At 33.5% G+C, this 137,127-nt stretch overlaps 10 protein-coding genes and 3 pseudogenes across 18 annotated transcripts; 6 read left to right on the plus strand and 7 right to left on the minus strand.

Annotated features, from left to right (window-relative positions):
- Positions 1-8,400: 8,400 nt before the first annotated feature.
- LOC18587280 (aquaporin SIP1-1 pseudogene) lies at positions 8,401-9,468 on the minus strand (annotated as a pseudogene). The gene has a single exon (XR_016023244.1). The product of XR_016023244.1 is annotated as an aquaporin SIP1-1 pseudogene (transcript).
- Positions 9,469-23,981: 14,513 nt separating this feature from the next.
- LOC18587281 (two-component response regulator ORR9-like) lies at positions 23,982-25,327 on the plus strand. The gene is made up of 3 exons (XM_007010989.3): positions 23,982-24,398; positions 24,500-24,770; positions 24,884-25,327. The coding sequence occupies exons 1-3, from the start codon at positions 24,296-24,298 to the stop codon at positions 25,074-25,076; spliced, it is 567 nt and encodes a 188-aa protein (XP_007011051.1). The 5' UTR covers positions 23,982-24,295; the 3' UTR covers positions 25,077-25,327.
- Positions 25,328-25,769: 442 nt separating this feature from the next.
- On the minus strand, positions 25,770-28,971 carry LOC18587282 (Ribosomal protein L30/L7 family protein). 2 transcript variants are annotated; one of them, XM_007010991.3, is made up of 6 exons: positions 28,824-28,971; positions 28,530-28,735; positions 27,772-27,869; positions 27,544-27,681; positions 26,231-26,333; positions 25,770-26,132 (listed from the first exon to the last, which is right to left on the minus strand). In XM_007010991.3, exons 2-6 carry the CDS (start codon positions 28,725-28,727, stop codon positions 25,917-25,919), a joined length of 753 nt encoding a protein of 250 aa, XP_007011053.3. In that variant the 5' UTR covers positions 28,728-28,735; positions 28,824-28,971; the 3' UTR covers positions 25,770-25,916. The 2 variants fall into 2 exon arrangements, with proteins under 2 accessions (XP_007011053.3, XP_007011052.3); XM_007010990.3 differs by having other exon boundaries at positions 28,820-28,971.
- Positions 28,972-30,008: 1,037 nt separating this feature from the next.
- LOC18587283 (PH, RCC1 and FYVE domains-containing protein 1-like) lies at positions 30,009-38,713 on the plus strand. Of its 3 annotated transcripts, XR_001929877.2 has the most exons (10): positions 30,009-30,713; positions 31,837-31,923; positions 33,488-33,577; positions 34,222-34,302; positions 34,464-34,658; positions 34,741-36,879; positions 37,112-37,258; positions 37,529-37,911; positions 38,175-38,392; positions 38,545-38,713. XR_001929877.2 is itself a non-coding variant. In XM_018129313.2 (9 exons), the coding sequence occupies exons 1-9, from the start codon at positions 30,633-30,635 to the stop codon at positions 38,305-38,307; spliced, it is 3,336 nt and encodes a 1,111-aa protein (XP_017984802.2). In that variant the 5' UTR covers positions 30,009-30,632; the 3' UTR covers positions 38,308-38,713. The 3 variants fall into 3 exon arrangements, 2 of the variants coding, with proteins under 2 accessions (XP_017984802.2, XP_007011055.3); XM_018129313.2 differs by having other exon boundaries at positions 38,175-38,713; XM_007010993.3 differs by lacking the exon at positions 34,222-34,302 and having other exon boundaries at positions 30,011-30,713; positions 38,175-38,713.
- Positions 38,714-45,752: 7,039 nt separating this feature from the next.
- On the minus strand, positions 45,753-53,787 carry LOC18587287 (SNF2 domain-containing protein / helicase domain-containing protein / F-box family protein). 2 transcript variants are annotated; one of them, XM_018129464.2, is made up of 9 exons: positions 53,146-53,787; positions 48,919-51,537; positions 48,606-48,819; positions 48,232-48,519; positions 48,082-48,141; positions 47,862-47,992; positions 47,065-47,179; positions 46,508-46,655; positions 45,753-46,284 (listed from the first exon to the last, which is right to left on the minus strand). In XM_018129464.2, exons 1-8 carry the CDS (start codon positions 53,616-53,618, stop codon positions 46,509-46,511), a joined length of 4,047 nt encoding a protein of 1,348 aa, XP_017984953.2. In that variant the 5' UTR covers positions 53,619-53,787; the 3' UTR covers positions 45,753-46,284; position 46,508. The 2 variants fall into 2 exon arrangements, with proteins under 2 accessions (XP_017984953.2, XP_017984952.2); XM_018129463.2 differs by having other exon boundaries at positions 45,753-46,213; positions 53,146-53,761.
- A 792-nt stretch (positions 53,788-54,579) lies between these two features.
- Positions 54,580-57,757, plus strand: LOC18587288 (reactive oxygen species modulator-like protein). The gene is made up of 3 exons (XM_007011000.3): positions 54,580-54,767; positions 55,983-56,020; positions 57,456-57,757. Exons 1-3 carry the CDS (start codon positions 54,695-54,697, stop codon positions 57,567-57,569), a joined length of 225 nt encoding a protein of 74 aa, XP_007011062.1. The 5' UTR covers positions 54,580-54,694; the 3' UTR covers positions 57,570-57,757.
- Positions 57,758-58,821: 1,064 nt separating this feature from the next.
- LOC18587289 (ATPase family AAA domain-containing protein FIGL1 pseudogene) lies at positions 58,822-60,594 on the minus strand (annotated as a pseudogene).
- A 16,002-nt stretch (positions 60,595-76,596) lies between these two features.
- FY (Transducin/WD40 repeat-like superfamily protein) lies at positions 76,597-85,993 on the minus strand. Of its 2 annotated transcripts, XM_018129508.2 has the most exons (19): positions 85,689-85,822; positions 84,581-84,654; positions 84,354-84,445; positions 83,494-83,562; positions 83,298-83,402; positions 82,412-82,507; positions 82,225-82,307; positions 82,033-82,104; positions 81,860-81,957; positions 81,439-81,498; positions 81,297-81,357; positions 81,128-81,215; positions 80,961-81,024; positions 80,653-80,731; positions 80,016-80,105; positions 79,167-79,255; positions 78,422-78,945; positions 77,483-77,731; positions 76,597-76,929 (listed from the first exon to the last, which is right to left on the minus strand). In XM_018129508.2, the coding sequence occupies exons 3-19, from the start codon at positions 84,414-84,416 to the stop codon at positions 76,858-76,860; spliced, it is 1,962 nt and encodes a 653-aa protein (XP_017984997.2). In that variant the 5' UTR covers positions 84,417-84,445; positions 84,581-84,654; positions 85,689-85,822; the 3' UTR covers positions 76,597-76,857. The 2 variants fall into 2 exon arrangements, with proteins under 2 accessions (XP_017984997.2, XP_007011064.3); XM_007011002.3 differs by lacking the exon at positions 84,581-84,654 and having other exon boundaries at positions 85,689-85,993.
- Positions 85,994-91,478: 5,485 nt separating this feature from the next.
- Positions 91,479-92,692, minus strand: LOC18587291 (F-box/LRR-repeat protein At3g48880-like; annotated as a pseudogene).
- A 2,657-nt stretch (positions 92,693-95,349) lies between these two features.
- SRR1 (sensitivity to red light reduced protein (SRR1)) lies at positions 95,350-98,103 on the plus strand. Its single transcript, XM_018128602.2, has 2 exons — positions 95,350-95,504; positions 96,953-98,103. The coding sequence occupies exon 2, from the start codon at positions 97,117-97,119 to the stop codon at positions 97,978-97,980; it is 864 nt and encodes a 287-aa protein (XP_017984091.1). The 5' UTR covers positions 95,350-95,504; positions 96,953-97,116; the 3' UTR covers positions 97,981-98,103.
- Positions 98,104-100,341: 2,238 nt separating this feature from the next.
- LOC18587293 (Glutaredoxin family protein) lies at positions 100,342-101,895 on the plus strand. Its single transcript, XM_007011005.3, has one exon. It carries the CDS (start codon positions 100,682-100,684, stop codon positions 101,498-101,500), a length of 819 nt encoding a protein of 272 aa, XP_007011067.3. The 5' UTR covers positions 100,342-100,681; the 3' UTR covers positions 101,501-101,895.
- A 2,106-nt stretch (positions 101,896-104,001) lies between these two features.
- On the plus strand, positions 104,002-106,215 carry LOC18587295 (putative pectinesterase/pectinesterase inhibitor 24). Its single transcript, XM_018129017.2, has 2 exons — positions 104,002-105,254; positions 105,339-106,215. Exons 1-2 carry the CDS (start codon positions 104,219-104,221, stop codon positions 106,016-106,018), a joined length of 1,716 nt encoding a protein of 571 aa, XP_017984506.1. The 5' UTR covers positions 104,002-104,218; the 3' UTR covers positions 106,019-106,215.
- A 1,197-nt stretch (positions 106,216-107,412) lies between these two features.
- LOC18587296 (Calcium-dependent ARF-type GTPase activating protein family) lies at positions 107,413-113,610 on the minus strand. 3 transcript variants are annotated; one of them, XM_088802699.1, is made up of 10 exons: positions 113,250-113,610; positions 113,050-113,169; positions 112,196-112,309; positions 111,861-111,945; positions 110,892-110,967; positions 109,990-110,153; positions 109,670-109,904; positions 108,452-108,568; positions 108,239-108,334; positions 107,413-107,881 (listed from the first exon to the last, which is right to left on the minus strand). In XM_088802699.1, the coding sequence occupies exons 2-10, from the start codon at positions 113,090-113,092 to the stop codon at positions 107,732-107,734; spliced, it is 1,080 nt and encodes a 359-aa protein (XP_088658825.1). In that variant the 5' UTR covers positions 113,093-113,169; positions 113,250-113,610; the 3' UTR covers positions 107,413-107,731. The 3 variants fall into 3 exon arrangements, with proteins under 3 accessions (XP_088658825.1, XP_017985079.1, XP_007011070.2); XM_018129590.2 differs by having other exon boundaries at positions 107,413-107,870; positions 113,419-113,605; XM_007011008.3 differs by having other exon boundaries at positions 107,413-107,870; positions 113,250-113,605.
- Positions 113,611-137,127: the final 23,517 nt, after the last annotated feature.

The following is a 137,127-nucleotide window of genomic DNA, read 5'->3' on the forward strand; positions in this document are numbered from 1 at the left end:
AAGATGAGAATTCTGGAAATTTTGACCTTTTTAAAAGCTAAAATAATATAATTTTATTTTTATTTTTTTTTGTTTTATTAATTTCTTAAATTCTAGCCATCCATTTGTTTCCAAGTTTTCACCATACACTTGTCCCACATATCCATAGCTTAGATAAATTCTCAGACTTATCCAAAGTCTTGATGGAGTAATTTTTAAAATTTACACTTTTGCCCTTGTAAAAGTCAAAAATTACATTTTTGCCCCAAAAACTGAAAAATTGCCCATAGACATATTTTTCATCCCTTATACTCATACCATTCTCCAATTTGTCAAATGTGATCTAAATTCTCTCAAAATCTCAAATTTTATCCGCGGGTGAAAAAATTACGATTTTGCCCCTACACTCCAGAAATCACCGAAGTTAAACTTTTTCACTACCAAACCCTCAAATTATACTCCAATAAGTTAAATGGGACCAAAAAAAAATCTTTTTTAAAAATTTCTAATCTGGCCCCAATTGACAAATGACCATTTTGCCCCTAGATATCGAAAATTTCGGTTTGACTCCAAATTGATTCTCGAACTTCAAATCACCATTTTAAATCATTCCTGAACTGTGAAACTCTTAATTTCACGTTAAAATTCCTATTTGAACTAGTTCGAGGCTTAATCGACTCGATGGTATCATTAGGGGCAATATCGTCTTTTAACGATTCCTCAAACTTTCTAAATATGCAAACATTCTATTGAGCATGTAAATGACGTCGTAATTATTTTATAAAACAGGGTTTGACAGACACCCCCTACTCACCTCACAATAACGGGATGTTACGTCGCTATTAATTCAAAGACGTATCGAGCTACTCCTTCTTACCAGTAGTTCGTTATTTCCTTCAGCCTTTCACCACAGTGCACTATTTATTTATTTCTCCTAAATATTAAAACGCACTTAATTAATATATCTATTTTTTTATTCTAACATCATTATTATATATATTTTTATTATTTTCTTACCTTTCTTTCCCGTTTCTTCCTCTCTCTTCTACTCGTTTTTCTCTTCTTTTCTTCTCCCTCCTTTCATGCACCAATCGGCTGCACTTTCTTCCTCTTTTTCTCTCACCGCCGGCAGCCCCCAATACTCAACTTTCTCTCTTTTCTTTTCTCAAAATCCAGCAGCAACTTAGCTTTCTTTTCCCTTAAAATTTGCAGCAAAAATCTCCTCTTTTGACTCCTCTAAGTGGCAGCACAAAATCTCTCTTTCCAGCTCACTCTTTCTCTCTTTTTCCTTCCTCCTTTCTTTCTCTGCTTCTCTCGTTTTTGGCTGACCTTCTCTCCCTTTTTATTTCTCTCCATATGTTGTTGTTAAGAAGAAAGAAGAAAGAATGATTTTCACGTGGAAGGGAGAAAAGAATGGACATGACAACTTTGGTCCTTATCTCCCTTCTTTCATTCAATCTTTTTTTTTTTTTTGTTACTCTTTGCCGGCCCCTACCATCATTCACCATAAAAAGAGATAGTTCTTATTATTTTACTATTACTTTGACTCTTAATAAGTCACATGCAGCCACATCCATTCTTATCTTCTCTCTTTTCATCTTTGTTTCTTCTTTTCATTATTCTATTCTTTCTTTCCTCTTTTAAATGGTCGGCTCCCCACTCTTTTATATCTTCCATTGCTTGTTCAATCACTTCACACAAATAATTTGCTTGACTTTCTTTTTTGCTTAATTGACCGACCTTTTCAACATTTGTCTTCATTATCACTTTAATTTCAATTCCAATTCCTTTTGTTCCTCAAATGGCTGGCCCCTACTACCCAATTCATTACTTAAAAAAAATATTCTTACTATTATTATATATATATTTTTATCTCATAATTTAATTATTTTATTTCTTCAAAATAATAAAGTTTACATATAAACTCTCCCCCACTTAAATTAAACATATGCCCATTTTTTAGACTAATTCTCGTAATTGATAATATTTTATTTTTAAAATATTCTTTTCATCCGTAATCGCTCTCCGACACCTAAATTTACATCAATTGTCCCTTTGTCTTATTGATAGGTCTTATTGATAATTAAACGAGGATACGGAGTGTTACAGTACATTATTCAATATCCCGGTGTCTTTTAAAAGCATTAGGCTCTCCAACTCTCAGATGATGTTGATTTGCACCACTATATTAGTTTCAATCCAACTGGGCAATTAACTTAAACACTTGTAAGTGGAACTTCTTGTTTATTTTTACTCTATAGTTATGAGGAATTTCTAAATCTTGTAAAAGTAGGTCGAGTTACACAACTGTTGGACTTGTTTCAAAGTTATGACCTTTGTATAAGAATCTCCACACAGTCTAACCAGCTTCTTTATCTGTAGCATGTATACTGTGTTGGTAGAAATGGGCTTTGGTTGCGGTGGAGGCAGTGATAGGAAATTGTTGCAAGGGAGCATTGTCTTCACTCCAAGGCTTGAGACTGATTTGAAGGGATTGCGTAATTGAAATTTTGGTTTGTTTAGTGAAAGTTTTTCAAGAATTCGAAAACAAAACTAAATCAACCGAATAATGATTTAACAGATGGTGAAACTTCTAGTTAAGTAGAGAGGATATATATATATATATATATATACAACTTGTATTAATTATAATCATATGAGGATTAGTATTCAGGATTTTCCATTTTACAATCATATTAGGAATACAACTTATTACAATTAATTCCTAATAGGGTTATAAATAGGTTATTGTTATATGGGTTTTACAAATATATTAACACTATCAATCTTTTACGCTGAAATGCTAATAAGGATGTAATCCAACCCAATAATGTTATGTTATATTAATTATAATGATACAAGGGCCAGTATTCCTTTTTAATCATATTAGGATTATCAACCAGTTAATTGTTTGAACCCGATTATATATAGTGTTACAAAAAGTTTAGATGTTGTGAAATTTGAACCTTAACACAATTTTAATAATCTCAACAAACTTACCTCCTTTTAAATCAATAAATGTAATAGTAATAAATGTGATATTAATTTATATTAGTTGAATTAAGATGTAAACTTAAATATGTAAAATTTTATTACTAGTAGAGATTGAACTCATAACAAGATGGGAAACACTAAGTGTTTGCCAACTTAAATGGGTATCAATGAATTCAAATTAATAATTAATCAATCATTCTTTACTATTAAGACTCAATTTTGATAGTACTTTAATTTTATACAAATTTTAATAGAGCTTAAATATCCTGATAACTAAACGATTTCGAGTTGGATAATTTAAAAATACCCAGTACCTTATCCATGAATATTTGGATACCTTAAATTAATTTGCTGGCTATATTGTTGGAGTTAATTAATCTCTATATTAATTTTAATCTTCAATAAAATATTCTATGAATTTATTCCTTTAAATATTTACAATGATTATTTAAATTAACAAGATATTGGAATATAAGATTAGAGTTTATCTGACCACTTCAATGAAAACCCTAATTGAATTCTGTATCTAAGAAAGTCATCTCGAAAATAGCAACTCTTTACCTTCCCAGATAAAATTCCATCATTGAAGTTAATCCAAATAATATTTTTCTATATTAATACTGTTGACGGCATAGCTAGCCTAATTTCCTAAACCTAAATATTTTAACCCTCCAATTTTAGACTAATTTTATCTCTTATTAAATTGTATACTACATTATTTATTATTATATCATTTTCATATTTCTTTTCTGGCCTAATATCTATTTTATTATTTATCCCAAGCATTATCTATAACAAAGTATTTCATTATTTATTGATACATTTTTAAAAAAAACACCTAAAAGTACATTATCCTTTTATTCTATTTAGAGAATACATATATATTCATATCGTTTCTATATTAATTGAACATTACATATTAATTTATGCATATATATATTTATATATTCTTATATAAACTATATCAGTCATTGATTAAAACTAACAATAATCACATAATACAAACAAATAAAAAAATAATCCAAACTCAACCAAACACTCAAAAAAAAAAAACATTCGTACCTGGTTTGGGCTCTCTATGACCTAAAGAAAATGGAACCAAGAATATTTTGGAAAAGCCACAATTCTAACTTGGTCCATGAGTTTCAAATCTTTATTGTATTATCAATTTTAGTTTGATGATGAGGTTCTCATCTATATATGTGGTTTGATTTGTATAATATATTCTAACATATTTAACAATGGGCCAAAGCCCAATCTAGAGAATGCTAAGAAAACAAAAAAGTTTGCTTATTCATCAATTGGACAAGTTTTCAACATAGTCTTTTCATTACCAAGAAATAATTAATCAAACAAAATTGAGAACTCAAACAGCAATAAATAATGCATGAATATTTGAATAAACATATACTAGTTGTAATTACAATAAATGAAGGCGGTAGATGGGACAATCTTGTGTTTTTTCAGCCATTCGAGAAGGCAATTTTCATGGGAGATGTGCAACCATGGTAGACGAATCATTTTGGTACCCGTAAGCAAAATCTCATAGCAGATAGTACATTGTTCAATATCCCCGTGTCTTCTAAAAGCATGAGGCTCTCCAACTTTCAGATGATGTCGTTTTCCACCACTACATTAGCTTCAATCCAACTGGGCAATTAACTTAAACACTTGTAAGTGGAACTTCTTATTTATTTTTACTCTATAGTTACGAGGAATTTCTAAATCTTATAAAAGTAGTCAAGTTACACAACTGTTGGACTTGTTTCAAAGTTATGAACTTTGTACAAGAATCTCCACACAGTTTAACCAGCTTCTTTATTTGTAGCGTGTATACAATGTTGGTAGAAAGGGCTTTGGCTACGATGGAGGCAGTGATAGGAAATTGTTGCAAGGGAGCATTGTCCTCACTCCGAGGCTTGTGACTGATTTGAAGGGATTGCATAATTTGAAATTTGGTTTGTTTAGTGGAAGTTTTTCAAGAATTCGAAAATAAAACTAAATCAACCGAACAATGATTTAACAGATGGTGTAACTTCTAGTTAAGTAGAGAGGATATATATATAATCATATATATAAATACACGTATTTAATATAAAAATACACATATTTATTATTGAGTTAAATATTAATACAGAACATGAAACTGATTAATTTTTATATTAATTATAATCATAAGAGGATTAGTATTCAAGATTTTCCTTTTTACAATCATATTAGGAATACAACTTGTTACAGTTAATTCCTAATGGGGATATAAATAGGTTATTGTTATATGGGTTTTACAATTATATTAACACTATCAATCTTTTACATTGAAATGCTAATAAGGATGTAATCCAACCCGATAATGTTGTGTTATATTAATTATAATGATACATGGGGCAGTATTCCTTTTAAATCATATTAGGATTATCAACCAGTTAATTGTTTGAACCCGATTATATATAGTGCTACAAAAAGTTTAGATTTTGTGAAATTTGAACCTTAACACAATTTTAATAATCTCAACCAACTTACCTCCTTTTAAATCAATAAATGTAATAGTAATAAATGTGATATTAATTTATATTAGTTGAAATAAGATGTAAACATAAATATGTAAAATTTTATTACTAGTAGAGATTGAACTCATAAAAAGATGGGAAATACTAAGTGTTTGCCAACTTAAATGGGTATCAATGAATTCAAATTAATAATTAATAAATCATTCTTTACTATTAAGACTCAATTTTGATAGTACTTTAATTTTATACAAATTTTAATAGAGCTTAAATATCCTGATAACTAAACGATTTCGAGTTGGATACCTTAAAAATACCAAGTACCTTATCCGTGACAGTGCATTTGGCCAATGCAATAACATCAATGATATCTTCATCTACCACCTTCGTATCATCAGCTGTTTCCATCGGTTTTATATGGAAACTCCTGGAGTTGAAGGCAACACCAATGCGTCGACTGTAATCGAGCATTAGTTGACGTAGCTATGTCTTTGGTCCCATCAAATAATAAAGTTGATCAGCTTCCTTCTGTCCGAATCCGCTTTCCTTCTGTGGCCTGAGAAAGGGTGATTAGAGTTGTTTGAGTTGCTGCTGTGCTAATCATATCCATTTTCACTTGCCAAGAGAAATAGTCATCAGACAGTCTTTTTCTTAGGACGTCTATGCAAATGATCAAGGGACAATTTATATAGTAGTATTCAATTTGCAGGAAAGAGCACAAGTGTCTCTTTGGGAGTTGAAAACTGGAAATTAAGAGGATAAGAACTTGCTTTGGAAACATACATACATGCATTTTCTCCTTCAAATTAATATCCTATTTTATCAATTTGGCATTGGAAATTTACCAATCTTTACTATGATTATTAATAAAAATAACTGCCCCATCACAATTCAAAAGGCCTAATCTTTTATGAATAAGTCAGGAATTAATCTTCATCTTGACTATTCAAACAGGCTTGAAAAACTCTGCTTCCAAACTTCTTTCATCCAAAGTGTGGAAGGAACTGAACGTATCAGTGCACCTCATCAAGCTCTATCAATCTTCGAGCTGGTTAATTAAAGCTAATAATAATATAAGGAGATCAGGCAATGAAGCGACCCTCCATCACTCAAACCGGTCAAGGAGCAAATGCATGCATATATGTTGTCTTTGCTATTGATTATTTGAACTCCCAAAGAGACACTTTTACAACTTGGTATTTACTTTCTTCTTGTCTGGAAAATGCTATATAAGGTCTATTCTCTTTGTCCTTGGCAAAGAAGCAGTGAAAATGATCAAGAGCTGCACAGCAGCAACTCCATTGAGTCTAATCTATACTTCTCAGGTGAAAGAAAGAGAACCCATTGTATTTTTTTTTTTTTTATAATTGTGGATAAAAGGATTCGAACTTTGCTTTTAGGTAAGAAGATCATACACTAACTAATGAATCAAATGCTTGAACGTAAGATAACCCCATTGTTCCAAAAGTGCAGGAACAAAAAGAAGCTCACCAACTTATCTCTCTATCTTGTGCCAAAGAAGAGAACCCCATTGTTCTCAAAGTGTAGAGACAGAAAGAAGGTGATCAACTTTCGTATCGGATGGGCCGAAACACACCACTACGTAATCTAATGCTTGATTAAAGTGACGGTACCCGTGCTGTTTTCCGTCGTACGAGGTTCGCTTTCAATGATTATCGTCTTGATCCAGACAGAACAGCTGATGATTTGGGGATGGCGAATGAAGATATCATTGATGCAGGATGAGTATCGAATCTTTGTTATATATCCATTTTAGTTTGATCATCGAGTTCTAATCAATATATGTGGTTTGTTTTATACAATAGTAGAATATAATATTTCAATATGGGTATATATAGCTATGGGCCAAAGCCCACCCCATAAAATAGTAAGAAAACAGAAGAAAATTACTTAAACTTGACCTTTTTTTTTCATTTAATTATTTATAAAAAAAATCACTAAATCTCTCTCTCTCTCTCTCTCTCTCGAACATATACATCTTGTACAAATAACTATAAAAATATTTAAAATATATTATATCATATATTTTAAAATATCTCAAATGCATAGATTACCCAATGTCACCCCTTGAAATTCTCACGTGCTTGACCATTTCTTGATTTGTGCAAGTTTTAGATAGGTAAAATATCAATTTCTCTGTAACATTTCAATTTTATATATAGAAAGTTTGGTAATTAAATTAAATTCTATTTAAAGGAGAGAAAATCCAAATTAAATTGTCTATTCTTTCTTGAAAGTGCAAAAATTTGAGTAGTCACTATCACTTTCTTTATCTCTAATATCGTCAAAGAAATTTAAAAATTCTAATTAACTGTGTATAAAACTTTTATATATACAGTCCATTTAAAACGTGTAAAATTATTTTTTTTCTTTTTTCTCTTAAAAGAAGCTATAAGACGAAAATATTTTTGATTGGTATAAGTCTTTGTCATGAACTCTGTCATTCTCCATTATATTTGCCTTTCCACCAAATTTAATATTGAATTTAAGTTGATTGATTATATTTTGTTAAAAGATATTCTCGTCATTAAATCTTGAAATTTCGTCTCAAAAATTTACATTAAAAGTTTAAAATAAATAAATGTAATTTATGAAATTAAAAAGATTATTTAATTTAAAACCCTTATTTATAATACAATTTCAATTAAATTATTTTAACAAGTAAACAACCTGCAAATCATCAAGTTGATGCTTTGACCGACAAGCATCTTTTTTAGTGTTCGGTAGGCCTACCCATCTTTTTCTATCAAGGGTTCACAATGAATTTCAATCACATCAAATGTCTGCAGACATTTCACAATCAATTTCGTGTTTCGTATTAACATTTACCTCAATAATAAATACGTGTATTTTGATATTAAAAAATTAAAATTAAAATTAATAATTCAAATCAAACCCTTAATTGGGGAAAAAAAATATTTCTTTCAATTAGGCATGTGAATCAGATCATCAATTAAGGCTTATGATCATCCAAACACCAATAAGCTAAATGCAAGAAAGTGGGAATAATTTTTATTGAAAATGCTAAACAATTTACCTAAAAATCAAGCTTTCTTCTCCTTGGATGGTGGTGGAGGAGGAGAAAGCAGGAATCTGAAAACCCAAGCAGCCAAAGTTGCCCCAGTCAAAGGACCAATCCAATAAACATAGTAAAGCTCCCAAGAATTGTGCCAGTTGTTCTGATATGCCCATCCAAAGGCATTGGCTGGATTCATGGAAGGTCCAGTGTATTTGGAACCTGTTGTAACCAATCCCACAGTTGATGCAGCCATTAACCACAGCTTAATCAAAGGGTTTTTAGGACCTCTGACCAGAATCACAAGGAGAGCAAGGCTGAGCCCAAAAGTCAAAACCCCTTCAGCAATTGCCCCTGTATGCAAATCCACATTCAGGGAAGGTCCTTTGATGAATTTCTTGTATTCCCCCGGAATCACTTGCAGGATTGCCTTGACACCAGCAACTCCACCCGCAGCCTGAGCAGGAAAACGTACGGCCATGGAGAGGAGAGAGGAGTTTTTCTTGAGACCGGCGGCATAGAAAGTGAGAGAAGCTGTGGGGTTGAAGCTGGCACCACCCAAAGCTTCTCCAATCAAGCTGAAGAGGAAAACTAAACAACTGACAAGGATGGTGGTGATAAAGAGAGGAGCCAAGGGGAGGGCTTGGACACCAAGGAAAGTTGCTATTTTGCCTGTAAAAATCCTTAGCGTAGGCATGCTAAACACCCACATGGATGTCAACAGGGCATCTCCTATGGCTGCCTTGATCACTCCCATCTTCCTCTTCAGTTCACCCCTGGGAAGAGCCCCAGAAAACCAGACTTTCAGCCCTCCCTTTGCTTAGCTTTTGGGCCCGTCTTTTTGTTCTCTTTTGCCTTCTTTTTCTGGTGCTTTGTCAAGACAGCATTTCAACTTGTCTGAAAACAAACGAATACCAAGATACCAACTGCTTCTGCGGCTTATCTTGGCTTTGTGGATGGTAGTGATATCACGTGAATCTTACCTAACCGAGTAATTATATTAAATTCTATACATAAGAAAAAAATGCATGTTACGTGCCAGGGTAAAATTTTTAAGTTTCAGATAATAAAAAAAAATAAAGAGTTGAAACATGTTTTATTAAAATATGTTTATGAAAATTAATTAAATTATTAAATGTATATATAAATTGATGTAGTTTATATATAAAATAATCCAAATAATTATTATTTTATATATGGTTGTAGAATTTTAATTTTTAGTCAATATTAGAAATTTTACATGTGTTTTATTGAGTTATATTTAAAAAAAATTAATGTATTAGTATAATAATTAAATGAATATATAACAATATTCTAATCAATCTGTTTATAAAGTTTAAAAATTTCATTGTCAATGTATAAAGTAATAATTTAAATAATATTAAATTAAAAAAAATTATTTGGAAACGAAAGAGATAAGAAAATTAGGCTGTAACATTCGACAGGAAGTTTAATACTAATTAGTTTCATTTTCAATTATAATATACATACATATATATATTAAGTTACATAAAATTTTGAATAGGAATTACATAAACAAGAGGAAATGGACTATATTTTATAAATATAATATTTCTTTAGATAATAACAAGAAACACGATTTACTCGTTGCAGTGAATGGGATTTTTTACATAAAAAATATTAATTTTTATGTATTAATTTTATAACAAATGCCTTTATTATATTAAAATAATGTTTTCTCTCAATACATTCAAATTCATAATATTAATTCTCAACCACTATATTTAATATAGGAATATTATTGTAAATACTATTTAAATTAACTTTAAACGGTATTTTTTTAACACCCTTAGTAGCATGTTGTAAGATGAGATTCTCTTGGTCTTTTTTTTTTTTGCTTTTTTTTTTCATCATTATTTTAATACATGTACAAAAATCCAAAAATAAAAGAAAAATATAAAAGGCTTATGAATGAGTTCAGCAATGGGCAAGGAAAGTATGGAACAAAGTTGTTTGAACCAACAACCAAAGCCCAAATAAAGCTGAAAATAGTAAGCACCAAAAAGCCCAAAATGACAAAAGGGTTCGGAAGACCCAATTAATCTTTCAATTTATATTTTATATATTATAAATGTATATATTACATGTTCAAAGAGTTAAAAAATTTATACAAAAATTATATTTTCTAGGAAAAATTAATAATAATTCCTTTTTATTTTTTAAATTTTTTTTATATTTTTGCATGATAGAAAAATAATTCAATGTTGAATGTAATAAAAGAATATGGATCAGTACATTGTTAATTAATTGATTTGACAAAATGTTTCGTATATAGTTTACATTCTTATTTAAAGAGTGACTAAACAAGGAAGTGCATTTGAGTTTTTTTGTTCAACCAGGCATACATAAAGTAGAAATTAAAGAAATATAGTAGGTAATAAATTTATCCCCTTAAAAGGCTTAACTGCTTAGGTCCAAAAAATAAGATGCATATGGTGGATTGGGAAACTGTATGCAGCTATGGTGAGAATGTGAGCGTAGATTACTGAATTGGTAGCTTAAGAATATGGTTTTGCTAAGTAAGTGGTCGTGGAGATATGGGAATGAGAAAGGAAGTTTGTGGAGAGCGATTGTTGATCAGAAGGTTAGAGGTGACCCTTTGGCACTACTTATGAATTCTATGAATAACGAGAATTACTTTATATTGTGGAACAATATTATCAATCCCCTTTTCCTTACTAATAAATTTTTTATGTAAGTTACATTGAGCTTAGGAGTAATTATTGGTAATGAGCAAAGTGTATCTTTCTTGGATGATAAGTGGATTGAGGGGTTTATTCTAAGAGAAAGTTTTCCTAGGACGTACTCTTAATGGTTAACAAAAGTGGGAAGGTTTGTGAGTATGGGGAATGGGTTAGGAATAAATGGGTTTGAAATGTTGAATTTGTAAGGGGAGTAATCAGGTGGAAAATGAGTCAGAGATATTTTTTTAAGCCTTCTTAGAGATTGGCCTCTAGATATGTGTCTAAAAGATAAATTGGTATGGAAACGAGAAATTAATGAAAAGTATTCTACGAGGTCTTTTTGTAGGGCAGTGTTGAATGGGACTAGTGTGAGTGATGATTGATGAAGTGTGGAAGTTGGTTTGATGTAGTTTGGTTCCATAAATTAGAGGTGTTTACTTGACAAGTTATGCTTGGTAAGGTTGCAGTTAAGTGTGGATTAATTAAGAGGTGCTTGTTTAATAGAAGTATGGGTATGTGTGCTATGTGTAATGCGAAGTTAGAGACTGTTGGGCATTAGATTTTACTTTGTTGTGGAAATTGCCCAAGAATCAACAAAGATAAAATCCAAAGAAAATAAGCAAACAGAAAAACACAAGAATTTATGTAGGTCAGCCTCTTGCCTACGTTCACGGAGTGAAACTGTTCTTCTATTATTGAGAATTTAAAGTACAATAAATTGACCTTTATGGTTCCCCAAAACAACCCAAGATCCCTTGCACACTCTTCCTCAATAACCTCCCAAGAACATTCACTCAAATCACTCTAGCTCCACCTAGAGCAAAAGATAGAGTTACAAGATGTTCCCTCTCTAGAGCTCTTAAAGCACTACTTGCAATTCTAAAGCCTAGAAATCCACTTTTATAGTATAAAAGTCCAAAGTAGAATGTGATTAGGATTCGATGTGGAATAAGAAGTTTAAAACCATACAACTACTCAATGTTGTACACAAACAAAAAATCCAAATCAAATAAGATCTAGAATTCTAGTCAACCTAAAACTCAACAAATTTTCACCTTTGACTTGAATTCAAACTCCTTAAACCTCCTCCACTAGTCGCACCTAATTGCAACTTCCTAACTCCACCTACTTTTCAACACCTTGAACAACTCTCCAAGCATAAGATTTTCTAAATCATTGGCCTTTATAATTACCACAACTACACATACCGAATCAAGCATGGTCCAACACTTGATTCCACAAAACGGCCAATGCACCTGTGTAGCCGTCAAGTCAATAGCACTAATTGACTTCAGAAAGGGACCTCGACGACCCTTCCAATTCACTACTGGCAAGATTTTTCGTCCTTTCACCATCGTCTACACCATGGGAACCTTTCATCACCTCCTCGGTAAATGAAATCTCACTTTGGTAGCTACCATCCCCTGTGCACTGTTCCCATTCTTTCGAGGCCTCACATTCTAGACGATACAAGCCATTATGCAAATTTTCCCTCATCAGGACTATGTTGCCTTGTGTGACTTTTACTACTCCATCACAAGCAGAATATCCATACCCTTTGGAGTCTAACAGGCTCAATAATATTAGATTCTTACGCATCTTTGGGACATAGACCACACCACCCAAAGAGCGCACAACCCCATCAAACATTTTGATTTTCACACTCCAACACCCATGACCTTCACTATTGACTTATTACCCAAAGTCAAATTCCCAACCACCCCTTCTTGAAGTAAATCAAAACAATCCTTTTGATAACATATGTGAGTAGCAGAAGCAGAATCTAAATACCAATAAGAATTTGCATCCATATTTCTGAAATTGTAAGGACATCACAATCATCACCTTCAGCAACGAAAACACACTCACCTTTGTTCTCGTTACTTTCATCCCCTTTTGTAGGACAATCCCTTTTAATATGCCCATACCCTTTGCATTTAAAGCATTGAACATTGTTGGATCTAGACTTGCCACCCTTAGATCCCTTACTAGTTGACTTTCTCCTATTAGCCTCAATTACTAATGCCAAGTCATTTGGATCTCTATCCCCTTCTTTACTTTTCTTTCAGGCTTCACGAGACATTAACGTTGTTTGTGCTTGTTCTAATGTTATTGTATCCATCCCACATATAAGAGATTCCACAAATACCTCATAGGAGTCTGGAAGCGAAGCCAAGAATAATAGTGCATTTTCCTCTTCCTCCACCTTGACATCAACCTTCTTCAACTGATCAATGATTACATCGAATTCATTCATATGCTTCATGAGGTCTCCATTCTCCTCCATCTTTAAGCGATACAACTTTCGCTTAAGCTGCAACTTGTTAGAAAGACTTTTCGCCAAGTAAATTTTCCCTAACTTTGCCCATAATCTTATAACAGAATCCTCATCAATAACATGATTAAACACATTATCTCCAATGCAAAGCCGAATAATGCTCACACACCTTTACTCCAACTCTGCCCATTCAACATCCTTCATGTCATCTGGTTGCCCTTCCTCCTTTCCTAGCAAGGGGCGCATTAAACCTTGCTGTATAAGGAGATCTTTCATCCTTCTCTGCCACTGCGTGAAACTAGTATTCCCATCAAACTTCTCAATTGAAAAATTCGCAGAACTAATAACTTTCGACATCCTTGTTGAATCTTGAATTTACCGAACCTGAAGCTCTGATACCAATTTGTTGTGGAAATTGCCCAAGAATCAACAAAGATAAAATCTAGAGAAAATAAGCAAACAAAAAAACACAAGAATTTATGTGGTTCGGCCTCTTGCCTACGTCCACGGAGTGAAACTGTTCTTCTATTATTGAGAATTTAAAGTACAATAAATTGACCTTTATGATTCCCCAAAACAACCCAAGATCCCTTGCACACTCTTTCTCAATAACCTCCCAAGAACATTCACTCAAACCACTCTAACTCCACCTAGAGCAAAAGATAGAGTTACAAGATGTTCCCTCTCTAGAGCTCTCAAAGCACTACTTACAATTCTAAAGCTTAGAAATCCACTTTTATAGTATAAAAGTTCAAAGTAGAATGTGATTAGGATTCGATGTGGAATAAGAAGTTTAAAACCATACAACTACTCAATGTTGTACACAAATAAAAAATCCTAATCAAATAAGATCTAGAATTCTAGTCAACCTAAAACTCAATATACTTCTTGTGAGACTTGGGAACTATGGGGATTATGGATCAGATTATGAGGATTCCAATGGTCTTTGTCAAGGGATGCTAGGAGTTTTCTTCTTGCTTGGAAAGGGGTTGTGATTAAAGAAGCGGTAGAGAGCTATGGGATATGTCATTTTTTGCTATTTTTTAGTCTGTGTGGGCTATTTAGCATTGAAATTGTGTTTAGAGGTAAGCTATAGGTCCTGGAGCAAGTTTTTGATTTAGTGACGGTTCATGTCGATTCTTGGACTCGTGCCAGATGGCCAAGGATAGCTAGTTCTACATTAAATATCCTGCTTTCGTTGAATGTAGTGAAAGTTCCTGGTAATAGACCTAAAGTTACTATTGTGGTGGATTGGAATGTGCCCCCTGAAGGGTGGTTGAAACTTAATATTGATGTGGCTGTTAGGGGGAATCCAGGGAAGGCTGGTATAGGTAGGGTGTTGCAAAATGATTTGGTTGAAATGAAGGCTATGATTTCAAAATCTGTAGGAGTGCACGATGAAAACTTTGCGGAACTTAGTGCAGTACTCGATTCTTCTATGTTCCATGTGACTTCTTTGGCTTCTTCACACTCTGTTGTTTTGGATTGGCAGTGGTGATACTTTACAGCACAAGGGGTGGTAGTTGAGGTTTTAAGAGGTTGTGTTTCTCTATTTAATGTCTTTGTAAGAAGCTATGGTTCAAGTCTATTAACCATAGTCTACAATCATGTAAAGGGGTTATCCCCTGTCTGCTATTACAGATATGTTTTTTTTTTATGACTTAAGTATGTAATGTTCTTCTCAATTTAGACTAATCAATCAACAAGGTTTAATATTTTTTAATTTTTACATTGTGAATATGATTACTATATCTTTTGTTTTTACATGAAAATAATACAACAATTCGAATTTAATTAAAATTTTTACCGAAATCTCACCTCACTCCGTCATATTTGACCATGTTACCATATATAATGACTATATCTTCACGCGATATAAAAATATATAACTCAATTATAAATCTACGTATCTTTCAATTCAAAGAGTTGATTCAATAATTAAAAAAAATGTCCTCACATAAATGAATAGAGATGCTTATGGTCTCTCAAAAGGGTATTGTTTATTGAGATAGGGGGGACAGAGAAGGATATGGCAGCTCTTCAATTTGGATTCGAGAAAATTACATGGAGGAAGTGACATTCCATGTGATTCATCTAATAATTCCTGTCAATTACACATGTATAATGTATCTGCTTGGAACAATTCCAGGTGCCTGTCCACGTACTGTTATCAATCACTCACTTGTTACAATTTTTTTAATTCTAATTCTGAAATTAAAGACTAATGAAATTTTCAAAATTTTATTACTCGTCAACATTGTTAATATACGTAAGATATATGTTTATTGTGCTTAAATTGTATAAACAAGAATAATTAATTTTTTTTCATTTTCTAAATCTCATCGTATTTCTTTTTTTTTTTAAAATTCGACTCGATAAGATCAAGTATCTATATACTCTAGGTGAACAACAGCTTTCCTTCACTAATTTTTTAGAAATTAAATCAAAACACACGAAGACAAAATCTTTAATTAATTAATTTGATGTTCTCTTTGGATTCTTAATTAGTGATATAATTTTTCTTAATAATTTATCCACGAAGGCACAAAACCAGACAGAATTTATTGCTTGCTTTGATTTGGGAACCTTAATGCTTATATCATCAATACATTCTAACCACGTTAATCTCTCTCAAAATGACATTGATCATAACGAGACAGCTCATGGACCACCCCCATTAATATTTTCTCTTTTATTTTATTGCCAACTTGCTCTATTTGCTTCCCCCAAAGAAAGATTTTACGTCTGATTATACATAAAATCAAAAGAAAGTAAGAATATTATCAAATAAACAAATAGAACATCAGATATAAAAACATTGATCGAGGAGTTCAAGTTGTATATATTATAGTAATTTAAACAACCGCATACATAAGAAGATAAAATTGGAAACTGTGTCCAACATTTGAACCATCTGTAAATTTTAAGCCAAAATATTATGAACCTGCAAAGTCTGATTAAGACCCAAGGTTTCATAAATACATATATATATTAGTTTTACATTTCCTTCATCCCACACCCATAATACCAGATATAAACCAGCTATTATGTTAGGCAAATTAAGTATATTAGTACTCACGACGTTCGTTTCTCATCTTGGGTCTCCCTACTGTTCCGTCAGCGAGTCGAGGTTCATGTGATGTCCATGTAGTGAAGGAATGCAATTTTTTTTTAAAAAAAAAAATATTAGTACTCTGATATGCCTCTTGATTTTGGTTGCAAAAGCATTGATCACCACACTTGGAATTGAAGGGCAGGATAATGTCATGGTATGGTTCCTTCATGGAAATAATGGTTCTTCATTTGGTAGCTAGGTCCATGGAAAGATCATGCTTTAAGTACCAGAATTTTAATTAAGTGGTTCAACTAAATTGACTAGATGTTTATCAAAAGGAAAAGAAAGAAAAGAAAACAAATTATCTAACCTACAAATTCATTTTAAATTTCTAAAAAAATTAAAGGAAATAATAAAGAAAATGTATGTCCATTGGCATGTAAATGAGTCCTTCAAAAGATTTCTCAACAGCCATGAAAATTTTACTGTTAATTTCTTGACAACTTTTGGGGGGAGAAAAGATCTTTGATCATTTTCAAAATATTTATGAATTTGCATACTATTTCAAAACAATTGTGGTTATAAAAGGACCTAAGTTTCATCTGTATTTATATATACATATGAAAGGTATAATTTTAACTTTAAATCTTATTTTTTAAAGAAAAATAAACTAAAATGTTAATTGTTTAATTTTTTTTATAATTATCAACAACACAATGTTATTATAAAATAATTGTGGTTATAAAGAGACCTAATTTTCATGTTGTTATACATTATACATCCTTATGAATAGCAAAATTTGAATCTTAAGTCTCATGTTTAAAAGAAAGTATACATCTGTCGTGACGTGCGGGTCCGCGAACCCGTCCGCCAGACGCGGGCGAAAATTAAAAATCTCAAAGTGTGGGAGTCGCCACCAATCTTTTTTTATCTAGGTGTGATTGGTCACCTATTAACCCGATTCTTAATCGACGAAGTCCTAAATTAATTTTAGGTCCGTCGAAAGAACGAGAACTGGTCCAAATTTTTTTAGAGATGGGTTCGGGAGTGCGGTTACGCACGGAGAAGGGTTAGCACCTCCGTGACGCCCGTTCTACGAACGGTACCATTTAATCTTAAGTTATCTTAATATAGCCTTTTCTTAGTTTAATTCCTATTTTATTAAAATTTTTTATTGAATTGTCAGACTGAGTTTTTCACTTGGTCTTACGTATGCATATGATGCAAGCATAGAATGATGTCGTGACTTGTTTATTTTAAATGATGGAGTCGGTAATCTTTTATTGGAAAATTATTCGAAGACCATCCCAACGCTTTGGTGAAGTCTCGAAATTCTCCTCACCTAGAGATATCCCCGGAAGAACTCGTCTCTACGAGCTCCTCGGGGAAATCCCATCATCGGGATTCTCGCGCCATTTGCAAAATATGAGTGGCATGCAATGACAGTGTAAAATGATGGTATCTATATGCACGTTTTTATTGATTGTTTAAAAAATTTTGGTTATTTATTTATTATTTATTTATTATTTTTATATATACTTTATTTTTTGGTTATTTAAATCCATGTTTGTTGTTGGTCAATTTTTACTTGTTTACAAAGCTTATCTAAATAATTAATTAATTAACTTTTAAATGATTAATTTAACTTTGTTTAGTAATATTTATTTGAATTAACAAAATCTTTCTACATATATTATTTTCTAATAATGACTATTTGACTTAATGGGTTTTGAAATTTAGAGTTCAGATTTATCCCGACGCTTCGGTGAAAATCCGTCTCGAATTTCGTACCCGGAAAACATCCGCCCGAAAGAGGCAACTCTTTGCCCCCTTTTTGGCGGTAATACTCAAATATTTTCTTCCAATTATATTATTTATTATTATTATTTATTTATTTTTTATTTTATTATTATCTTTTAATTTTCATATTTTATATTTTTTTATTTTTTTATCTTAATATAATATAATATATATATATATTTGCATCATAAATTACTATTATTATTATTTATTTTATTTTTAGATTTTTAATATTAAATATAAGTGCCCATATTATATAAATATTTATTCCCTAAGAAAAAAATAAAATAAATGCATTTAAATTAAAAATGGGCTAGACCCAAGCAAAACAAAAAGGGTTATACCTTGTTGGGCTGCGATTGGCCCAACTCGGCGACCCGTGGGAGCCCAAGTCCAGCACCCCGGCCTGTTTCAGGAAGCCCGCACGGTGAAGTCCAAAACGCACCGTTTTGATGCCTGCGAAGCCGCTCAAAACGACGCCGTTTTGCCTGGTCCTTCCAGCTTCTGCTTGCCTCTCCGAAACGACGCCGTTTTGCCCACGAACCCTAGGTATTTAATCCCCTTTTCTCTCTTTCTCTCTTCAGTTTCACTCCTCACTTTCTCTCTCTAGCCGCGGCGCCCTCTCCCTTCTCTCTAAAAATCTTCTTCTTCTCTCTTCGCCGGCGGTCTCACTCCTCTCAAATCTCTCCCTTCCGTCGGTCTCTCTCCTCCCAGATCTCACCGGCTTCCTTGCACCTCTTCCCTTCCGATCGACCTCTCTCCTCCCAGATCTCAGTCTCCCGTCGACCTCTCACCTCCCAGATCTCACCCCCCTCTCCTTCTTTCTTTTTTGTTTCTTTTTGTGCTTTTCCTTGTCTGCGGCTAACTGTTGATGATTTTTTGGTTTTTTCGTGTTGTGGCTAACCGTTGATGATTTGTTTTTGCAGGGTTTTAAAGAGCCGGGTTGTCCAATTTTTTGGACAACCCGGCGAGGGGGTTCTGGCACCCCTGGAGTTGGTGGCCAGAACCCCCCATCCCGCGTAGTGGGTGGGGGATGGGACGGCGACGGGATGGCTGGGCGTACGCCCAGCCATCCCGATTTTTTTTTTATTTTTTTATTTTTTTTTTATTTAATTTATATTTATATTTATTTATTTAAGTGTCTACAACATCAGTGGTAAAATGTTGTTTAATTTATTTTATATCATCGATAACATGATGTTACTATAAAATAAATCACAAAAATTTCATGAAATTATTATCTTGATTATCCATAATCTTTTCAGTACATTATCCCAGATATTTCATTTCTCTAGTTTATTATAATCATAATGATACCTTAAGTACGGAAATGAGTGAAGATAAAAAGAATCACTAGTGAAAAGCCTTTTTAAAGAGAAGACATGATTTGAAAGGGAGCTAAGCTAGAGCACATGATTTTCCCACTTGGGAAAAATCTGGCACCTGAAATCACCATATCCCTCTCAGGATTTTGATGGGTCCAAACCTCACCCACCCTTCCCACCTTTTGGGATCCCTCTTCCAACCTGTTTTTCCCACATTAATCAAACCAAACCCAAGATTATAATTAAGGGTTTTCCTTATCATTATATCGATTGATCTTGAACATTCAAAGAAACAGAACAAAAATATATGTAATTAATAATTGAGTTAGGCAATGGTGGAGACAATGACCATATGCATAATTCATTTGCATTTTAGACAAAAAGAGGGGAAGAAAAAGTGAGTTGGGGTGAGGAAGAATCCGAGGAGATATAGTAGCATGTGGTCATACTTTGCATATCAATAAAGTGAAAACTCTTCAAATTTTTATATGCAACAATGTAGGTGTCCAAAGCAATTTGAAGTTGGTGCCTCTGAGTACACTGTTTTTTTTTTATTTATATGGATATTTAATTTTTATTAAGTATAAAGTTTAAAGTACACGAGATGCAAGTAAGTACTTCCATATCATAAATCTAATCTCTTATATCATAAAAGTTAAAATGGAGATTTTTAAGTTTGAGCAAATTCTAACCATTGGGTACTTGACGTTCTTGGGCATTTGAGGCATACGTCTACTAATAAAAGAAGTTTATGCAAATTAATATTAAATTATACAAAGAGATGCATGTGAGTACTTTCGTATCGTAAATCGAATATCTTTTATCATAAAAGTTCAATTCGAGATCTCCAAGTTAGAGCAGATTCTAACCCTCGGGTATTCGATGCTTTTTGTATACTAATAAAAAGAAGTTTATGCAAATTAGTATTAAATGAGGTTGTTTTATGATCCAATATATTTAATCTAATTATACTTTTTTTTTATATGTTAGTGTATGGAAAGTTATAATTAAAATATTGGTTTGTTTTATTTAAATTCATGATGCAATGTGACAAATATATGGGTAACAAGGTACATATATTGAGCCAAGAATAATTTTTCGGTGCATACCTTTATTTTTGGGTTGAATTATGCAAAATAAAAATAGGTACATTTTATATATGAGCATCTCATTCGTGGTAAGTGTGGAGGCATCAACATGTACGAGCAACAGGTTGTCGAAAGAACAGACCATCCACATAGAATATTTTTTTCTTTAGCCAGAAGCTTTTGTTTTTTTTATATATATTTATATTAGATTTTTTAATGAAAATTTTAATAAAAAATTAAAATGAAATATGACAGTGAGAAATCTTAGTCGGTAAATCCCATAGAAAAATGAAGAGATTTGTGACAGAAAATCTTCATATAGATATAAATTGATTGAGATAATTTGGTAATTTGGAATCTTTCGTTTATTTTCCATTGAAAACGTGTCTGATTTCTATTACAAAAGGCAGGAAAATCATGGTAGGAGATGAAGTTGTGTTCTCTACCGTTCATTTTCTTATCATTATATCTTTTTTTTTTGGCTATGGAAAATTTGCAAATATATTAAAGGAAAAAGAAAAATTAATTAATTTTCATCAACAAATATCCGAAAACACAAAAACAAAACTGAACTAAAACAAATAATGAAATAATCTACATCAAGATTAATACGATAATTTTTCTTTGAATAATCCACAGAAAAATATAATTGCAAAAATAATGTTAAAAAAATAAATTAAGAAATACAAAACACGTGACAATAAAAATAAATAATAACAAAGTTGATAGTCTTAATTACACTGTCCATTAGATTTTATAAATGAAGAAATTCTTGAATTTTCGTAAAACAAATAATTAATAGCATAAGGCATTTTTTTTAAAAAAGCATTTGAATAATTAATTATAATCTAAAATAAAAGAAAAATTAAAAAGCAAAATTTAATGATAATTGGGAAATCCTAATATCAAATTTATTAAAGTAGCAGTGACTAAAAATACTAAAGTTTAAAATATATGTAATTTTTTTCCAAAAAAATAAGTAAATTAAATTGTAATTATAATTTAAAATGAGAGTGATTTATATGAAAAGTAATAATAATGGCTATTATAATAAATTACTTGATATTATTTTTTATTTTAATTTTGAATAATGCATTAAAGAGCATACATATGTCAACACGTATTCAAATATAGCCACTTGTCAAAAAAAGAGACCATCCACATAGGATACTTTCCCCCTATGTGAGAGGCTTCGATTTTTTTATATATTTATACTACATTTTTTTATAAAAATTTGAAAAAAGGATTAAAATTAGAGATGATAGAAAGATATATATATTTATATTATATTATATTTTTACATTTAATTAGATATTTGATTTTAAATAATAATGCATCAAAGAGTATATTATAAGTAGCTGGTTGTCCAAAGAATAGACTAGCCACATAGAACACTCTCCTTTCCGAGAAGCTTTGATTTTCATATATTTATATTAGATTTTTTAATAAAAAATTTAACAAAAAAAATTACAATGAAATATGACAATGGGAAATCTTAGTAGGTAAAATCCCATAGAAAAATGCAGATATTGTGATAGAAAATCTTGATACAGATATAAGTCGATTGATAAAATTTGGTAATTTGGAATCTTTTGATTATTTGCCATTGAAAACGTGTCTGATTTCTATTTCTCTTTTACAACTGGCCTTTGTAGGAGATTACAGATATACATAGCAATTTCAATTAGAATATCTTGAGACTGATTTTACCTATAAGATTTTTTTTTTGGGAGGAAAAAGGAGAAAGCATAAATTTTGAATAAAAATTTTGTTTGAAATATGCCCGTTGAAAAATTCCGTTATAAATTCATCGAGAATATAAAAAAAATTAATTCCGTCGAAAATTTGATGAAAATTTAAAAAAATATTCGGACGGATTTTTCTCGATAGAAATATTTTCGTTTCGGAAAAATAATGTTTCTTTTATTAGTGATTAGACACTAGAAAAAAAATATAAAGCAAGTGACTTTTTTTATTTATTCTTTTATTATTTTTAATAATTTCCTCGAAATAATTTTATTTTTAATTCTTTTTCCCACAATTTCCCACAAGACAAACAGAGCCTAAGATATATTTCAATTTTGGCCAAAAAAGAAAAAAAGAAAAACAATGATTGACTAAGAAACAAAGACTGTTGATACAGACATGAAGTGTTGGAAAACCTAATAATTTGAATTGAAGTTTCCTAGCAAAAGTTTTCAATGCAAAGGACCCACGAATGCTCCCTTGAATGAAAACACAGCATGGGAAATCACCAGGAAAATATGTTGGGGAATTTTTTGCTGATTTACTGTATCCAGAAAAGCAAATTGTGAGAAGAAAAAGTAGGTATGGAAATTGATTTCCATTGCCAAGGACCCCCATTGTAGGCCCTGCAAATATTTTGTTTTTCTCTTTTGCCTAAAGATTACATTCCCATCTCATTGTAAGACACCAAACGTCACTAAAGAATAAAATCGTACCAAAAGATAAAACCGCGTGCATAACTTTTTACTTTTTTTTTTCAAGATTGTATTTTCATAGCATTGGTTGTGAAATTTGATTAATATGTATAAGAATATCTTTATCGAGATCATGTTTGATTAAACGAATATTAACGGATCGTGACTAAGCGGGCAAGAATGTCTCTGAAAATCAAAAATCAAATCGAAATATAAAAATATAAAAAGAAATTATTTTTTTATAATCGTTAAGAAGTAATTTCGGTTTTTAGTTATATCTTCAATGATTCGGTTTCAACGAAAATTTACGAGTTTTATATTAAAAATTTATAAATATGAGTAGGTCTCCTACTTGTAAATAAAGAAAAATAAGCATTTTTTTAATCTTTTGATTTCATTTAATTTTTTTTTACAAAAAAAGTCAAAATGCATGCACTTTGCTAATATCTCATTTCCTTAAAAAAACTTATTTAAAAATCTTATGTTGGAATCTTGACCTACGTCTAGTTTGGCCAAGTCATGTAATTATACAATTTTAATTAAATTATAAATTAAAAAGGAAATCTTTTTTTATTTAACAAAAAGGATTTAGACAAAGTCCTATAAAAATTCAATATAGTTTGAGGTTGTTAGGAAAAATAATTTAAGAAGTATGAATCACGTGCATGGGGAAAGGTCTGAAACAGTAGGCTTTACCTCCCATGGGAAAGGCCAATATTTGTGGCTCTAAGGGCTAATCGAAGGGTCAAAGAGCGTATTATTGAGGGCAGTCTCTAAAGTCTTTCGAAAACTATTAAAAATGGAAAACACACCACCTTCTTTGCTTGTTGTCCAATTCAAAAATCAACCTAGAAGATCCGGGAGATTCTGGATGAAATCTGCCGGATCTTGCTTTCCAAACTGTCAGATTTTCCAAAAGGATTTTGCCCATCTTCCCTATATGGCCAACCATTTAAAACTCACCTCCCCATTTCTTCTTTCTCTCCATCCTCATCCTCATCCTACAACATTCTTCTTCTTCTCATCTTTCTTCTTCTTCTTTGATTTCTGGGTGTTTTTTGCTTTGTTGAATCACATCTTTATCTAGTTATGGGGATGGCTACTGAGGCCCAGTTTCATGTTCTTGCTGTTGATGACAGCCTGATTGACAGAAAGCTCATTGAAAGGCTTCTCAAGACTTCTTCTTATCATGGTATATTGTTTTTTCTATACCTTTTTAAAGCGAGGGTTACAACCCTTAGGTGCCAAGCTTGGAGATTGATTTTTTGTTTTCTGTTTGTGATTTGATTACAGTTACTGCAGTTGATTCTGGAAGTAAGGCTTTGGAGTTTCTTGGATTGAACGGCAGTCATGAAGATGGACAGAGGAATCCAAGTCCTGCTTCTGTTTCTCTTGATGAGGATCAACATCAGCAAGATGTGGAAGTCAACCTGATTATCACAGATTACTGCATGCCAGGAATGACAGGCTATGATCTCCTGAGAAGAATCAAGGGATCTTCATCTTTCAAAGACATACCAGTTGTCATCATGTCTTCAGAGAATATCCCATCAAGAATTAACAGGTTAGGGAACTTGTTGCCATGAAAGAAGCTTTAAATAACATTTCCTATTCAATTACTTTCAATGTTTTGATTACGGTAAGCTGACCTGAATTGGTTTTGAATGATTGAATCAGATGCTTGGAAGATGGAGCTGAAGAGTTCTTCTTGAAGCCAGTGCAATTATCAGATGTAAACAAGCTTAGGCCTCATCTGATGAAAGGAAGATCTAAAGAAATGCAACAAAACATTAGCAAGAGAAAGGGCATGGAAGAGATTCTCACCCCTGATAGAACAAGAACAAGATACAATGAATTGGAAGTGGTCTGATCAGCAAATTAATTTATAGGAATTACTTTCTCAGAAAATTTTTCTTGATTATCTCTGGTTTTCTATTCTTTTTTCCCCTTAGACTCTTTGCTTATACAGAATCAATGTATAGGATTTTGGTTTCATGTCAGACAAAAGAGAAAGCTACCTGTCATGCGTAGGGTTTTGGAATATAGGTTGCACTGTAAAATACCAGAAGGAAAAATATAACTCAATTTTGTTGGTTCATTAACAGAATATGTTCCTCTTCATTTCTCTGTGTCAAATTTCTCTATTTCAATTCCAGATGTGTTATATTCTTCATTACTTGTGTCATATCTCTGGTTGAACTGAGAACAGATTCTTACCCGAGGCCTAAAGTAGAATTCTCTCCCTTTCCATTAATATTCTAGTGGACATTTTGCAAACAGAAGCTTCATTTTCTCTTTAAACTTTAAACTTCATAGAGAATCCAATGCCTAAGCCAACATTTGACTACATGATTAGAAATAAAAATAATTACAATAATAATAAATGATTAGAAATTCTCATTTCTAATTATTTTCCTTCTCTTTCACCTAGTTCTCAGTAACCAAACACTATTATGATTTGCAAAATGCACAATCCGATTATATATCCCCCCTCCCCACAAGGCAACAAGGGCAAAAAAAAAAAAAAAAAAAACAAGAATAAACATTCATAGGAACTCTCTGATAAGTAAGAAATGATAAATTAGCATTGATTATAGCGATAAACAAAACCAAAGTTGTTTGTCAATTCAAAGCTGGATTACATTCCATTTCAGATCATTGAAAGCTACACATCAAAATTTTCTTATATGTAGGAACTAAAATATTCAAGCTAATTCATCTTGCTGATTAGGTCATTGATTTCATCTTCACGATTACCAGCATCTCCTCCTTCCCTGTATGGCTGTTTCTTCCCTTGGATTACTCCTCCTGGCTTACTGAGCATAAGGGGTCCCATAAAATGATTAACCTCCTTGAAATGTGGACCAACATTTGCAATTTCGTGTACAATATCTTCTAAGCATATGATGCCATACTTCCCCAATTCCTGACAAAGGAGGAGTTTTAATTGCAAGCATTATGAACCTGTGGACAAAGTTAAACTGGGCACTTCTTGCTAAGACTTGCTTAAGACAGCTATGATACCTGTTCAATAATATTATTATCTGTCAGTGGAACTGCTTTCTTGTCGATCCTTGCATAGCCCTTCTTGTAAATCAGCTCCTTCACATTCTTAAGATTAGGATATCTGCATGAAACAATCTTAGAACCATGAATCAACATTCTTAGTGGTAATTATAAGTTAAAGAAACAAAACTAAAAGAACTAAGCATAATGTAGTTGACCTATCTAGCTGAATATAGAAGTGGCCAATCTAAATACAACAAAACTGCTATAACTAGCCTAAGTTAATGAAGGTTCAGTCATACGCCTACAACCATTATAAAACCTTTAACAATTATCTAAAGCAAAGCCTGTTTGAATTTGACACATAACTGCCAATTATTTCCAAGTCACTGATGCCACATGTATTCAAGATGATCTCTATGCAAATTACGGATGATAATCTGACAAAATTTTCCAGTAGAAGCAATGATTACATATGGCCTATATATTTCTATACACTACTAGAACCTAATGACAAAAGGAGGACTTCTGCATAAGGATAAAGCCCTTATGGGCTCATAATTAGACAATGAGTCCTCCTTGTTTTTCTTTCTTCTTAAGGACAGATGATCGCTAATGACAGCAGGTAGCAAATTCTTCCAAAACATCCTCAACAAAGAAAATCTCATGAAGCTCTTTTTCAATCAGATTGCATTAGTGGTCTCCGCCTAGGCCCTAGAACTTAATTATCCAAGCAAAAAGCTCCCAGGTCCACTACAAATTAATAGGCAACCAACCTCAAAATAAGAGTATCTGAATTATTAAACACATTAACAGGTTCACAACATAACGTTACTAATAGATGGAAGAAAAAAATTAATGTAATACAATATTAGCTTGATAAAAAGTTCACAGAAAGCAATGGCCGATACCATTACAAAAAAGGCCAATAACAAATCACTTTGTATTTCTAGCTAGTAAGATGATTAAGAACAATTTGCTATGGCAAGTTTCATAACTCACTTCAAAAAAATAAAAAAGATATGCATGTCGATTTAAAGATGGGTCAAAGCCATTTCTTATCCCAAGGTGCATGCAAACCCTCTTGCATTGTGATTCAAATGCATCTAAGCATGCAATTAAAAGTGATGGCCCAAAACAAAGGATGTGAAAATGTAGGTAATAAAACTAGCATCAAAAAGCGATTACAAGCATACGCTTGATAACGAAAATTATCATCACACATGAAGTAGCCCCTTACAATGTTTTCACCTCATAAGATTCAGTATGTTACATTAACCAAAAAAAAAAAAAAAAAAAGAAGTGCAAAGGAACAAAGGTTGCTTTCATACCCATATGTGACATATGGCTCCACCTTCTGCAGCATTTCTATTACGCCCTCAGTCGCCTTCACGAAGACGCCACTGAAAACTCTCCTCAACCTCAGGTTGTATAAGATCTTCCTAGTTTTTGGATGCATGTCATTTTTTCTGTAAAAGTAAATATATACAAAAGATTAAAGATGGAAAGAATTAAAAGCAAAGATATCAAATAAGATCAAAGGGAAAAAGGTAACCTACCCTTGTATACGGATAACGAAAAGCAACTTTGATCTCGGTTTTGATATCATTGACTTTGGTCTCTTTGCCCTCTGTTTGAGTCTGATTAGGTCCAACTCCTAAAACCACAAAAAAAGAAAAGATTTAAGATAATCTGATTTTCCTTCAGAAGTGGCACAACCACTGTAGGTATATGTGAGCTGTGCTGCTACAGTACTATCCTCGAGCTCAGCTCCCAAAAGAAACAAAAAAAAAAAAAGAAAATTAAGCTACTTGCGCAAGACATAATCAAATCTCAGTTTTCATAACTCAAATAAGGAGCTTGAACTCAGCTCAAGCTTCAGTTCAAAACTCAAACAGAGTTCGAAAACATGTAAATAAATACTCCTATATCATCTTTATACATGCATATTATATTATATATATATATATATACATATTAAAAATTTAAAAGCTCCATTAGGCTCACAGGTTGCTCGAGTCGAGTATTAAAACACTGGAACTTGGCTCAATTCATTACTCTAGCTAATAAAGGTCGAGCTTGAGCTTCACTCTGACTGTGAACTAATCGAGTTTGAGTATTCAACGAGTAGCTTCACTCATTTATTATACCCAAGTTACAATATAATACTATAATGAATTCCACACTGATTAGCAGTAAGAAAAAGTAGTAAATTTTCCAAAACAAAATTGCATTTAAATCAACAGTAAGAACCCATTTAAAAAAAAAAAAGAAAAATTGAATGGTAAACTAAAAAAGAAAATACAGTAATAATTACCTGGGCTCTAAATTCTTTTATGAACTGCTCGGGCCTTTTGATGTCAGAAACATCGGATTGCTTCTTGCTTTTTATCGCTCCATATTTACCCAACTCCAACTGGGTCTTCCTCGTAATTGCCAACTCATCTTTTATTTTCCTTTTCTTCAATACTACCTCCGACACATAAGGCATTGGTTGTCCTTCCTCCTCCGCCATTATCTTTTCTGTTTCATAAAATAAAAACCTAAATAAGAAATTTACCCAATAGAAACGAAGCAAAAAGAATCAGCAATAAAAGTGAAACTTACCCACCAAAAGGAGTAGAGCTACGGTGGTGAAGGTAAGGAGCAACGGCGGCGGTGATACGGGGTGTAGAGGCGGCAGAGACCTTCGAGAGTTTGAGAGGAGAGGGGTTGGCGGCAGAGTGTAAGAAAAGAGGAAGGGGACATAAATTTAGGTATCTTATATCAATGAGGGTGTAAAAGATATTAAGTAAAAGTATTAGGACTATTTTGGTAATTTCAACTGGATAACGCAGCGTGGGTTCAGAAAAAGCCTTACCCGCCCCGTCCCTATTGTCGTTTGGGTGAAAAGCTGCGACGGCCCGTTCATGTCACAGAACTGGGCTTGGGCAGGTCCAGCCAGAACTGGGATTAGCCCTTATTTTAATTATTATTAATATTACAAATTTAAATTTTTATTAATTAAAATAAAAAATTTAGAAATATTCTTTTATTTAAATTTAAATGAAAATATCATTATTTACCGCTTCGATTTTATTTTTTTCCTTTCTATTTATTTTTACAAAGTTTAAAATGCAAAATTAATGTTAAAATATTTTATATTGCTGAGTTTTAAAAAAAATTTCATAGTTTTTAAAGTTAAAAAGTAGAATTTTTAAATATAAAAATATCATATTTACCACTTCCATTTTCAAAATATTATCTATTGAACCTTAATTATTTATTAACATTTAATGATATTTTTATAATTTTATCAGATAAAATTAACAATCTAATACTTTGTAATATAAAAAATTATCTACATGATATTAATTGATATAAAATTATCGAAATATTCTCTATTTAACCCTTACTTATTTATTCATGATATTGTTATAAACTTATCGAATAAAATTAACAATTTAATCTTGTGATAATATCAGAAATTATCTATGTGATATTGGTAAAAAAATATTTAGATGATGTTAAGCAAGAAAATATTATAAAATACCATGAAAAAAATGAAATTCTGAAGATAGTGAATAGAGCTTATCCAAAATAATAAAATAAAGAATAATATGAATTATGAAAAAATAGTTATATTAGAGTTGAAAATGACGTGGCGAAAAAGGATTGGCGACTTTACATGAAAGAGGAAAAGAAGGTCAAAAAGTTGACTGGAGAGTAGCCAAAACCCTACCGCATACCATACAAATCAATCATTTTCAACAAACTTTTCCCATCAGATTCTCTCTCTGTCACAGTTTCACTCTCTCTCTCTCTCTACTTAAGAGCTCTCCTCCTCCACTTAAGCACCTTTCTCAGGTGATCAGCTTTTCTTTTCTTTTCTCTCTCTCATTTTCTTTTTCCTTCGCATTTTCCCTCATTTTCTCGAAAAGAATCCCTCGAGCCAAACGGACTTTATAAAAAAAAAAGGGAAAGGAAAAATGAAAGTGGAAAGAGAATCTTCGTATTCTTCACCTTTTTTCCACCTTTACTCTCTTTGTCTCTTTTGCTTCACCAACCTAGTCGCCATTTTTGTTCTCCTAGTTTCACTCGATTTTTTTTTTTAAGAAATTTAAATATATTTTTTAATCTCTCTTTGTCTCGTCGATTTCAACTTTTTCTTTTGGTTTAAAACTGAACTGCAAAATTGCTTCTAACCTGATTTTTTGAAGGAATTCTCTTTTCGAGTTTAGATTTTCGAAGTTCCTCGCCAATGTGAAATGCGGGGTTAGCTGTGATCGAGCTAGGGTTTTTTGGAATGAAGCAAATGCGGTGAAAAGGGGGAGAGAGAGAGCGAGAACGAGAGAGGTTTTGGTTGTTTGTGTGCGGGTGCATTGGGGGAAGTGATGGAGTTGAGTAGGGTTTGTTTGGTTAAAAAGTCAGTTATTAGTAAATGCTGAAGACGGAAAGGATGGCTACGGTGACGGCGGAGCAGTCGAGGGTGGCGGGTGTACCGGAGAGGGACATAGAGTTGGTAAACTGTTTATTTGATTTCGTTTAGAATTTTTTATTACTTTTTTTTTTATAAAAGAAAAATGATTGGATGTAGCTAGATAGAGTAACGTTTGCTATCACTTTCTTCTGATATAATGTGTTAGTTTTGTTTGATTATTTGTGCTGTTACTTGACAATGTGGAAAATGGAAAATGGTTGTTGACTGCAAACAATTGGGATATTGTTTATGTTGTATCACTATTATTATTAGCAATGTTGTGTAAGTTCTGATTATTAGCTGTTAAGTGTGTTGCTAATTGGGAATTGTTTTTGTTTTCTTTTATTTGGATAATGGAGTTGGATTGACTTCGTTTGTAGGTTGGTGGGTTTTAATTTTGTTGTTTGGGTGGAATCGTTGTTACCTACTACAATGATAGGGGAAAAATTTGAATTTCTTGTTTGAATGATACATAAATATATATTAACTGAATGGGAGCATTTGAATGCTGGGGATGGCATGACCCATTATGTCCTGCCAGCCCCCAACTGATGGGGAAAAAGAATTCATTTTGTGTAAAAGAAAAAGAGAGAAGAAGATAAAACATTTTTTAAGAAGAAAAGAAAACTAAAATAGGGAATAGATTTAGCCAAATATTGATTTTATGATTGCTCTATGCGGGTATAATTTGTACAAGCAAGATGAAACTTGATTGCGATGCATTGCTTGAGAAAAATATGAAATAGATCATCTAGATTGTATGAGTTTTCTGTCTTGCCATGTTAAGTAAAATATTGAATTACATCAATATTAACTCGCACAATTAGTCATAACTTAGTTGAAGCTTCAGGATGAAACAAATCTGACTTCCAGTATCATTGTTTCTCATAAATTTTATATCAAATCAAAACTGCGTGGAAATGTATTGTCATTCTCCCATTAGTATTATTTTTGGTTTCCGGTGGACTTCCCCATTAAGCACAAGTGTAATGTCCACTGATTTTTCCTTTTTTGTTGTTTCATTCTTGCATTAATTTTGTGATCTTATTTTACTTCCTCAATAAATTCTTCTTATATTGATTTACAACCAGCAGTCTGCAATTCAATTTGCATGTTGGATTTTCTATGTTTTAATTCAGATTTTTTATTTTTGTATTTACCACAGGCCATCACTGCCCTTAAAAAAGGAGCACCATTGCTCAAATATGGTCGTAGAGGAAAGCCCAAATTTTGTCCCTTCAGGCTGTCCAATGTAAGACCAAATGTATTTGAAGATTCATATGTTAAGTGTTGCATATATTGCTGTGACTTAAAATCTGAAAATTTGACTGTTGTGTAGATGGCTATTTATTAACTATTTCTCCTTCTCCATTTAGCTTTGGTGCATAGAAGTCATCCGTGTATGCAACTAGCTCTATGTTTCATTGCTTTTGGAAAACTAGATGATATTTATTACTTTGTGTTATGTTAGATGACTGGATGGATGATTATTGTACTGAAAGTGAATAATAGAAATTAGTGATGTACCTGTCTTGGGGAAGGGGGTGTTATATGATCTCTCCTTAGGGATGGAATGGTTTTGGTATGTGTTAGGCAGATTGGTTTACCAGATTTCAGATTAATACAAATAAAATTTCTTGTTTACGAACCTCTGCTTTATTTTTTTTCGGAATAATTTTTCAAAAAAAGTTAGAAGCCTCCATACCTACAGTTTCATAAATCCCTAGGAAAATGTTTGTAAAAACCCAAACAAGTCACATGTTATGGTCATCTGAGCTTCCTATATGTTAGGCATGCAAGAAAGGTAACTTTTAACAAAATGGTGGCAACACATTCACACATGTGAGCTACTAATATTTCTTGACACTGCCTGTTTCTCATCAACTAGGTGTGGTGGCTTATGCTGCTTACAAGTTGTATTACTCTAAATCTTTATTGTAACATATGCGTATTGAATACACATTGGGCACTTAGTTTTTGCTTGGTCAGTAGGATGGAAAGTGGGAAGGAAAATGTTCTAATCCAATGGTTAAGCTACAAAGTGGGAAAGTGATTGTGACACCTAAGTATTAGATTGAAAATCATTCCATCCTTCCTACCAAGCAAAGCCTTAGAAATGAGTTTGAGGATTCGATCTTATAAGTAACATTGCTTACAAGAGAGTCATATGTTACCGTACAAGTGAGAAAATTGGAAATTGTTCATGGAGACGTGTATGTTATTGTATCACTGAAGATCAAGCAATGATTAGAAGTGAACCATTAAGTGTGTAATGAGGGGATTCTGTATAAGGGCTTTGATACTTGCTGGAATTACTGTTGTGCACAATTTTTATCATTAGGCATTTCTATGATTATACTGGATTTTGAGGTATTTTTGCTGTCAGATTCAGTAAGCTCTTTGCTTTGATGAGAATGTGTGTGAAGTTTATTGGGTTATGGTGAGCATGAGAGAAAAATCAGACATACAGAACCCGTACAACCGTTCTAGGAAGAAAAAAGAATACTATTTGTAAAGAGGAATAACAGTCCTCTGTTGGCTTCCCTTAATAATATTCTTTGTTATTCTTTATTATGCTGCTTTTCTGAGCAATTATATATGGTATATGACATTTGTCCAACTTGTGAATAATATTTTCGGGCTGGATGCAAAAGACTACTGTGATCTGTCTACACTGAATTTTGTTGGCCCATGTCACTTCTTTTGTTTCTTTCTGGAAGAATAGTTATCTTGATGCTGTATGCATTGAGTACCTACTGTAATATACCTATTCTACAACTTCACATACCACATGTCTTTTCCTTGTTTCTTTTCAGGATGAATCTGTTCTAATATGGATCTCTGGGAAGGAGGAAAAATACCTTAAACTAAGCCATGTCTCCAGAATCATACCTGGTCAGCGGACAGTAAGTTTATCCCTGTCACAATTTTCTGCACCTCTTGTTTGTTACGTGTGTCAATTATATCAAGCACTAAAGTGTAAGCCTACATAAGGTCAAGTAACATTCCACAAGAATGGTTATGAAATGTTTTAGGGTTATTGCTTTCACATATTATTGAGTGAGATTATTCTTTTCCTGAATTTGAATTGAGGGTATGTGTTTGCTTGTATTTTCTAGTGGCAAAATTCTAGATTTAAAATGATGTGTACTTGGTTGGGTCAGAATTCCCAATTACAGGTATCAATAACATGGTATGCCTTTTGGTATATTACTGTGTTTCATGCATTTAGCTATGCAAACCAAAACTGACCAGTGATGTAATGTAATGTAAAAGGTTTCTCGACAGGAATGCATATTTATAGTATTCATGTTCCAGTTGCATGACTTTTGAGTTATGACAGAGATGCATTTAGATGAGGGGGGTTATTTTTTCTGTTTCTGATGTGAGAAGTTTAATGAGGTGGAATGCTTCTTTGATTCAAATTAAAGATTTCAATGCTGGAGCTCATTAATCAATTACATTTTTCATTCTACTGATAAGAAAATCAAATTAGTATCTCTGTTGTGTTTTGCTTTTTGTTGATCATTCTTTACTTTGCTCATTGCAGCCAATATTTCAGAGGTATCCTCGGCCTGAAAAAGAATACCAATCATTTTCTCTTATATATAATGATAGGTCACTAGATTTGGTAAGCATTCCATTTTTGTTTCTTGCTAGACTTGTGTTGCATCTAATTTCTAGTTGTGTGGTTCTTCATACATGCATAATCATGTCAGTGTTGATTAATTACCAAATTTTTGGATGAAAATATTTTTATAGTCCATGAATCCAACTTCTCTTTTGTACCAGATTTGCAAGGATAAAGATGAAGCTGAAGTCTGGTTTACAGGTCTGAAGGCACTGATATCGCGTGGTCATCATCGGAAAGGAAGAGCTGAATCTAGAAGTGATGGAGTTTCATCTGAAGCTACTAGTCCTAGAGCACATACCCAAAGAAGTTCGCCTCTGAGCTCGCCATTTGGTAGCGGTGGTAGTTCACAGAAGGTCTTTTTTATTCCTCGATTTTCTGTGTTGTACTTCAATGTTTTATATATTTTGTGAGAGAATTCTCTTGTTCCTGATATAGGATGGGATGGATCCCCTTCGCCTTCATACTCCACATGAGAGTCCTCCTAAAACTGGATTAGAGAAGGCTTTGTCTGATGTAATATTGTATTCTGTGCCTCCCAAAGTGTTATATCCTTCGGAATCGGCTTGTGGGTCAATCCATTCTCTGTCATCAGCAGGCTCAGATGGAGCAGCTGGGCGCATAAAAGCTGTGAATGGCGATGCTTTCAGAGTTAGTTTATCAAGTGCTGTTAGCTCCTCAAGTCAGGGGTCTGGTCAATATGATGGTGATGCTTTAGGGGATGTTTTTATATGGGGTGAAGGCACTGGTGATGGTGTATTGGGTGGGGGAATACATAGAACTGGAAATTCCGGTGGTGTTAAGATAGATTCTCTTCTGCCTAAAGCTTTGGAATCTGCAGTTGTTTTGGATGTTCAGAACATAGCTTGTGGTGGGCAACATGCTGCTTTGGTAACCAAGCAAGGAGAGGTTTTCTCTTGGGGAGAGGAATGTGGGGGCAGATTGGGGCATGGTGTGGATTCTGATGTCTCCCATCCAAAACTTATAGATTCTCTTAAAAATATAAATGTTGAACTCGTAGCATGTGGGGAGTACCATTCTTGTGCTGTAACACTTTCTGGTGAAATGTACTCATGGGGTGGTAGTTCTTGCAATTTTGGTTTACTTGGCCATGGACATGAAACAAGTCAATGGGTTCCAAAGAAATTAAATGGACCTTTGGAGGGAATACATGTTTCATCAGTGTCCTGTGGACCGTGGCACACAGCTGTTGTCACTTCTGCTGGACAATTATTTACTTTTGGTGATGGAACATTTGGTGTTTTAGGACATGGAGATCGTAAAAGTGTTTCTGTACCCAGGGAAGTGGAGTCCCTTAAGGGCCTACGCACTGTGCGGGCATCTTGTGGTGTTTGGCACACTGCTGCTGTTGTTGAGGTTATGGTTGGGTCTTCGAGCTCCAGTAATTGCTCTTCAGGAAAACTTTTTACTTGGGGGGATGGTGATAAAGGTCGTCTGGGGCATGGTGATAAAGAAGCTAGATTGGTGCCCACTTGTGTTGCTGCTCTGGTTGAGCCTAACTTTTGTTGTGTTGTCTGTGGGCACAGCATGACTGTTGCACTAACAACCAATGGCCATGTCTATACCATGGGTAGCCCTGTTTATGGGCAATTGGGGAATTCTCAAGCTGATGGAAAACACCCTGTTCGTGTTGAGGGAAAGCTTACAAAGAATTTTGTGGAAGAAATAGCTTGTGGTGCTTACCATGTTGCTGTTTTAACTTCAAGAACTGAAGTTTACACTTGGGGAAAGGGTGCAAATGGACGATTAGGTCATGGGGATACTGATGATAGAAGTTCTCCATGTCTTGTTGAAGCTCTAAAAGACAAACAGGTCAAGAGTATTGTTTGTGGCACTAGTTTTACTGCAGCTATCTGTCTTCATAAGTCAGTCTCCAGTATTGATCAATCGAAATGTTCTGGCTGCCGTCTTTTGTTCAATTTCAAAAGAAAACGTCATAACTGTTACAATTGTGGACTCGTATTCTGCAATTCATGCAGCAGTAAGAAGTCTTTTAAAGCTTCCATGGCACCAAACCCTAACAAACCTTATCGTGTCTGTGATAATTGTTTTGCCAAACTCACAAAAGCTTCTGAAACCAACTCTTCAACCCATTATGCTCTGAGTAGAAGAGGGAGTATGAATCAGGGACTAAATGAAGGTGTTGAGAAGACTGAGAAGTTGGATTCAAGAACCCATGCCCAACTCAGTCGAAATGGTTCTATTGAATCATCTAAAGAATTGGAAGGTGGATCTTCTAAAAGAAACAAGAGATTGGATTTTTATAGCACTCGAGTTTCACCTTTTCCAAATGGAGTTTCTCAATGTGCTCCGCAAAACAGTTCCAAAACTTCGAATGCTTTATTTGGGTCATCCAAGAAATTTTTCTCAGCTTCTCTTCCTGGATCACGGATTGTATCTCGAGCGACATCACCTACCTCTAGACGATCTAGCCCACCTCGTGCTACAACACCAACACCAACTCTGTCAGGGTTTGCATCAATGAAAGTTGTTGTGGATGATGCTAAAAGGACAAATGATGGTCTAAGTGAAGAAGTAATTAAATTAAGAACTCAGGTATTTTTACAATTTAAATTATCTGTAGGGGAATTTTCTCTTGTTAGATCATACATTGCCTTTAGTTCCATTCTTTTCCAGCATTATTTGTTTACAGACTGTTAAGTTAGTAGCAAGGAAGCTCTAGAGTTAAATCCTAGAATGGAAAGCTCTAGAGTTAGTTATTTTTTTCACATTTTGTACAAAGGGTTGTTAAGTTTGTTTGCTGCACCTAATTGGCCATCTGATGTAGGTTGAGGAACTTACTCTCAAGGCACAACTTCAAGAAGTTGAGCTGGAAAGAACAACTAAACAGCTGAAGGAAGCCATAGCGGTAGCAGCAGAAGAGACTGCAAAAAGCAAAGCAGCAAAGGAAGTCATAAAGTCACTCACTGCTCAAGTAAGTTAATGACTCTTGCCTAATGCCTATATATGGAGGTTCTACTTGCCAGAAAACCCCTGCACTTTTCATGACTATTATCAAAAGGCATCTATATGGTGATGCAAAATGCTTGCTTAATTATTGCTCAATCTTGAGCACTGAATTTTGGGTTCCTATACCTGATTTATTGACAATTAATTATGTTAGTATCACTTCATTATGTGGCCAAAGTAAATTGCTTAGATCAGAGTTCATCTAAATTTAAACTTTTTTGCTCATGTATGGCAGTTGAAGGATATGGCTGAAAGGTTACCAATTGGAGCAGCGAGAAGCAGCAATTCACCCTCCTTTTGTTATTCTAGTTCAACTCCGCCTCGGGAAGTTTCTTCTGCAGGCAATGAGCAATTGGGTGGTCCCATGAGTTGCCATGAAATAGATTCAAATGGATCAAACAGCCTAGTGATCTCTAATGGCTCAGGAACTAGTAATCAGCACCTTTCGATTCACACCGAAGTATCCCATTTGGATGGAACAGCAAGGAATAGGAACAGAACTACGAAAGTGGAACCCACCCATGGGGATGAATGGGTTGAGCAAGATGAGCCTGGTGTATATATTACCCTTGTTGCATTGCCTGGAGGTGTTAAGGATCTTAAGCGTGTTCGGTTCAGGTTTGTTATAACCACTTTCAACTTTCTTCTCTTTTTCTTACCCACACATTTTGCACTCAAAAGTAGACCAAGACCAAGATTCCGAGATCTCACTGTCTGAACTAAATGCATAGGGGAAAAAGGATTAGAACATCAATTAAAGGCATTGATCAAACCAATGTGTCTTGTTAGTGCTGTTGTATTCAGTTTGCTTATTGCTTGTGCTGCTTACAAACCACAGTTCTCAATCATTTAACTATCGGTGATTGTTCTCATGACTGCAGTCGGAAGCGTTTCAGTGAAAAACAAGCAGAACAGTGGTGGGCGGCAAACAGGGCTAGAGTATATCAGCGGTATAACGTTCCCTTGGTCGACAAACCTAGTGTTGGTGTGGGGAGGGAAGGGTTAGCTCATTGACCTGCCAGATTCAAGGATTCAGGGTTTCAGAATTGAAGTTTGTTGTTTTCCAGGTTTCGGCTTTTGAGACCGGTAAGGAAGCAAGGTAAGGATGCCCTCGATTTTGTTTTAGTTTGCGGGGGTGTGTACTAATTTGTTCACGCAATCTTCTGGTTTTGGGCACCTTTAATTGACTCTGTAAATGTATCTTTGTATTTTTTTTTTTTTTTGTTTTTTCCTTTTCTTTTTCCCTTCTAGGAGAGAAGCGCTGTGACGGTTGGTAGAAATGATTGAATTGTTTGTAAGTAGGCTGAGGCTACGGGGCTTTGTATTCAAAAAACTGATTGTAAATGCCATAAGAAATTACTAACGATTAAGATGTTTGTATAGCATTCATACACTGAATGCATATGCTTTCTTCTTTAAATTCTTTTCAATTTTTTTTTAATATTTTACCTCAGCTGAATTTAGAAAACTGCATTAGGAGAAATGTCCAGGGGCCTTACCATCTAGGATAGATTCATCTTTTTTGGAATGGTATCTAAAAAATTCTTAAAATATTTAAGAAAATTTAAATAAATATTTTATTTTTTATTGTATTTAATTTTGTTTTTATTTTAAATTTAATAAATTATTATTATTAATGATTGATTAATTATTGTTAGTCAAATAATAATTGTCAATTTTAAGTGGATTTGATATTGTTGAAAGTGACGTGGTATATTGATGTGATCACGTGAAAATGTCTTTTATTATTATGACAAGTTAACATTTTAGGTTAGTGTCATAACAATTTTGATTAATGATAATTAATTAATTATTAATAATAAATATTTATTTAATTTAAAATAAAAATATAAAAATTAAATTAAATTAATAAAAATAAAAAATTTTATTTAAAGTATCTGAAAGAGTTTAATAATTTTTTGACCTTTAGCAAATGACAAATTTTTATTTTAAATAGTTAACATTATCATTTCCTTTTGGAAGGATCAAATAGTAAAATTATATTAAGAAAAAAATAGGATTAGAGCGACAACATTGTATGAAAAAAAAAAAAAGATAAATTTGAACTAGGATTAACAGCATCATTTACATTGAGTCTAGATTTGATAATTTGATTTAGTGATTGATGCGTGATTTTTTAATTTAATATTATAATTCGAATATCTCTTTTTCAAATAAAAATCATATATATTTTTGGTTATAACTCCAACCAAAGACACAAAATATTTGTTTTTCGAACCCGCATTATTTATACTTGATGCCTACTATCTAACATTGACATATAACATGTAAATGAAATGAGTCTTCATCATCAGATGAGGAAAATAGTTATGGTTTATATTAATGTTCTAATATCCTTGAAATCATATTCCAAGCTGCCTCCGCAGTCTCCACCCCAGTTCTTTTTGCAACAAGTTTATACAGAAGATCTTCTTGTGATATACAAGTTAAAATGGCGTGCAACACGAGCTGGTCTTGGCGATACCATAAAACATAGTCTGGGTTGCTCGCGGCTTGGTTGTTCTTCATGACAGTTGCAGGAGGACACTGCTTGGAGCCATCGACATAGCCCAAAAGATCAAAGCCGTTGAGGAGAGCCTTGAACTGTGCTTGCCAAGTCCAGTAGTTTTTATATGTCAACTTCCCCGAGTGTTGAGCAGCATCACTGATGTAAACCAGGCCATTATGTAAGTAGGTAGTTTCAGGGATGATGATTTCAGGGTTAAGAGAGACTGCAGCTATTTTAGGTGCCATTGACAGAGCCAAGAATAACGAAACCTATTTCACCCTGATGTTAGCTAAGTCGAGCATTCATCACACGACATTATATATAGGATACAAGATAAGGATATGTACAGATATTAAACTTGAAGTTTATAATATATTCATGAACCTAATTATTCATAAATCTCGATAAATACAATTCGTTATCAATGTATACATGAACCCAATTATTTATGAGTCTTTGAATTTAATTTCTTAGAATGAGAAGAAAGTTGTGTCGCACACTGTACTTGGTATCTTTCTCTTACCTTTCTTTCTTGTGTTGATTTGGGTGAGTGCCGATCATCTTCCAACAATACATGCATGCAATTATTTACTGATATATGCATTAAACTGCAGTTTAATTATTGGAATGCAAATGTAGAGAGATGACATAGCAATAAAGGGGGCATTGGGATTAACTCAAATATAATGAGTGGCACATAATTCATTACTATTTCATATACAAGTTGAACAAATGATCCTATTTGAACTCTGGGAATTAGCAGCATTCAGGGAGGTATTACATCTACAAAATGAACATGGTTGATTTGATTTAACAAAGTGTCTGCAGTAAAATTCTGCTTACTTTCTAACAACAAAAATTCAATCTAATCTTTGTAAGTACAATTTTAATGAATTCTGCTGTGATTAGGTGTCTGTAGTAATCCTTTAATCACTTTTCATGCAAAATCTTAAATTCATCATTAATTGTGGTATGCTACTTAATTTGCTTCTTTGCACCGTAAAATAGATTCATGTCGTATGAAAAAGCTGCATTGAACTTGTAGAACCGTCATGGCAAGCATCACCAAGTCCTATCCTGCAGTTGAATTGAAGTTAAATGGTCATTCCTGTAAAAGGTACCCGAAGAAAAAGAATCGTCACTAAGTTTCTAAAAAATTTTTTGTAAAAAGAAGTTACCACAAATTTAGTAAAAAAATAAAAAATTATTTGAATTGTCTTGAATAATTTAAAAATCTTTTCAACCTTTTTAAACAAATGCCAAATTGTTGTGTAAATGATTAAATAGTGAAACTACATTAAAAAAGAAAATTCTGGTTAGAGTGATAACATTGTATTAAGAAAGAAGATAAATTTGAAGTTAGAATTTGCTTCAATGCTAAATTTTACCATTATTTTTAATTTAAACTTTCCTATTGAATTGAATGCTAACAATTCATTCAAAAGTGGGTTGCAAATATGGTCAATAGCTTCTTTAATTTCACCCTTTTTAATTCACTGACTATTAATTCTTTAGAATGTGGCTTGCAAATACAAATACATTGTCCTGACCCTTAGGATGAATGGAAACTGACAACAAAAAGAAGTCCATTGCTACAACCCAAGGGTTCATCCTTTACATCCTTATTTTTAAAAGACAAGAATACTTGATCGTGAATCAATGACATCATCTACATTTATTCGAGTATTGAGTTTATTAATTAGTGTATGATTTAGAATTTTAGAAAAAAAAACTGATATTAAGATATGAGCACCCGATCTTTCTGTTTAAAAAATAACGATCAAATTCCTCATCTTTTAATTAAAAAAAATATAAAAAAAAATGATACAAGATATGAATATCGATGAGAATTGAGCATATGCAAAAATGAAAGGATTGCACATAAGAGCTTGGATCCCATATTTTATTACAGACATATATATGTTTGCCTTAAGAACAGAATGGCTATCTAACGTTTAGCTAGTAAAGTTGGGACAAGAGATCAAATGAAAGAGGCAAACTATAATTGGAAAATGCTGAACAGTTTCAAAAAACAAATTACAATTCACAAGATCCTGCCACTAAGCCTCCGTTTCTGTTGGACAACAATTCTCTATCTTTACAGTACACTGTTGCATGAGGATTTGTAAAGACTTTTAATCTTATCCCAAGCTTCCTTTGCAGTCTTCACCGAGGCAACCATTCTTCTGATAAAGAAGTTAAAATGGCTAGTAACACGAGCTGGTCTTGGCGTTTCCATAGCTCATAGACTGTATCTCTCGAGCCTGAGCGCCTCTTCCTAGGTGGAAGTGGAACAGGACACGGCTTGGAGCCATCGACATAGCCAATAAGACCATAGCCACGGAGGAGAGCCTTGAACTGTGCTCGCCTACCACTGTAGTTCGTCGTTGTTAGCTTCACCGAGAGTATAGCAGCAGAATTGATGTAAATCAGGCCATTATCTAAGTATGTTGTGCCTGCGCTTACGTTTGCAGGAACTTTATCTGCTGCCATCGACAGAGTCAAGAAAAACCCCTTTTTCCTTGCGATGATAGCTTAACAAATTTGTCCAGTGAGGCATTCATCCGACTACATTATATATAATTTACAAGATAAGGATATACAATACAGTTAATAATATATTCATGAACTTAATTATTTGTAAATTTAAATAAATGTGATTCGTTATTAATGCATACATGAACTTAATTATTCTTGAATTTTTTCTTTAACCTTAGGTAAATGCTACATTGTTATCTAAACGGTTAGCCAATTTCAATTGTTTTTTAATGATTAAATAAAGAAATTACATAAAAAAATAACAAATTAGGTTAGAATGATAACATTGTATTAATAAAGAAGATTAATTTGAAGCTTTTATTTGAGGGTTAAGAGAGACTGCATCTATTTTAGGTGCCATTTACAGAGCCAAGAAGATTGAAACCTTTTTCACTGTGTGATGTTAGCTAAGTGAAGCATTCATCAGACTACATATATTATATATAAAGATACAAGATAAGGATACATACAGATATTAAACATGAACTTTATAACATATTCATGAATCTCGATAAATGTGATTCGCCATTAATATATACATGAACCCAATTATTCATGAGTCTTTGAATTTAATTTCTTTATAATGAGAAGAAATTTCTTTCCTGTGTTGATTTGTGTGAGTGCTGGTCATCTTCCAGCAATATATGCATGCAGCTAATTACTGATATATGCATTATCCTTGGGATGATCTTCATCTGCAGTTTAATTGGGTTGCCAAAATCAAATTGGAAGCAAATAAATGGTAATGTCATTCAGCAGTCAGTGAAGCAAGCTTGGACGCAATGGCTGAACCAAATTGAACAAGAAAATGAAATGAAGAGGAACTGACTGAGCTGTGAAGAAAGATCAGAGATGAGAGGAACAAATTAAACCAACAATGCATGATAGAAAGGAAGATGAATAGATGCTAATAGAATGTTTGGAGATATAAATGAAAAAGACATGTTTCCAATGTAGCAAACTTACAAATATTGGTATTTAAATTAATATTACATATTGGAATGCAGCTATGGAAATGTTAAGAGATAATATAGCAGTAAAGGACCATTGGGATTAACTCAAAAATAACGAGTGGCACATAATTCAATACCATTTCCCATAGTTAAATTATACACAAAAAAATGACCTAAAACAACCTAGAGCATTAACAGGCTGACCATATGAACCTCTTTGAACTTGGGAATTAGCAGCATTCAGGGAGGTATTAAATCTACAAAACGAACATGGTTGATTTTAGCATGCTTTGCCAAGGTGCCTGCAGTTAACTTGTATCTGCTACTTAATTTGCATCTTTGCACTGTAAGATAGATTCATGTTGTAAGAAAAAGCTGCATTAAACTTGTAGAGCCGTCATGGCAAACATTACCAAGTCCTGTCCTGAAGTTGACTTGAAGCTAATGGTCATGCATTCCAAAGGTGGCCTCATACCCTTTTTGAAGAAAGCCTGAAATTAATCCGATAGCGAAATCAAGATTTCGCATTTTCAGAGACGAAGACATTGTTTATAAAACACTCGTATTAAAAGTTAAATGCTTGATAAAAAATATAAAGTAATTTAGATGATTAAAAATTCATGTGAAAATTACATAAAATAACTCTATTTACGTGTTAAGTACAAAATAAAAACATTTTTTAACAACTATTGCATACTAAGATTGGGCATTTCACTAAACAAAAAAATATGTTGTAAAAGTAAATCTATAAAATTCTAAAAAAAATATATCGTATGAAATTTTAAAACTTTTGAGAGATGAGTCCTACTAGCCTCTCATTCCTCCATAGTTGAAGCGTTAATTTCTTTAAATTGACATTGAAATAAAGGAAAGAAAAAGAATTACCATTATGTTAGCAGAAATAAACATTTATTTGAATTTTTTTTAATAGTTCAAAAACCTTTTCAAGTATCTTACCTTTATTTTTTACCTTAAGCAAATACTATATTGTTATCTAAACGATTAAATAGTAAAATTACATTAAAAAAAATTGGAATTAGAATTATAACATTGTATTAGAGAGAAGATAAATTTGAAGCTAGAATTTGCTTAAACGGTGAAATTTACTATTATTCTTAATTTAAACTCTCTGTTGGATTGAATGCTAACAATTCATTCAAATGTGGAATTCTATCAGCAGCCTCTTCAATTTCAAGCTTTTTAATTCATTGTCTCTTAATTCTTTAGAATGTGGCTTGCAAATGCTAATAACCTAATTCTCTCTTAATTCATTGTCCCGACGCTTAGGATGAATACTTTGACGACATAAGGGAGTCCACTGCTACAACCCAAACGGACAACCTTTCCAGGGAGGAAGTCTAGAAATTCCCTAAAATGGTGCCCATTGTTATTTTTAATCAAGACTGGAATCTTTGATCGTGAATCAATAGCATTCTCTATATTCACATAACGAGCATTTGGTTCAATAATTAGTGTATGACTTTGAACTTAAATTTAGAGTTTGAATTTCTGTTTTCCTAACAAAAAAATAAACTTATGGTTGTCAATGGACTTGTAAAAAAAATTTTTCCTTTGCAGAGTCTTCACCTAGGCAACGCGAGGCAACCATTCTAATGATAAAGAAGTTAAAATGGCTAGTAACACGAGCTCGTCTTGGCGATTCCATAGCTCATAGTCTGTATCTCTCGAGCCTGAGCACATCTTCCAACTTGGGAGTGGAGGAGGACACAGCTTGGAGCCATCGACATAGCCTATAAGACCATAGCCACGGAGGAGAGCCTCGAAACTGTGCTCGCCAACCACTGTAGTTCGTCGTTGTTAGCTTCACCGAGAGTAGAGCAGCAGAATTGATGTGAAACAGGCCGTTATCTAAGTATGTTGTGCCTGGGATTAAGTTTGCAGGAACTTTATCTGCTGCCATTGACAGAGCCAAGAAAAGTCCTTTTTCCTTGCTATGAGAGCTTAACAAATTTGTTAAGTGAAGCATTAATCAGAGTACATTATATACATAAGTTACAGGATAAGGATGTATACAGATATTAAATTTGAAGTTAATAACATATTCATTAACCTAATTATTCATGAATTTAAATAAATGTGATCCATTGTTAATGCATATATGAATCTAATTATTCATGAATTTATATGAATATTACATCTTTTAAGTAATATAAATGTATAGTCAAAGTACCCAATCAGCCACTCTATCCATTCATTTTTTCCAATTTAGTACCAATCAGCCCCTGTACCCATTGTGCTTCCGCTTTTGGCACAGAAGGGTTACTGAATTTCCCTCAGAAAAGCCAAGAAAAAAAATTAAGGAATAACAGGGAAATAAACCGACAGTGCATGATAGAAAGGAAGATGGGTAGATGATATCATAATAGAATGTTTGAGTATAGAAACAAACTTAGAAATATTGGAATTGATATTACATATGGGAATGCAAATGTTAAAAGTTGATATAGCAACAAAGGGAGCATTGAGATTAACTTAAAAAATAATGAGTGGCACATAATTCAATCTTATTTCCCAGAGTTAAATTATACACAAAAAATTACCTAAAACAACCTAGTGCATTAACAAGCTGAACAAATGATCGTATTTGATCTCTGGGAATTAGCAGCATTCAGGGAGGTATTAAACCTACAAAATGAACATGGTTAATTTTAGCATGTTTTGCCTAACCAAAAATTCAATCTAATCTTTTCCTAAGTACAATTGCAATGAATTCTGCTGTGGTATCTGCTTCTTAATATGCTTCTTTGCACTGTAAGATCGATTCATGTTGTACGAAAAAGCCGCATTAAACTTGTAGAACGGTCACGGGAAACATCACCAAGTCGTGTCCTGAAGTTGAATTGAAGCTGATGGTCATGTATTTAAAAGATGCCCTCGTTAACCTTTTTGAAGAACAACCCTGGACATAGTTGAAGCCACAAAATTCAGTTCAAACATGTTTCATCTCCCACAATAGTTAAAGAACATCTCCTATAGGCTGAGACAGCAAAATTTTCAAGATTAAAATGAGAATGAAGGATTTGCAAAACTGAGCGAAGCATTAATTTCTTTTAATTGGAATTGAAGTAAACAGAAAGAAAAAGAATTGCCACCATGTTAGCAGAAACTCTTGTTGTTTCGAGTAATAGGAGCTATGTAAACCAAGAAAAGCAAAGGCTGAAATTGCATGATATATTAATATAAATGCACAAACCTTATGACACCGAATTTCTATGCACAAAGCTAAGTCGAGCCAAATAATTGCTCTCAGCAAAGTCATGAAGTGTCCGACGAGTGCGTGATCCTTCACGGTCAGGTCTCTGAGACTCTTCTTTCAAAAATTTCCTACATGCATCAGCATCCTGAAAAGAAGCAAACAGGGGGTTTGTTAAAGATTGAATTGAACTCAGGATAATTCTAGAATTAGCTAAGAGGAATTTCACACACACACATAAAGGAGGTACATAAAAGTCAAAGACCCTCACAGAATCCAGACATAGATGATCCTCCAGATTAAAATTTTAAAACAACAGAGAATACTAGTGGCCACTAAAATCAAACAACATACACAACTACTAAAAGGGCCCCGGACTCTCTCTCTCATGGACCCACCAACACAAACAAACTCACAAGGAGATCAACTTAGCTTGGGCCACAGGTAAATATTTACTGCAATGGCATTCTCACGCTACAACTGTATAGTGCACAATAATATTGCGATAAATTATCAAGTCATTGTCTTGACAAGGGAAGTTAGAGCAAGAGCCACACCTGTAAGAATTCCAACATTTGCTCTTCAATTGTACCACTCATGGCTAATGTCTCCACATGAATTGGACGAGTAGCACCCATCCGATGTGCACGGCTAATGACTTGTTCCTCCATGCTGATAAGGTTTCAACCGGTAAAACAATGCCATCAGTAGATAATAAATATATTTTTTCATACATGAAAAAAGGAAGCAAAAGGTGTGGCATTATGGTAAAACATATTTCTAAAGTGATTTTCTGACCAGAAGATCAGGGCACAAGCTTGCAACAGTGGATGGTGAAGCACAAGACTCATGCCCATTAATCTTGAGACATCAGTTTCCGTACTACTGTACCCTCAGTGAGGTTGGGGACAGATTATGGCTCAGTGTGGCATAGTGTGAAGAATGCTTCCAAGTGGTTTGGTAGCCAGATGGTCAAGGTTTGAGCCATACAACAGTGGATGGTGGACACAAAACCAGTTTGTCCACTGTCGTACCTCAGTGAGGTAGGAGTAAGGCTGTGGCTTAACCCTTTACAGAGCACTTATGGCCCTTGCAGAAGGCCATAATCGTTCATTTTCCACAGGCTCTCTGTCTAAGCCTATCCTAGCATTGATTCCTTAGCAGTTGATGGTAATGGTTATACCCAGGATGGGTTGCCACAATCAGCCATACCTTACTGGCCCCTTTTACTTAAAAAAAAATTAAAGAAAGAAAATGCAGCAAATAGTATTTGTTTGGAAGAACAAAACTAATGCATAAGCTTTGTTGGTGGGAACCCAAAAAATATTTGAGGATAGGAGTTAGCTAAAATTACCTTCTGTCCCAGATTGGCTCCATCAAAAACACATGAGTAACAAAACTCAAATCAAGACCCAAAGCGGCACTTCCATCCATCAAAAGAGCCATGCAGCTATCATCATACTGGAACATGGCCAGCGACTTCATCTGAATAAGTGGAAATTAATTAACTTAAGGATTGCACAAACAGGAAAACAAAAATAGAAGTTAAAAAAAGGATAAGAGAAGACAAGTACCTTGTTGCTAGAATGCATTGGACTATACATTCCAGCAAACTTGATACCAGCAAAAGTCAGCTGCCAAAGAAAAAAAGCCATCCATCTATCATTTGTAAAAGAAAAATAACAAGGGGCACTCATGCCTAATTAAAGGCAAATTACATCTACCTGCTGCTCGATAACATGTATATGCTCAAGAAATTGAGAAAATATTAGAACTTTCTGTGGAAGTGTCTTGTATGACTCCTTGCCATGTCTAGAACAATTCTGCAGCAAAGGCACACCCATATTGCTCCTCTGTGATGGCCAAAGTAACTTATCAATGTGCTTGGCATCATTGTCCTCATCCATGGAGCAACGGATCTCTTTATTAACCTCCTGCAATGCCTTCAGCCTCTCCACAAGATAAGCAACTTTACTGCTAGTGGTCGATTGCCAATCAGGATTCCAGTCATCCTAAGAACCACAAAAGTGTGTATTTGTAATTATCCATATAGCTTAAAAATTAAAATACAAAATGATAAAATCAAGAACCAACCAACCTGTTTATATGAAGGTTGTAACTCAATAAGATCTTTTGGGACAGGCCACTTGGGATTTGGATTTTCTGGGCGTGCTAATGTTTCTGGAGTCTGCATCTCATATAAGTGACCACAGCCAGGTAGGGTACACACTTTGCTGTCCAAACCAACACAATCAAGGCACAAAAGATGCCTACATGGGGTGACAACTGGTAGACGGCACCATTCATTGCATCTATATCAGAAGACAAATAGACATAAACCTTTCATCTGAATATCTTCTAGGAAAAGGCTGAAACAAATGCCAGAAAGAAACTCAAAAGCAAATTATTACCTCTGACAATTACCACCATAAAGGAGGTTATATTTAATAAAAGCATATTCTTCTGACAAAGGATCCAGACCATTTTCAACTAAAATATCCATTGTTTCTTGTATATCTTCACCAGCTTCTGTTACTTTTATATGCCCAGCCACACAACAAGACAGCCTGACATTTCTGATTGTTGTGCTTCGAAACTTCCACTGCTTCGGATTCAGTAAACTTTCAACGTGAGAAGGATCATTCCAGTCAGCCATTAGAATATTGCGCCGGACTGTAACTACCAATTCATTGTAACTTCTTGCATGTTCATCAGTGAATTTTACAAATGTCACCTTCTTGATGCACGGAGGAATAGTTTGCAAATCTATCTTTCTTGCACTAATCATGCATCTATGGAGCAACTGCAATAAACGTGACCGACCCTCTTCCATCTTGGCTTCAAATGGCTTAAGAATGCCAGCCTCCCATGACTTTTGGTTCTGACCATAAGCTTCCTCATGAAGGAACTTAAGCAATGGTTGAAGATGTGACAGTTGACTATTGGGTGTGTTCGGAGTGGGCGTTCCTGTTAGCAACCAACGACTAGAAGCAGTCAATGAAATGGCCATTTGCAATTTGTTGGTTAAATTAAGACTTGAGCCAAGGGTGTGCCCTTCATCTAGGATGACCCTAAGCCAATGCACTTGCATCAGTGCACTTCTCTTACGGGGACCCCACTCAGCACTTAAACGGTTAAAAGTAGTAATAACAATGTCATAGTCCCAAGCCAGACTGTGAACTGGAGGCTTTCTTTGATCAGTCCAGACATAAAGCTGCAACTTACCAGGCCTTACATGTTTCTGGATTTGTGTTTTCCAATGATCAACTAGATTTGATGGAACAACAACTAATGTTGCTCTTGATAAATATAACCTGACAGAATCTAATGGCTCACAGAGAGCAATTCTAAGAGCAGCCAAATCAAATGCCAAGTTCTCAAGAGTCCGTGGATAATACCACCTACAAAATCCCTTTTCTACCCTCTTTATAAGACCAAATGCTTGGAATATCTTATGGAACCCAAGTGCATCTTCAGCGACACCAGTACCTAATATTGGACTTGACAAACCAACTGTTTCCATCTCAAAAAGCCTCTCCGGAGAAAGTTTAGCTAACCAAATTAAGGCTTTCTTTGTTTTAGAATTTATCACAGCATAGTGCTCCTTGAGCACACTGATGAAAAATGACACATTTTCCTCCTTTCCACCAGCTGTTCCTTTGGTGAAAAATCCCGGCAGGTATGTTATGGACTCATGATTATCCCATGCTTCTTCTGGATCAGTACAGCTCTGATAAGCAGGGTCAGTGTTCATGCTACAAAACCATGCTACCTTAGCATCAGCTATACTTGAGTCTGCAAGTTTCCTCCACTTGTGACAGGCATCACACTGAACCCAAGTTTCATTACACACGGTACAACCAGCAGTAGCCTTCCCAGGCCTCATGCAACCATCTAATGCTCCATAGGATAAACCAACTTGCTTTCCCCAATAGACATGTCTTGATCCATTCCTTATATGTGCATTCTTCTCAACTGCTTTTCCCTTACATGAAGCAGACAATCCATCATAAGCATAAAGAAGATTTTTCCTGATGTGACCCAAATTCCTTGGGGATCGAACCACCCATGTTACTGGCTCAAAGTATGAAGCTGATGGTGAGTTGATTCTTCTTTCAAAACAAGAATCATTAAATTCTGCACTTCTCTCACCTGGATCCATCAACCTGGCCCTTTTAAGCAAAGAATGATTTGTTTCCTCCTTGAGAGTAAACTTTCCTAAAGATGATTGTACCCTGAGGGCATTCTGACTCAGAGTCCTTTTACCCAAAATCATATTATTGCAGGTGAATTCATCGCCTCTAAGCTCATAATAACCACATTTATCATTACTATTGTGTGTGCACCAGATTATTTGAACACCCTCTGGTGGATCAGCCATGGTTCCTTGCGTTTTCAGAATAAGTGAAAGAGCAGTTATAGTCTTGCCCAAGCCAGGTTCATCACAGAACATTCCTCCACGAAAATCTCTGATAGTAGGAGCCATGCCAGTAACTATACTGCCAGAAACACTATTAACATAGAAGGAAAACCCATCTTCTGTTGAAAGTTCCATGAACAAAGGATGACGTAAAAACTCAGCACTCCGCTCACGTCTTAACATCCATTCAACTGCTGCCTGCTGATGAGGAAAAAGTTTAAGTTTCATACATGGCATTATCAATGCAGCCAAAGACCTTAGATGACGACAGGTTGCTGCTACCCTGGTAAGACCCATAGGGTCAAGTGTGGCTAGAATATTAATCAGGATATCATCAGCTAAGTCCCAAATGCCAGAAGTATGAGTGTCCTCAGCTGGTTGTACTCTAGAAGAATCAGTCATTCCCTTATTTATTACACTAGGCAAGCTCTTAAATATGTCATGAAGCTCATATAGCCTTTTATTAGAAGGGTCGACGCCATTACAATGCAACTTGCATCCTAGAACATGGCAATCAGAAACACTCCAGATGCTCCTTACATTTCCATGAGCATCCATACCAAACTCTGTTCCATTATTGAGCATCAAACTTCTCTCCTTCCAATCACAGCTGAAAAAGCAAACTACTTTAGAGGGGGGATAAAGGAAATATTGATGCAAATTTAAGGGGAAAATAACCTATTTAACTTGTGAAATCTACAACAAAAAAGCTACTTGCACAATGCATCCACAATTAAAATTTAGTTTCTTCGTGCATAAAAACAACACTAGTTTGTTGAGAAAACCATGCAAATAAAAAATTGTTATACACAGTAGGAAACTACCCATTCAGCGATGTTGTTTGCTTTGCTCGCAAAAAGTACAAAACAAAAAAGGTTTCCTGTTCAAGAAATTCTAGAATTAACGTTTAAAATAAACGATATGACCTACCTCAATTCAGATATCTGTAAGTTTATAGCCATTCCTCTTCAGCCACAGATTGGTATAAAAGGAATGTTGCAGTTAACCAATAGAACAAATGTGAGATTGAGCACTTGTAATTCAATGGTGCACAAATGCAACTCGCAATTGAGAATAAGGGTGAAAAAATAATCCCAATTCCTAAATAATAACAGTCAAGCAAGCTAGCACAATATCATCTCATTAGAACCAATGAACGATATAAAGAGGAGCTTTTATTCCAATTCTAACTTGCATACATCAGCATCATCACTATCTTCAATTTCCTTGTCATAATCATTCAATGAACTTTAACTTATAAAATTGCAATCCAGCATCCACAACAAGACTCTAGCATCCTAACTAGAGTTACTTGGAATGTGGATTAATATGGTTCACAACTGGATTGCAATATGTCACTTATCTAAAATATGGTACAATGAGGGTGGTATTCTTTAATTCACTTAATAGGTGTGTATTTTAGCCTAAGTTGCTTTTTAGTTAATTTTAAAATCCTCTGAATTCCTGTTAGTAAAAAGTTTAAAACATTAAAATGTCTCAATTACCCTCTGTTTGAAAAGTTAAAAACATAAAGATTCTTTTAATTCACAGTTGGTTAAAAAGTTAAAAGCCCTAGGTTACTTTGAACTACTTCTCTTCCCTCACACTTGTTGCTGACAGCACCATCTTCTTCCTTCCCAAAAGACACTACAATTTCAGACTATCATTGCAGTCTTCCTTGGTTCCTCTACCTTTTCCTTCTAGAGATTTCTTCTTTCATTCGTTTTCTTGATATTTGTGATTGGATCGCATGTTTCACCATTCCAGATCACAAACAATCCACAAATGCAATCATGCAAACCAATTAGTAAATCATAAGGGTTTGGTGAATTCTGGTAACTCTGATCCTAACTTCCGGTAAAACTCATTGTGAAAGCAGTTTCCTAACAATTTCACAAATACAGAACAGCCGATCTTGCAGCTATATTAAAAGGTTCTGCCTGGCTGGTCTTGCTTGTTGCTTTTCACTTTGTTTTGGTTTTTATTTTTGTTAAAAGTAGCTAAAAAAAAGTTAAAAGAGAATTCTATACTTGATTAAAAAGGAGCAAATAATTAAATACGCATTCATACGTAGTCATTACTCCTCCTTAGAAAAGTAAAATCATCCATAAATTTTAATCTTTAATTATTCCAAAATACTGCTATTTAAGACTAACAGCATCTACATTGCTACTAAATTAATAAACTTGCTTTTAAAAAGAATTGAAAACGAAAATACCTTAAGTGCCTAAACAAGGAACCAGCAACCGAACCGGACCGAGGAAACTGCCAACCGGCCCATAGCTCAATCGGCAAATAAACATCCACAAGCACGACCGCCCTCGCCTCCTCCTCCTCCTCCTCTCCACTCTCCTCCACTCTCAGAACCCTCGCGTAGATCTTCACGCACTTATGAGCCACCAATGCATGAAACTGGTGCACCACACTCATACTCCCATTCACCATCCCAATCCTCCTCCTCCCACCTTTCTTCCTCGAGCTCCCCGCATTATCGTGATTCGAAGCGTGGCCGTTTCGTATCACGGAAAGAACGACGCCGTTTTGGGACCGGAAGCAAATGTTGCCGTCGTCGTCGGTGGTGAGGTGGCAAGGAGTGGAGAAGGGGATGGTCGTGGTAACGGATTGGGAAGGAACCGCGAGGACCGTACAAAGGTAACCACAGAGTTTGTGATCGGGTACGGTCTCGTCCATTGGATGCAGCTTCGAATCTTTTAGGGTTTTAAATTGGAATTTAAATTTTAAGGTTTCATTGGATTTTTCTCCTTGCGTAAGGAGAAAGAAAGATCGAAGACGAAGAAGGAAAGACTTTGTCTGGAGGCGGTTTATTTTTTGGAGAGGAGGAGTTTGTTTAGACTTCAGATTGGGTGAGCTGAGGTGGGTCCAGGGGTTTTATTATGGTGCTTTAAGGTGTAGGGTTTAATGTTGGTATCGGTTGTTTTCATCACCGTTTCCCGTTGGTTGTTATTGTCAATGTTCAAGCTTTATGCTTTGGTTTTTGTTTTTCGATGGTTTTTCACTTTCCAGTTTGAGCCCGTGGATTTGATTGAGGTTTGCTGGGTTTCATAGATCCAACGGCTTGAACGGTCAAACCAAAATTAACACGTGATTGTGAAATCAGGTGATCTTGAAAATTGCATAGAAGGGAATTTATTTTTCTTTAAATAATTAAAAATTTTAAATAATTTTTTATTTTTATTACGTTTAATTAAACGTATATAAATTTTATTGAATATATTAAAAAAATATTTATTTATTTAAATTTTTAAATACTTTAAAATTTTATTTAAATATTATATTTTTTTTTTGCTTTTACATATATTTTATGGATAAATTTTGTTTTTATAAAGGTTTAAACTGTTAATTTTTAATAAAATTATAAAATATCTGTAAATATAAAAAAGTAAATTAATTTTTAAAATTAAAAATATTTTGATAATTTTATTGAGTGAAATTCATAATGTTATATGACAACAAATTTATCTGTCAAAAATTATTAATCGATCTAATATTAGTAAAAAATAAATAAATAAATAAACAGAAAATATAAGTAAATTTTATCCTTAAATTTTATATATATATCTGTTTAAAAAATGACGTTTAAGTTTTTTTGAGTACATATAAATATTTGACCTTAAAAAAAAACCCAAAACTATTTAAAAAGTAAAAGCACTTGACAAAATTCATACAAAACGAAGCCCAACCGAACTCACAAAACCTAAGAGAACTTAACTTAACTTAACGAAGAACAAGGAAGACCTGATACTGACATGGCAAGAGACAGCTGCTTGGCTCGCGTCACTGCCGGTGCCGCCGTCGGAGGTGCTGTTGGCGGTGCCGTCGGTAAGTTTCCTATTCTTCCATTACTCGATAAAACCCTAAACCTCATTGCTCTGTTTTTAGTTACTGAAAAATAGAAAAAAAACAATGTTAAATTTGTTTCAATTAGATTAACAGTAATAATTATTACTATCTTTTTTTAAAATATTTCCGTAATCATGAAATTATCTTTTGTTTGTTTAATTTAGTGATTCTGGAACTGAAATATATATAAATTTCTGAACTTTAGGGTTTTTGAACAAATAATTATTATTTTCATAGTATTTTTTGGCTTTTTTGGATTATAGATTTGTCTGATTCTATTTTCTATCATTGATAATTTGCAAAGAAAATTATTCTTTTTTAGTATTACTCTTACTATTTTTTCCCTAGAAAAGAGAAAATAAATAAATAAAGGCTGATATTCAAGGTGTTAATTTGGTACTAATGTAAAAATTGCTTCTTTCTTAACTTTTTTTTTTTTTTTGTTACCAAACCGAGAAAACGTTGTACTTCAATTTTCGGTTAGCTAAGTCCTAGTTTTGATTTTGTTTTCTTTTAAATGGTTGATTTTTTTTATTTGTTATAAGGTTTCAACTTTATGCTTTGCTAATAATTGATAAAATTAGAAAATTAGTTGCCTTGTTGAATGTTGTTGTTGAGTAGTTAAGACTAAGTGGTGAAGAATCTAGTTCGTAGAAAGTATGGTTCAATCGGTAGTTAAAGTGTCTGAGACAGAGATAGAGGTGATATATTGAAACTCTATATGGAGTTTATGTGGCTTGACCTGTCCCCTCAGTATAAGCAGGAGTAAATTAAGAACATAATTAAAAGACAAAAATTGGTTAGTATGTGTGTTTGTTGTTTAGGGTTTAGAACTGTGCCATATGTAATGAATATGTGTATTATTTACATGGGGCACTATTTTTTTTACTTGAGTATATTTGGCATTATTCAAGGGTAGTGTCCTGTGAATCTCTAAAGAGGATAGAAAGATCAGGATGAATGATTGGGGGGGGGGGGGGTTCAGATTACTCTTTTTAATATAACAATGTTCCATTTTTATGTCTAAAGAGGTACTGTTTGAGGATAATGTGCAGTATTCTTTTCCTGGATCAGTCAGTTTTGACACAATTTTGTTAATATTTCGATGCATTGTATTTTGATACACAGCTCTATATCTGTTTTTCATATCTGGGATTGTAAATAAACTTAATTTATGTACTTGTGTTTGTGCAGGTGCTGTTTATGGGACTTATGAGGCTATTAGATATAAGGTAAAGTCCATTATTTACTTTTCTTTTAAAAGATGAAACCATGTTGATTCTTTGTTGGCTTTTTTAATCATTGTGTGTAACTTACCAAGTTATTTACAAAAAGTGATGAAACTTCTATGCGTATATGGTCGATATTTCTCTAAACCTGACTAAGAGATATGCTCTGTCTTGCTGTTTTTACTTCTTCCATGGTAACAGAGGTGGTTAGAATAAAAATGAGTTTGTCAACAGTTTCAAATTCTATTGCCTTTGGCATTGTTGGTTTGCTCTCAATTCTGATTAAGTTGTTCTTCATGTGAATTGAGGGAGGTCCATTAACTTAGACTCTAGAATTAAACAGTGTTATCTTCATATGGCATCTCGTTGATTATTGAGGAATTACAAATGATTTCATACACATAGAAGGAATGAAAGGGGAGTAATGAAGACCGAAACTGGTACAATCAACTCCAACTATTTAGGGTTAAGGCTTAGCTTATTTGTTTAGAGGTTAAATATGACTGAGTTGCCTAGGCGTCATATACTGATTACCATTGCGCTTTATTCTAACTGTAAGCATTTGTGTATGAGCTGACACTATAGCTTTTCCTACCCTTTCTGCACTTCTTCCACCTTGGAAGCCTTCGGCTTCTTCACTGCTGATAAGGGGAAATTTCACTCTTGTTTTTTAATGTGGGTTCTTTTTCTTTTCAAAAAAAAAATGAACTGAGTTGCCTAATTTACGGATGAGTATTTTGGTAATTATATTGTATTTGGAATAGGCCAGATTATTGGATGGGCCTATATTTTCTTTTTCTAACATTAGATTTTTGTCACATATAACTTGAGGATTTAAGAATTTAAAATTTGTAAATAAGACAGCAATCTTTTAAAGTTATTAAATAAGACAGCAATCTATTAATTTGAGTTACAGGGGCCATTTTCGTTAAATTGTGGGTTGGTGGTGGTTTGATATGTTTTTGAGTAGATTTTGAAGATGGTTTACATTTAGAGTAAAGCTCAGGGTTTTAGCTGTTTCCTGTGCGGGGATTGATAGAAGAATTCTAGACATATGCATGATTGAAATTGTTTTCTTCCATAGTAGCATCTTTATTTGAAAGAAAACTTGCTTTTCTTCAAAGCAAAACAATCGTAAGAACATTACTTCTTTTTCATTGGTTTCATCTACTTCACCCTTCCCAACAGTCATATGGCTCATTAGTGATCTAGGGTCACAGTGGTTGGGGAAAAGAACTGTCCTTCAGTAGCATAATAACGCCACTCCATAATTTGAATTTCTAAGGATGGCATTGGCACATTTAATGAATTCCCACTCATTTGTCGAAATTCTAAAAGATTGACGAGTTGAGGGTGGTGTCATCCTTTATGTATGTATCCATTTATGCATGCAGAATTTATTCTTGCATGTCATTATTCATATGTTGGAACTGTGCAGGTTCCAGGAATGCTGAAGATTAGATATATTGGGCAGACCACTCTAGGCAGCGCAGCAATTTTTGGTCTTTTCTTGGGCGCCGGGAGCTTGATTCATTGTGGGAAGTCATATTAACGATTCTTTAGTTGTGTTTAAACCCTGAGATTGTATTCTCAGGATGGTGTTAGCTTTAGAAAGGTGTATAACAGTTTATAAGCCTCGGTTTTTTCTTTGAGTTTCTGTCTCTCTAGCCTTGGTGTGGGTGAAAATTTGAAAATATATGACTTCAATTTGAGAATGTGACATAAAATTTTTTTTCTTTACTATTTTGTTTCTCTCTCATAAGAGCAAAAGTTGCAGAGAAAATGCTCTATTCTGCCTTTCTTCTCTGTCAAAACTTATCATGACAACAATGGAAACATTTGCCGAAGACCTTTTGTGCCCAGATGATGGCAATTGCATGTATATACCTGGTAGTCCTAATATTCATTAGAAAATCTTATAATAAAAAGGTGCTTCAGTAATATTTAGAGCCTAATTTTGTCTATTAGGTTTAATAAAGAAAATTTAGTGATGGAACTGCTTAGTGTTATTGACAGCTGCCACGTGGCACAATCATGCCAAATGTCAAATTCCGTGTGGCTAAAATCCTTTGATTTCAAAAGGCTGCCAAAGCATCACATGGCACCGTTGGTAAAGGTTGTACAACTTACTTTTTCTGTACAGAAACAATTAAGGGTCCAGCTTTGCATAACGTAAGTCTTTGCTCTTATAAGCTAAAGGTAAACTATAATATTATGTAGACAGATTTTGTACAGTGAAGTTTTCCTTCCTCAGATCTTCTCGTTGTCTTTTGTTTGCTTCATTTTCTTTAAAGATTGATTGCATCTCGATGTTAACGCAAGACCTCGAAGATCTAGCATTCTACTAGTTTTATCATCATCGAATTCCAAGAATTGGATAAAATCAGAAGTAAAGGTAATGCAAATGAGAATGTTTTTTGGGGTGGCATACAAGGTTTGGAAGGTTCTAAGTTTGTGTCTTAGTTTGTTTCATAATTACAAATGATATTGGTCATTCTCTTCAAAGTTGAAAATGTTAATTAATATCGACTGATCAGTTGTTAAGTGTATTTGATTCCATCTTCAATCAAGTTTATTTATGATTAAGTCTTGTGTACATGTCTTGTACTAGTTCATATGTGAAAACCTAGTTCATATATTTATTCATAGTCATATCGAATTCAAGGCTGATGAGATGAGAAAAAGAAAAAAGAAACTTTAAACTCCATATTAAGAGAAAGAAAAACAGACAAAGCTAACTTTCATGAAAAAAATTAAAAAGGGTGAAATAAAGAGGTATATCAGCTATGGCCGATGGCCACCCTCCCTACCGGAAAACTATTCGATGATGCTAAGAACATAATGTAAATTTAAAGTTGCAAATGGATGTAGAAAGGACCTAAACCAACATGCTCCCAAATTTTGCATTCCATTCAACATATGCAACAAGTTCTTGCTTGGAAACAGAAGGCCTCACTTCTTTCAAAGCATTTTTGAAATCCTTGAGAGAAACCGGCCTCAAATCCTCTGGCTTCAATTCACAAATACCTTTTCCATTGTTAGCTTCCTTAATGGCTTCCCTTATTGGACCCATCATAGCTTCATTGACTAAGTTTTTCATATCTGATCCTGAATATCCATCAGTTACGTTGCATATGAGATCAAGGTCTTTTTTTTCAAGTATGTTTCCACCATCCTTACCCATTGTGTTAAGAACAATGTGTGATCTAGCTTCAGCAGTAGGCAAGGGAATGTAGAGTCTCTTGCTAAGTCGCCTACGCGCTGCTTCATCAAGATCTTGAGGCTTATTTGTTGCTCCAATGACTATGATTTGCTCAGTTCCAGAATCAATGCCTTCCATTTCGACCAACAATTGTGTTTTAAGTCGCCTGATGGATTCATGCTCAGTGATTGATGATCGCTTAAAGAGGAGAGTCTATCTCATCAAGGAAAATAACAGAAGGTTGTAAATGACGAGCAACCTCAAAGAGTGCTCTAACAAGCTTTTCACCATCACCAAGCCACTTGCTTGCCAATGAAACAGTAGATATGTTGAAAAACGTTGCTTTCATTTCTCCCGCTATGGCTTTTCCAATCATTGTTTTACCTGTTCCTGGTGGACCAAAGAGGAGAACTCCTTTTCTTACTGAACGGACACCTTGAAATATTTTCGGATTTAGTATAGGCCACAAGACAGTTTCATGCACACAATTTTTAGCATGCTCAAGCCCTGCAATATCATCCCACTTGACAATGGTGTCTTGATCTATAATCTCAGACACAATTCGTTTGATCAACTTAGGCTCCAAATGCTCAAGTCTTTCTGGAAGCTTATTGTTGGAACCATATAACGCTTCCAAGGCTCTCTTTTTTGTTGGCACTGCCGATGATGTGCTAGCAACATTTGTTCCTAGCTTGGTGAGATTCAGTATATATTCCATAGTTTGTGCGCTAGAAGGAAAATCTATACGATATGGATCAATTTTACTACAAGAAGGAAGAAGTGTAGCTTGGTTTTGTTGAGGAATACTAAAAGGATGGGTGATTGCAGCCTTTTTCTGCGAATGAACACTTGGGGGAAGCAAAGCAGCTTGGTATGGTCGATGAAGATAATTGAGAAAAGGAATTCCAAGTGCATTAGTCATTGGAGAACTATTTAAACTAAAAGAAGGAAGCCTAGCTTGATTTTGCTGAGGAACAATATTGGGGTAAGGAAGTGCAACTTGGTTAATACTTAGAGGGGGTGGAACTTGGCTTGGTTGATTGATAAGTGAAAGCAAAGCAGATTGGCCCGATCTTGATGTAGCATTAGACCCCATTATGTCATTGATCACACCCTTGGCTTTCCTTAAAGAATCCAACACTTCTAAAACAACCGATTGAATCTCACAGCTCTGATTCGACAAAGGAACAACCTTAGAAGGACAGATAGTAGTACCCAAAGCCAATGCCAACAGTGATGCATGAGAAGATTGCACCTTTGACAATACTTCCTGACTTTTTTCAGCACAAAACGAAAGGGATGAGAGAAGTGAATATGCTTGTTGTTTTGTCAAGGTCTTCTTCTCAGTGGATGAATTGTTTCCATTAGAATCCATATTTTCTTCTTTCAAAACAACTGCAAAAGAGTTTTTATGTATCAAATATAATAAGTTCATGATTGACACTTAAACTTTTATTTTACCCCCAAACTAATCAAAAACCCAAAAAAATAAATAAAAAATCAATCCCAATTAATATGTTCATACAATAATAGATTTGCATAATATAGAGAATATCTTAATCCTAGATTATCATATATCCATAGAAAAAACTTGAAGAAAAAACAAAGAAGATATCTGTGAGTAAACTGGCTTAGAGAAAAGAAAGAACACATGCCTAGCAAGAAGGAGAACAAAGAAGAGATTATCCTCCAAGTAATCTGGCACTTGTTTCACTTAGCTTGATTGCCGAAAAAAGGAGAAAATGTGTGCAAGGATTTAACAAAGGAAGGCTAAAAAAGCCAGCTTCAAAGCGTGGCTGTGGATGTCTTCTCCTACTGAAATCAATATGGAGAAGTGTTGAATACAACTTCAGAGTTGGATTTCTTCTCCTTTTATAATACTAATAGGTTAAAACTGTTACGCTTCAAGTCATTTTGGTCTATGATTTCATAAGTAAGTTTCCATACAAAACAAAAAAATTAAATTCAAAGGAATCAAAATTTAATGCAAAATGTCAAGTTGGTAGAAAAAATTCATTTTGAGTTTGATTTTATCATTAAATCATCATGTTTGGTACAAAAAATCGGTAACTTATGTGGTAGGATTCTTTTATTTGGTAAGTGAGCAATAACCATGCGGTGGCAATCTCTTTTATGGTAAGTGGTCAGTATCTTACCTGGCTGTGATTTATATCATTAAGAAATGCTATAATTTTTCAACAGAATTGGATGAAACAATGTTTTCGTCAAATATAATGATTTACGAAATTAAGTATGAACTATTGTAATTATTTTTACATCGTGTTAAAATATTCTTTTCATCGAACTCCAAAGTATATTATTGTTTATATATGATTTTATATATCAAATATAATAAGTTCATGATTACACTTGTCATTTATGTCACCCCAAACCAATCAAAAACCCAAAATAAATAAATAATCAACCCAAATTAATATGTTCATACAATAATAGATTTGCGTACAAGGAAAAAGTAATGGAGAATATCTTAATCCTAGATTATCCCAGCCATAGAGAAAGCTTGAAGAAGAAACAAAGAAGATATAAGTGAGCAAACTTGCTTAGAGAAAAGAAGGAACGCATGACTAGCAAGGAGAAGGAGAACACAAAAGAGATTATCCTCCAAGTGATTTTGCACTTGTTTTGCTTTGCTTGATTGCCGAAGGGAGGAAAATTGTGTTGCAAGGATTAACAAGGTAAGGCTTAAAAATGCAACTTCAAAGCCTAGCTGTGGAAGTCTTCTCCTAGTGAAGCTAATGCGAAGAAGTGTTGTATACCACTTCAATGTTGGATTTCTTCTCATTTTATAACACTTATAGATTGTAACTTTTAGTGCTTTTTCTACCCTTAAAGTCATTTTGGCCTATGATTTTATAAGTAAGTTTGCATACAAAAAGAAATAAACACTAAATTAGAGAGAATCAAAATTTAAATTAAAATGTCAAGTTGGTAGAGAAAATCCATTTTAAGTTTGATTTGATTATTAAATCATCATGTTTAGTAAGAAATCGGAAACTTACATATTAGTAATCTTGTATTTGGTAAATGACCGGTAAACTATAAGGTGACAATCTCATATTTGGTAAATAGTCAATATCTCATCTGGTTATGATTTATATCATTGAGAAGTGATATAATTTTTAACAGAATTGTTGAATCAATGTTGTCACCAAATGATTTATGAAATTAAATATGAACAATAGTAATTGTTTTTATATCGTATTAAAATATTCTTCTTGTCGAACTCTAAAATATATTAAAGGCTACTTTTTATGTTTGTATATGATTTTTCTTTTCCTAACATATTTATCATCATTATGATAACTCTAATTTCATTTTCTCATTCAAAGTTTTTTTAGCGTAACTTATACCTTTTTAGTATACATTATATACTACTCTCTTCACCCCATTTTGTTTGTCTCTATTAACTTTTTTAATCAAATAGCTTCAACTTTGACTATTAACTTTTGAAATATTATATGAAATTAAATTTAAAAAGAAAATGTTTTGAAAAGTTTGAAGTTCAAATTTGTAATTTTTTTTTAATTTTATGGTTTTATGATTTTGTTAAAAAATAATGATCAAACTTGAATTTGTTAGATAAAAAAAATCAAAGACAAACATAATAGGATGGATAGAGTAAAAATTACTTTACATACTAATAAATATACTTTTCATATTTGTTAATTCAATAATTTTAGCATACCTTACTCAAGAAATGATATTTTACAATTTATTGTCTTGAAACATCGAAACAATGGATTTTTTTATTATCACTAGTATAATATCATTATTTATAAAAAGATAATATTTAATTCTTACGAGCTTAAATCTAAATTTAGTATTATTAAGTTTTTTATATATTTAAGAATGTTGATGCAATTTTTATATAAGACTAAGACCTTATGTTATGGATCTCTATAAATAACAAATAAGATTAGTCTTAAGCTAATACGTAAAAATATTCTTCCACTTAATAGACATGTCTTTTGAGTTAAATATGTGACCCCTAACAAATGATGTCAAAACTTACCCAACTCTTCATTTAGGTAAAACCCTCTTATGTGAAATATTAGGATTGAGTTAAAGTTGACATTAAAGTAGATTCCTCTCCTTAATATATGAAAAAACCAATGCAATGAAAATCTCAAATCCAAAAGAGATGAGATGAATTTTGAACTTATATTTCAAGCTTTTTTTACTTAATAAACATATTTTTTAAGTTGAAAGTATAAACCCATGACACTTGTTTCATATTCATTTACGAAGAAACATGGACATGATCAAAATAAAGAATCATTTGTGTTAAATTGTGTTCAATGACCCCTTAAAACAATTAAATTTTTTTTTTGTTATGACCATACAATAATGTAGGTAAGATTTTTGAACCATTTCTTAATTATACACTTGTATTTATTTTAACAATCAATAATTTTATGTCGACATTAATGCAATTTTGATATTTTCTACATGTGTGTATATGAAATAATGTAATTTTTTCTAAACTTTTCACTTTCAATTTGTTTTAAAATAATAAAATTTACTAAAATATAATGTGGCATAAATAATTTCTCAAAATTTAATAATATGATCTAAGTCGTATCCTTGAACCTGACTAATTAACTATTGTCACATGCTTAATTTAAAAGGTTAAGCGTATGACATTGAATTAGAAGATAGTTGATAAAAATATATTTTTTAAAGGCCAAATTGCTTTAACAATGTGCTAAGAAATATCATGGATATTATAAGGTCATAATAAAAAAAAGTAAATTACTATTAAATACAATGGAAACAAAAGAAAATAGCAAAAACCACAATTTGTTGCCTACTTTATATTAAAAAATTTGTTAATATCTCACTTATATACATGAGAAATTTATGTTAAAAATACTATAATATTATATCCTAATGTTTTCAATAAACTTTAGTAATATAATTTTGCTTTTAACTTTATAATAGTAACTTTTGAATAAATAAAAATAAACAATAAAATAACAAAATAACATCTGATTAACAAATTCTTACATGTACGTACAATTGGTTATCAAACTTTACTAACATCGTCAACTGTGCAAACAAGTAAAATCAATGAATATAGTTAATTACTTCCAATTTAATATGAAATAAAAGAACATGGTATAAATTTATGACAAAAATAGAACAAGGTATAAACTGGATCACTTTACAAATTTGACTTTGAAATTGTTAAAAGTACAAAAAAAATTCATAGTTCCAATAAATTTTGGGAATTTTTTATATCGCTTCAATAAAATATCATAATATTTACATTCTTTATTTTTTATATTTCAGAATTTTTTATAACTTACTTTACCTACAATAAAATAAAATGAAAAACTATAAATGGTTCAACCTTGCATAATGTAAACATTTGTTCTTATCTACTAAAGTGGGTTGTTGGATTCACTTACAAAATTGGTATCTAATATTCATTGACAGATGAATTATAGGCACCATGCCAAGGCTTAAAATTGTGTTGGGATAAAGGGTACAGAAATATTCAAGAAGAAACTGATTCAATGTTGGTTCTTCAAAAGCTTGCTAATCAAAACTCGTCCCTAGATCCAAATACCCATCTATTGAGTGAAATAAGGAAGTTCCTTAATTTGAATTGGGAGTGCTCTTTAACTCACGTTCATCGTGAAGCCAATCAGTGTGCTGATTGGATGGTGACACACTATGAGAATTTATCTCTAAGTCTTCATATTTTTTAGTTTCTCTTACTAGGATTATTTATTTTTTAATTGCAAACAATCTAGGCATATCTTGCCCTAAAATGATGTAATTAACTTTTATTTTATTCCTCAATATTAAAAAAATAGACAGATAACAAAGTTTTCCTTCCTCATATTCTCTTTCTTTGCCTTTAACTTTCTTCATTCTCTCTAAAGATTGATTACACCTTAACTTTAACACAAGACCTTGAAGATATCTAGCATTTTATTAGTTTCATCATCATTGAATTCGAAGAATTGGATCAAAATCAAAAGTTCTTTTTTTAAAAAAATTAACGTCATTTCAAATCAAAAATAAGGGAGACCCTTAAAAATACAAGCCACTATAACGCAACTAAGGAGGCATTAGACTGGCCATAGTTGACAACAACCTAGCTTGCAAAAAAGATGCTAGAAATAATGTCCTATTCATTTGTACAGAAATCACACCTAGCAATCCCTAATAAACATCCATGTACATCATCAATATCCCCCAAGAAATAAAGTCAATAAGATAAAGAAAAAAGAATAAAAAACACAATTGATTGGCATGTTTCCTCTTCTTACAACCCTATACATTCTGTTGAAAATTACATTCATAAGACAATCATGTCATCCCATTTCTCCCATCTTCTGCATAACACTACCCTCAAGGATAGCTTTTCCTCTTGTTGCTTTCCAATGCATAACAAAAAGCACCCACTCCCTCAACTTAGAAGCTTAAAGCCGACATTGAAACAAACAAATAGCCAATAAAAAGAGGTTAAGAGAACCCCCACCAACGTTACACATAACTAGGTGATTAAAGATACATGCATAACAAATCATTTAATCTATCAACCCTAGATTTAGCAAGTTTGTCAGTCATATCGTTATCCAACCTTAAAGTGAGATCTGCCAACTTGAAGCTTTCTTACCTAAAACTTTAATTTGTAAAATCAGTTACCTCAACCTCCATGGAGTAGCATCTAGTTTGGACACGTAAGTGATAGTGTTTTTGGAGTCACTTCCAATGATAACTACCAAAGAGTTAGCCCACGATGAAGCTACAAAGATTACCATGGCCTCATGGATGGTAAGCATTTCAGCACGATTCGCATCACCCTACCTTGCCTTCTTGGAGAAAACCACCTTAACAGCCCCCTTATCTTCGTGCAAAACCTCGCCAATACCAAAATAGCCAGGACAACCCTTAGCAACGCCATTTATGTTGAATTTAAGCTATCCATTAGGCAAACATTCTCATGATACTAACTGTTTAAATTGCATTCTTTTAGCTACTATTATGGTGATGGAAGGAGATTTAATCAAGTCCATAATTGTAGGATTTTTTTTCAACCATTTAGACTTAAGCCACCATGCCATCCTAGTTTTAATGGTATCCACCACCTTTATCGCATCCCAAATCTTTCCATTGAAAATGATTTCATTCTTATAAAGCCAAATAGACCATATAATATAAAAGAATGACACCTTACAAACTTTCCTTTTTGCCACTTCAATAGAACAAGAATTCCACGCCTTAAAGAACGAAAAGGCAACCCTTGGCATGCACCCATGTATCCCTCACTCCATTAACCGCATACTCCAAACCCTTCAAGATTCCATGTAAGTAAAAGTTAGGTGGTTTACAGATTCAATCTCCTTGTTGCACATCACACACAATGACACATATCTTTGAATCAAGTTTCGTTTGACAAGTTCCTCCTTGATAGTAACTCTTCCTTTGATCACTTACCATACAAAATCTTCCACCTTAGGGGGTGCCAAACTAGCCCATACATCCTTCAAAATCTCCACATTCCCCTTATTAGAAAGCAACATCGTTCTACAAAAGGAATTCGAAGAATATCTTCCACTGGTGTACTTTTCCAAACCAATTTATCATCACTCTTATTATCAATATGAACATGCTTTAGGCACACCATGAATTGACCCCACGTCTCTGTTTCCCAATCAAGAAATCTTCTTAGCTCAACATGCTATTGCCATTCTTGAGTCATCCATAATCCATATTCTCTAACTTTGCCAGTTTTATTTGTGGCCATGGCAAAAATTCAAAGGAAAGCCACTCTAAGAATCATGCCTTCAATCCATTCACCTCTCAAAACAAGAGTTATGACAATGCAGATAAGAACGTTTCTTAGGGTGACGTTCAATGTTTTGAAGGCTCTAAGTTTATATCTCTCAATGTGTTTCATGATTATAAATGATATTGCTTGTTCTCTTCAAAGCTAAAAATGTTAATTAATGTTTGAGTAATCAGTCGTTAAGTGTATTTGATTTCATGTTCAATCAACTTGATTTATGATTAAGTCTTGTGTACATGATTTGCATAAATTCATATGTTAAAATCTAGTTCATATATTTGTTCATAGTCATACCGAAAATTCAAAGCTGATAAAAAGAAAAAAAGAAGAAAGAAAATTTAAACTATATTAAGAGAAAGAAAAACATATAATTCCTGTACACAATCTATGTAAATTAAGCTAAATTTCATAAAAAAAAATAAAAATGGTGAAAATAAAGAGGTATATCAGTTATGGCTAATGGCCACCTTCCCCATCGAAAAACTATTGAAAGATGTTAAGAACATAATGTGAATCTAAAGTTGCAAATGGATGCAAAAAGGACCTAAACCGACATGTTGCCAAATTCTGCATTCCATTCATCATATACAGTAATTTCCTACTTGAAAACCGAAGGCATCACCTCCTTCCAAGAATTTTTGAAATCCTCAAAAGCAATTGGCCTTAAATCTTCTAGATGCAATTTGCAAATATCTTTCCCATTCTTATCTTCCTTAATCGCTTCCTTTATTGGACCCATCATAGCTTTCTTGACTAAGTTTTCCATGTTTGATCCTGAATATCCATTAGTTAAGTTGCATATGAAATCAAAGTTTTTTTTTTCAAGCACATTTTGACCATCCTTCATCATTGTGTTAAGAACAATGTGTGATCTGGCTTCAGTAGTAGGCCAAGGAATGTAGAGCCTATTGCTAAATTACCTATGCGCTACTTCATCAAGATCCTAAGGCTTGTTTGTTGCTCCAATAACTATGATTTGTTCACTTCCAGAATCAATGCCTACCATTTTGACAAAAAAACTATGTTTTAAGTCACTTGATGGATCATACTCAATGATTGATGACCATTTATTGAGAAGAGAATTTATCTCATCAAGTAAAATATCATAAGGTTATAAATAATGAGCAACCCCAAAGAGTGCTTTAACAAGCTTTTCACCATTATCAAGCCACTTGCTTGCCAATGAAATGGTAGATATGTTGAAAAAAGTTGCTTTCATTTCTTTGGCTATGGCTTTTCCAATCATTATTTTACTTGTTCTAAGTGGACCAAAAAGGAGAACTCCTTTGCCTACTGAATGGACACGTTGAAAGATTTTCAGATATAGTACAGGCCACAAAATAGTTTCATGCACACAATTTTTAACATGTTCAAGCCCTGCAATATCATCCCAATTAACAATGGTATCTTGATCTACAATTTCAGACACAATTCATTGGATCTGCTCAGGTTCCAAATGCTCAAGCCTTTTTGGAAGCTCATTGTTAGGACCATATAACGCTTCCAAGGCTTTCTTTTTTATGGGCATTACCAATGATGTGCTACTAGCATTTGTTCCTGGCTTGGAGATATTCAGTATATACTCTATATGTTGTATACTAAAAGGAAAATCTATATGATATGGACCAATTTTACTATAAAAAGGAAAAAATGCAACTTGGTTTTGTTGAGGAATATTAAAATGATGAGTGATTGCAGCCTTTTTTCTGCAAATGAACACTTGAAGGAGGAAAGGCACTTTGGTATGGTCGATAAAGATAATTGAGAAAAGGAACTTCAAGTGCACTAGTTATTGGAGAGCTACCTAAACTAAAAGAAGAAAACCTAGCTTGATTCTGTTGAGGAATAATATTGGGGTAAGGAAGTGCAACTTGGTTAATACTAAGAAGAGATGAAACTTGGCTTGCTCAATAGAGAAGTGAGTGCAAAGTAGATTGGTTTGATCTTGAGGTAGCATTAAACCCAATTATGTCATTAATCACACCCTTGGCTTTCTCTAGAGAATCCAACACTTCGAAAACAACTAATTGAATCTCAATGTTCTGCTTTGACAAAGGAATAACATCAAAAGGACAGATAATAGCACCTAAAGCTAATGCCAACAATGATGCATGAGAAGATTACATCTTTGATAGTACTTCCTCACTTTTTTCAGAACAAAACAAGAGGGATAAGATAATTGAATCTATCTGTTATTTTGTCAAAGTCTTCTTCTCGGTTAATGAATTGCTTCCATTAGAATCCATATTTTCTTCTTTCAAAAAAACTACAAAAAAGTTTTTATGTATCAAATATAATAAGTTCGTGATTGACATTTAACTTTTATGTCACCCCCAAACCAATCAAAAACCCAAAAAAATAAATAAATAATCAACCTAAATTAAAATGATCATACAATAATAGATTTGCATAGTAATAAAAGATATCTTAATCCTAGATTATCCTATATCCATAAAGAAAACTTGAAGAAGAAACAAAGAAGATATCATTGAGCAAACTTACTTAGAGGAAAGAAAGAACACATACTTAGCAAGAAAAAGAACAAAGAAGAGATTATCCTCCAAGTAATCTTGCACTTTCTTTGCTTTGCTTGATTGCCAAATGGAAGAGAATTGTGTGCAAGGATTTAACAAGGGAAAGCTAAAAGCCAACTTCAAAGCCTGGCTATGGATGTCTACTCCTAGTGAAGTCAGTGTGTGATAAATGTTGAATACCACTTTAGAGTTGGGTTTCTTCTCCTTTTATAATACTAATAAGTTATAACTTTTTCCTTTAAAATTCATATATGATTTCATAAGTAAGTTTTCATACAAAAAAAGAAAAACTAAATTTGAAGGAATCAAAATTGGATTTCATAAGTAAGCTTTCATACACCACTATGGTTATTTTTTAACATTTGGAAATTTTTTTTATAACTTACCTTTTCTATAGCAAAATAAAATAAGAAACTATAAATGGTCTAGCCTTGCATAAGGTAAGTATTTATTCTTATCTACTAAAGATGAATTATAATGTTATATAGACAGATTTTATACAGCAAAGTTTTTCTTCCTTAAATTCTATCTCTTTGCCTTTAGCTTTCTACTATGGATTGCACCTTGACTTTAACACAAGACCTCAAAGATCTAGCATTTTATTGTTTTATCATTACTGAATTCTAAGAATTGGATCAAAATAAAAAATTATGGCAATGCAAATGAGAATGTTCTTTAGGATGACGTACAAGGATTAAAAGGTTCGTTCTTCAAAGTTAACAATATTTATTAATTTTTGACTAATTAATCATTAAGTGTATTAGATTTCATGTTCAATTAAGTTGAATTATAATAAAGTCTTTTGTAAATTTGTATAAGCACATATGTGAAAGAAATGTATTGATAGATTCTATTTCTTATATTTGTTCATAGTCATACCAAATTCAAAATTGGTGAAAGGAGAAAAAGAAAAAAGAAATTTTAACTTTACATTGAAAGATAAAAAAGTTTTATATTCAAAATTTATATATCCTTTTTTTTAATTTTATGATTTTATAATTTTATTAAAAACAATTATCAAAATTGAATTTGTTTGATAAAAAAATTAATAAAAGACTAACATGATAGAACGAAGAGAGTAAAACTTACTTTATCTATTAATAAATATACTTTTCATATTTGTTAATTCAATAATTTAAGCATACCTTACTCAAGAAATGATATTTTACAATTTATATTCTTGAAACACTAATGAAATAATAAATTTTTAAATTATTACTAATATAATATGATTATTTATAAAATGATAACATTTAATTTTATAATGTTGATACAATTCTTATATTAGGTCAACACCTTGTATTATGAATCTCATATCAATAAAAGATAAGATCAATCTTGAACTTTTAAGGGTATTCTTACATTAAATAGGTATATCTTTTAAGTTGAAAATGTGATCCTATGACAAATGGTATCAGAACTTATTTTACTCTTTACTGAAGTGAAGCCCTCTAATAAGAGATTTTAGGGTTGAGATAAATCCTCACCAAAGTAGATCCCTCTCTTTCATGTGTGATAAAACAAATGCAACAAAAATCCCACATCAAAAAGATGAGGTAAGTCTTGAACTTATAAATCAAGCCTTCCTCCACCTAATAAATTTGTTTTTGAGTCGAAAGTATTTCTTAACTTCTAGCTTAGTACTTTTTTTTTCACCCTTAAAGTCATTTTAGCATATTCTTTCATAAGTAAGTTTTCATACAAAATAAATCACTATATTCGAAAAAATCAAAATTTAACTCAAATTGTCAAGTCAGTGAAAAAAATCCATTTTGAGTTTGATTTACTTATTAAATCATCATGTTTGGTAAGAAATCAATAACTTACGTGGTAATAATCTTGTATTTGATAAGTAACCGATAAATCATTAAGTGATAATCTCATATTTGATAAGGAATTACTATTTTACCTGATGATAATTTACTTCAGCGAGAAGTGATATAATTTTCAGCAAATTGATAAAAAAATATTTTCACCAAGTGTATTGATTTATGAAATTAAGTATTAACAATTGTAATTGTTTTTATATTGTGCCAAAATATTTTTCTTGTCCATTTTCAAAATATATTGCATGCTACTTTGTATGTTTATATATGAATTTTATTTTCTTAATAAATTTATCATCATCATAATAACTCTAATTTCTTTTTCTCATTTGAAAATTTTCTTAATATAACTTATATCTTTTTAGTGTACGTTATATGCTATTCTCTCCATCTCATATTGTTTGTTTCTATTTGACTTTTTTTTTTTATCAAATGACTTCAATTTTGACCATTATTTTTAAAATAATACAAAAATTAAATTTTAAAAAATGTTTTGAAAAGTTTAAAATTCAAAATTTTTAAATCTTTTTCTTTTTAAATTTTATAGTTTTAAGATATTCTTAAAATTAATGACCAAAATTGAATTTATTTGTTAGAAAAGTTAATAAGGGACTAATATAATAGGATCGATAGAGTAAAAATTACTTTAGCTACTGATAAATATACTTTTCATGTTTATTAATTCAATAAATTAAGCATATCTTACTAAAGAAATTATATTTTACAACTTATTGTCTTGAAATATTGAAATAATGAATATTTTAATTATTACTAATATAATATCATTATTTATAAAATGATAGCATTCTATAAGCTTAAACCAAAATCTAACATTATTAAGCATTTTATATATTTAAGAATACTAATACAATTCTTATATTAGACCAAGACTTTATATCATAGATCTCATATCAGTAAAAGATAGGATAAGTCTTCAGCTTATAAATAAGGATATTCTTCCATCAAATAGTAAGAGTATTCTTTTACCAAATAGACATATCTTTTAAGTTGTGTGATCTTATGACAAATGATATCAGAGCTTATTTTACTATTCATTCAAGTGAGACCTTATCATAAGAAATAATAATATCAAGATAAGTCCCCACTAAAGTAATCTCTCTCTTCCATGTGTGAAAGAATCAATACAACAAAAATCTCACATCAAAAGAGATGAGATAAGTCTTGAACTTATAAGTCAGACCTTTTTATATCTAATAAACATGTATTTTGAGTCAAAACTACCTCTCGACCTCCGATTTGTAACTTTGAGTAACTTTTTTTTACTCCTAAAGTCATTTTAGCCTATTTTTTCATAAGTTTTTATAAAAAAAAAAAATAATAAATTTGAGATAATCAAAATTTAACTTAAATTGTCAAGTTGGTACAAAAAATTCATTTTAAATTTGATTTGATTATTAGATCATTATGTTTGATAAGAAGTCGGTAACTTATATGACAGTAATCTTGTATTTGGTAAGTAATCGGTAAATCATAAAGTGGTCATCTCATTTTTAGTAAATAGTCAGTATTTTACTTGGTAATGATTTATATCACTGAGAAGTGATATAATTTTCAACAAAATTGATGAAATAATATTTTCACCAGATGTAATAATATATGAAATTAAGTATGAACCATTATAATTGTTATTATATTATGTTAAAATATTTTTCTCGTATAATTCCAACATATATTGCATGCTACTTTTTATATTTATAGATGATTTTTAGTTTTTTAATAAATTTATCATTATAATAATAATTCTAATTTCGTTTTAAACTAATACCTTTCGTCATAGATTTCATATCAATAAAAAATAAGATGATTTTAAGCTTATAAGTAATGATATTCTTTCACCGAATAAACGTGTCTTTTGAGTTAAAATTGTAATCTTGTTACAAATGGTATCAGAGCCTACTTAACTCTTAATTGAAATGAGATCTTCTTATGAGAGATAATAGAGTCGAGATAAGCCTTCACCAAGTTAGATACCACTCTTCTATGTGTGAAAAAACTAACACAACAAAAATGTCACATCAAAAGAGATAGGATGAGTCTTGAACTTTTAAATGAAGTCTTTTTCTACTTAATAAACATGTATTTTAAGTTAGGACTACTTTCAGACTTTTGATTTGTAATTTTTAGTACTTATTTTTACCCTTAAAGTTATTTTGATCTACTCTTTCATAAGTTTTCATATAAAAGAACACTAAATTCGAAAGAATCAAAATTTAACTCAAATTGTCAAGTTGGTAGAAAAAATCTATTTTGAAATTTGATATGATTATTAGATCATCATATTTGGTAAGAAATAGATAGTTTACATGACAGTAATCTTGTATTTAATAAACGAACAGTAAATCATAAGCTGATAATCTCATACTTAGTAAAAAGACAGTTTCTTACCTAATGATGATTTATATCACTTTTTAGTGATATTTTTCTCGTCATGAAACAATGTTTTCACCAAATGTAATAATTCATGAAATTCTATATGAACAATTATAATTGTTATTATATCGCATTAAAATATTTTTCTTATCCAACTCCAAAATATATTATATTCTACCTTTTATATTTATATATAATTTTTATTTTTTTAATAAAATTATCATTATTATAATAACTCTAATTTTATTTTAAGCCAAAATTTTATATTGTAGATCTCATATTAATATAAGATAGGATGATCTTGAACTTATAAATAATGATATCTTTTCACTAAATAGGCATATCTTTTGAGTTGAAAATGTGATCTTGCAGCAAATGGTATCAGAGTCTACTTAATTATTTATTGAATAAAACTTTCTCTTGAGAATTGGTTGGTGCATGATCCCCCTATCTAAAGAGTAGGGTTCGAATTCTCTCTCCCCCAATTATAAAAAAAAAAACCTCTCTTGAAAAATATTAGAATCAAAGTAAGTCTTCATCAAAGTAGATCTCACTTTTTCAAGTGTTAAAAATCTATACTTCAGATCTTCTTCCATCTAATAAATATATTTTTTGAGTCAAGAGTACTTTCTGATTCTCGACATGAAATTTTTAGTACTTAATTTTATCTTTAAAGTCATTTTCATCCATTATTTCATAAGTTTTTATAAAAAAAAAAAAAAACACTAAATTTGAGAGAATCAAAATTTAATTCAAATTGTCAAGTTGGTAGAGAAAATTCATTTTAAGCTTGAATTGATTATTAAATCATCATGTTTGCAAAAAACAATCAGTAACTTACATGGTGGTAATCTTATATTTGGTAAGTGACCGGTAAATCATGATGTGATAATTTCATATTTGGTAAAAAGTCAGTATCTTTCCTAGCAATGATTTATATCATTAAGAAGTGATATAATTTTCAACAGAATTGAAAAAAACAATATTTTTGTCAAATGTAATGATTTATAAAATTAAGTATGAAAAAGTATAATTGTTCTTATATCGTGTTAAAATATTCTTCTTATCTAATTCCAAATATATTACATGTTGCTTTTTATATTTATATATGATTTTTCTTTTCCTAATCAATTTATCATCATTGTAATAACTCTAATTTTTTTTTCTCATTTAAATATTTTTTTAATGTAATTTATATCTTTTTAATGTACATTATATGTTACTTTTTTTTTCATTTTGTTTGTCTTCATTTGAATTTTTTTATCAATTATTTTAATTTGAAATTTATAAGTAAAGATATTCTTTAATCAAAAAAACATATATCTTTTAAGTCGAAAGTGTAATCTTATGACAAATGGTATCAGAGCATACTTAATTTTTAATAAAGTAAAATCTTCTTATGAGAAATACTAAAATTGAGATAAGTCCCTATCAAAGTAGATATTCTCTCTTTTTTATGTGTGAAAAAATCAATGTACCGAAAAACTTACGTCAAGTAGGGATGAAATGAGTCTTAAAATTTTAAATCAGATATTCTTTCATTTAATAAACATATTTTTTGAGTCAAAGGTGCTTCTTTACTTTCAATTTGTAACTTTTTATACTTTTTTTTACCCTTAAAAATCATTTTAGTCTATTTTTTCATAGGTTAGTTTTCATAAAAAAAAAATCTAAATTCGAAAGAATCAAAATTGAATTCAAAATGTCAAATTAGTAAAGAAAATCTATTTTGAATTTGATTTGATTATTAAACCATCATGTTTGTTAAGAAATTAGTAACTTACGAGATTGTAATATTTTATATGATAAGTGACCAATAAACCATGCAGTAGTATTCTCATATTTAGTAAAGAGTCAATATCTTACCTAACTGTGATTTATATCATTGATAAGTGATATAATTTTCATTAAAAATGATGAAAGAATGTTTTTACTAAATGTAATAATTTATGAAATTAAGTATAAACAGTTATAATTGTTTTTGTATTGTGTTAAAATTTTTATATGTTATTTTTTATGTTCATATATGATTTTTCATTTCTTAATAAATTTATCATCATTAATAATCTTAATTTCATTTTCTCCTTTTAAATTTTTTTAATATAACTTATACCTTTCTAAAATTTTACTTTTTTTGTCTCATTTTATTTTATTTTTTTATAAATTATTTCAATTTAGAATTTATAAGTGAACGTATTCTTTCACCTAATAAACATATTTTAAATTGAAAATGTGATTCATGACAAATGATATCAAAACCTACCAAACTTTTCATCAACATAAAATCTTCCCATAAAAAATATTAAAATAAAGATAAATTCTTATCATAATAGATCTTTCCTTTATGTGTGATAAAATCAATATAACAAAAATCTCATATCCAAAAGAAACGAGATGAATCTTTATATATTTTTTGAATTGAAAAAATGATCTCATAACAAATGATATCAAAGCTTACTCAATTATTCGTTGAAGTAAAATCCTATCATGAGAAATACTACGATAAAATTAAATCATCACCAAAGTAAAAACTGTCCTCTATTTGTGATAAAATCAATGCAACGAAAATCTCATATAAAAAAGAAATAAAATAAATCATAAACATATAAATCAAATCATCACCTAATAAATATTTTTTAAATTAGAAGTGTGAGCGCGCAACACTAGCAATGTATTTGTTTATTAAAAAAACATGTATACTATCAAAGTAGAAAATCATTAGTGTCAAATTATGTTCGAACTTATTTAAGCAAGAAAAAGAGGAAGAAAACTCAAAAGGAACTTAAGCTGCCAAAAGTATATACAAAGTAGAAAAGCTCAGGCAAAATGAGAATTAAGCTTTCAAGCATTCTTTAAATATACATTTTAGCAAAAATCAACAAAAACCATTTGCTTAGTGATGCCATCTCAATGACTGTTCCAGCAAGTCCAAAGAAAATGTCAATATTAAGGAAGCCAAAAATAATTTAAAAAAAAAAAACTAAAAGGAATACACAGGAGACACAATGCTTTCCACTCAGTCGGATGGCAGCATGACTGTATAATGTTCTTCTACCTTAAGTCTACTGCGGTGTTTGACCATGAGGTGGGGGACCTGGTGGTGGTGGAGGCGGCAGACCAGACTGACCACCAGACTGCAATAAGTGAAAGTATAACAAGTTAGCTTCTTCTGAACTCAAGTAAACTAACTAAATACAAGACTAAAATGAAGTTGCATGCAATGCAGGAGAGTTAAATGAACCAGGTAGTAGAATCATATATGTACAATATCGAAAAACCTCAAAAATCTAGTGCGTAAGAAATGGTGGAATTTTGAACATTGCTCCATATCCTTTAGAAAATAGGATAATGTTGATTATTCACTGTCCAGACAAGATGACGCAACAATCATTCAAGCAAATTAGTTTTAAGCCAAAGTACAAGCATTTCAGAAGTCATTGTAGGAATAGTTTTCAACTAAGTTATTTCATTTTGCCATAACCAAAGAGCACATTCAGAGACAGAGAGGTGATTGTTATAGCTTTTCATTTCACTACCAATTGAGTTCCACTTAAATGCTTCCGATTGTTGTTCTACCACTGATTGTGGCTGCAAATCCAGTCACTGGCAGAAAATATGGGGACAGACACAGAACAGATCAAGGAGAGTGAATGACGTTACAGCAACAAAGAACCTTCTCTAATTTACCTGGTAAGGATTGAACCCTGGCATCATTGGCATCTGTCCACCCTGTGCACGATTGAATGCACCACCCTGTGGATACATTTGGCCTCCACCCGCATTTGCTGGTCCTTGCATATTTTGCATACCATTTGGAAAACCTCCAACTGTAGGGGCACCACTGTTCGGCAGGGATCCTGAGTGCATTGGATTCATGCCCATAAAATGGCCTTGTGGCATTGGAGGAGGCATCTGATTCATTGTACCTTGCATACCCTAGAATTTTGAAATAAGTTTGATGAGAGTTTGTCTCCATTAAAGATTGAACTTAAACAAAGATCTTAGCACCACACATTTACAGAAAAATCAACCCCAGCTACACAATTAAAAAGTCCCTAGGATATTATTGCATGCAGAAAGTAAATGGGTATTTACATCAACAGAAGACCATCGAGCAGAAAGTATTTCCAAAAGATTAATAGCTGCTTAAAATATTTGACTGCAGCTTTTCAATTTAACTCATTATTCTATTAAAAGGGGAAAAGAAAATAGAACTGCTTCAGTTTCGCAAGAAACACTTAGTTCTGCCTGCCTAACCAATATGCAGATTACACTACATCTGCAAATTGCCATATTCAAACAGGCTACCATACATAACTTCAAGCAGTACCATATGCCAGAAAATTAAATTCTTTCCTATTCCACTTCTCAAACAAAAGATTGGATAATTTTTTAATTTACACCAAGAGGTTCATTTGCAAACCACATCCATAAACCCAGCTTCAACAGAAATACATGCCATCCAAGTTTGCAGCAAGTTGGGCAAACGGACCAAAGAAAATATAAGATCTTCCCTATTTGAAAACAAATATTAACTACAACTAATTGAAGCCCTACTGATTTGAAACTGAAAACAATAGTTGCAAAAAGGAATAATATGTAGTAGAGCTATGTAAAATGTGATACCATTGGACCGGGCATTGGCATTTGATGTGATGTTGGCATTGATGAAGGTGGAGGCAAAGATCCTGGCATTGAGGATGGGACAGGTGAAGGCATACCAATTGGAGGCATTTGCGGTGGAGGGCGTTGTAAATGAGGATGTGGAAGCAGGGGCATATGAGATGGAGGCTGTAGCTGTGACATATTTGGAGGTGCCATTTGCATAGGAGGCATTTGCTGTTGTTGCATCTGTTGAGGATTTTGTTGATATCCCTGCTGCTGATTGGCAACAAGAAGAGATGGATGTGGACCGGGAGGAAGAGGAGGAGCTCCAAAAGGCATGGAACCTGGAAGAGGCTGCTTTTGGTCCCCCTGAGCAGATCCATCAAGAGATGGAACTGATAATGGCATCGGAACTCCAACACCGGGAATTGTTCCCTCATTTCGAGTCAATCCAGCAGCATATGGTCCCGGAGTTGTTGGACCTTCAGGTGCTGCAAAATTACCAGGCATACGACCAGCTAGTGCAGGGTTTTGCTCACCATAGCCTGGATACAGTTCACAGGGCCATTAAGTATAGAACAAACTATAAATGCTCCAGCATATTTACAGAACAACATTGAGTTCTACATGAAATCCAATGAGTATCACACAATTAAATCATTCAGGTAAAAGTGGACAAAACAAACGACTGCGAAAACATCGTCTTTTCTTCCTTTTCTTTTCCAGATTACAGGGAAGAGTAAAGAGCAGGGCAATAAGTAAAAACCTTGGTTCTGACCCATGTTAAATTTATCACGAGCAGTATCTCCAGGCCTATTTCTGCACCAAAACTTTGTCGTGTGATCATTGCTACCACTGCATATTAAAAATGAGTTAAATGCCTGAAGATGGGCTTGATATATAATTTACAGATTGATAAAACCATATATGCCTATCAGCATAATGCTGTAGACTAGAATAAATCATGTTTCATGTTCCAAATAGAGCAAGTATGGAAAAGAACAACATAAAACCAAATAACAGAAGAGAAGCCCTAGCCTAAAAGTAGCAGAAAAACAGTAACAACAATCACAAAGTTAAGAAACATTATGTATTCTTGTTCCACAGAACCTTATCACTTATAAGAGCATGTTCGATGGACTTTCCACAGCCATCCAAATGGCTCTTCAGAGTTACAGTGCTATGCCATATTGGCACCAATGCTAGCACATCATGAACCAGCGCCAAAACTTATCATATCCCTCTATACCAAGACATTTAGCCAACATACAAATTTTAAAATAGTGAATATAGAATTCTACAGCATCTTAAAATGATGATTAACTTAACCAATCCCTTTTCCCATTATCTTTTTGAAAAATCCAAATATGATGCGATCTAAAACATATTCAGACCTACAAGCATTTAAGCATTGAACCCATGTATGATTCTTGTGCACTTGAGCCTCAAATTCAAAGACTATTTTCAGGTTTTGCAGATATTCTCAAACAACTTCATTCAGTTCCTATCTCAAAATTTAAACATATCATTTAATTTTTAAATGATATGCATAAAACTACAACGAAATCACCAAAAAGAATGCAGGATTGACCGCACAGCACGAGACTGAGCTTACCTGCATAGAAGATATCCAATAGGATGCCAGGCAATATCCCACACGCTATTATCATGGGCATTGGGAATTTCAACCTGGGGAGTTTCATGCCTGTACATCAGAATGATCTTTAGTAATTGTAAGTTACAAAAACTAAATCATTAATTCAAAAGTACAGCAATAAATATTATAACTAATATTTGAAATAAAAGAAAAATCAAATTAGCTTTGTAACACATGATGATAAAGTATCTAATCATGTATACAGTAAACAAATGACCACTGACAGATGAACTTCATAAAATCAATTTTAATATTAAAAATTAATCTAATATAAAAAGATAGCAAATTTGCTTTTAGTAAAAAGTTTTGTTCCCTTATGGTTTTATCAAGCCTTTATAATGATAAATATGAGTTTAATCCCATCAAGGTCTTTAAACTGTGAACTTTTCAAATGTTTTGATGTTTCTCATATTTGGTCTTGTAACACCCCAACTCATAATAAACCTAAATATATCATGGGAGAGACAAACATCCAAGGTAAAAGTAAAACATTCAAAGCCACATAAGTTTTGTAACCTGGAGCATAAAGGAAAGGACAAAATGAGGAAATACAGTAATGCAACCAGTACAAGACATTCTGAATCAGAAAACTTACCCAACAAGCCAATGGAAAATGGATCCATCAAAACTCCCACTGACAAAGTATTCTTCATGGAATGGGTGCCAAGCCAATGCTGGCAAAATTGGAAATCAACATGTTTAAGAATCATCCTTACTGAAGTCATGCAAAAAAGAGAATGAAAATGATCAAGCATAACAATAACTATGCCACAATCATCCCAGTCTTTCAGGAGCTGTATCACAGTGGTGAACAATTCACAGCAGTCAAGCATGTATCTCACGTGTCAGGAGTTTTAAGCAATATCCATACAAAAAGTTCCACTTAGAATAAGTCTGACTAACCAGTCACATCCTTTCGGTGGCCTCGGAAAGATTCAAGCTCCTTCATAGCCCTGATGTCATAAAGCTGCAAAGGAAAAATAAAAGTTAACCTGAATATGAAAAAAGGAAAAAAAAATCTACTCCAATCAATTAAATAACAGCTTTGCAGAGAGGAAGAGGGTACTAACCTTGATGATTTGATCCTTTGCAGCAGTCAACACCCAATTACCATTTTGGTTCCATTTGACACAAAGTACTGTGTTTTTGTGGCCATGACTGCAAAGGACTTATATTACTTCCCAAAATAATTAAAATTGTTAGCTTGACCATTGAGTTTTACCAGGATAGTGTACTCACAATGAGCAAAGCTCTCTCCCTGTCTTAGCATCCCAAAGTTTCACGAGGTTGTCTTTTCCACCTAAGGAGAGGCCAATCAAATAGGAAAGCATGATGCCAAAATATCATGTAAAAGAAGCTCAAAAATAAACTTGAGACACACCTGAAACCAGTAAGGATTTTGTAGGGTGCCAATCAACACTTTTCACATCCCAACCATGGCCTGCCTGAGTTCAAACCATGTAAGGAACTCTTAGGTTAATTTATGGATGCCAGATATGTATATATATATATATATACATGATAGTAGATTTTGAACTTATTGGCCTAAACTTTAGGGTGCTAAAGAAACAAACTGATATATATTTTGGTGATCTTGTTAGAGATGGCAATGCTTCAGCCAAAGGTAATAATATCATATAATTTTGTACAAACACATTATAATCAAACTGCAAACATGAAGCAGAATAACGAGAGTGATCAATGAGACAAGAAATTATGTTGCTCCAGTATGCTATTAGGAAAACTCAAAGTAGGGGAAACAAGCTTATTCTTATAATTGATAAGTAGTCAAGAAACATTACCAGTTAAAGAACGCTCCTCCTGGCACCGGGCAAAGTCCCACACTTTTACAGTAGTGTCATCAGAACAGGAACAAAACTTTAAATCTGTCCTACAGAAACTGTTAAAAGGGTATGTTTATTAATGCCATACAGACAAAACTCTGACAGGAAAAAAAGAAGTATTAAAAAGGTACCTTAAGTCACGAACTGATTCTTTGTGAGCAGATTTATTGAACTTAACATTATTCATGTTATTCTGCCAATACCTAAAGGTAAACCCCACATACACACTCACATTAGCTTAAAAATATGCTTATGTCAAACAAATATTCACAAGCATGAAAGCAATAAGGCTAATAGCACCAAAGAATAATAGTAATATATACTTTATTGCACCCCCATCATCACCAGAAACCATCCAGTTGTCATTGTGACTCCATACCATAGACCTGATAGCTTGATCATGGGCCTAAGAATTTTAAAGAAAAAAAGGGTAAAAAAGCTGTCAATGTGGATTCTCTAATGAATAATCCTAATTAAATAAGATAAACATCACAACTAATGGAAATATACCTGAAGAATCATTTCAAAATTAAATGACTGTCCATTCCATAGAGTAAATTCCCCACTCTGAGAACCTGTGATGAGACGTCTGCCCGTGGGAGTCCACTAAGATGAATAAAAATTCAGAGCATAGTAGCTCAGTCAATTTAGTAACATAAAACAAGAACCTAAATCTTGTTTTTCTCTAGAGGTGGGGGGGGACTACATTCTATTGCTCTACATAAAGCAGAAAACCAACAATAGCACCCAATGCCTTCCGACACATAAAGTCATAAGCAATTCAAAGAAGAAGCATCATCAACAGCAATAATAAGAAGTTAAGCTTTTCTTCCACATAATAGGGTCAGCTGTCATAATAAATAAAAATATCAGGAGATAAGACATGCAAACAAGTAAGTAGAAAAAGAAACAGCCGCTTCTATTTTTTATCACTACCTACTGCACCTAACAGTAAGCTGAGAATAAATATATAAATAAATAAAGATAAGATGGATGGATGGATGGATTTCATCCATCTGGTAGCCAATTATTGTTTTAGTTTCAATTTGTTGGTTAAACAAAGGTAACCATAGACTTTTAAAAGTCAATTTGAGTGAATGAGTGTCTAATCACGTGAAACACATTAAGATAACACATCTTTTCATTTCTAGCATTGGAAAAGCTAATTACGGAACCTTTTAATTCAAAAAATTCAGCCCAATGTCACATGCCAAGTCACCTTTACGCCATCATTAGCAGATAGAAAAGATCCAACAACTTCCTCCATATGAAGCAGGACTTAAGCAATCAATCATACAACCAGTAAAATGTAATTAGATGAGAAAAAGCAATATGAAAGAAAACCAACCAAGTCAAAGATAAGAATACAGCAAAATTTGATTTTAATCTAACTCACCAAAACACGATTTATTGAACACCGATTTTTGTTTAGAGATGTATGAACAAATTTGGCAGCAAAGCTGGTGGATGGATTATCTATATAGGCAGCTGTGGGCAACACCTGCATGAAAGGTCAACAGATGATACATGTTTACATCTGACAATTCATAATCCAGGAAACAATAGAAAAAAGATAAAGCATGTTCACTAACATCAATTGCTGCTGCTGGAGTAGGCTGCAATACTGTCCTGTCCCGTGAATCTCGTTGCCACATGCGAATCTGCAGATCCATGATAATAGATTACAAGTAAGTGAAACTCAATTAGAGATTCAAAACGCAAAAAGGATTGAACTTGGCATCTCAAATAAAATAAACACAGATATAGCAAAAACTAGGGTTGAGATACTCTCCATTACTTTTTCCGACCAATATAAGCCAATACAAGCTTAATCTGTATTAGTAGGATCTACTCATGAATCATTTATTAATTAGTGATGACAGGTATATTTGGTTGGTTGTGGTCCAAAAAGTAACAAATAGGAGCTAAGTCTCAGCATTTGGGAAAAACCAGAACATAATAAGTATTTCAGGATATAACTTTGTCCCATGAACCACAAAAAAGTACAGCTGAACACCATACATAAATGACATTGAAACAAATTAAAACCATGGGCCCCTATATTAAGACGGATTCTCCACCACCACCATGAAAGACAACTTCATAGGTGATATCTTAAGCATAAAGATAAGCTATAATACAGGGAGAGTTATGGGTAAGAAAGGTGCTAGAAAGTACTCTAAACTTTAAATTACAACAATCAAACAAACTGAACAAGGAACTTGAGCAAAAATTCAAGGAAGAAAAAAGCAGGCTGATTTCTAGAGAGGAAATCAACGACCATGTTGGTGAAGAGCAGGACATCAACCATAAGGATGATAGAAGCGACATTTAAGCCATCCAACAACAAACATAAGAATCCGTGTCAATGATCTCCCCAATTCTGACCATGTGACCACTTATAAAGATATGTCTAAAAGCATATGAAAACGACCAAACAAGAGAAATTGACCTGCATATATCGCACAACAGTGCTTGTATAATCAACAGCTCTCCTTTGGGTCAGCTTTCTCATTCTTTTTGCAGCAAAGTTGTCACCATGAGCTGAAAGAAACATTATTAAAAAAATAGAAGAATCTATCAGAACTAAAATTGAGATAGCCTAATCTCATGTAAATTGCAACTCATCCTCTAAACATGCAGTTGAATGAAGCCATAGTTTTAGACCTAGAGGCTTACCATAAGACAAGGCTCATGGTGCAAATTGAACCTCAAAGTGTAAATCCATGAGGCTTACAACCATGAGCAGCAAACTGCATAAAAAGCCTATAGTATAAGAACTTCAAAATATCCTCACATATCAATTTGGTAGACAAAGTTTCCTTGGTAATCACTAATCTTAACTTAGAAACACACACAAAAAAGTACAGGTTCCAGTATTGCTTAATTAATTCAGACAATCAATTGCTCAAGATAACTCGAGCAAATATTGATAATGCAAAAATCCAAAGTTGTGGTCTTTCTTTAATGTTGGACTGATATGGTTCTTACCAGAGAAACTCAACATTAATCATATAACTAGGTTTCGTTCCCTTAAGTTCTAAGAACAAAGACTTTATATTTGCTTGATATTGCAGATTTTTAAGTCCCAAACGCTTATTTTCTGTACTTATAAGTTATAAGGTATTAGGTGTTACATGTATGGTTTAAAAATGATTTTATGGTAATTTTGGCAGTAGCCCATATTTGATCTTGACTGCAATGCAGGACTATGATCTTTAGAATTTTACATACAAGCTTGTAATCTTCTTCAACTTAGACTCCATTTGGTTGATGCCTCTGCAACTTGCTTTCTGTTAGTAGCTTTTTGCTTCTTGAAAACTTGCTTTTCATTAGTTGCTTTTGTTCAATAAACAAAATTATATCCTTTTATCTATAATCTTCCAAAAATATTATTTATAATCTTCCAAAAATATTATTTACTTTTGTATCTGATCGCATTTTTCTTTTCTTTTGGAAGCAAAAAGCAATTAGCAAAAGCACCAACCAAATGGAGCCTAGGTAACTTGTTGTTAGAATTCCAGCAGCAATTCTGCTTTCTTTATGAATTCCTACAGCAACCCTAACCGAGGTGATAAGCCTCTCAATCCTAAGCGCAATTTCCCCCTTATTCCTCCAATTTTCAGCTTTTTTTCAGGTATGCAATCACCTAACCTTTGAATTTCAAGAATTAAATAACTATTTTGCAAAAAATGTCTATAATGCTCAATAATTTGAACTAAAAGAATACAAAATTGTAAAAAAAAAAAAAAGAGAGAGACAAAGAAATTGAGAATTATTATTCTACCGTCATAAGGCGGAATCTGAGGAGGAGCAGGGTGGTGATACTCCGAGTTCAGAGTAGTGGAAGAAGCTGAGGGCTGCCGCATCATTTGCGGGGGCGGTGGGGGAGGACCTCTTGGGAACTCCCCACCTTGGGACGGCGGCGGCTGGTTCTGCTGCTGTTGTGGATCACCGTACATCATTGTGAAAACCCTGGAGGACAATCCCAAATCGTAAGGCAGAGTGAAGTGAGTGGAGTTGCAGAGCACTGGATTAAAACCCTAAACCCAGAATTTCATTTTTGGTGGATTTTGGGAGCGGGAAAGAGAGTATTGACTGTAGGGTTGTTTTTGACCGTGTAGTTCGAAGTCGGGTCGTGAGTTCCACCAAACGGGTCAACCCGAGTATTCTTTTTTATTTGATTTATAATTAAGTTTTTCCTTTTTATATATAGAACATATCTTATGATTATAAATTTTATTTTATTTAAAAATGAGATGCACCTTAGTTCATTTGACTTAATGTTGTTTCATAAATTGAAATTTTTAATACACTGAAAAGTTAAATATGTTTGGTAAACTGAAAAACTTAATATTAAATTGTTAAATAATAGTAGACTTTTAAATACTAAATTTACAATATGTAAAATGTTATCGTAGTATCAAAATTTAAATGGTAAATAGAATTTTATTGAGTTTTTTGAAATATATATATGAATTAATAAATAGAAATTTCATATTTACTAAGGGTTTAAAATATTATAAAAAAAGAAGTTTTAATTAAAATAGTAAGATAATGTAGTCAAATTTATAAAATTTTTAAGTAAGATTTCACTAGATGAAATTAATTTATTAGATTTAATTTAATAAAGTTGTCTAATAACATAACATTAAAGATCAAAGTAATTGACACATAACATCTTCATTAAAATCAGTAAACTTTTCTGATTCATTACAATATTTAGAATACCAAATTAAAAGTATTAAATTAACAGCTTTAAAATTGTTTGACCTATTGATAGAAAACCCAACAATTCTAATGTCAAACAAAAAACAATTTTATCCATAGCAACTACATCATAATATACAACTCACCACTAGTGAATTACAAGTATGATATAAAGGCTAACTGCCAAGTAGAAGTGAAGTGGACAGTCAATTGACTCGAGCCGAGCCCAAAGCAGTGTGCTACTAATGACAAAATTGGTTAAGGTGTCAGAATATCAAAGTGCAAAGCAAAATTAAAGAAGTCAACCAAGCCAAGTAGTAGAAGATTGTGGAAGTCTATCAAGCACTCTAGACAATAATAGTCTCGAGAAGGTTCTAGGTGCAGACAATAGTAGTCTCCAAAAGGTTATAGTTGTAGGGTGAGACATGCTAGAGTATTGGAGAAGGGTTGAACAGTTTAAATTCAGGGTAAGACTACAACACCAAGGTAAATATTATGCATAATATATTGCAAAAACAATATATACTAACATTCAGCCTTGCTCTTTTGGTTTTGCTCTTGCTCTCTATTTTCATTTCTTAGTGTTAGTGTCACATCTCTTGCTTGAATGATTCCTTCAAAGGTGATCAAAGGCTAATTTGGATACTATAGTGTATAAACTATCGCAGGATACACAATTTGAGGTTTATTATTTTCGATCTGAAGTAAAAAAAAATAATATGGTGACAAAATATTTTTTGTTGATAAATTTGTAGTTTTTAAAAATGAATTAGTCATTTTAAGGTACACAATTTGAAATTTATTATTTTCGATTCGGAATTAAAGAGGTAATATGATGAGAAAGTATTTTTTGTTGTTGATAAATTTATGGTTTTCAAGAATGGATTAGTCATTTTAAGGTACACAACTTGGGGTTTATTATTCTCGATTTGGAATTAATGAGGTAATATGGTGAGAAAGTATCTTTTGTTGTTGATAAATTTGTGGTTTTCAAGAATGGATTAGTCATTTTAAGGTACACAAGTTGGGGTTTATTATTCTCGATTCGGAATTAACGGAGTAATATGGTGAGAAAGTATCTTTTGTTGTTGATAAATTTATGGTTTGCAAGAATGAATTAGTCATTTTAAGGTACACAATTTGAGATTTATTATTTTCGATTCGGAATTAAAGAGGTAATATGATGAGAAAGTATCTTTTGTTGTTGATAAATTTATGGTTTTCAAGAATGGATTAGTCATTTTAAGGTACACAAGTTGGGGTTTATTATTCTCGATTCGGAATTAACGAAGTAATATGGTGAGAAAATATCTTTTGTTGCTGATAAATTTATGGTTTGCAAGAATGAATTAGTCATTTTAAGGTACACAACTTGAGATTTATTATTCTCGATTCGGAATTAAGGAGGTGATATGGTGACAAAGTATCTTTTGTTGTTGATAAATTTGTGATTTTGAAGAATGAATTAGTCATTTTAAGGATTTGAATAAAAAAAAAAACAAAGACAAAGAATATTTGGCTCTAAACAATTGTTCAATATCTTTGTAATCCAACAAAATGATACGATTGTTAAACTTGAAAAAATATATACATGCTATGTAATTGAAGTTTGTTTATGAATGAAGTTCAAAACTGTTGATGAGTATAATTCCTTTTCAAGATTCTAAACTAATAGTATGTGAGGCTATTTATTTTTGTTACATTATTATCTTATCAATTTACTTAATGAATTTTAGCTCTCTAATGATAACTATAAGCAAAACCTAATTTTTCACAAAAAATTTGTAACAAAAAATAACGACAAACTTTCATTTGGTCAACCTAAGAATGATTTTGAGTCTTTCCTAAAACCCCTCTTGGGATTTGAAGTCAATTGAACAGACCTTTTATACAAATAATTAGGTGTAATATCTGTCTTGGTATGTGCTTACACAAAATAAGCTCTAAAGATAAAAAACAAAAGAAATCACATATCTTAATCTCTTAGAAGAAGTTGACTTTTGCTTGACGAATAAGCTACCATTTTTTTCATGTTTAGCAACAAGATTGCTACCATTTTCTTAATGTTTAGGAAAAATATTGAAAATTATTATTAGTGCTAGAACAGATTTACATAAAATTTTCTCTATTTTATGAAATTATCTCTATTTAGCTCATTAATTTGTATTGTGGTAACTATGTTCCTCAACTCAAAGAAAAAAAAGACAAAAGAAAGAAAATACAAATAATTAACTTGAATATATTTATAGACCATAATTCTAACCTCATATAATTTGTATTTTTGTAACTTATGCTTCCAACTCAAAAGAAAAAAAATACAAATCATTAATTTGGATATATTTACAAACCATAATCCTAAATCGAAATTAAAAACTTAATTCTATTTTACATTTTGCTAAGGGATTGAGCAGAACTATGTAAGTTAATGGATGTTAGGGGCAACTATCATATGTTAAGTCAAATAAGATATCTTGGTTAACAAGAAATAAGTTACGTTGAGTTTAATTAACATTTTTTTTACAAAATAATAATAAAAAATAAAGAAGGAATAGAAACCAAAAACTAATTATCAAAAGTGTCTATCAAATGAAACAAAATTTTAGTGATCAAAATACCTAAGGAGTCCCTATAGTTATGCATTTTGTTTAATTTAGTCTCTGTACTCAAAATCATAACATTTTTAATCTCTTAATTTTGAGAATTGTTTCAATTTAGTCCCTCTTTAATTGCATTGAATTTTACCGTAAAAAAGATAATGTTAGAGCTGACATTAACGTCAACATGACACATTTTGATGACATGGCACTTTACATGATGATGTGGCATGCCACGTGGTGTCGACGTGATGACGTGGCATGCCACGTGGCACTGACGTGATGTCAACATTGCCATGTCATCATAATAATGCCACGTGACACTATCACATCATCATGTCGGTGTCACGTGACATGCCATGTCATCATGTAGGTGTCATGTCATCAAAATGTGCCACGTCGGCACTAATGTCAACGCTGACATCATCCTTTTAACGGCAAAATTGGATGTCATTAAAAAGAGAAACTAAATTGAAGCAATTCTCAAAATCAATGGACTAAAATGTTATGATTTTGAACACAATGACTAAATTAAACAAAATGCATGGATACAAGGACTTTCCAAATATTTTGATCAAATTTTAATTAAACATCTTGCCTCTAATGTTAATGAAAAGAAAAACAAATTTAACAATAATAACAATTTAAAAATCTTAAATAATTAGGGCTTAGTTAAAAAATTGAACATAATTGACTAAACAATTCAAAACTAATTACTTTGGCGAGTTACCAACTTTAATAAAATAATACTTATATGTACTTAATATTTAAGTCCACACATATATGATGTATCCTGCTCATAGACTTAGATTTTGAACCTCTCCATCCTCAAAGTATTAATTATAAACATATAAGTTATTTACCATTTCTTCTTATAATATTAATTGATCTAAATTAATTAAATTTTTCTCTAATTTAGTTGTTCCTAATTTTCAATGTCAAATTTATATTCAAATTCATAGCCTCATAGAATTTTCCTATTTATTTAATTATGATTCTTATTAGCATTGCTACAATAAATTTTATGCATATATACTCATAATTTGTTGCATTCTACCATTTACATTAGTGTATAACTTTTTTAAAAAAAAATTTCTTCAACTATATAGTTAGTTATTTTTTTTCTTTTCATCATATGCAAGTTTATACAACAAATTTTGTGATATGTAGTGCTATATGGCATGAAATTACTTTATTGTTTCAAGCTTAGTATTGTATTCCTAAATCATGCTTTCATAATTTTTTTTCTAATAAATCTATAGATTTAATTAGTATTTATGAGTTCAATAAAAATTCCATTAAAATTGAATTTTGATCATTTAAAATATCTTCAAAATCTCTTGAAACGTATTTTCAATTTCACTTTATGTCTATTTATTATTATTTTATCATTAAATCACTTATAATATTTTTTTAAAAAATAAAAATTACTTATTTTTATAAAAAATAATGGTAAAAAAAATTAAAACCCCAAAATTGAAATGTTTAATATTGGACCTTTGATTGCATTGCACCACAACCTTTCTCATCTCTTTCTTTTACCCTTGATCCAAAAGAACTTGCCAATTTTAATACCACCATTACCACAATAGGAACACCGGTCCAAGTTCAGTTAGTTTGAGTTTTGTATAGTTATATGTGTGTTATAACGGTGTCAATTCATTTAAAATATATAAATATTCAAGTTTTATACGAATTGACACAATTATATGATATGGTTATGTATATTTAATTAATTATATAAACATATCAATTGATATTACTCAACATATGTAAGTCATTTGAAGTTATTTATTAGATTATTTATTCACGTTTAAATAAACTAACATGTATAATCAATTAATTTTACGATTCATAAATAATCTTATTAATTATGTCATGTAACTCATGTCTTCGTTATTAATTAATTATCGTGTTTGTCTTGACTCATTTAGTTATTATACCGTTACCCTTTAGACAGTAATATTATAACCAAATAAAAGGAGTTTTCAACCCTGCCTGCAATGGCAAAAATAAGGGATACAAGTCCTACCTGTTTTTAACACATAATTGTTTATCAAATGCCTTCATTACAAACCACTCCAATGACAGTCCAACAAGAACTAAAAAAGATAAAATCTAAAGTTATCACTATATATAAGATGATAGATCAAATCCTAGGCACAATACCAATACATTCCAACACTGATTCAGAGCGTTAACCATGATATATAAGTGGGTCATAATCATTGAAACAAAAGTCTTCATCAGAGTCATAATAAAGTCTTGAACCCTTAACACTTGAATGCAGTGATGTATGAAGCTAGCTCCAACATCTCATCATCATCCTCATCAAAGCCTATGCAGTCGCTAACATCTAAATAGACAAGTTGCTGGCAGCCTTGCAGAATTGTTAGTAAATTCTTTTGCTCGATAGATTCCCCTTCAAGAAACAGGTGTGTAATCTTTGGAAGTAGAGTGACAATAGCCAAAGCTTCATCTTCCTCAATTCTGGCATTGGAGGCGCATAACACCACTAAAGTTCTGGCAGTTGAGGCTGACCTCGGCAAGGACATCCTTCAAATTTTATGAACGAAAAGTATCAAGTACACCAAATTCTTGAGCTTCCCTATCAGTTCTTGAATCATGAGTGACTGCCGAAAGCCTGAGAAGGAAGGTAGACCCACTACCTGTAAGCCAGGACACCTGGGAAAGAAAATATTGCTTTGTTAGCCATGAAATACCAGAATCTGAGTAAAATGCAACAATCATCAATGACTTTTGTGTGATATTTCATTTTCAGATGTGACATTAAAAACTCAGCTTTTGAATCTGATCCCTTTTAAAAATGTTTCAAAGCCATTCATTCTGTCAATCATTGTTAACAATTAATCGTATATGCCACCTTAGCATCATATGAACATCCGCATGGCATAAACTCAGCTTTTTTTTGCCGCGTGGACATCACATGGACGTCCATGTGGCGCTATGGCAGTAGATTTTATCGGATTTTAATGGCAGTTGCAAATGAAAATAAAATATTATACGAAGATCATGAATGCCAGGTGTAATTTACTCCAAAATTTACATGTAGACAAATGCAAAATTCATAGGCAAGCTTAAAAAGGTTTGAGAATTTAATAAAAAAATTAGCAAAATTGTCTGATAATGTAGCATAAACCTACTTGTCTGCAACATACTCCAGTGCCTCATCAGAACAGGGTTCTGGGAGAATCAGTGTAGTAGCATTTCCATGGCTTCGATCCACCATGGACTTTATGAATGCAGTATATATGTATCCATCAATCTTCCTTGAAATGAATCATTGGGAACATTCATCAATTTTAGGAAAAATAAGACTCTGCCAGCACAAAGGATTAATGCTGGCTTCATGCCATGACTTGCATACAAAAGGTACACCCAACAGCAGTGACTGCATGCCCACTCTTCCAAACACATTGATCAAACAATCTGTCGGCATATCCTCCCACTTTCTTTCTTCTTTCATATCTGTTTAAGTAACAAAAGGAGACTATGTTACTCGAACTTGCAGATGAGTGTCAGATACAAGTATGTATCCGGGTAATTCCCGACTTCTAAGTGTAACATTGCAGTTATATTAGATAACTAAACATGTATTATATAATTATAATATAATAAAGTAATCTAACCTAAGTAAAAAACATGATAAATGTTAGTTCTGAATCAACATTCAGATGCAAGGCATTATGCTAATATGCAGAACTCAAATTTGAAGAATATGAGTCTCATTCATATAAAAAATTAAGATTAAAATATAACAATTTATTCATTATTTAAAAAAAACACACATAAAGTAAATCACAATATTAATGTTGCCTAACTAGTTGGCTTGACGACTCCCCACCAAAGTCCTATAAAAAGTCAGTAAAAGTAAAATAAATTAATATAAGAAGGGATGAAAATTGAATCCTAGATTGTAATTTTTGCTGGAAATTGCAGATTTTAAGTCACAGAGGCTTGTTTTCCAGGCTTAATAAGTTATTTACTTCAGAAATTATTTAATGGGAGTTTAAGCATTTGCCCATATTTGATCTTGATGCTCTGTATGACTATGACGCTTGGAATTTTACATGCAAGCTTGTCATCTTCGTCAATTTAAGCCCTCTGTGCTTTTTGTATCTAAACGTGCTTTTCCTTTCTTCTGGAAGCAAAACGGAAGTAGCAGAAGCACCAAACGGAGCCTAAAGAACTTGTTTGTTAGAATTCGTAAAGCCAACCCTAACCTAGGTATGAAGTGTCACGAATTACGCTCATTTGCTTAACTATGCGATAGTCCGTGTGGTACTTGAGTGGATATTTCCACCCAAGTTAGCCAATATTCGGTTATATTTGATCCAACATTAATAATAACAACAAATCAAACTTAGAGAACCTGCATCAAAATCAAAAGACATACTGAATACCATATATGTAACTAATAAGTCATAAAAATGACAACTGTTTTATTAATACGAAATTAATTATAAAAGGACCAAGATATGTTATCGTCGGGGCTATAGAGGTAGTCCTAGATGATTCGCTACAAACATACTTTTACCAATAAGGTAACCCAACAATTTACGAACTGTTCACTCCTTATAAAAAGTTTACGAGATTTTACAAGTATTCTATTAATAACCATTACAACGTTTGAAATGAGAACATTTCTTTTCTAAAAGGTCTTTCCTTTTAAAAACTTAATAAGTATTTTTAAAAGTGTCACCACAAGCTATTACATTATTTGAAAGAGAGACATTTTTTTTATAAATACAAAAGACTTAATTTCATAGACAACTGTACTCTATCATAATTTGATATAAGGTTGGCTCATGACATGAAGCCTCTCAAGCCTAAGTGCGATTTCTACCGTCATGATTCGAAATCTGAACTAAAACAACACAAAATCGTAAACAAAAAATATTTGAGAATTATTATTCAACCGTCATTAGGCGGAATCTAAGGAGGAGCAGGGTGGTGATACTTCGAGTTAAGAGTAGTGGAAGAAGCTAGGTGCTGCTGTTGCATCATTTGTGGAGGACCTCTCTGTAACTCCCCACCTTGAGGCGGCGGCTACTGTTGTGGATCACCCTACATTACCGTATATCTGAAACTCCCCACCTCGCTGCTCCATCTTCTCAACATCCGGAACTCACGCTTTTTTTTTTAATTGGTGAGTCTTGTTTCATAAATATGTATGCGTATTGTATTGTACTGTGATCACATGAATATTAGTGGATAATATGATTATTACTTAATTATTAAATTAAAAAATTATCATCATTTTATTTTAGGTGTTTGTTTAATTAAAACATAATTATCAATATAATTAATCTTAATAGGATTCTAATCATTTTTGTTACATACTAAAATTACATTTCATATATGCTTAATATATTTTATGAACATTAATTCAAACAGAAATATCCAAACACAATGACTTTTCATTTCTTTAATCAATAATAACGGATGAAGGTTCATAAATTATTATGTGAGTACAATATAAAAATTTCAAATCGTATCCAAAAGTAATAATCATGTTATATAATTTTCTCTTATAACATGATAGCACTACATCATAACTTTTTAATACATTAAAAAAAAAGTTAAAAATGATATATAAAGAGACATAAATTTTAAGAAAAAATAAGTAATATTAACATTATATTTTACAAAAACCTCCGAATTGAGTTATATATATGTATAATTAATTTTAATATATAAAAAGATTATTAATTTATATATCAAGTGAGGCTTATGTAATTTTTAATAAATTATTTTATAAATTTAATAAATTATTAATTTATTAATTATGTTGATCTCATATCAAGATCAATTAAAAATATTATTTAATTAAAATAATTAATTTATTAAATATTAATTTATAAAATTTTTATTATATTTATATTAAAAACGGTGTTTGTGATAAGTGGTATTAAAATATATTCAAATTTTCACTAATACGAAACTCGCGCAGCAAATACAAAAATCTAGACTGAGTAGTGTAAACCGTCACCGATTCACGTTATAAATATGAGCCTTCTTGCACGTTTTCTGTATGTCTTTGTTCGTGAACTTATTGAGGGATCAAACTGATCAGATAAAAAGTTGAATGACAGTATTGAATACGATTAAAAAAATAGGGGCATCTATAAAGAATTTTTAAGTTGCAACATAAAAAACACTTACGATATCTTCCCAGCGCAGTCACAAGAAATTCAGATCCGCGAGATTCAGGAGGGGGAGGCTACTTTGTAAAACTTGCCTTTTTTACTTCTCCTTTGATCCAATTCATCAAACGGGTATGACCCTTAATTTTCTTTTGTTTTTGGTTCATGAATTTGATTCTCTGATCTGGGTTCTGAGTTTTGATGGGTTTAGATTGAATAGTTTGTTTTTTGATTGAATTTTATCTATTTTTGCCATTCTGATTTGATGACGGAAGATGGGTGTTTTCTGTTTGTCTTCATTTTGTGGAATATCATGGGTAGTTCCTGTTTTAACCCTTCAATTCTTGGGTTTGAAATAGTGCAAGTTCAACATGTAGAACTTGAAAAATAGGGGGAAGAAGACACAGCTTTCTATAAGAATTCTTAGGGAAAGAGATTAATTAAGCTACAGTAATTGAACACACCTTGGGAGGGGCATAACTCAATCTATGTTGCGCCTATGTCCTGGTTCTTTTACTTCTTTTCAGTACTTGAGTTTTGTTACTCTGCTGCTTGGTTGTCAGGGATTAGTTCAGGATTTCTATATTTTGGCATGGAACTGATTCTTGTAAGATAAATTCTGCTCATTTATCAAACATTGTTGGAAGTGTTCCTTCTGATCATTTGGGTCAGTTATACGTTATGGAAAAGAAGGCTACAGATATAAACTTCCCATGAGTGTGTAACTTTAAAATATTAACTTTCAAGACTGATATTTAATTTTAGTTTTTGGCTTTTGATCAACAATTTGCAAATTAGCAAAGCTAAATGTTTCATTGTTTTTGTTATTCCATACTTGATGATGAGTCTTTCAATATCTCAATTTTATATCCTTGGAAAGACATGAAGCAACCCCTTTTTCAAGGCACTTAGTAATAATAAATTGTAAAGATGAAGATAAATAGTGAACTCTTTTCTCTGAAAGAAAGGGTAAGGTGCCTGGTTTCAAAATGTTCTTTGCCCTCCCCTGTTGCTCTGTATATCTCTTGACTACTTTATTGTAAACATGGTACCTTATACATCTAGTTGTTTCTTGTCAACTACAAGCATCATATCAGAAATTTCTTTGAAATCATTTTGTTTGTTACTTTTGCCCACTTTGTTTCTCTAAGGCTAGAAAAATTTGTGCTTGCTCAGAAAATTTCAAATTTAATAACTATTGGACATGTTTATAAATAAACTAGTCATATAATCAAGTTTTCAATAAAAGAAGCTGCTCTTATGCTGGTAATATATTCATCCTTAAAAGGGTTGTGGTCTCGTAGCCGCTGCCTTTGTTATGTGCATATGTACCCATCTCCTAGTGGCATCAAACATATTTAATCTATTAGCATTCTTGTGGTGCATGCAAGATGGGCTGCATCTGGACATTTTGAATCAATTTTTGGAAAAAAAGAAAGAAAGAAAATGATGAATGTAATTCAACTTTTGGAATGTGTGTCCGCAAGCAATGTCTTGCCTGTGTATTTGTGTTGTTTTCCTCCAACTAAACTTCTATATTTACATCTGATTAGGATTTGTTTTTACTATAATGATAATAGGTACAAGTATCACTTACAATTGGGAAGAACACTTTTTGCCACAGTTGATGCAGTATCCTTCAGCACCCACTACTCACCAGGATTTAACTGTGATTGTACTTCATTGCTTTTGGGGAAAAAGCGGTTTTGGAGTGTAGGAGATAGAGGAGAATCTTTGTTTGGAAATGGTTGCTTCGGCGAAAGTTCTCACCCTTGAGAATCATACTCAAAATGGAGAGTGGACTATTGTTTTACCTCGTAGGGGTAGACATAGAAGGAATTCCCAAAAAATAACATCAATGAAAGGACAACAACAAGAACAACAGCCATGGGTTCCAACCGATCTTGAGATTGATCCTGTGAGGCAATCAAAGCTTATGAATAAGATACAAATCTGTATGAAGAGAGTTGAAAACTCTCGTTTTTTTCTGACTTTCTTGGATCAAATGCAATGTCCAGAAGTCTTGAATCACTTTCATAGGATTTTGGGATCTGAATTGAAACTGCAGATGGTGATATATGGTATTGGCAGCATTGAGTCTCATGAAACTCCTCGACTTCAGCTTAGCCTTGCAATTTTAATGAAAAGAAATTTCAGTTGGATTGGAGATATTGAGGTGTTTGATCCAGTTCTATCTGCTAATGAATCTCGTGTTTTAGAAGCCCTTGGATGTTCTGTTTTGTCTGTAAATGAACAAGGTAGGCGGCAAGCTATGAAGCCAACACTTTTCTTCATGCCACATTGTGAAGCAGAGTTATACAACAATCTTTTACAGGCAAATTGGGGCATTGAGTCATTGAATCGGGTAGCATTGTTTGGGAATAGCTTTGAGACATATGAGCAGCATGTGTCATTTAAGTACTATGAGCAGGAAGTGTCATTTATGGACTCATCTGTCATTGAGTCAGTTACACACATCTTAGCTGCTCGAAGATTCACCGATGAATTCAGAACCAATACAGTTTCAGATGATTATTTTGCAGCTTTTCATGATTCAAGTTGGCATTTTTTCAGGCCTGGTTGTGAGAATGAACTGCAGTTGAATTGATTTGTGATTGTTATTTTGAAATTGACTGGAACATGTTTTTGCTCAAAATTATTCGGGTGTGAGAATCCAAAATTCTAGAAATTACTTCACTTCGATGCTATAATATCTATTATAGTTGCTGTTTCTTGATGCCTTTTATCTGATTGACCTACTCATTCACTTTGGCAATAGGCAAGCAGGGTTATTATCATTTGCCTTTTTCTTTTTTCTGGGGAGCCAAACATATCTGTCCATAGGTGCCCTAGTTTTATAATTAGATCTTAAAGACTGCTTATTTCTGATGCATTGCCATTTAGCCAGTAGCAGGATTAATTGTTTGCTAAATGCCTTGAGCAAAGCATGTATAACAAAATTCTAGATTCATTCCAACCTTTTCATCTAAATGCAATGCCATAAACTCTACTATGGGTGTCATTGCTTTCATCTGCAAGTTGATTGACCTGATCATTCATCTTGACAATATATGCAAAGGGTGTCTATTCTTAATGGTTGTAACTGACCTGGTTTACCTGACTGATATAAGGACTGCTTTCACTTTAAAATTTGAATTGATGATCTTAGGTTGTCTTTCTTTGATTTAACATAAGTTATCCAAATTTTCAGTCCCTTCACCAGCTCCTAACCACTGCCATGACTTTCAAGTAATTGGAGCCATGGGTCCAAGCGAAAAGCGACCCCTTGGCAACCAGCTGTAGAGAGAAACACTGATTTATCCATTTAAAAACTTTTAATTGCCTTTATCATTTATAGAAAGCAGAGTTTAATGGTAATAAATTAGATTAATTAATTCAAAGAACTATTCTTGGACAATTTTAATCAAAGACATGGTAAATATATATATGTCTTTATTCTATTAAAATTCATTCGATATTTATCATATTCTTTTCCATTGAAATGCATGGCAAGTTTCAAAAATGGAAGGAATATTAAAAAGCATTTTTTCCAAAATTTAGAAAACAAATTTCCCATCACCCACAGTTCCACTAATACCCATTGTTTTTGACATTAGAAAAATCACAAAAACTTTCCTTCTATGAGACTTCCATATAAATGGTGAACAACTCAACACCATTAAAGAAAATAGGGCATGCACGTTTTTCTTACTAAAAAAAAAAAATTAGTTAAAAACTTTTATAATACAATTCAACATTAAATTCAATTGGTGGGTATTAATTTCAAGCACATAGTAAAAAATGTAATTTAAAGAAAAGGAAGAAAAACAAGGGAGCCCACTAAAAAATAATTTATTTGATTGGTTTATATTTGATGTACTGTTATTACATAGTATTTATGCACTATTAATTAATCATAGAGTGTAACTTCATAACTCTGTAAAAGTAAAATTAAAATAAATATATTTAAAATTATGAATATTTATTTTCAAAAGTTTTTAATTTTTATATTTATTTATTAACTAGATGATAATATTTTCAATAATAACATATAAAATCTATACACCAACAATCATTATTATAGTCGTTGTGTCACGAGATTGTTACATTTTTTTCAAAATGTTAATTTAATAAGATATATAACATTCATACTTATAAGTGTTTCATTATCCTCTATTTGTTCAATATGAGATTAAAACATTCTGATTTATTTTTTTTAAAAGAATTAGATGTGATACTCTTCTTAATCCAATCCGACAACACTCTCGTAGCCGTTAATCACCTTGCCTGCTTCCTTTAGAAATGCTTGGCGTGAGTCGGGTCTACTATGATACTAAGTTTATTAATTTAAACATTAAATATAAAAAAAAAATTGTTTGAATTTGAAAAACATTAAAAAAAGAGTTGAATTTGAAAATGTGTTTATTTTTTTTACAACACGTGTTTTGCACGTGAGTTTGGTATAATAGTAAAATAATAATAATAGACGCAGACACCTTTCTTCCTAATGCACCAAATTCAAACAAAAGGCAAACCGCGTCTTTCAAAATAGGCGGTGAGGTGAGCTGGTCACCATCTCTTACCTCATTCACCTTAAAACTAAGTTTTCTCCCCCCAATAAATAAATAATTAAATAAAAGCTTTTTCTTATTAATTTTCCTTTCATTATTTCATTAGAACTCACAAAAAATAATTACTATTAATTTATTTGACCTTTTTCATCTTAGTAGTGTTAATTATGATTCTTTTCAATCATTAATCCGACTAAGGAATATCCATAAATATCGATTAAAGATAATTTAATTATTTTAAAAGTTAAATTTAAGAGAAAAAATTAATTATAATTTTTATATGAAATATTATAAAAAATTTAATTAATTTATTTAGCTTTTTCCGTATAAAATTTAAAATATTTTAGAAATAATAATGATTTAATATAAACAAAATTCTTGCTTAGATGCTACGTTTACCAAAAAGCAGAGCTCCTCCTCCTCCTCCACATTTCTTTCATTCTCCCCCAAACAATAAAGCTAACAAAAAGAGCCTTCATTTCCTTCAACCGACGAAACGACTTTTCTTCCTCTCTTTTTCTAAAGTGAAACGCAAACCAACATCATCATCATCATCAACAAGAACCCAAAACCAAAAATCAGTTCAACCCCCCAAAAAACAAACCCACCCCACCAACCAAAACCCCAACAAAAAAGCACTCCATTTTTCCATTTTGGTTTTCAATCTTGATTTTGTTTTTTCTTTGTCAAAAAGTTTGGATTTTCTCGTTTATTCGTGGGTTTTTCTGATCTGGGTCGATGGCGGAATTGGAAGATAACAAGGCGAAATCATCGTCCGGGTCTATGTTCTTCAATCGCTCGCTTACGATGCACGCAACGGCAGCTGAATCCAACCCCCCCAAAGTTCATTTTCTTCTCAACAATCCGTCTCTTAATCGGGCAGCTTCCATTTCCAAAATTTACAATTCAATCGATTCTGTCAAAGGTAAAGTTAGAAAGCTTTGCAGTTTATTTGAATCCGCCAAGTCATCGTTGTCTTCATCAAGCTTGACAGCAAGTCCAAAGGAATCTGTCCCCAAGGTTGTTTTAAGACCCGCGAAATCAATTGGCTATTCTTCCTCGTTTTCTTCGAGTTTTAATAGCCCTTTGATAAGATTACCGGGTACTGAAGATCGAATCGTTGTTTATATCACTAGTTTGCGAGGGATTCGAAGGACTTACGAGGATTGTTATGCTGTGAGGATGATATTTAGAGGGTTTAGAGTATGGGTGGATGAAAGAGATATTTCCATGGACGCAGCTTACAGGAAAGAGTTGCAAAGTGTTTTGAAAGAGAAAAATGTGAGTTTGCCGCAGGTTTTTATAAAGGGAAAGTATGTTGGTGGTGCTGATGCGATTAAAAGCATGTTTGAAGTTGGCGAATTGGCTAAGATTCTTGATGGGTTTCCAAGGAGACAACCTGGGTTTGTTTGTGAAGCTTGCGGGGATGTGAGGTTTGTGCCTTGTGGGAATTGTAGTGGGAGCCGAAAAGTGTTTGATGAAGATGAAGGGTTGCTTAAGAGATGCTTGGAATGTAATGAGAATGGCTTGATTCGGTGCCCGGATTGCTGCTCTTAATACTTTGATTGATACTGGGTCGTAAGGTATATTTAGAAGCTTGCTTTTTCGTTTATTAAGGTATATTGATGATGCGGGCAATGGTTTGATGTGTTGGGTATGAAACGTTCCTTAGCAGAGAGCTGATGTTCGTTTGTTGTCTTGTTCAACTGGATGTTGACAATAATAGTGTAATGTAATCAAAATGCCATATTTGGTTTGGGCATTTTGATTGTCAAGGAGATCGTTTATTTCTCCGATATGGTATTGTAAATATTTAGTGTTATTTAATATAATGCACTTGGATATGTTGCAAATGACAGATTGTAATGTGAATAGACTATTTATGCCTTATCGAGTCCCCTTTGTAATCAGAGAAACTTTGGAGCATATATACCTGAAATTTCATTCTTTCATATGGAACCAACACTGTGGATATGATTTGGGGTTTGTTTCAGGCCTTAAGCTCAAGCTGCCTAATTGCTTATCACTGTGGAATTATTCCTAATTGAAGGAAAGGGTAAATAGTACGCAAAAACTGGTTTGAATATTTAGTCCGTATGGGGTCCCATTCATGGGAGCGTAGGGTAGAGGATTGTGAGATTTTATACAGTTTTGATGCGTAGATGCTGCACATGTCAGCTATCTATCAGAATGCATTGATCTGATATCCTAACTACCTTACTTTGTCCCAATTTCTACCAGTGCTAAGCAGCCCTTAATGCCACAGTCTAGTCATGTTTAAGAATTAAAGATGCTCCAAATGATCGATTATTCTGTGCTTAAGGAGTCTAGAATTATTAACTGAGTGGTTAAGAATGCCCCTCTTTTATTATCTTCATTCTAACCCCTTCTTTTTTTTTTTTTTTCTTTTTTAATTTTAATTTTATTTTTAATGAATTGCTGTAATAATATTTCAACCTTTGTGATACCACCTTTTTCAGTTATTCGAGAGCCATAAGTTATATTTGCAGTGCTCTGCATTTCTGTTTGTCAATATTTTAATGGAATATTGTATTTGAATTTAGTTTGTAGGATTTTGCTCTTTTGACTTGTGATTCATGACAAGTCTGTTTTACCTAAGATGCTTCCTGGTTTGTTTTTGTTTTTTACCCTTATCAACCTCTTAAGAGCAGCACATATTGTTCTTTATGATCTGCTGCATTTTTAACTCATATATCTAACATATATATCAGGATTATATCCTGTTTCAGTTTCCAGTTTCTGAAACTGCACCAAAATTTAGGATGCTTCTGACCTGAATTCTTCCCTAGTTTGGTTGGGACAATCTATCTCTGTCATAGTTTAGGTGACTAGTTGCCATCAAAGCTTCTTAGGCAGTGATGGAGTAACCATTAATCACTTCATCTTCAATCCTTTCCTTTCTATTACTATAATATTCCAGGGATGAGTCAATGGATTGATCAATGGTCATACATGAAATTATCTTTTTTCTTTTTTGATGTTATTATGTTGTTTTCATTAATAGCTTTGTTTCTTTTGAAGAGAAACAAATTCCTTGCACAGGTGCTTGAAGATGTAGTGTCCTGTCAATCAATATTTATGAAAGTTGCATGTTGAAATAGATTTGCCAAAATGTCAACCAAATCCTTGATTGTCCCAAATTGAATTTTCAGTTTTGCTTTATAGATTAGTTGCAATGCCACAAAAGGATTTTTTGCCATTTGATTGCGGCCAGCATAGCTATCACTTCTCCTTTGATAGTCTCTGATAGCCACTCCCACACCCATATAGCATCCCTGAACAGACACAACTACACCAATGTTAAAACTTCGAACACAGCTTGATTTCGATGTGTCCATTGCACCTCTTGTTACAAAACCTTTTCCCTCTGACCAAAACTATTCCCGTCCGACTGGCATTCTGAGCTGAGGATTCCTCCGGCAACATGAGAGCTCTTCCTACATGTACATGGAGAAACTCTTTCTTTGCGTTCCATATATTTTATACGATCATGAATTCATGGATCCTTTTTATCCTGGAAGAGCACACCATAAATCCAATCCATCACTTCATCACTGCCTCTAGCCAATGCAACTTCATTCCCATTTTAATGCATTGCCAAACTTCACTAGCCAACTTTTGATGATAGTTTAAATTTTTTAAATTGTGAAAAAAAAAAACCAACATTGTTGATGGGGCAAATTAAATTAATTAATTTGGCGTTTGTGCCAAAGTGGAACCCATATTTTGCAGGCCAGGTATTTCTTTTGTAGCCCGGAAACTTCTTGGCCTGTTAATCTTAGTTTAAACCCAATTTTGTTTTAATTATTTGCTTTTTTGGGAAAACTAAATTAGTTTTCACATATTTATTTGAAATTCTACTAATATTGTAAGGTATTTTTGGTTCGGGTACTTAAAAAATAATGGGTACTTTGATATCCTTATATCAAATTCGAAATGGAAAATATATAATATATAGTTTAAATTAAAATTATTTCAAGGAATGAACATGTAGGCATTTGGTCAGTATTATGCATTTTTACTCAAGTTTTTGGTCCTAAGCTACCAACATGAGCAGCACAACATTTGGACATAGAGAAACAGCGTTGCCTTTGACAAACACGAGTAATGGAAGTGGCTCGCACGTACTCGGACTGCCAATTCAACCACCAAACTTACAGCTTGCTATTCCCCTAAAATAGTACTAATATATAAAGCTATTCCTTCTTCCATATCTAATGCACAATCCAATAGAAAAAGGAAAAACTTTCGAACATGTTCAGAGCTTATGGCAAAGTCAATGAGGCCGATCAAGCAAGGCTCCTGGCTCGTCGAAAAACCAGGAGGAGAATTGCCATCATTAGCCTGTCTTTCATTGTCCTTGCTGCTATTGTAGTCGCTGCTGTTTTCGGAAGTCGAGGGTCTGGAGGAGACTCCAAAAATGGTGGCAATGGTGGAGTTCAGCCCATCTCTAGTTCTATCAAAGCTGTATGTGATGTGACCTTGTATAAAGATACATGTTACGATAGTCTTGCTCCTATGGCTAACTCCAGCCAGCTTCAACCTGAAGACATCTTCAAGTTGTCAATGAAAGTAGCCATTGCTGAGCTATCAAAAGCATCCCAGTATTTCTCCAAGAATGGAATTTTTAAAGATGTTGCTGATAAGATGTCCGTTGCAGCCTTGGAGAATTGTGGTGAACTTTTGAGTCTAGCAATCGATCATCTTAATAGCTCCTTATCATCATCAGGTGAAGTTTCGGTCATTCAAGCTGTGGATGATCTCAGAACATGGCTAAGTTCAGCTAGTACTTACCAGCAGACCTGCATTGATGCTTTTGAAGAGCTCAAAGGAGACACCAAGGCCAGTGTTCATGACCATCTGAAGTATTCTTCTGAACTAACCAGCAACAGCCTCGCCATTATAACATGGATTTCAAAGGTTGCAAGCGTGTTGAATCTAAGGCGATTAATGAGTTTTTCTCCAAACCATGAAGAGCCAGAGTGGTTTCATGTGAAAGACAGGAAGTTACTTCAAAGTTCGGATCTCTTGAAGAAGAAAGCTGATATTATTGTGGCAAAAGATGGCTCTGGTAAGTATAAGACTATAAGTGCTGCCCTCAAGGCAGTTCCTGACAAGAGCAAGAAGAGGATTGTGATCTATGTGAAGAAGGGGGTTTATAGTGAAAATGTAAGCGTTGAGAAGAAAAAATGGAATGTCACCATGATTGGTGATGGGATGGAATCCACAGTAGTATCTGGAAGCCTCAACTATGTTGATGGGACTCCCACATTTTCAACTGCAACATTTGGTGAGTTCTCAAATACTAATTTGGATCCTCATTAAGATTGACAAATTATAATTTCTAACAGTGCAAGCTTGCATTTCTTTGCAGCTGTGTTTGGAAAAGGCTTTGTTGCTCGAGATATAGGATTTGTCAACACTGCTGGACCGCAAAAGCACCAGGCAGTAGCCTTGATGTCAACTGCAGACCAATCTGTCTTTTACCGGTGTCGCTTTGAGGCCTTTCAGGACACTCTCTATGCACATTCCAATCGCCAATTCTACCGTGAATGCAACATTATCGGAACAGTTGATTTCATATTTGGAAACTCAGCTGTTGTCTTCCAAAACTGTAACATACTCCCTAGGCAGCCTCTGCCTAACCAACAGAACACAATCACTGCTCAAGGGAAGGTTGACCCCAATCAAAATACCGGGATTGCTATTCAGAATTGCACCATTTTGCCTTATGGGAAGTTGGATACCTCTTTGAGAACATACCTCGGACGACCCTGGAAGAATTACTCCACAACCATACTCATGCATTCAAGTCTTGGGAGCGTGATACATCCAACAGGGTGGTTGCCATGGAGCGGAACTACTGCACCAGACACCATATTCTACTCTGAATATAAGAACACCGGCCCTGGTTCTTCAACCAAGGATAGAGTTAAATGGAAAGGTTTGAGAAGTATTACTGATAAAGAAGCCAAAAAGTTTACAGTCAAGGAATTCCTCCATGGGGACAAGTGGATCTCAGATACTGGTGTTAGCTATAAATCTAGTTTGTGATTGCAACATACATGATGGAGATGCATCATGTATGCTAACTTTTTTTTTTTTTGGTTTTTTCTTCTTCATTTTTCTCCTTATACACATAAATTATAATGGCTATGTTTCACTTTCACATCCATCAGATGACAAATTAAGCAGCTGATGTCAGAAGTTTGGAATAAAATATACTGTCCCCAAAATTTTGTGAGCCAAAACTGCCTGCTTCTATAGTTTTGCAGCTGCAGAACACCAATGTATACATTTATTGATTGTTCTTAATCTATTTTCCACCTTCGTACTCAACTTCGACAAGAGATTGAATCCAATTTCTCCCCAAATCCTCACTTCCTGTGGGCTGAGATCATATGTTTTCTTGATGATCAAAATGGTACCTTCAAACCTTTTGGATTTGTATCTTCTGAACCTTTCTTGATTTACTTGAAGATTTTCACACTCAATGTTGCAACGTGGCAACTCCTTAAGCCACATCAAGACGAACCTAAACAAAAAAAATGATAACTCTTTAACCCACATCGAGGTGATCGGGTTTTCAAATTTGCACGTTACGACACTCAACACGTCAGGTTTTTTATTTGCAAGAAAGATTAGATTAGAGAAAATAAAGAAAAAAATCATTGAAAAAACATTTTTTTGATCCGTGTAGAATTAGAAATCAAAGTTTAACATCAAAAATTGTATGGTAGTTGATTTTTTCTTTATATCTCTTCATAAAGTCATATTAAGAGTCAGGATTTTTACGCAATAACATTAGCAGTCACAGTATTAGCTCAACTCAAATTATAATTAATAACCATCTTTATTATTATTATTATTATTATTTGGATAATTGCAAAATTTGTATTCAACCAAAAGAAGCAGACAAGCTGCTGCAAGAACAAGAAGACTGCTAGTAGCAGAACAAAACTAAACACCAAAATCAGCCAAACTACATAGTAGTAGTTTGATCAAAATACTATTGTAGTTTCTCTAAAAGATTTGAATCTGTTTGATTTCACCCATTTTTCAACACCATTATATGTATCAGTAAAAGTTTTTCCCTAATAGTGTTATTACTTGCTTGATTGGAATTTTGAAAAGATTAAGAGGGACCCTAGTGCCAGACCACTCTCCCTAACGGTGACATTTTCCCAATTTAGGCCCCATGTTGGGAAAAAGGGGAAGATGAAAGAAAGGAGAGTAGAACCATTATAGGGAGCAAGGCTGATGAGATTGCAAGTGGGGTGCTGCAGAGTTCCACCAGCATCCGTATACCATTGCCTCACTCTGTAAATGGGGGTTGCCTGCTCATCACTGAGGACACACAAGCTCACTCGAGCTTACTCTTCGACGACTTCATAGTCCTTCCGAGATGTTCCCCCTCAATGCAAGCACATGTATTACTCACAACATCAGAGCAGTAAATATTCAAAATGCATATGCGTGTATCATCTTGAACATTTAAAGTGGGACAAAAACCTCCAAGAAGGCATACTTAACCTAGACAACGTTTCCTAAATTACATTATCCATTCAAAGTGGATAGAAGTGGAATTTTGACATCTCAACATGTACCTGAGTCTTTTTGACAGCTATTGAGTTAGAGGAACACATTCAAGCTCAATCTCTAGCACCCCTCTCTCAACATTTTGTAGCCTAAGAGAGATTTCCTGCTTTACTTTTCCATCTACTAAGGTGATGATACCATCTTTAACTAGGGTGTTGTCTTTGCTTGCTACCCATTTCCCAAGCTGCATTGATTCCCGAAGCTCAGAGTTCTCACAGGCTTTGGCAGCAGCAACCAGCGGTTGAATGTCAATCTCGGCATCCCCCATAAAATCATCAGTTGAGAAAGTATCCTTATCATACACAAGCTGCATATAGACTCAGACAGCATAACGAACGAAGATTAAACCAAGCGATAAAAAGCATATTCAATGAAACATTGGACTTATCTATTTGACAAGTAAAAGGGAGAGGCAAATACATGCTCACTACTGTTACCTAACCTGAAACAGTTTTTAAGATCCCCACATTTTCTTTCTTTCTCAAAAATCAATCAGTGCTTATAATGTCTTGGGGCTTCTAGAGAACATGCAATCAAGTAAGAGTATTCTTCACGATTTATGCACATGGTACTCTCAGGGTAGTGAAACTAAGTTTGCAAAATGTCAAGCAAGCTATATATAACTCCACACGAAGTTTTTACAATTTTTTTTGTGTGTAAAAGAACCTGACTCACCACTTTTAAAGGAGGAATGTTTTCCGGAATGGACAACATTAGGCTTTCATTCCAGACTGGATTTAGGTTGTTCTTTATGACACGGGTCTTCACTGACTGCAAAAAGGAAATTACGAAGGATTTAGATTACTACCACAACTTGCTTCATAAGATGTGCCCATTTCAGTTCAATGTATAAAAATGTCACTATATTAGTGAAAAAAAGAAGCATACTTGTTGACCCAATGCAAGAATGACATATGGGTCGCTAGTCATCATATCCCGGACAGCTAGGTTGGTGCCTTTAACCACATTCACCTTAACCAGCCCAATAAATTCAACCATACCTGCCTATAAAAAGTACATTTAGAGAAAAAATAACATTCAGTAACACACTTTAATGCAAATTCCATTTGTCATGGAATTTCAAAAACTAAGATGTGACAGTATTTGCTTCTTGCTTTATTCAGATAAATTACAATCAATAGCCTTCAAATTTGAACTATAATGGTGCGTCCTAAAAAACTGCATATTGTTGATGCAGTATACGCTATCAATGAAAATGTGGCACTTATTCGCTGGACTGCATATATAACATCTCTTAGCTAATAATTAGTCATTTATAAAGTTTCCATACATTTCCTTTTCTTTACCTTCAATAAGAATTTTTAACTACTTCAAAATCCATTTTTCCACTATTAGTGGTTCTAAGCACATTGTTCAAACTCCATGGGCATGCACATGCGTGTGCACACCATTTTGACACCTTCATCACCACTTAAGGGGCTCTGAGAAATAAAATTCCTTGAACTTTTTCTAAGACAACATTGATACATCCAAAACCTCAACAGTGCTGCACTACCAGCTAGTTTGCAGAAATCAGAGGTATAGAAAATTGTATCTGATTTAGAGATCTTCATTTCACTTCCTACAAATTAAGGAGAGATAGTCAGGTATTAATTAAATTGTAACAACCCTCCATTTCTTATTTAACCAAGTGTGGCCAATACACCTATCATCACTACTCATGTTTGTGGAACCCACTTGTGAATTGTGGATCTCATGTATATGATTGGTAATGATAGGTGTAGGATAGAATCAGTATATAAATCTAACAGAGGTGAGCAACACCAGTAAGCAATGTGCATCCATGACCTATCCACATTTAATTATAAATAGCACCTATAATTTAAAGATTAACACAAGTTAGAATTATCTCATGTAAACCTTTTTTTGCCACAAACTTAGAAGTAAACTAAGTGGTCATTGACCCTAGTTTGTTAAAAACAAGTTCGAGATACCTATTTGTCTTTCTTCAATAAAGCAGAATCAGAAAGCAAAAGTATTTTTCCCAGAGTAGCAGGTATGCTTCAAATAGGTTGCTCTTTAAGGAAGAAGTGCTTCCAAAAGCAGAAATTGATAATAAGCACCAATCAAACAAGAAATAATTACCAATGAGTTGGTCTTCTTAGTGGACTTGTGCTCAGAATCTTTTCTTCCCCAGCTGTTTCTAAATTTGTGCCCTATACGATGTCTGGTTGGCTGTTTCTCACACTGTTTTTTATCTTGGGCAAAATGGTGGCCTGCAGAACACTGTGGGGTTGAAGATGAAGGTTTCTGATGAGGCGGGTAGGGGCAGATAATTTGGTCATTTCCATCTAAAAATTGCAGCACCTCATATTTTCTCCTGAGAATTCAAGAAATAAAGTACTGAGCAAAATGGTGTAAGTGTTCTTGCCAAAGCAGGTATGACAAATTTATGTTGGCATTACTTAATGAAATCAGAGCGCTCCTCAATGGAGGAATCTGGTCTGGGCTTTTTGAGGTTATCAGGGAGGCAAGCTTCATACTTATTGTTTGCTACAATATTGCCACCCAAATTTACCAGGGAATCAACTTGGTCATCTGTCCATTCATCTAGCTTCACTGATAACACCTAGCACAATGGCTTATGGAAATTAGAAAATTAGAAGATAAGCACATGTATGTGCATCTATGCATGTGTTCTCAGTGTGTGTGTGTGTGTGTGTGAAAGAGAGAGAGAGAATATCTTGGGCTCAATTGTAAGAACTAATATTAGAATACTACAAATTATCCAGATATAATTCACCAGAAACTGATTGAATAGACTATATGGCAAACTTCGAAAGAAAGTATCTACTAAAAAATATTTTCTATTCATGACATACTAATGATCATCACATCCTTTATCCCAGAAACTAGAAGCATGCTTCATAGAGACGACAACTCCCTTATCAGATTTCTACTGAAGTTATTATATAACACAAGAAAAAACATGATTAGCTTTTTCACAAGTCCTGTAATTTGCTCAGTCTTCTATATTGTTTTATTGCATGGCTAACTACTAGCTACTAATTTTCTTTCTCCTAATATCTGGTTGTCATATCTAACTGCTTTAGCTCAAACCGTGTACACTTTACCCAGATGATGGCTGAGGGTAGCAGACATGGGGATGGCAAATTCAAGATGCATTAATGCAACTGTCAGAGTTTCATACCAGCAGAATCCTTGCCTAGCTTATTTAAAGTAGTAATTTCAACTCTTATAAGTCTTTAGGATATCTCAAAAGCCAGATAATGACTGCACAAGGTAATATAATCAGTTACTCAAACTTTATTTAAGGAAGATTAGGAGCATAATCTGAGGACCACACCTTTGATATATGCACTCCAAGGCTTCTATGAACACCAGAGCATTTGATACAAATAAATACTCCAAGACTTACAGATCTGATATCCATCAAATAATAGTAAAAAAAAAGATAACGTCAATCACATATACCAAATGTAAGCACAAATAAAATGCGAAAGCTGTGGCAAAGAGGCAAAAAGTGAATTATAGTCACTATGACAGATATCAGGGAATACTTTAGGTTCAAGGCATCATAAACATATGAAACAGAGAAAGAGAGAGAGCCTCCAAAAAAAGAAAAATATGGTGGCTCATGCAGAAATGATATTATTTGCAAAAGGCAAATATTTGCAACAATAAGAGTTAAAAAAGAAATTACCAAATAAAATGATATTATTCCTTCAGCAATATGTTCTTTTCCCCTTAACATGGATGAAAGAAGCTACTGTGTAAAAACTCCTCAAGCTCAACTAAGAAATCATTTTCTTTTTTTTGAGTATATTTTTTATTGGAAAGAAAAATGGACAGAGTAAACTGTCATGATATTTGTAACACCTTAGAGGCCTAGCCTGCACTATATTTTTTTCTGGCAGGGTTGAAAAGTGCAAAGAATTACAGATTAATATGATGGTACTAGAAAAGTAGTTCTTGAGGAATGCCTGAGAAAAATGAACCCCAAATATATTACTAGAGTTAGGAAACAAGAAGGCCAGACAGTTATTTTCTACCATGACAACTATTTTCTTTCCTAGCACACCAAGCCAGGAGTAGACACATCGTATTCAGTTTTGGTACCTGAATACACCTCCCAAAAGTTGGGAAAGAAATCAACTCAAGACACATTCACCACACTTAAAAGAGTATTCAACTTGAGATGATGTTCCAAAAAGTCAGATACCATTGCCTAAGCCTTGAGAAATCTAAACTTTTTCCTGGAAATGAACAAACTTAGACAAGAAAATTTTCCAATATGTCAACACATGATACTTACACCCATTTTGGATCTGGGGATCCACAATCTGCACAAACCCCATTCCCAGACTCATGCAACAAACTCTCTAACCTTCTTCGTGGACCTGTTTAATGAATAATAGAAGTTAGCACCTAAAAATGAATCAGGATACTCAAGCAAAGTAATTTGTTAGACTGCAGGAAATAACTAGTCAAGGACCTCAAGGGGATAGCACGTAGCATGTTAGAAATTGGATTTATGTCCTTTGTGCATCACCAAATTTTATATTGCAATTTCTATTTTGCATTTTCTATTTGAGAACTTGGGATATAATGCTTGAAACAAAAAATTTGAGTTGTTAAAGCCCATAATACCAGTGGATTTCAATGTGTCCTTTCTCTGAATCGAAGATGATGTCTCTGCATCACTTACTCTATTCCAACTCGGTGTTTCTGAACATAAGAGATCATATAAGCAAGAGCCTGACCCTGCAAATGCAACATATTAAATAAACCAAACATATTATTAGAAAATGTTAGTTTTTGGAAACATATATGGTAATATGCTAATTGGGGAACCACTATCCTGATACTGTCTGCTAGGACCATATTTTGGGGATACCATAAGAAGCTCAACATGTCATGAGAAGCAAACAATTGATCACCAGCTCACAAGTTCATGAAACATAAATACTAATACATAAAAGGACTCTTTGCCTAGGTACAAGGAAATGGATCATTGCTCATCAAAACTGATTCAAAATCACAGACAACCATAAATAATATCATTACCATTGATGGAGAAAATTAGATAATTTGAGAAGTGAAAGTAACTACATATTATCTGACGGGTCAACATATGAAGCTCAATGTTTTATATTCTGTTCCTCCCAAACTCTGGTAAAATTAAGCCAACATTGTTTCCAGGATACTAGTTTCTTTTTAGCACAAATCAGTCTGTTTTAAACCATAAAACCATAAAGAGATAATATCATGAATCATGTTTTCTTCAGCCCAATAATAAAATTGTCATAAAATTTCAGCCATTCCATCAAAAAAAAAAAAAAAAGAAAATTTGTGTTTTCTTGGCAACAATGCTGATAATGGATGGTTATCAATATTTCCATGTTCTTTCATTTCCTTCCTGTATATGTCATTCATGGAAAAAATAATAATAACAAATAAGGGAAACAAAAGGGAAAAAAGCTTATATATATATGAAACATTACCAGAAGAAGATTTGGGATCAGAATTTCCATGCTGGGTAGACATCTCCAGCCTCCAAATTGAAGACCCTAATCATTAATCACTGCTATTATCTGGAAACACCCATTTATCAGTTCCTTAATCTGCATGGAAACAAAATAAACATCCATTAAACAAGAATAAAAAAACCCATAATTTTATTAAAAAAAAAACCAATTCTTACATTGAAAAGTATTTGGCTTTTCAGTTGAAAAATGAGATGATCTCAATGAAAAAAGGGGCCTTTGAAAAACTTTTCCTCTCCATCATACATGATGTTGACCAAAAAAAAATTCCAAAAAATGGATCAAAAGTAACGCTAAAGACAAGAATTGAAAAAGGGTTGTTCTTACATTCTTGGAAAACCAAATTATAAAGTCAACGAAAGGTTTTTATGAGAATTGGAGAAGTTTCCCTAAATTGGCAGAAATGGGTAATTTTTTATTTATTTAATGGTTCTTTTTAGTGTTAGAAAAACAAAAACACAAATCAAAGAATCATAGGAATTGGATAAGGAAAGAAGCAAATGTTGCCTGAATTTGATTTCTTTTTTTTTAAAATTAATTTAGATAAAAAAATTATTAATTTTTTAATAATAGAATGTGAAGAAGAATAATATCCTCCACAAAAGTCAAAGTCGGAATTCTGGGAGTTAAAAGCCCCTTTTTGGTCGTTGGCTTCTTACCAGACGCACGAAAGCGAGAGAACCAGTAGCTCGACGCGCGCTTCTAACGCGTGACTCCACTCGCTTTCTTTTTTCAATTAATCCATTTTCTATTGCATTTTCTTTAAATATATTATTTCTTTTTTTCTTTTATTTTTTGTTTTTCACTCTCTCGAAAGAGAATTTTTTTTAAACTTATAAAATCAAGTATTTAACGGGTATTGTCTTTTTATCTCAAGTAGAGTTCGAGTAACAAATTTAAGTTTAAAAAGTAGTCTAATATTTAATGAGTTTAGACATTTAGATAAATAATAGAGTTCGAATATAAATATTATGAAAACAACGATTACTCTAATTATTGTCAAACATCGGCTCCGGCACTGTTCTCTATTCACACCAAATTTTACTAACGAATTTATGAATGCATTTACCACTTTAAAAGTGTGACGTAACTCCACATTTTCGATAATCTTTCAATAATTGTCAATTTCCATTAAAAGTACTCGAATGAACTCACTGTCTCAAAGAGAAATTGCTTACTCATGAAATAATCACCTTCGAATTGGACTCAATAATCAAACTCTTCTTGCCTATCACAACTTAATGTGATGCTGAGAAATGGACTAATTTTTAGTTCAAAACATATTGATAATTTAAAAAAAAAAAAGTATCAAAATTTTATTAATCAAAAAGTTGAATACGTTCTTATCCACACCAAATTTTGCTAATGAATCCGCAAACGCATTTAACTCTTAGTCTCTAAGAGTGTGATGCAACTCCACCCTTTTTATAATCCTCCAATTATTATCAATTTCATTAAAAATACTTCAATAAATTCAAAGCCTCAAAGAGAAATTGCTTATCCATGGAATAACCACCTTGGAATTGGATTCAATAACCCAGCTATTCCTACCAACCCAATGTGATGATGAGAAATGGACTAATTTTTAATTCAAACTATATAAATAACATTTTTTTGGAAAAAGTTGAGTACACTCATAATCAACTGAAAACCCACCATAGACCAATGAATACCAACGATACAGCTCAACCTCAATAAAAATCCATCTAAGCCTTCCAAAAGCACCCACGACCTCATGGAACAAGGCATTGCGTCATTAAAAGATGTTATAAGATAGAATTATTATTTTTTTTTACCACAACATTCAAAGTTGCTATAAAAACCCTTGCATAGAAGCACTCTTGGCAAGCTTAATTACTTGGTTTTTTTTCTTGTGGTAACAATGTATAGGCATTTATTAGCTGCTGCTATCTAAGTCATTTTTTTTTAAATCGGGAAAGGAAATTAAAACAGAAAAATCATGTATCAATCAATAAATTAAATTCTTGATTACGTCTTAAACACCTTGTTAACATTTATTGGCTGCTGCTGTCTTAGCCACCTTGCTAGCTTTAGCTGCATCTGACTTTGCTTCCACAAGCTCAGTCTGGTATGGCCACCTTCTGCTTGTAATACTGGAATTGAATGTGCGAAACCCATCCTTGGCATTTTCACCATCCATGGTCTATGGTCACAACTTGCTGATCATGACACTTCGGTTCCTTTTGTTTTTGGTTAGATCATCTATGAATTTTCATTAATAGACTTGAAGAGTAAAAGTAACTAGTTGACAAGACAGAAGTATCAAAAACAAATTAAAGCAAATAAGGCCAAACCTTAAGAACGGAAAACACAATGAGTTTTGACAAGTTGAATGGCGAAATCATGGAACATATTATCTTGTCCAATATTATAATTGTTTCAATGCTGCCTTATCTCTCGTCACTAATTACGGTCCATTACAAGGAAATCATGTATTCAAAAATTACTAAATATAACTTTGATTTCACATTCACTAGCTGCATTTAAGGACGCATAGCTGTACTTTGATTTCACATGTTTTGTTTGCCTCTCCAACCAGTTATGGGAATTAAACCTCTCTATACCAAGTGAAAAGATATTAGAAGCTGTCAAGAGAAACGTGGGAGCTTATCCTCAAATTGCATGTAACAATCTGCCCACCCCCTATATAACAAATATAAATCGAATTTGTATCTAATTGCTAAGTGAATTAGCTATGAATTTAACTTTAGAAATTTAAATAGTGATCGATTACCCTTACATTAACTTTTAATAAAAACATAAGAATTAAATTCATTGAAATAGTAAATTAGGAACTAAACTCAAACTTTGATAAAAAAGAAAAGCCTATGAACTCTTGTCCTCAATTTTTTTTGAAAGACCAAATATCATAATATTATTATGAAAAAAAAAGATTATTAAAAATTATAATAAATAAAAACGATAAACATTTCAAAACGTATTGACTGTCAGCACTCAAACAAGAACCAAAAAACCTGACCCAAACCTTGCAATATAGGCAAGATCAACTAATAAATTAGGATTTGATGACAGAGCATAATTGCTAATTAAGACCAATCAAATTTGAGGCATGGTGTTTTCAAGTTATAATACAAATTAGGTGAGTAAACGTTTTTGTTATTAATTAATAACATGTGAATTTTTTTCTTTTATAATTGAGGGAGAACGAATTCGAATTTTACTCTTTAAGTAGGGAGATAATGCACCAATTAATGAACCAAATTTTCGAGTGCCATGTGAAATTTATGGATGCTAATATATATTAATGGCAAAAGCTAAAGAAAACTTTAAAGCTTGAAATACACAAAATTCTCTCTCATATCTTATAAACCTTGTCTTGAATTTCATTCTAGTTTTAGACCAAACTTTCAATATTAAGTTTTTAAGTTTTAACTGCTAAACATAATGCAGATACCCTAGAAAAACTACAGTTTTTTTTTTTAAATCTCTCATGAGAAACGGCATGCAAGTAAGATATGAACACATTTTTCAACAAATTGTCTACACCATGGACATAGCACATTGGCTATAAATTGTTCAAAGAAGATTCCTCTAATCTTAAGAAAATTCCTTGTGGGAACGCTTTCCAACATTACCAACCAAAGAAAAAAGCTTTGAACTTTAGGCAGAACTAATTATTTTCCAAATAGAAAAATACCAAACCTTATGACATTTTTGTGAGATTGATCTCCTAAAACACCCATAACTTACTTCTACTTCTATCGTATCTGTAGTATTAACTGTCAAGAGCGTACATAAAGATAATTATATATACTATATACTATAAAGTTTTGACTAAATTTAGTTGGAATTCCCCCTTCTTTACAAATTAAAAAAAAAAATAGAACCCATATACTTATAATATAACAGAAGAATTTATGATTGAGGGTTCTCATTTCACTTTTCCATGTCTTTCTTTCTTTCCATTAAGAACCCATATGCTTATAACAAGTCTAAATACATCAGATAAGGTTCCCCCATCTCCTGTTTCAATTAAAGATATTAAACATAACAAGGACGCCGATAACTAAGGTAGAGACGTCATGCCCTTAAGTTAATTATGATAGAAATTAGGTATAATAGTTTTTTGGCCATTAATTAATTAAACATATACAATATATTTTGGTACACCTACTTTATGAGGATGGAAGAGAAAAAGATGGTGATTTAAAAAATAATTATTGAAGTTGTATTCTTCTTTTTTTTTTTATTTGTGAAGAAGGGGGAGTTCCAACCAAATTCAGTAAAAAACTTTGAAATAATTGTCTTTATGTAGGTTCTTATTAATTAATATTATATAAATAAGATAGAAGTAAAAGGAAGCTATGGGCTCATTAGGAGATCAATCTCATGGGGGATGTCATAAGGTTTGATATTCTTCTATTTGAAAAATTACAGTTTTACCTAAGGTTCAAAGCTTTCTCTGATTGGCAACGTTGGAAGGCATTCCTACAAAGAATTTTCTTACGATTAGAGGAATCTTCTTTCAATAAGCTGATGATGTTTTATGTCCATGATGTAGACAATTTGTGAAAGAATGTGTTCGTATCTTACTTGCATTCTGTTTCTCATGGGAGATATGGAGCTTGGTATTTAGTTGGTAGGGTTTTCAGTGGGTCGACGTTCCTTGCTCTATGAAATCTTTAGTGGAATTCCGTGAAAACCTTTTTTTGATTAACACATTGAGAAAGAGATGGATGTCACCGGTGGAGGCCAGAATGTAGTATTTATGGCTTCCTCGAAATGATTTGGTCTTTAATAATAAGAGATAAGAGAAAGATGAAGTGGCTTCTATATTAAAATGAGAGATAAGTATTGCATTAATGCATTTGAAAAGAAGGATGCCATTGAGGAAATAGGATGGTGTAATATGCCTCAAATGCCTAATAGACTCCATATAGAGAATAACTCAAGAATAGGGATGGTGTGGATTTCCCCTATGGAGGGTGAATTGAACTATAACGTTGACGGTTCTGTTGGAGAGAAACTTAGTTTGGCGGGTTGTAGGGGAGTTCTTAGAGATTGTTTTGGTAATGTAAGGCTTTCTGTTTGGTCCTTTGGGTGAACAAGAGTTTAATTGTGCTGAAATTTTAACAATTTGACTTTACATTTTTATATTAATTCTCCATGAAAAGGTATGAAATCTTTGGTTATTGAGTCAGATGCTTGTGTTGCGCTTTCATGAATTCTTAACTCAAATACTAGGCTATCTGCTTTGTAGAAGGTTTTTGCTGATATTAATAGGTTATAGAAGATGGTTGGTGATATCAAATATAAATAGATTTGCTCTGTGGATGCTCTTGCAAAATGGGAGTTGCTTGTCTCAATATGTTCAATGCATGTTTTTTTTTTTTTATAATTGGAGGAAAGAGAATTCGAATCCTACACTATAGGCAAAGAATCGTGCACTAACCAATGAGCAAAATGAGAGTTGCTGGCCTCAACACGTTCAATGCATGTTGGTGATTGATTTTATTTTACTTTTTTGATAAGCTATTGGAAATTATAATAATAAATGAGGCTTATCTCAAAACTGTAACCCACCATAGAAGTATAAACAATCAGTTTGCCATCTTGAGATTCTTGTAAAAAAAGAAAATTCCCACCACTGAACCCCTATACAAAAATCTATGATCCAAGCCGAAATATCCCAAAACCCGACCCTGCCTTTGTCCTGTACAAACCACCTAACCCTTCCATGACCTCAAAGTGTCAGCCTAATCAAAAACCACATATTCTTTTTCAATGATAAAGTAATTCAAGGTCTCGTTTCAATCCATAAAGCAAAAGCCATAGTTACCAAAAAAATCAATAAACCCAATGACCTAAATCATTCAACAAAGACAGGCCCCGAATTCTTTCTATCTTTGTCGAATAATTTGTCCATTATTTTGCCGACCCTTGTGCTCTACTTAACCCAAGCCGGGAAATTCTTTTGACACGTTACCTGCTAGATCATTCCACATCCTATATCCTCTCTGTCTCAAAGAAAGAATCCTATACAGAAAACAGAACCACTAAAAGACGTTTTTAGCACAGAAAGCATCAAATTCGCATTTGATCATTCACTCATCCTAACCTCCCCAGAGACTCCTAATTACAAAATTCACAGCAGAGATAACTAACATCAAGCTTGATCCATAACAACAGTTAATATCAAATTTCATAGTCCAATTCCTCCTACTTCATTATTACAAAAATTTTTGCCTTTGCGTTTCCTTAGCTTTATTTTTGCCATTGCTTTGATCCCCACCATCTTACTCAATCTTTTCAGCACCTCTTTATCCCCTCTTACCGCTACTATGCCCAGGGATTTAGCAACTTTCCAACACTCATCCGCTGCAGACTAGATGATATTATTTTGATTTATCACATCACTGTCTGTTAATGACTCATTAACCACCTTCTCTTCGCCTTTTTCCTTTTCAATCTCTTTCTTGCTCTTCCTCCCCTTACTTTGTCCTTTGCTTCTCCCCCTTTTCAGTCCACCTAGCTTTAATTCAATATCATTTATTAGTGACTCAGCAAGTTAGCGTGAAAACAAAGGTTAGCACCCGACTAAGCCTTTAAGATTGATAATCAAGTTTCAAAAGCAGAAACTTAAACTCAAAATTCAATGTTTCCAATAACTAAACTTAAACAAGGTTGTAGCGTAAATGATCTCACTTATCGGAGGTTTTAGGAGGAACTTCGAACCTCTTCAGTAGGTAGTCCTCAATCAGCCTTCATACATAGTGACCCCATAAGACATTCCAATCGTCAATGTCCTCAACCAAAGCCAATAGCCAAAGTGTCACCTGTCTTCAGTAGTCTTCGCCAAATAAAGTATTATTCACCATTAAGACAAGTGCCATCTTTGTTGCGTGCCTTAGTTGCTTAAAGTTGCCTCGTTGAAATGTATCAATCACCTCCTGCAAGTTCAAATTGGGACAACTATTCTAGTATAGCGCATGAATGCCTTTAGGGATGACCTCATATGGTCGAAGGAATATATTTGGCAATTGACCGAATTTTAGTCCTGTAACAAGGCAGAACTCCTGCTTGGAGGACTGCGCCTTTGTTTTCCCAATTTCAAACCACAACTCATGCCCTTGAGATTCAGGTTCATTGATTTGACGAACCATGATGTTCTGCATGAGACCAGCGCAGCAGTATCCCTGTGGATGGACGTTCAGCAGAAAGCCAAATCATGTACACTTCACTTCATCATATTCATTCTTATGCTGTCAATGTTGTTGTTGCCTTCATACCATCGACTGGTAGTTTTCGTGCGCTTCGCTCGACTGCCTATTTAGGGATTTTGATTTTCACTTCTTTTCGATGAAACTCATCTAGTTGAAATGATTATAAAGCGTTCAGCTCCCTTTTCTTCGGATCAATTCCAGCCGTAAGCTCGACTTAAACATCATAATTTCAAAATTCTATGCCTAGGGTTTCATATTGCCTTTTCTTCGATTTTTTTTGGAAACAAGTGTTCTTGATTAGGGAAATAAGGTCTTCTTTTATAAAAACGCGTTAGACAATCTTTAGTCGGCATACACTCCCCACAAAAAAAAAAAAAAAAAAAAACAAAACAAAATTGCATGCACAAAGTTGAGATAATTCTAAACTTTGCTTTGCGGTTTGTTTTCAAGATGTCCCCTCAATGTCTTAAAAACCCAATGCAGAACTAAAATTTTATTACATGATAGTCTAACTTATTACAAGCCATGTAGGTATATTCTCCCTTGCTACATACCAACCTAATGGTATTCAGTTGGAACACGCCATGCGTCATAACGAAGTTACTACACGACTCGCGTAATCACTAAGTTCAGTTAATTTTAAACTACCGATAGGAGACATGAAGATTAATCAGTAGGACTTTTACTCCATTTTGGATTGTTTCTCCTAGATACTATGTATTGATTTTCCATTGCACTAGTTCATTGATTTTAAGTAGCAGGATGTTGTTCGGGAGACTGGCTCGTAACAAACCCTTCGGGATATCTTGTTCCTCATTTTCCTCCTCCTTCTTTGGACTCACCGCAATAACAGGGATATTTGCTTTCACCTCTTCCTCTGTTGGACTCACCATGACCGATACCACCATTTGTTTCACCTTAACATTCTTGTATTCTCTGAAATCCATCTACATCAAAATATTGTCTTGCACATGTAAGCTAGATGCACTGAACAATTAACTAGAGAAGCGCCATGACATTTACAAACATATTTCTTTTGTTACACGCCCTATATAATTTCTATTTTCTTACACACCTTGACTAATTTGTATTTTGTTACATGCCATACCTTTAATCCAATTTTTGTTCTATGCTATTTCTAAATTCATAACATTTTGAACGTAATACATTTTACAACATGATGTTACATGCAATGTCTCAAATTCATTGGTTTCAACACACCATATTCATGCAATCTGTAAAATCACCGATTTGTTACGTGCCGTACGCATTTTCTCTACAGACGCTGTAGCATTCAATCCAAATGGAATTTTTTTGGCCCTTTAATCATTTCTTTAATGACTATTTCCCCTTCAAATCTACCTTATCGCTATTGGAATTTTTTTGGCCGTATTGCTAATTCGTTTTTCACGTTGTAGTTACGAATAAAAAAGGAAATGTGGACGTTGAGTGTTGGAGTAGAGTAGTTGAGTTTTAATACGATTGACATGATTGTCTCAACACAGCAACTATCTGCCTTCCTTGTGCTTCTCAGTTTTCTTATTTTTCACAAAAAATTATGGATGATGTTGATTCTACATACCATAAGGATAACTTACAAAGTGGTCCTTTTGGTTTTTTGGCCGTAGCCAGACAAATTCAGAGTTCCTATCTTAGAAAGCCTTGTATACATTGAATTATGTAAAAAAAGTTGGGTGGTAAGCTTAATTGTTAGCATATTTCTTAATTATATTGGCTGCTATAACAATGCAAATGAGACATTTACTTGCTGATGCTGCAACAGTGACCTTGGTATGAAAATAAATTGACGGCAATGAAAAAAAAATATTTTTATAAATTTGAGTGACCACACACCAGTATAGTTTACTGGTAAACATAAATAGATGCTCAAGTCCTTTAAAGTATTCAAAATCGAATATGATCATAAATTCTAAAATGGAGGAAATGAGGTTAATTTATAAGATATTGAAATTTTTTTCTTATCCTGTAGTTCAAGACTCAAGGTTTGGGTCTTTAAAAAAATTGCAAATTTCTTTAGTTTCTGCTATGAATATATAACATGTGAAATTATGAAAAATGCACTTGATCATCAATATCCCACGACTTGAAAGAGAATAAATGATGTTAAAGAGAAGAGTAAGACTGACTTTACTGTACGGTCAAATAATAAAATTCACAACTGTTTACTGATTTTAATTTTAGATTTTTGTTAACGATTGAAATTGAATGTTATAAATCTAAAAAATTATTATGCAATGATCTTACAATAAGGTCAAATTTCATGACCTTACTATAAATTCATTGATAAAGAAGATAAAATATATGTAGGAGTGAGGTATCTAATTAATTGTCCTTTATAAGTTTTCTTTTTGTACTCTCAAGACAAGGGAGAAGAACCACATAATTTTTTGTCTCGTGGATCCAAAAAATGAATAAGTTAGATAGGTATCTCCATAATAAATAAATTTTCCTTAACCTTATCGCTACTTGATTCATTCACTTGTTTTCCACATTATGGTTGAGGTAGGGATGAATCTAGAAATTTTTTTGAATAGTGTCATAACTAAAATAATAATAATAATTAAAAATTTTTTTCCTCAACTCAGGATCTGCCGGAAGAGCGCTTAGATCAAATTTAACACAACTTTGTTTAGAAATTGTTGAATACCATCATTAGTTGAATTATGTTGTTGCTCACGATCTGAGTTTCTTGAGACAATTTTTTATATTTTAAAATATCTCTTCTTTTTTTTTTAAAAAAAAAGCATATGTATTTTATTGAATATAGTACCTGTACATAAACAAAAAAGGCCAACCAATTTGCTGCTTGTACAAAGTAAAGGGGTCAGCATGACCACCCTTTTCAGCACCCAATAATCTTAATTTTCCCCGGTGCAAAACTAAACAAACAATGGAAGGACATGATCTATACATTTCAATCACATGCCATCCATAAACAAAAATTCCCCAAAAAAATGTTGACTATTAATTTAACAAAGATAAGTTTCAGATCATTCAACATCAACATTTGCCACAAATGACTCATCAATCACAATTCCATTATCCACCCTAGGAAAACATGCAAGGTAGTCACAATAGCAACCATCATTGTCACACAGTTCCAGAATGCATTCAAACTCACAAGAATCACAATGAACTCATCAATCATGTTCCACATCAGTCATCCTTGGGTTGAAAGTGGTTATCTCTGGTGTGATCCACAGCAAGTTACTTGTCCTTTGAACCCCCTGTTTAGCAAGCTCGTTAGCTTCCTCATTGGATGACCTAGGAATGTGCTCAATACCCTAGTGCTGAATTTTTTTTAGGAAATTTAAAATCAAAATGGCAATAGGCCTCATTCTCCAAGGTATATCAACAGGGTTAGAAATTCATTTTGCCACGTTGTAAGAATCACATTAAAGAAAAATAGGGTGAGATAGTCATCAGTTAGTAGTAGCATAAATTAAGACAGTGTCCTTAAGTGCTAAAAGCTCTATCAAATTGGAATCCAAGTGTCTAATAGATTTTGAAAAATAGGCGAGTGTGTCCCCTTGATCATTTTGAAGAATGCCACAAATTCTAGAATCACCCGGGTTGCCTTTTGAAGCACCATTTGTGTTGAATTTAAGTGCCCCTTGTTCAAGTTTCTCTCACAACACCCTTCTCTTAGCCTTCGGAAAATGCCCTGCTACTTTTATTTGGCTGTATTACTAGGTCATCTATATATAGGTTAAGATCAAGCCACTTGGCGTTCATCCACCAAGCAACTCTAACTTTCATAAGCTCGAAGACTTGGCAGCCATCCCATTGTTTACCCTCATGAACAATACCATTTCTAGCAGTCCAAATTGTCTAAATGTTGGCATAGCACACCATTATCCCATTTAAGTCATTTTTCAAAGATTTAGCAAACTTAAACCATAAAAGGATATAGGCTAAAGGCTTATGGTGGGAGACCCAACTCACATTCCATATAACTCCCCATTGCTACCAAAGAGTCAATGTGTTATTGTATGAAAAGAAAAAGTAGCTAACAGTTTCAATTTCCTTACTACAAAGTGGGCAATTGGTAGTTTGCTCATCAATGATCCTTTACTCACCAATGCTGCCTTGACAGCTAATCTGTCTCGCACTAGCTGCCAACAGAAGATCTTGATTTTAAAAGGAGCAAGATCGGACCATATGAGTTTTCAATGGGGTGGCATAGGTTGTATTGGCATGCATAACTTGTCTACAAAAAGATTTAACTGTGTAATCCCCACTAGTGCTGCCCTTCCAAATTAACTTGTCTTGGAAATGTTTATTGAGTGGTTGGTTCTCAATAAGACTAATTAAAGCACTCAATTTTTCATTCTCCCAAGCAAAGATATTTCTCCTAAGTTCAACATTCCAAGTCCATTCATCCTTATCCCAAATGCCATAATCATTAACTTTCCCATCCTTTTCACAGCTAAGGCATAAATTCTTGGAAACTCAAATCTAAAGATGCACCCATCAATCCATTCCTCATCCCAAAATTTAATTCTACTTCCATTACCTAAGGACACAACAAGACCCTCAATAATGTAAAAACTAAAAGTATCACCTCCATATAAAAAGTTTAACAATGTTTCTCCAAATTTCGGACATTCTAACATTATTTTGGAGACTAGGTGTTAGACTTCTTTGACCCAAGCCTAATTTTTCAGCCACAATACATCTCCAAAGGCCCTTAGGTTCATTCTGAATTTTCTTAATTTCATGTTTGACCTTTTTTGCCATCTAAAATAAAGACATGTAGAATAGTGGCAAACTACTTAGAACTAATCTTAGCAAAGTAAGTGTGCCACTCATGGACAATGTCTTGGCTTTCCACATGTATAGCTTGCCTTCTGATCTGTGAATAATAGGCTGCCAAAGGCTGGTGGAATGCAGAGCAACCCTTAAAGGAAGCCTAAGGTAGGTAGTAGGGAGGTTGCCTACTCAACACTTAATCAAATCAGCCTACTGGTTTACCAAGCTTTGATGGATTCCCACACCATAGATATAGTTCTTATTGAAATTTATTTTGAGTCCGAAAATAGCCTAAAAACATTTCAGTAGACGTTTAATATTGAAAAGATAATTGGAATTTGGTTGATAGAGAATTATCGTGTTGTCCGCATATTGAAGGTGGGAAGAAAACATTCCAGCCAAGCCAATGACTATTCCTTTAAATAGTTGTCTGTCAGCTGCTTTGTACACACATGCATTGAAGGTTTCAACCACAATAAGGGGGGAGGGGGCACATAAGGGACTACCTTGCCGAAGGCCTCGACCCATCTTGAGCTTTTTTGTAGGGGAACCATTAACTAGCACAGATACAGAGGCGGCAGTGATACATGACATAATCGACATGCACCATTTGTCACTGAAACCCATTGATTTCATGACAAAATGAAGAAAGCTCTATGCAACACTATTAAATGCTTTTTTGAAGTTAATTTTAGAAATAATGCCTCAATTACCATTCTCTTTCATAGTATCCACTAGCTTGTTCGTTGTAAATGCACAGTCAACAAGCTGCCTCCCTTTAATAAAGGCAAATTGGTTGATACCCACAACCTCATCAATAACTTTTTGCAATCTCAAAGCAAGTGCCTTAGCCACAATTTTGTAAAGGCATCTGACTAAACTGATGGGCAATATTCATTTAATCCACTTAGATTGGCACACTTCAAGACTAAAGTATGGAAGAGGCATTTATCCCTTTTATCAACAACTTCGAAATTTTGACACTGTCACAAAACGCATGACATCCTTTTTAATGACTTCCATTGGCTCTTGAGGAAGCTAAAATTGAAGCCATCTAGTCCCAATGCCTTGCTGCCATCACTATTGCTAATAGTATAAAAAATCTCCTGCTCAGAGAAAGGAAGTTCAAGTGATTTTGCATACCGGTCCAAAAGTTTAGCAATCCCACAGTTCAGATTATTGAGCCTAAGAATCGGTGTGAACTGATAAAGAGTTTTGAAGTGTCGTGCAACCTCTTTTTTGATCTCTATAGGATCCTCAATTGTCTGACCATGGCTGATAATTTTACCAATGTAGTTCCCTCGCCTACTTGCAGAAGCGACATTATGGAAGTACCGCATAATATAATCCCCTCTAAGTGCCATTGACTCAAGCTTTTTGTTACCACTAACGCTTTTCAATTCCTAAAAGCTTCCATATCTCACCTTTTAATCTTGTTAGAGCTTTACTTTTGTCTGCATCATGACTAAGACATATGATGTACTTCTAGTTCCAGTTCTATAATTTTTACACTAACACACCATAAACTGACTTTTGCCAAGTCTTAATATTGTTTTTAGTGTGCCTCAGTCTATGCCAAATTGTCACTCTTCTACTGCCAAGATTTTCTATGCCTTTCCAAGTTTCCTTAAACATTTGTGCCTAACTTAGAAGTGGAATGGCTTAAGACCCTAATTTTGTTCCTTAGAATCAAGTAACATAGGGTTGTGATCAAATATTGAAGCTAGGAGACATTTTTACACAAGATTTGAAAATCTCTCTGTAATTTTCACTAAGATTAAGAACCTATCCAATTGGCTAAACGTAGCATTCTCCCTATGGTCGCACCAAGTAAATCTACCTCCCATCATAAGCATGTCAACGAAACCAATGTCCTCAATAAACCCTCCAAAATGCATCATTGAGTTATCAATATTAGTGCAACCCATGCATTCCTCGATTGACCTTATTATGTTAAAATCTCCCTCCAAGCACCGTAGGACGTCCCATTGATTGACTTTGTCACAACCTAAACCCCGGGGTCCGTGATCGATGCACGAGCCCAGCAGCCAAGCCCATTAGACCCGAGCAAATCTCAGAGTTATAACACAAAGACAAGGGATTCCATAATCAAATGTTCACAACAAAACCAAATATAATATATCATCTCTGGCACATAATTCATAAAAATGTTTATAGGGCCATATGTTGGCCTTCCAAGTAGGTTCATACATAACCACATTTACATAAGTCAAATGGCACATTGTGCCGACATACATCGCACCCAACCATATGCGTACGCTTGTGATGGACTCAGAGGAGTGAAAACATCAAAATGGAGACCTACCAAATGCCAAAATCAGTCTATCGCGAGGTGACCTTTACCACATAGCTCTGTGGCCTATTTATCTATACATGGCTGTCATGACGTGCGGGTCCGGGAACCCGTCCGCCAGACGTCGGGCGAAAATTAAAATCAGTTAGGGAGTCGCCACCAATCTTTTTTATCTAGGTGTGATTGGTCACCTATTAACCCGATTCTTAATCGACGAAGTCCTAAATTAATTTTAGGTCCGTCGAAAGAACGAGAACTGGTCCACGTTTTTTAGATATGGGTTCGGGAGTGCGGTTATGCACGGAGAAGGGTTAGCACCTCCGTGACGCCCGTTCTACGAACGGTACCATTTAATCTTAAGTTATCTTAATATAGCATTTTCTTAGTTTAATCCCTATTTTATTAATTAAATTTTTATTGAATTGCCAGACTGAGTTTTTCACTTGGTTTTACGTATGCATATGATGCAAGCGTAGAATGATGTCGTGACTTGTTTATTTTAAATGATGGAGTCGGTAATCTTTTATTGGAAAATTATTCGAAGACCATCCCAACGCTTTGGTGAAGCCTCGAAATTCTCTTCACCTAGAGATATCCCCGGAAGAACTCGTCTCTACAAGCTCCTCAGGGAAATCCCATCATCGGGATTCCCGCGCCATTTGCAAAATAAGAGCGGCATGCAATGACAGTATAAAGTGATGGTATCTACATGCGCGCGTTTATTGATTGTTTAAAAAAAAAAATTGATTATTTATTATTTATTATTTATATATACTTTATTTTTTTGGTTTTCTATTCAAATCCATATTTGTTGTTGGTCAATTTTTTTACTTGATTACAAAGCTTATCTAATAAATAATTAATTAATTTTTAAACGATTGGATTAACTTTATTTAGTAATATTTATTTAAATTAATTCGAGTGTAACAAAATTTCCTACATATATTATTTTTTAACAATGACTGTTTGACTTAACGGGTATTGGAGTTTAGAGTTCGGACTTATCCCGACGCTTCGGTGAAAATCCGTCTCGAACTTTGCACCCAAAAAAAATTCACTTAAAAAAAAGCAACTCTTTGCCTTTCTTAAGTGAAATTTTTCCAATAATCATTTTATTTTTTCATTCATTATATATATATATATATATATATATATATTTTTATATTCGTATCATGTATTTTTGTATGTATATTATATTTACAACTATCTAAATATATTTATAATATAACTATTTCTTTCTCTTTTTTTATTTTATTCTTCGCATTTACTTACTCTTGTTATCGTTATTATTATTATTTAATTATTTATTTGATTTCTTAAATATATTTTTCTTATTTATTATTTTATAAATACATTTATAATTTTTGTAAAAACTATATTGAATGTTAATAAAATTAATACTAATAATATAATAACTCAAATAACAAAAAATGCAAAACTTACTTAATTTTGAGTCCGACGAAACCCAGGTGAATTCAAGAGCCCACAACTTTTTTCTTATCTTGTTTCTTGGTCAACTTGCTTTGTCTTCTTTTTTATTTTCCTTTTCTTTCTTTTTTTCCTTTCTTTCCTTTCTTTCTCTTTTTTCTTTTTCTCTTTCTTTTCTTCTCCCTCCCCGCGGGTCCCCCTTCTCTTTTTTCTTTTTCTTCTTCCTTCTTTTCTTTCTCCTTCTCATTTTTCTCCCCGTTGGCTTCTTCTTTCTTTCTTTCTCCTTCTCTTTCTCTCATTTCTCCCCGCGGGTCCCCCTTCTCTTTTTTCTTCTTCTTCTTTCTTCCTTTCTTTCTCCTTCTCCTTCTCCTTCTTCTCCCCGTTGGCTTCTTCTTTCTTTCTTTCTCCTTTGCCGACCTCTCACCTCTCTCTCTCTTCTTCTTCTTTTTTTTTCTTTTGCTTGCTTTTTTTTGTTTTTTGTCCCCCCCCCCCCCCCCCCGATTTTTTTGCAGGTGCCCCTTTAAAGAGCTTGGACAACCCGGCGAGGGGGTTCTGGCACCAGGGAGTTGGTGGCCAGAACCCCATCACGGGTAGTGGGTGGGGGACGGGATGGCTGGGCGTCCCTTTTTTTTATATATATATTTTTCTTTATTTATTTTATATATTTTATTTTATAATTTAAATTTTTTGTTTTAGGTGTCTACAGTTGCCCCTCTTTGTACATTATTGAGAATCAAGGATAGTGCAAAGACGTAGACACCGCATTTGGCTTATCTCGAAGCCAATTGGTTTAATCAAATCGATCTAGACTCGACTTATCTCCAAATAAGTTCGATTTAAAATGAAATTTCTAGACTTGATCTGGGCTTGACCCATGTTAGAACAAATTCAATTAAAATTCCTTGGTTTAATCTAGGCTCGACCTATCTCACAACAGGTTCGATCTACAAAATTGAAGTTTCTAGACTTAATCTAGGTTCGACCTATCTCACAACAGGTTCGATTTAAAAGTTGAAATTCCTAAACTTAATTTAGGCTCGACCTATCTCACAACAGGTTCGATCTAAACTTAATCTAGACTCGACCTATCTCACAACAGGTTCGATTTAAAAATTGAAATTCCTAAACTTAATTTAGGCTCGACCTATCTCACAACAGGTTCGATCTAAAAATTAAAATTCCTAGAGTTAATCTAGGCTCGACCTATCTCACAACAGGTTCGATTTAAAAATTGTAATTCCTAAACTTAATTTAGGCTCGACCTATCTCACAACAGGTTCGATCTAAAAAATTGACGTTCCTAGACTTAATCTAGGTTCGACCTATCTCACAACAGGTTCGATTTAAAAGTTGAAATTCCTAAACTTAATTTAGGCTTGATCTATCTTACAACAGGTTCGATCTAGACTTAATCTAGGCTCGACCTATCTCACAACAGGTTCGATTTAAAAATTGAAATTCCTAAACTTAATTTAGGCTTGACTTATCTCACAATAGGTTCGATCTAAAAATTGAAATTCCTAGACTTAATCTAGGCTCGACCTATCTCACAACAGGTTCGATTTAAAAATTGAAGTTCCTAGACTTAATCTAGGTTCGACCTATCTCACAACAGGTTCGATTTAAAAGTTGAAATTCCTAAACTTAATTTAGGCTCGACCTATCTCACAACAGGTTCGATCTAGACTTAATCTAGGCTCGACCTATCTCACAACAGGTTCGATTTAAAAATTGAAATTTCTAAACTTAATTTAGGCTCGACCTATCTCACAACAGGTTCGATCTAAAAATTGAAATTCCTAGACTTAATCTAGGCTCGACCTATCTCACAACAGGTTCGATTTAAAAATTGAAATTCCTAAACTTAATTTAGGCTCGACCTATCTCACAACAGGTTCGATCTAAAAATTGAAATTCCTATACTTAATTTAGGCTCGACCTATCTCACAACAGGTTCGATTTAAAAGTTGAAATTTCTAGACTTAATCTAGGCTCGACCTATCTTACAACAGGTTCGATCTAAAAATTGAAATTCCTAGACTTAATCTAGGCTCAACCTATCTCACAACAGGTTCGATTTAAATTCTTTAATGCTAACTTAATTGGATTAACATGGAATGAAAAAACTCAAATTTTTCCATCAAAGTTTTACAATCTCAACCCTTTAGGTTGAGTGACTTTCTACCTTCGACGCTTGGGACATGAATTAATTTTGATTCTTGTCAAGTGCGTGGCTAGGCATGTATGCATGATTGACATGATTGAATGCTTTTCATGTTTACGATTCATTAAGGTTCAAAGACCTTCCTCTTGCTTCATCCGATTTTTCACTGCAACTTTCGATCTTCTTTGCCTGTTTTCTTTCCTCCTGTAGAATTTAGGTAACTCCAGATTTTTCCTAAGTATCCTCTCTTTTGACATCTGACTTTGCCTTAGGTTCAGGGCTCTGCCATTCTTTTTTTCCATCCTTAAGTCTTTTGCTGAACAATGGGTGTAATTTCTTGCTTAATTAGTTTATGTCTTTTACCAATCATCATTCATTTCTATGACAATCACTATGTGAATCATGGGATGGTAAATTACGAAAGAGTTAAAATAAAGAGGCGAAGAAGAACTTCATATATGAGGAATCAAATAGTTCAAGGCAAACAGAATTTACAGGGCAAACATGAGATCTTTAAGTAATGAACACTTAGACCACTAAGAGAGAACAATCTAATATTCGACTTCAAGAATTGTCCTTGTTTGATGCTTTGAGCAAATCTGTAGGTTGCAGACTCCTTAACTTCCCCTATTTTGTGAAATTGTGGAGCTCCATTCATTGTGTATTTTTACCTCCATCTTGTGTTCCCTTTAGGCTGACATCCCAAAATTCCATTCTATCCTCCTATTTTTTTCGGCCTCAAGCCGCCCTTTTTAGGGTTTTCGGCATGAGCCTCCTCTCTTAGGTACGAGCTGCCCTTTTCGGGTTTTCAGCACGAACCCCCTCCTTTAGGTACGAGCTGGCCTTTTCGGGTTTTCAACACGAACCCCTTTCATTTTTTTTTTAAGCATAGTACTTCTTCACTGCATCCGCATTTATTGGATTAGGCAGATCTCCCCCATCCATGTCAGCCAAAATCAAAGCTCCTCCTGAAAAAGCCTTCTTTACCACGTATGGCCCTTCCCAATTCGGCATCCATTTTCCCCGAAAATCAGTTTGATTAAGGAGTATTCTCTTGAGAACCAACTCTCCTTCTCGGAACTGTCTGGGATGAACTTTTTTCTCGTATGCTCGCATCATCCTTCGTTGGTACATCTGACCATGACAAAGAGCCGTCAGCCTTTTCTCCTCAATCAGATTCAACTGTTCGTAGCGGGAGCGGAGCCACTCAGCATCTTCCAATTTTGTCTCCATCAACACCCTCAATGATGGGATTTCTACTTCAACAGGTAGAACTGCTTCTGCACCGTATATTAATGAGTACGGAGTTGCCCCGGTGGAGGTACGCACAGAAGTTCGATATGCATGTAAGGCAAAAGGAAGTTTCTCATGCCAGTCTTTATAAACTTCAGTCATATTTTCGACAATCTTTTTGATGTTTTTGTTGGCTGCCTCTACCGCTTCGTTCATCTTCGGACGGTAAGTTGTCGAGTTATGATGCTTGATCTTGAATTTAGCGCAAACATCCTTCACCATCGCACCATTCAAATTGCTTGCATTATCCGTAATGATCATTTCTGGAAGCCCATACCGACATATGATCTCCTTTTAGATGAACTTGCACACCACCTTTTGTGTCACATTGGCATAGGAAGCTGCTTCTACCCATTTCGTGAAATAATCGATGGCCACCAATATGAATCGATGTCCATTAAAGGCTTTTGGCGTAATAAGTCCAATCACATCCATTCCCCACATTGAAAATGGCCAAGGTGCTGTGAAAACATGCAATGGGGCTGGTGGAGCATGGATCCTATCAGCGTATACTTGACACTTATGGCATTTTCGAGCAAAGTTTATGCAGTCTGATTCCAACGTCAACCAATAATAACTAGCTCTCATAATTTGTCTAGCCAACATATGTCCATTAGCATGAGCTCCACAAGTTCCTTCGTGGACTTCTTTCATTATTTTGTTGGCTTTCACAACATCCACACATCTCAAGAGTACTTGATCTCGACTCCTTTTGTAGAGCACTTCTCCGCTAAGGAAGAAACTCATTGCTAATCTTCTAAGAGTTCGCTTGTCATTATCCGTGACATTCTCAAGATATGCCTGGTGCTTGATGTATTGCATGATATCATGATACCACGGCTTACCATCAACCTCTTCTTCAACATTCAAGCAATGTGCGGAGACTTCGCGGACTTCTAAATCAAAAGGGCGTACATCAGTCGCCTCTTTTATTTTGAACATCGCTACGAGGGTGGCCAAAGCATCAGCAATCTGATTCTCTTCTCGAGGCAAATGGTTGAAGCTGATTTTTTTGAACTGTTTGCTTAATTCTGTAACAAGCTTTTTATATGAAACTAGTTTAGGATCTCTAGTTTCCCATTCACCTTTCATTTGGCATATCACTAAAGCCGAATCTCCGTAAACATCTATCGCGTCAGCCTTCATCTCAATTGCTGCTTGTAATCCCATTACCAACGCCTCATACTCTGCCATATTGTTAGTAGAATTGAAATTCAATCTCGTCGTGGCTGGATAGTACTTTCCGTTCGGAGAAATCAATACTGCCCCAATTTCGTGCCCCAAAGCATTGGATGCTCCATCAAAATACACCTTCCATGGATTAAGTTCATTGGGACCAACCTCTTCTACATGCAAAACGGCCATCAAATCTTCATCTGGAAAATCGAAACTTACGGATTCATAATCTTCATTAGCTCGATCTGCAAGGAAATCGGCGATGGCGCTCCCTTTGATTGATTTTTGGGACACATACACAATGTCGTACTCAGACAATAGCACTTGCCATTGAGCTATTCTTCCGGACAGGCAGGATTTTTCAAAAATATACTTGATGGGATCTAATTTCGCCACCAACCATGTTGTGTGATACAACATATACTGTCGGAGCCTCTGGGCGGTCCATGCTAGCACACAACACATCTTTTCGAGCGCAGAATATTTGGATTCATACTCCATGAATTTCTTGCTCAAGTAATATACGGCTCGTTCTTTCTTCCCAATTTCATCATGTTGTCCCAATACACATCCCATTGAATTCTTGTTCACAGTCAAATACAAAATAAGAGGTTTTTCGACCGTCGGTGGCACCAACACCGGTGGATTTGTGAGATATTCTTTGATTTTATCAAAGGCTATTTGACATTCTTCATTCCATTCTCCTGGGTCTCGTTTCCGAAGCAGCTTGAAGATTGGATCACATTTGTAGGTGAGTTGGGATATAAATCGAGCAATGTAATTCAACCTCCCTAAAAATCCTCTCACTTCTTTTTGCGTTTTGGCAGGTGGTAGCTCTTGAATAGCTCGTATTTTATCCGAGTCCACTTCAATTCCTTTTTCACTGACTATGAACCCCAACAATTTCCCAGAGGTTACACCGAAAGTGCATTTTGCAGGATTCAACCTGAGCTGGAACTTCCGCAATCTCTCGAATAGTTTCTTGAGATTGACAGTATGATCCCTTTCTGTATGAGATTTTGCAATCATGTCATCCACATATACCTCTATCTCTTTATGCATCATATCGTGGAACAAAGCTACCATTGCCCTTTGGTAGGTGGCGCCTGCATTCTTCAATCCAAATGGCATTACTTTGTAACAAAACGTTCCCCACATGGTCACGAACGTTGTTTTTTCCATATCTTCGGGTGCCATCTTAATCTGATTGTAACCAGAAAAGCCATCCATGAATGAGAACAAAGCATGTTTTGCTGTGTTGTCCACAAGAGTATCAATATGTGGCAAAGGGAAACTATCCTTCAGACTCGCTCTGTTCAAATCCCTATAATCGACGCACATTCGAACTTTTTCATCCTTCTTAGGAACTGGAACTATATTAGCCACCCATTCAGGGTACTTAGCCACCTCTAAAAATCCAGCATCGAATTGCTTTTTTACTTCCTTTTTAATCTTCAGCAACATTTCTGGCTTCATCCTTCTCAACTTCTGTTTAATAGGCTTGCAATCTGGTCCCATAGGTAACCTGTGGACAACAATGTCAGTATTAAGACCTGGCATGTCCTGATATGACCACGCAAACACGTCCACATATTCACGGAGCAATTCTTCTAGCTTCTGCCGTTCATCGGATGACAGCGAGGTGCCAATCTTAACCTCTTTCTTCTCTTCCCCATTTCCGAGGTTAATCATTTCTGTGAGTTCCTGATGAGGTAAAATCTCCTTTTCCTCCTGTTTCAGCATTCTCGACAAATCAGGGGGTAAGCCATAGTCATCCACTTCCTCTTCATTTTTCAATTCATCAACGTTAGGAATCATCTCAAAATCGATATTCAAATCGTTGTCTAGATTGTCTTCGTGTTCATTATTTAGAGACCTGCAAACAGGTAAAGTTGGACGCGTGTATGGGCGAGTATTTATTGGCTAAAAGAATAGGTGAAAGGAAACATGCAAAAAGGTTGATGAATTATGAAGCACATTATGCATTGTCATTTATTTAAATGATGAAGGTAACAGAAAGCCCTACTTAAACAAGAAATTACTCTTAACACCCTTGGGCATAGGCATTTAGATAAAATTGTTCATTACATTTCGGAAGACTTAAAGATGATGGGCAATTCCGTGGCTGTCCAATTGCTTAGCTCCTCTCCTGGCGGTACTGGATACACCACAGGGATCTCGTTAAGTTCTTCATCTTTGATCATATGGATTGATAGCTCACCAAACATTCGTGGAACCTGATTGACCTCGTCCGATGCCTTGCACCCCACGAATCGAAAGGTTTCATACAAAAAGGGAATTGTCTTTTTCCAAAATTCTTCCTCCTCACTTTCTTCATAAAACTCGATCTCTGACAAATCCATCAGCTCTTGCAACTTAAGACGAAAGCCATCACAATTTTGAATGGAATGTCCAACAACCCCCATATGGAATTTGCAAGAAAGGGTGAGATCATGTCCTACTTCTTTTATCTCTATCGGTTCTGGAGTGATGGCTTTTATTTTGGACAACGCCTTAAACACTCTATCCATCGGTGTTCGAATCTCGCCAACATTCTTTTTCACCCTTCGAATCATCCCTTCATGTATTGCATTCACTATCGGACCTCCATGGTTAAACAAGGGATTCCCATCAACATTTGAATTATCTTTTTTGGCAAAATTTAAAAGTCCTGCCTTAATGAGTGCTTGGACCTTATGTTTTAAAGCAGTACAATTCTCAGTGTAGTGCCCTTGAATTCCAAAATGGTAATCACAATGCGCATTCGGGTCATACCATTTCGGGAAAGGTGGTCGGAGTGGTTCTAAAGGGGTTCGAGCAAGGAGTCAATTTTTTATGAGTTGTGGCAGCAATGTAGTGTAAGGGACTGGAATAGGATCAAACTTTGGTCTTTCTGGGATAGTTTTAGGTCCTCTTTGACCATGGCCAGGATTATTGGTTGAAACTACCGGTCTTGATGGTGGAGTTTGTGGAAGAACATTGGTTTGAAATGATGGTTGCGGGACAGGTTGGTACACATATGGGTTTTGTGTGATGTTGTCTATGTTCGGATAGAAGGGTTGGTATGGGGGGTACGGGTAATATAGGTTAAAGTTGTGGGCTTGTTGGCCATCGTGAGCGACTGCTTGCACATCCCCTTCTTTCTTCTTGGGCGTACTCTTTTTCTTCGAGCTGGCAACTTCATGCCCTTCAATTTTTCCACTTTTGATAGCTCCTTCTATTATTTCTCCCGATAAGACCAAATCTGCAAAGTTTTTCGTGGCATTACCGATCAAGCGCTCATAGAATGGAGCTCGGAGTGTATTTATGAACAAAATAGTCATCTCCTTATCAGTGAGAGGTGGCTGAACTTGCGCTGCTGTATCTCTCCACTTTTGGGCATATTCCTTGAAATTCTCGCTTTGCTTCTTTTCCATAGTCTGCAATGACAATCGATCAGGGGCTAATTTAGCCACATGCTTGTATTGAGCTATGAAGGCCCTTGCTAAGTCTTTCTAAGTCTTAATACGGTTTCGATCTAGCTGTACGTACCACCGAGCAGCTGACCCAGTAAAGCTGTCTTGGAAAAAATGGATCAGTAACTTATCGTCGTGAGATTGTGCAGCCATCTTCCGACAATACATGGTAATATGTGCCATGGGACACTTTGTTCCGTCATATTTTTCAAATTCTGGAACCTTGAA

This window comes from Theobroma cacao, chromosome 10 (assembly GCF_053813885.1).
Source record: "Theobroma cacao isolate CCN51 chromosome 10, ASM5381388v1, whole genome shotgun sequence".
NCBI classification, from domain to species: domain Eukaryota; kingdom Viridiplantae; phylum Streptophyta; class Magnoliopsida; order Malvales; family Malvaceae; genus Theobroma; species Theobroma cacao.

Bases quoted from the DNA above. Each gene is read 5' to 3' on its own strand.
- LOC18587281 (XM_007010989.3), top strand. From the start codon at position 24,296: ATGGGGATGGCTACTGAGGCCCAGTTTCATGTTCTTGCTGTTGATGAC. The intron at 24,399-24,499 runs GTATATTGTTTT...ATTTGATTACAG, and splicing joins CAAGACTTCTTCTTATCATG to TTACTGCAGTTGATTCTGGA. The intron at 24,771-24,883 runs GTTAGGGAACTT...TGATTGAATCAG, and splicing joins ATCCCATCAAGAATTAACAG to ATGCTTGGAAGATGGAGCTG.
- LOC18587282 (XM_007010991.3), bottom strand. From the start codon at position 28,727: ATGGCGGAGGAGGAAGGACAACCAATGCCTTATGTGTCGGAGGTAGTA. The intron at 27,682-27,771 runs GTAGGTTACCTT...TTACTTTTACAG, and splicing joins TTCGTTATCCGTATACAAGG to AAAAAATGACATGCATCCAA. The intron at 26,133-26,230 runs GTATCATAGCTG...CTCCTTTGTCAG, and splicing joins ATAATAATATTATTGAACAG to GAATTGGGGAAGTATGGCAT.
- LOC18587283 (XM_018129313.2), top strand. From the start codon at position 30,633: ATGCTGAAGACGGAAAGGATGGCTACGGTGACGGCGGAGCAGTCGAGG. The intron at 31,924-33,487 runs GTAAGACCAAAT...GTTTCTTTTCAG, and splicing joins GTCCCTTCAGGCTGTCCAAT to GATGAATCTGTTCTAATATG. The intron at 33,578-34,221 runs GTAAGTTTATCC...TGCTCATTGCAG, and splicing joins TCATACCTGGTCAGCGGACA to CCAATATTTCAGAGGTATCC.
- LOC18587287 (XM_018129464.2), bottom strand. From the start codon at position 53,618: ATGGACGAGACCGTACCCGATCACAAACTCTGTGGTTACCTTTGTACG. The intron at 51,538-53,145 runs GTATTTTCGTTT...TTGCTTTTTCAG, and splicing joins TCCTTGTTTAGGCACTTAAG to CTGTGATTGGAAGGAGAGAA. The intron at 47,180-47,861 runs GTAATTTTAGCT...AAACCTTATCAG, and splicing joins GAGCCAATCTGGGACAGAAG to CATGGAGGAACAAGTCATTA.
- LOC18587288 (XM_007011000.3), top strand. From the start codon at position 54,695: ATGGCAAGAGACAGCTGCTTGGCTCGCGTCACTGCCGGTGCCGCCGTC. The intron at 54,768-55,982 runs GTAAGTTTCCTA...GTGTTTGTGCAG, and splicing joins TGCTGTTGGCGGTGCCGTCG to GTGCTGTTTATGGGACTTAT. The intron at 56,021-57,455 runs GTAAAGTCCATT...GGAACTGTGCAG, and splicing joins ATGAGGCTATTAGATATAAG to GTTCCAGGAATGCTGAAGAT.
- FY (XM_007011002.3), bottom strand. From the start codon at position 85,866: ATGATGTACGGTGATCCACAACAGCAGCAGAACCAGCCGCCGCCGTCC. The intron at 80,106-80,652 runs GTAAGTTTTCTG...TCTGATGTACAG, and splicing joins ATTTTCCATTGGCTTGTTGG to GCATGAAACTCCCCAGGTTG. The intron at 78,946-79,166 runs GTTTTTACTTAT...AACTGTATCCAG, and splicing joins TAACATGGGTCAGAACCAAG to GCTATGGTGAGCAAAACCCT.
- SRR1 (XM_018128602.2), top strand. From the start codon at position 97,117: ATGGTTGCTTCGGCGAAAGTTCTCACCCTTGAGAATCATACTCAAAAT.
- LOC18587293 (XM_007011005.3), top strand. From the start codon at position 100,682: ATGGCGGAATTGGAAGATAACAAGGCGAAATCATCGTCCGGGTCTATG.
- LOC18587295 (XM_018129017.2), top strand. From the start codon at position 104,219: ATGTTCAGAGCTTATGGCAAAGTCAATGAGGCCGATCAAGCAAGGCTC. The intron at 105,255-105,338 runs GTGAGTTCTCAA...ATTTCTTTGCAG, and splicing joins ATTTTCAACTGCAACATTTG to CTGTGTTTGGAAAAGGCTTT.
- LOC18587296 (XM_018129590.2), bottom strand. From the start codon at position 113,092: ATGTCTACCCAGCATGGAAATTCTGATCCCAAATCTTCTTCTG. The intron at 109,905-109,989 runs GTAATGCCAACA...TTGAATTCTCAG, and splicing joins GAGCGCTCTGATTTCATTAA to GAGAAAATATGAGGTGCTGC. The intron at 108,335-108,451 runs GTATGCTTCTTT...TCCTTTTTGCAG, and splicing joins TTCTTGCATTGGGTCAACAA to TCAGTGAAGACCCGTGTCAT.